We start from the raw sequence: 116,996 nt of genomic DNA on the forward strand, positions 1-116,996 counted from the left end.
ATAAGATGTTGCTGATTTGACTCATTAGGTCATTGGGCGAGTCCAGTTGTGCCCCTTATCCAGCACTGCTCTGCTTCAGGGGGTTACAGAAAGAATCAAACTCTTGTGCTGAAGGTAACGAATTACAGGTGCAAGTATTATCACGACAATTGATTTTGATTATTGATGGGTGGGTGAAAGTATCTATGCAAATGCACATCAGTGTGTGCCTCTTTATTAATACAGTATATCTCTGTTGAGCCGAGGAATGGACAGTGTGCCTTTTGTTCAGTGAGTGTTCACGGAGATAAGAGCTGCTATGGCCCCGCTTGCGATCACCAGCAATGAGCCATGTTCAGGTATGGAGTCGACTGCGCCTGGGTAGGTGACAAGTGGATAGGTGGTGGCTGGAACGTGGCTGTAGATGAAGCCATTTATATTTAGGAGAGCCGGCAAAACCATTTTACTAGCCACGTCTTCAAGTCCGCTGGGTGCTCTCCGCTGGCTCTCCTGGGATGCAGAGAGCGCACAGGCATATTTATGCCTTTCCTGGGCACAAAGCCTTCCAGCCCTTCTTGGTGAGCTGTGACAAATGGTGTGTTCACACCGCTGAGCAGGCGGTGGGTTTCCCTGAAGCAGAAGAGAGGTGGTTTCATGCTGTTATGATGACCCGCAACATGGCTGGAGGCCAGGAGAGGACAACCTGGCTGCCATTGAGCTTCCACATACCGGGCCACCATGCCCTGTTCAGGTATATTTTGACCTGGATGGCTTGCCTTTTGCTGATGGATGAAGATGGCCTCTAAAACTAAGTTATATTTGTTTCTACTCTTCCTCCCCCTTCTTTGATCAGTGGACAAGGTGTAAATGGACTTCCTGGCTGGCTGTTTAGGAGATACCCATTCTTTGTACAAATACCTGCCTTTGATTAATCTTATGTTATTATTTATTTAGTCATCTAATCAGGGAGCTAAATCAGTGCTGTAGCACATATGCAGCTGTATGCACAGCACAAACTAAAAATGACAGAGGATACTGGAGGCAAATGGTGTCCAAGAAACCCACTGGTTCAAAATTGCTCATTCAAAATATTTGGTGAAGAGCTTCCAGTAAGACAAATGTCCAAAAGTCCATGAATGATTCATTAGAGCAAGGGAAATAAATCCAATGAAGCATTCAATTATCATGAGTAATTAATGTTAATTGTATTCTAATATGTTTAGGAGTGATATTTAAAATATATTTCCTAGGCTTATAATTCATAAAGCTGACAAAAAACTGATCTAGAAAGAGGGTATGTTATTTATTCCAGAGCCAAAGGCTGGTGCTGAAATTGTGTGAACTGAAATCTCTTCGTGAGTTCAGATGCAACCCTCGGTATTTCATACTTCTTAAATGACTAAAAATCTTCCCGCAGAGATGAGTTGTTAAAGCTCCCGTCAGATCAGATCCCAGAAAAGCTGTAACCACAGCGGAGCAAAAGGTATGGAAATTTCAAGTGTGTAACTTTCAATATCAAAGTGCTCTCAGAGAGAGCTTGAAATTTGTTCAGCCTGAGGTATCTCTCCCCAAGCCTCTGTCATCTGTCACGCCGTGGCAGCAGACAGAGCAGAGAGATGGGAGGGGAATAACGCATTCGTACGAGGACAATGTCATGTCATTTAAAGAGCTGCAATCCAAGCAGAAGTCTTGTTTGTGGATGGGTAACCGTTCCTCTTTATTTTTCAATTCAAGCTTTTCATTCTTTGGCCACCATGGCTATCCCTTTTTTCTGCTACCATGAGGATCCAAATTATTGCGAGGGTGGCTGGTGACGTCTCCACTCTGCAGTGTCATGTCCGCGGTCCCTAGCATGTGATGCTGCAAAGGTGTCTGAGTCTGTTTCACTTTAACACTTTCTATGTGGTCTTTTACTGCTCCATGCTTTCTCCAACATTTATGTCCTCCTTTAATTATGAGCATGTTCTTTTCCATTCAGAGAGGACCCAGACATAAAGACCCCAGAGGCACTGGTGACCCTACTGCTAGGGAAGGTGTGGTTTTGGGCACTGCAACATGAGCCTGATGCTGATGAGAAGTCGTCTGCAGGGAGCCAAATGGGCCTCGTGTCAGTGGAGTTCAGGTACTGACGGCTGCCAAGGAGGACATCTCAGCATCCTCCTTGCTCCTCTGGAAGGTGTCCTCGTGTCCCATCTGCAAAACCTCCCACTAGTTTCTCTGAGTGCTGTAAAAGCCCCCAGAGAGGGATCCGCTCACTTGCAATAGCAGGACCTCAGCCAGGTCACAGAGGTGTCCCTTCCCACCACTACCAAGACAGGGAAAAAACCACCTTTTGCATTCACCGTTCTCCTCTCCCATTTGCAGGTACCGCTTCAGAGATGGCAAAGGGAACAGGAGACAGAACATGTTTCTGGAGGTAAAGTAAGAAATAAAACGCAGCTGTGAACCAGCCTGTTGTAAAGGCAGTTTGGGCTTGACCTCAGCCTCACTTAGGTGAGCCTGTGCGGTTCCTGTTGTTTCGGTGGGTTTGCTTTGCATTTGTACCTATGTGAGATGAGAAGGATGACTCATATTTTACAGTTCCAGGGAGCAGATATGATGCCTTCTGTATTGTAAATTAAAAAAATAGATTTAAATTGAATTAGGTAGGACAAGAAAGATGATCCTACCTCTGTTCAAGGGGTTGGCATTGTAATAAGGAAACCTATGACACCAGATGTAAAAATAGCTGTCATTTAATGAGCAAATCTGACTGGCCTTAAACAAAGAGAGGTATATGGTGCACTTGCTGTCTTGCTAATGAAGTAATTGTGTTGCTTTGCATCGATCTGTGGAATGTTTAATCTTAGTTAAGGGGCGCAGCCTGAGGAATAAGTGTGGAGGGATGCTGGGAAGAGATCAGGTTTAGCCTTCCTGGTGGGATTCCAGGCTCCAGCACTGTAATGCCGGTCCCCTCACCGAGCAGGTAAAGAATTTCCCTTGAAGCAGGAAGATTACATGAGTGAGGCTGATTTTTAGGCATGATTTAAACAACTGCATGTGCAGACATCATCTATACCAGGCACTGTACTGCAAGGTTTTCATTTCAAGCGATGATGAGCAGTGCCCGCAGCATCCTCCCAGTATCTTTCCACCCAAATTGCGTGGGCCAGAGCAGTGCAGAGGACACTGCTGTGCATGGGCTGGTGTCACTGGGGTGGCACTTCCTGATGGAGATGCTGCCAGCTGGTGATTGCTGCCAGGCTCCCTGCATAGATGTGGGGTGAAACCTTCCTGAGCCCAAGGACTGCTGCTACAGTCTGTCTGGGAACACAGGGGTGAGAAACAGTGCTGGCTCAGGCCCTTTTATCAGTTTTGGGTTGCTTTTCCTTCTCTACAGGCCACTTTCCTTTTAAGCCATTAGCTTTTCTCCTCACTATCCTTGATGGCATGAGGTAAGGGTCTAGAGCAAGGCTTCCTAGAGCTACCGCTGCCCTCCTGCCCCGCAGAACGGGTGCTGTGAGCCAGAGCATCAGCTTTCCCACCCTAATTGCTGAGTGCTGATAAGCCATTTTCCCTGGACTGATCCTCCCTCACTCAGGTTTCCTCCTATGCTTTTTTTTCCCCTCCTTTTCCCTGCGTGGGTGATCCAGTTCAGGCTCATCAGGAGGAGCGTCAGCTGAGCCAGGATCATCTCATTATTTGAGTCTGTAAGCCGATAACGGAGCTTGCTCCCTATTGTGCACTCGCCTTTGATTCTGTGTGCTCTATCTCATCGCTTTGTGCTGAAGCTTCATCTTTGCAGCTCGCTGCTGCAGGTTATTTGTCAGGCACAAAGCCCCTTCTCTAATTTCGTGGCAAGGTTAGGGGATACACAAGCCCAAAGCTGAAAGACACGGAGGCCAGGCAGGCTCACGACTGGGACCCGGTAAGGAGAGTCACTGGAGGGGAGGTGGCTGCTGCTGCTCTGCTGCTCTTTAAAAGGCATCAGTGACACAGGCACAGCGCTGCTGAAACCAGCGGAAAGCTGTGGGATGAGCCTGAGGTCTCTTCTCTAACTCCCTTACACTGCTTTATGAAAAACAGAAGCTTTTTTACTTTTTCTGTTGTGATTAAGGTGATACGTATCACCGAGGAGCTGTTTTTACTGTGTGACTTGAGACTCTCTGCCAGGATAAATTCACAAATGCTGGTAGACGGGACTTATATGTGTAGCGGTGAAGGTGAGGGAAATTTTAACCTGCTTTGTGGAAACTTGTATTTTTAAAGTTAAAAAAGAACAGGTGATTCTCTGAGTGGACGATGAGGTTTTGGCTTTATTGCTCTCCAGTGGAATGAGAAGGCCAGGCAGTGCCGACGTCCTGCTGCAGCCTGAGGACCTTAGAAGGATCTTTCTTGTATGAAATTGCATACATTAATGCTTTGGACCTCTGCTCTCCTTCCCAATGGCCAATTTCAACCAAATTGATTGCAAAGTTATTTGGAAGGGGAGTGTTGGACAAGCAGCATAATTTCCTTGGGAAGCAAAGGGAAAAGTGTGTTCCAATAACGTGAGCAATAAATAGCTAGTTGAAACCTGTGTTAAATTCTCTTTCCTAAGTCCTCTCTTTGCTAGCAAACAGGCATTAAAGATCCAGACCTATTTAAAATGGTCCAATCTTGCTAAATTGATTTTAAAATCAATCAAATGGCACAATAACCCCAAACGGGTATAATGAAACTGTTACAAACCTCATTTAAATTACCCTGCTTTAATCAGCAAATTAGGGCTCAGCTATGTGATCAGGTTTTATTAGCGAGTTATGGTGCAAATACATGTTTAAGTGACTTACCATTAATTAAGCTAAACCATTTCAGTCAGTGACTAAATTTACATTTGAACACACACACGTCCAGGTTTAATTAGTTTGGTATTAAACTGGTTTTTGTTAAACTAGTTTAACATGAGCACATGATGCAAGATTTGGCTCTACCTGATGCTTTTCAAACCTGGGGGTTACCTGGCTCCATCTTGGGGGTCCTCAGACCCACGAGCTCTGCAGAGCCCTGGGGGTGGTGGGGAAAGGGAAGGGCTGAGCCGGCTCCTGCACCCCGGGGACTACCTTGCACCAGGAGGGTGAGACGCCGGGGCCTCGTCCTGCCACTGGAGCTCTCAGATAAGAGCCTGAACGGCAGTAGGTAAGGCACGGCCACAGGGTTGATCTTTGGCAGCGCACTCTGGCAGGGTGCTGGGAGCACCAGCACAGCATGTTGACCTTCTTTGCTGCCCTGGGAGAGTTAGCAGGGCTTGTTGGCTGGAGCCTTTAGATACAGCACTGGAAGCTATACGTCAGCATGAGTGTTGTCATTCATATGTGGATCACATCAAATAATGAATTTAAAGAGCAAGTGCAAGACTTATGATCTTGACCTGGAGAGTTTTCGTGTTTTCATTTTCAATGTAAGAAACATCTCTGATGGAAATACCCTTAGGTATTTCCATTCACCATTACTGCTGATTCCCTTTTCATACGATGGTTGTATACTTGCACTCCCCTTGCTGAAAGATGTTTCCTTTCCATGATGCTGTAGTTGGCTTTCTTCACAATACCAGCAACTTCAGCTTTCTGGAGGACATGCGACAGCAGTTTCCCATGCTCACAGCTTGTCAGACAGAGCTCAGCATGCCAACTGACACTAATGCAGATAGGCTGGGGTTTTTTGTTCCTGTTTCATTGCTTAGCTGGAAATATATAGGCATGGCTTCCTGAATGCCAGTGTAAGAGGTAAGTATAAATGCCCTGCTCACACAAGTTTCTATGCAAAAAAAGCCCTTGAGAGTTTTCAAACAATATGGGACAAGCTGGAGATAAGTCAGCTGATGCTGGTACTGTTCACCAGTCTGGTGGTAAGGACAGGCTTGGGCAAGAGTTTGTTGTATGAATTACTCAGGAAGCCATCCTTCTACAGCAAGGAAATCCTGTATTGGGCTATAGGCGGTTTATAGCAGCCAGGTCTGCTTGCAGGCTTTCTGATTAAGAAGTGCTACACCCTGCTGATAGCTAGTGAGCAAACAGACTGGCAGAGGTGGCAAGAACATCCCACTTATTAAATAGAAAATATTTTAAGAGAGAATGTGCAGTAACACCCCTACCCCCAAACTCCTCCATGTCCATGCACGTGCTCTGGAGGTCTGGCTCTCCTCAGTCCTGGGTTGCTGAGTCTCCTCAGCTGTTTGTGGTAGCAAGACACCCTCTCCTGTTTTCCCATCCCTAAATGGGGACTCAGTCACCCTGCTGCTGTGGCTGGCACAGATTCATTAGTCCACAATACAAAATGGATTCATGTCTGCCTGATCGTGTTGGTTTGTATTGTAATTAATAGTATCCCGTAAAACCTGGGAGTCAGAGGAATGGCAGGTGAAGGATGTTTATTTTGATCATGGCATCTCCCTGGCAGGACCACCCAGTGGGCTGGGGGAGGAGATGTGCTAGAGCTTTGCTTTCAGAGGAAATACTTAGAAGAGTAATGATTGGGGCATGAAGTCAAGTGACCGATCTTTCAGACTTTTTGCTATCAATTATTGTACTTTTCTGCTATAGACTGTTTAATAGTGCATTATAATAAGTTGGAGGTATAACCCACTCACTGTAGAAGAGCAGCTGTACATCGCTGGTGCAGGAAGGGATCCCCATGTATTTCCTCCTGCACCTGCAATAGACTACGCGCAGCTTTGGTTCACTGGGGCAGATACCGACCCGGGATAGCTGGCAGGAAGTCTAAGGCTTGTGTCTCAGGTACATCGTGAAAGCACCAGACAAATGTCGTCACTGTCTGTGCCTTCTGTCTTTCTGCCACTTTCTTCTATCTACTCAGATGGTGAGCTCGCTGGGGCAGACTGCTCTTCCCACATCTCAGACAGTGTCTGGCATACCGTGGCATTAACAGATCAGTTACACAGAAGTATGAAATACTGCTAACTGTGGAGAAACTTTAATGGATGCTATATACCCAACATTTCCTTTTGCCTCTGCGAATCTCCTCCAGACATATCATGCAGATCATATATACTGGGATATCTATTTTTAGCTCAGACTTGTATGTGAATAAGTATAACATTATTCCTTATTTAGTGAACAGGATATCCTGGATACGGGACATTCTGAAGCAAGTGTTTAGATAACATCTATTTAAACAATGGGTGTTTTAAACAATGGTAGTAAAAATTGATGTTGTGAATTCTCTCTGGTCCTGATTTTGAGGTCACAGTTATTAGTGTACAACCTATTATTTTTCTGGAGTATGCAATTGCTATTAAAAACCTCATAAACTTTTTTTTTTAGGTTTATACAGGAACAAGACCACCACTGCTTAAGCGAAAAACGAGGAGCATCGGCATTGTAACTTGCCAGCAGTGGAGTTTATAGATATTTTAATCCAAACAAATGAGCTGCTACTTCTCTGGGAGGCACAGAAAGAGGAAAACAAATCTGATTGATAGCCACCACAGAAGTAAATGTATTGCGTGTGGTCCAGCTCCTGGGAAGTGGTGGAACACCATGCAGGAGAGGTGAGTCGCATCACTGCGACTTGTTCTCAAGTTCAACGTATTCATGTTATGTTAGAAGTGACAAGAGGAGCAAAGTACTCCAGACAAAATGGTTTGTTTCTTTTCCTCTGTGATGGGTCGTAAAATGCAAACTAAGGATAAGCTATGATAATGTGGATGAACTGTATCCATTGCAAATACAGCCCCTGCAGCATAATTTCAGTAGGACTGGAACGATGGGTAGAGAGGAATGATGCTTCTTGCTAATTGGTAACTGAAAGCAGTTTTGTGTTTATGACCCCTTCAATTCTGGTACAGCAGCCATCAAATGCCCTTAGCTTGTGCGAGCAGGTAGAGAGAGTGGCTCTTAAATTGGCTCTTTCCAAGTAAGGTCCAGATTGTAAAGTTGAGCACCTCTGTGAAGTCTCCCACCTCTGACATATTCAGTGTTTTGCCCAGAGACCCAGCCTGTGCTCAGGGAGCAGTGAAGCAGCCAGGGTCCCAGAAAATAGGCAGTTGGCCATCTTTTGTCAGCCCCAGGCTCTACAGCTCTCATCTTGCCACTGGCTGAGGAGGTGAGAAAGGACTAGCTGGTAATTTAAACAGCGGTAGTAAAAATCAGTGTTGTGGATTCACTCTGGTCCTGATTTTGAGGTCATGGTTATTAGTGTACAACCTGTTATTCTGCAGCTTGAGTGAGCCTGCACCAGCACCGTCTGGCGCATGTACGGTGTTTGCACTGGCGGGTCTGGTGTGGCTGGTCGCACGCTTTCTGCCAGCTGTCCCCTGGGCTTGTCCCACTGGCTGGGGTGACATCTGCATTTTCTCCAGCCTGTGGGGCCCACGGCTGGCTGGGAGGCTGCAGCCGTTCCCCTGTACGCAGGTCCCACAGTGATAATCGCCGTGCTGCTAAGCTCCAGGTCACCCTGTAGGCAGCAGCTGCTCAACAGGCACGAAGGGCCGTGCCAGCTCCTGCAGATGTAGCTGTCTGTCTCCTGAGCGTGGACGTGCAGCTAATCAAATCAACCTTGCATGAAAAGAGGGCGCAGGCCGTCTTGAAAAATTGGTATGCCTGTAGCAAGACCTGAAGGCGTGTGAAACATGCTGGGCTTGAGGGTGTAAAAAAGCACAGGCTAGTAAAAATCGAACGTATGGGCCAATGGGTTCACAGAGTTCAATGGTATTTTTCAATAAAACATCTTGAAGGATGGGTTTCATACCAGCACAGCTGTGCTTTTTAAACATTTTAGGGTTTTGAGGGTGCAGAGCAAAATGTTTGAAGTGATGGGTCACAGGCAATAAGCAGCATGATGAATGTTTCTGTCCTCTTATCCAGCTTTGTGAGGAAATACAGGAAAACATGAAACAAGGAGTGGGGAAGAAAGACGCTTTTCGCTTCCTGGTTGTTTTCAAAGATATGGCTGTTGTGGAATGACATTTCTGAGTAGCAAGGTTGTGGCTTCAGCTGTCCCACAGCTGTCAGAAAACATGTTCTTGGTTGTGGGGCATGGAATATTGTGCTGGTTGAGATGTTATAAAATTGCCTACGGTTTCTTACCTTTACATCTGCTTTATTTTTAATTTAAAAAACCAACAAAACTTCTGATTATAACTCCAAGGGTCAGTGTCGGAGTGATTAGGACATCTCTCTGTAGCTCTCAAGTGTGTTCTTGACTCTCACCCTGCTTTGGTTGCCTGTTAATTAATTCAGGCTGCTTGACCTTGGTTACCTAGTTTGACTTTGAGTGCAGCATCTTGGCTATAAAACACAAGCTTCTTTCTGTGAAGTATGATTTTTATGCACTTGAAGTCATGTTTTGTTTCATATAAAGACAAATTACATAACCAAACATTTGTACAGCCTACCTCTTGCACTTGGTTCTCTGACCTGTTCCTTGTTACAGCATTTTCAGGTTGATGGGTTCAGTCTCTTGTGTTCAAGCACTGCTCCTTCACCTTCCTGGGGCCACCCATGACACTATGCAGATGCGGCAAGTTGCAGTAATGCAGTAATAACTTGATCACCTGAAATTAAACCACAACAGAATGCTTACCTAGATGGTCCTTAAACTTCAGCAAACAGCTTCAAAACTCCGTAAACATTTATTAAACAAACAGACGCTGAGGATGATGATCCTGTCCCCATCAACATCTGAGACAGAGCTAACACACTTCCAGCAAAATACACGTTTAAAAATGATCTCAAGTATCTGTGCAGAAAGCAGGGGGGGACGAATTCTAGAAAGAAAACAAGAGCAATACACAATCCAGTCAAGAAACACAGTGACAGAGAAATGCTATATAAAGAAATCTTGTCCTAAACAAGAAAAATGTCAGACCACCTTGATGACTGGATCTATGTGTTACTATGTGGCACAGTTTTTCCTTTTCTCTAAATTTGAAATGCTGCTGTCACATCTTTAGGTAATTGGAATCTCCAAAGATTTGCAGGAGCTTGATATGCTCGTTCCTCAGGTTTAATCATCATCACCATCGCAGAGGACTCTTCAAGCTAAAGCTAGCTGGGACACAAAGACACCTCCAGAAATACAGCTCAGCTACAGCGGGGATGGCACAGCCCACGAGGGAGACCTCATACGAGATATGAGGAAAGGTAGGTCCTAATGATCTCTTCAGACCTGCAATGCCCTGAAGGAGAAGTTTGCGTGAAGAAGTCTTAGTGACAGACAAGTCCCAGCGATTTCTATGGGGTGTAATGTGACTGCTCAACTCTCTGGAAGTGTCTGGAGGCTTTGTGATGTTTTTGTGCCTGTCTTCTGACCCGAATGTTTGGCTCTGCTGTTTGTGGGCTTGGGATGACGCCCGAGGTAGCCCTGTGTGCGTATTTCTGAGGGATCCCAGATTCTTCCATTTGGTTCGTGCTGAGGGCAATGCTGTGGGCAGAAGCGTCATGACAGTCGCAGTTAACAACAGCAGGCCGGGTATCATAGCGGCTGTCATACAACAGGCAAGGCCGAAAGTCCCCGTGTGACAAATAAGTAACTTCTCCCAGGGTTCTTTCTTTCCTTCTAGTTTGTCAGTGTCTGAATAATTTGGGCACAAGGTAAAAAACTCGGGCTTTTGAATGATTTGGCTGCAAGCAGCTGTTAGTATGGCAGCAGACCACACACCCTGGTGAATTAATGGTGACGACTTTGCTGTCCCTTTGGCACTGAGACCCTTAGGCAGAGCTGTGAACAGGAGAGACTTCCCTGCAGCGGGACAGACCTTTAACACTTTTATTTGAGGAAAAACGTGCAACGTGGAGCTTATGACACGGCACCGCTGCCTGGGCAGCAGCACTCCCCAACGACACAGCCCTCCCCCTGATGTGGGGATACAGAAACACTCCGTTTTACACCAAAAAACCCTTGCAGTATCCCGTTGCAGCGAGGGGGGCATGGAAACGGGTGTTCGGTGCCCACGGAGCAGCTCACGCTCTGCTTTGGGGGCCAGCGCTGGCAGGCCGCTGTGAGAGACACGGTGCAAGGGGCGGAGGGGCTCCGTCCTCGGGGAAGAAGCCGCCCGGGATGTGGGGGGCCCGGCCGCCCCCGTGGCAGGACCGGGGGCTTCGCGGGCGCGGTTCGGCCCCGAGGCGCGGCCGCGCTCCCTGAGCGCGGCGGCGGCAGGAAGGAGCGGGCGGCGCCGCTCCCCGCCCCGCGGGCGGCCCCGGGCCGGCCGGCCGGCCCCCGGGCGGACAACGCCCCCGGCCCTCACGCCGCGGCCGGGCCCGCCGCCCGTGGCATTTCCTCTGAGCTCACTCGGCGGCTGACGCGGCGCCGCTTCCCTCGGAAGAGGAAGCCTCGCAGCGGAGCGGCGGCGGCGGCAGGCAGGGGGGCGCGCGGCGACCGCCGTGCCGGCAGCGGCGGGGCGGGGGGCAGCGGCGCGGCCCGCGCTGGGGGCGGCCGGGGCGGAGGAGGGGGGCGGCGGCGGCGGGGGCTCCCCGCCCGCGGGGCCGGGCGGCGGCCACCCCCGTGGCCCGAGGCCCCGCCGCGCCGTGCCCGTCTACACCCTCAACTTGCGGGTCTTCTGGCCGCTGGTGACCGGCCTCTGCACCGCGCTCCTCTGCCTCTACCAGGCCCTGCGGGGCGGCGCGGCCGGGGAGGGCGCGGCGGAGGCGGGCTCCGTCCCGCTCCTCAAGGGCTCGGCGCTGCTGCTGCTGGGCTGCCTGTTGGCCCGCTGCTGCGGCGCGGCGGGCGGCGGCCCGAGGCCCGGCGGGGTCCGGGCGGCGGCGGCGGCGGAGGGGTCGCGGCGCAGCGCCTTGGAGACCTTCTACGCGCGGCAGCTGCGGCTCTCGCCCCATGTGCTGGGCCACAGCAAGGCGCACGTCGGGCGCGTCGTGGCCGAGCTGGTGCGCGCCGCCAAGGCGCAGGGGCTGCAGCCCGGCCCGCTGGCCCTCAGCCTGCGCGGGGACTTCGTGCGCATCGGCAGCGCCTACGAGCAGCACAAGGTGCGCAGCCCCGACTGCTTCGACATCCTGGTGCCCCTGCGGCTGCCGCCCCACCTGAAGCCCCAGCCGCGCTGCGCCGACGGGCTGGGGCCGCGCGGCGCCTTCGTCTGTGGCCTGCGGGCGAGGGCCGGCTGGCCGCGCCGCTACCGGCCCTTCGCAGAGGGCTTCTGCGTGGAGCTGCAGGGCCGCAGCCACCTCTCCTCGGGGCTGGTGCTGCGCTGGTTCCAGGGCCACCTGCAGCGGTGCCTGGGTGCCGTGCGGTACCGGCTGCAGGAGCGCTGCCGCATCAGCCTCTCGGCCTGCCCCGGGCGCCCGCCCACGTTGCACATCGTGCCCTGCTCCGACTACGTCTGCTGCCACATCTCCATGGCTGTGCGCCTCATCCCTGCCATCCCCCTCGGTGACACGCTCTACCTCATGGCCCTGCTGCCTGAGGGCCCGCAGGCACCCCCGGCCCCCGAGGCTCTCTGGGGCCTCAACGCCTCACGGCAGGAGCAGCGGCTGCTGAGCTGGCTGAAGGAGCAGGCCCCGGCCTCCTCCTGCCACCTCAAGTGCCTGCAGATCCTCAAGGGCCTGCGGGACCTCCGCGGGCAGGGCCTGGAGGAGCCCTTCTGCTCCCAGTGGGGCCGGGTGCTCTCCTCCTACGTGCTGAAGACGGCCCTCTTCTCCCTGCTCTTGCAGGGGCCCTTGGAGGCCTGGGACGAGCGGTTCCTGCTGGAGCGGCTGGAGGACCTGGTGCTGTACCTCAGGGACTGCCTGCGCAAGCAGGTGCTGATGCATTTCTTCCTGGGCAATGCCAGCCTCCCTGAGGCCGTGGCGCTGCCCCGGTTCCTCAAGGAAGCCGCCCCCGTGAACTTGCTGGCTGCCTTCGACGGGCCCACGCTGGACCTGGCCGCCTTCCAGCTGATCAACACCTGGATCCAGGCCCCGCACGTCATCAGGATGTACAGCAGCCCCCGGTACTTGCGACCAGCGCTCACCCCGTGCAGGCACGTCGCCGAGGCCAGGCAGGAGCCGCTGGGAGAGTGAGCCGGTGGCTGGGTGAGCCAGTGTCGCCTGTAGACCCTGCTGGGGCAGCGCGCACTCCCAGCCTGCTGGTCCATCGTGAGCCCGCAGCTGCCTGAGGAAGGTGGGATCCGTTTAAATGTGGTTCTGTGGTTTTGTCCCTGACCTGAGAAAACTAGGAAACCAGAGGCCAAGACTTAATGAAATTGTGATTCTTGTTTTTTAATCTCGTGGGTTGTTCATGGGAAAATTGTGAGATTTCTGGGGAAATGCCTTAGTCGAGAAGCGTAATGTTCAGTCAACTGTTTGCAAACCTAACTTTAACAGGCTCAAACTGACATTTCTGGAAATCCATGTTAACTTGTTGTCTTAGTGGCAAAATTGACCTTTTTCTGAGATTTGCTTTTTATGATACAAAATCTGTTTGGGATTTAAAAGTCCTGTAAATGCAGACAAACACCCCCCCCAATGTACCAAGATGCTCTTAAAATGCGATGAGCGCTAGAGCATGGGTGTTGATCACAGTTTGAAATGCTCAATGACACACTTTAAATTTCCTGTGTAATCAAATGCATTGTGCTGAATAGAAATATAATACGCATGTTAATGTAAAATTGAGGGAAGAAGTGAAACCTCTCCGACAACAGTATGAAGAATCTAGTTGCATGTTTCTGTGTTCAAGTGAAGGTTATACTGAAAGATTGAAATACAGATAAAAGGAAACAAATAGCACTTTATTTTCACAAAGGCCTTCTTTTTAGGATAATTGGCTGCACTAAATACTTGCTACGGAGGAGGCATTAGTATTTTGTTAAAGGGATGATGTTTGAATCATCCTGAGGAAAACCTTCTTATAAGGAAATACTCTGAGGTTCGTTTGTTTGTGGGTTCTTGTTGAGATTTTTTTTTTTCCCCCCCTGGCTTCGAGTATTATTTTCTTAGAATTTGCTTTACCTCAAGGACCAACAACAAAACTAAGAAATTCTGTTTTGTTTTTTTTTTCTTTTGAACAAACCTTAAACCAGGCCAAATCTCAGTGCTGTAAGCTGACTGCTGCGCCCTCCTGCTCTCCGGTAGGAGTTTGGTGGGATTTTTGGATGACTGCCTAACCGGTTGTCTGATTGGGGCAGCGTTTTGACCAAAGAACCGGATGGGATTTTCTAGTGCTGTGCTATGGCAAATTGTTACCTTATTGCGGAGAGGAGGAGGTGAAATATTTCAGGGTACTTCAAAATTATTTAGCACTAATTCATGGTACAGTGGCAGTCTTAGGCTATGGATTCTGGTGTCTTCTAAACGTAGACATCAGCCAGATAATTTCCACTTCCTGCCTGGTTATGCCCCAGTCACTGGAATAACCTGGCGAGTTGTAACGCAGCCAGCTCTGCACGTGTCCTTAGCTCCCGGTGCAGGTACCTGGGGTATGGGAACCTGACGTGTCCCAGGGTGTCAGCAAATTCAGAATTTCAAATCCTTGCTCTATTGGGTCACCTGCTCAAGTATTTGATGTATTAATACCCAAAATGCGTTGCTGAATTGCTGGTTCTCAGGAAGCGAAGCATGTGCCTTATTACCCGCTATACTGTGTCCTAGGTGAGCAGTCTGAAATGAATTATAAATGACCAAGTGTAACTTCTGGGAAGCTTTAGGATAACTTGAAGTTGCTAACATACTCCTCCTCTCCCTGATGTACATAGAGATACCAGCGTGCTTTATTCACAGTTCTATGCATCAGAGCACAAAACAAACATTTTCAAAATCTATGAAGCTTTATAAAAAACTATTTTTCTAAATGGAAACACTCCCTAGGCAGATGTTTGCCTACTTCTGTCTATTTTTTTTTAACTGCTCTTGCAGTCTTATTTTCAGGTAATTATAGCCTAGGTCACATCCGCAAGTTGGGTTATTTTTATATACGAAGCACTGTGCTTCTTTCTACAAACACAAATAGTGTATTTATAGGTAGTATTGATCAAATGTTCTTTGCACATGGTATTTAAGGCTAAGTGAGCTACCTTGGTGTGTTGATTCTTTTTTTTTTGGTAGTAGACCATGATGCGTCCTATTTTTGCAGACTTGTGTTACTTGGTATTTGAAATAAAATGCAGTTCTGCAATCGATGCCATTGAATCTTTTGCCCAAAGAAAGACTAGATGACCGGCCCAGGGTATTGTGGCTGCCTGAACTCATGACATAAAAACCCTTTAGCTCTTAATTCTGGCATCATAACCACTTCAGTCGGCTGTTGGTTTGTTTACGTCACTGTGCATCCCTGTCTCTGAAGAGTGATCTTTTCTCTGAAAAGGGATGCACATTTGGTGTGTATTTAGTATTGCTGCAATACGTGGAAATCTGTAATAGACTTGGTAAGGACTTTCTCACTAAATTGTAGTAATGCCAGAAAAAGACAGTTGCATCAGGAAACGCATGACAAGGAGAGATGGTGGAGAATATAAATAGTTTAGAAAATGAAAGTTGGGCTGAGGGGTGAGTGAGAATGATGGTAAATTCTCAGTGAAGATGCACTGCAAACAAGCCAAGGGACATGTGGATAAAATTGGAGGAGAGCTATTGAAAGCAAGGCAGATTTGGAGCTTAGGGAAAAGAGATTTAAGTGGGTTTTGCTTTGACAATATTTCCAAAGTGGTTGAATCCATCAGGGCTGAACAGTGAGGCAAACCCTCAGTTTATTGGCCATGTAGGAAGATCTTCAGTGTGAGTTCTTGCTCAGCAAGGCTCTTTTTGAGTTTGTGATGGCTGGTGATGGGAGAAAATGTATGTATTTGCTTTAACCTTAGGCTTGGGCAAGCTTTCTTGAGGAGAGGGGGCTTCCTGCCAGTAAGGCAACGTACGCGCCAGTTGGTGGGAGGTCTGAGAAAATCTCTTAGAGTAACTTGTGGCTCTGTTGTACAACCGAGATATTAAGTGTATTTCCTTTATCTTCTATAAAGCATGCATTCATGAATACGATTGACAAAAGGAGCTGATAAAAGTTGGGTTGTGTTATGGTATTCATCTTATTCCACAACAAACATAACAGCACTGGTACCTGCAGTGTCCTGGAGCTGCTATAGGGCCTTATCTGCAAGGAGGTGTACGGGGAACTTGACTTACATGAGTAATCCCATTGGCCTTTCTCCTGCTTCTTCTCCCAACCCATGGATACTGTACACAGAAAAAGGTTATGAATATGTGTTTGTTAAGGTCATAACTGTTACAATGTACCATAGATTCAGCATGGTTGCCTCTGTGTGTGTAAACTGAAACACAAACACAGAAGAAAGAGCGTGTTATTAGCACTAACGTGCATTCTTGGTTCTCTTTATCTGCAACCTAATTTTGCAAAGACTCTGTGCAAATGAAGTTTTTATTGAACATTGATTGGGAAGAAGAGTCACACCTGCAAGAGAATAAGTTTATTTACCAAAATGCATATATGTGACTTTGTTTTGTATTGAAAAATGCTGTGTGTTTCTCAAAGACATCATTATTTCTTAGCTGACTAATTATCTCAAAAACATTCCTTTTTTGATTTTTGAATCTCTGCGAGTAATGTAAATTTTAAGTGTCTGTTTGCAATGGACATTCTTGGTACAACTATTTTTTGCTGGTTAATAATCAGACCAAAGATTAAACTAAAGTGTTCAGCTGCTATTGTTTAAAAAAAAAAAAAAAAAAAAGGTGTTTTTATAGGCTCAAAGTGTCAGCCCATTTTAATGAAACGTTTATAAATTCATTTCCTATTTAATATCAAAATACATTTGCACTTCTGTTGTTTCCATAAAAAGTTGGTGGTTTTAATATTTCACTGTAGTAATAAACAGCTGTTTTAAAGTATCTATGCCTCAAGAATTAAATTCCTTGTTACCTTTTTTCAGTAAAGGCTACCTGCAGCCACAAAACTGTGATCGGCAGGTTTATGTGCTCTTTAGGAGGAGACTATTAAAGTGGCAAAACCATGGGAAAGCAGGAGGTCGACACCTTGGGAGTTGTGCAGAGGGATACGGGAGGAGAGCCAGGAGAGAGACTAGAGCACGGCTGGCACCATCTGTGGTGTTCCTGACTTTCGAAATGGAGCACGTTGGGGTTTGTGGCTGTCTTGCTCAGAGGTTAAGAAGGCATCAGTTCTTGTTTCTCTGGCTCCAGTTTCAGATTGCTGCATAAAATCTGCTTTTTCTGGTGCTTAATGAAGACCTGGGACTTCATCTTCGTTTCACAGTATCTGTGTGAGCTTTTCAGCGTGGCATGTACAGACACGTCTCCGTTCCAAACCGCGTAGGTCGCGCTTTATTAAACACGAAAAAAGTCCTGCTGAAGCCAGCAGGAGTTTTGTGGATGGGCCAGCAAGTCACCTGTCCTTTATTGGACTTTGGTAAGATGCCAGAACTATACACTCGTGGCTTGTGCTGATGTTCCCTATTAAAGAATGAAATAACAGCAAGACCCCTGGCTTTTTAATCACGAAATCAAAGCTAGGCTTTGTGTGCCTGCCTCTTACCTTGCAGGGAATAGCTTCTGTAAGAGGGGCAGCAGTCGCTGGTACAGGGCTGAGGCAGCCCAGCTGGCTAACGGACTTCTCGCTGGCAAAGACTGGGAGAATGTCATTCCTTTAGTGTCAACGCTCAGTCACCCAAGTCAGCGTGGAGGAAGTATATTTAGATCTTTTGCCTCTTTAATAGCATTATCTTGTATTAATGGCTTCCTTTAAAAGCAATAACCATCCTCTGGTCTCCATTCATTCCTTGCTCTGAAATGTGTCTCTGTTTGAAGCCTGAGTATTCAGCAGAAAATCATTAAAGAAACATAGGAGTTTCCTTTCACGATAAATCTGTTAACAAAAAATTAACTGGCCTAAGGACTTGCATGCTTGGTGTTTAAAGAAAAGCCTGTTTGCATCCAACTCATTGGATAAATTGTTTAAAATCTTTCCGTCCCTGTGCAAATACCTCCCTTGTAATGCAGCCAAGGTCAGTAGTGAATTGCTGATTAAGTACTGCTAATGCAAGTTAAAGCTGCCTGGAGGGGAAGAGACTCTTATTTGTGCATCCTATTTTCGTAAGGCTCCAAAAGAGTTCAGACACGAGAAATTTGCTTTTCTAGGCTGGTTTATTTCCTGTGTCACCTCTTTAAACATCTGCCTGGTGAGTCTTCCCTGAGGTAAGTGACATTCTGACTGATGATAATTAATTTGAGTAGCCGGCAGAAAAGCAGCCAGCCCCACTTTCATTGGGCTGACAGCACTGGGAAGCTGGCGGTCGACATAGGGGCAAGGACCTGAACCCCTTTAGGCACATGGATTTGCCTTCAGTGCTTGCTGATGCTTCAGAGCACAGCGCTCTGCTTACTCGAGGGGTCCGAGTAGCTCACAACTCCAAAATAAGCAGGATATGGAGGGCTGACCGTACATAGGTCTGCCTGTACATTATATTACCGTCGTGGGTTTCTTAAACATATGGTATGCCTAATTAAGAGACTACCTGTGCTCTCGTGTGTCTGCCTGCAGTGTCCTATTTTAAATATGTAACCAAGAATTGGCATATTTGCAACTCCTTTATAAGAGATTCAAAGCACCGTGATACTCGACCAGCAACAGAGCTATAGATAACATATGTTCTGTATCTGTGCGACAGTCTGTTAGGATTCAAATAACGATTTACATGCAAAACTCTTAAAGGTTGTTACAAACATACATACATCAAATGTCATCATGTACCAGTCTTCTGTGTTAAGGAAGCCTTATTTTTTCCCCTTAAAGGATAGCAATGCTTATTCAGAGACTCAGAAAATTTCTGTGTACTCAAGTTACAGGTGTGCATTTCTTGAAACCCCTGGGAATTTTTTTCCCCCTAAAACCAGGACCGAAGCTGCATAGAGAATAATCAGTTCTTGGGGCTGGACTGGATGTAATACGGGTTTGCTAGTGTTTTCATGATACTCGTGATCCTCTATAGCTTCTATCTCTGCCACAAAGAGTCCATACAATAATCTGGGTGGGAAAATAAAAAAGAGAGTTAAGAAATCAAGAAGACAGGAGTGACGGGGATTATGCTGTGAAGGTTACTAGCTATCAAATTAAGGATGAAAAATTACGCTTGTGATGGATTTCTAGTGGAGAAGGTGGAAGAGTTGCTATGAAGAGTCTTGCTGTTCTGATAGAAACCTGCTAGCTGTAGAAACAGAGGAAGAACAGTAGCAAAATCCAGCAAGATAGCCCACTTCTCCACTGCTATTTTAGTCTGCTCCTTTCCAGTTTCAAGTAGGGGAGAAGAGAAACTTCGAGATGAATTTACTGGCAAATTAGTGTGCTTACTAGCCATGCTTCAGGGGAGGGCAAGGGAGAGAGCAACTCTTGTCTCACTCTTCCAATGTTTTATTCTGTGCAAAATTGAAATGCTGAAATAGAATACTCCCATCAAGGGAGGGAGTGCTCGGGAACCGTTTGCGAATCTCTCCTCTGCTATCCCAGATGACAGTCTGGGATCACTGGTTTTAAAGACAAGTCCCGGTCGAAATTCAGCTAGGTTTACGTATGTGGAAACTGCTCCTGATTTTCCCAATTCCTGCTGGCACGGCACAGGGATCCGCTCCACTGCCTATGCAAGTGAAGTGCTGGAGCAGCAGCTACAGAGGAAATGAGTCATTCCTCTATTTCTGTTGCAAAAGACTTCTCTGTGCTGTACAATGCCTTTAGGAATATATTCTTCTGGCTTCTTGGGAATTCGCCTCCTAGGACCACGTTTAGGCATAGAAACATCAGTGTATTAACAGGCACATTATAGACTTTCACGTGATTTTAAATAGGTTGTGCAGGCTTGGCTTCTGCGGGGAGGTGTTGCCCAGGGTCTTCCCTGAGCTGGTATTTCATGCCGCTGTCAGCTCTGGGTCTGTCTGCTGGTGGAGGGGCTGCTGCCAAAGAGGTGGTTGTATGAGGGTATCAATGTGTCTTATTTGGTCATACACACTTGAAGGCTTGTTTAAGTGTGTTTCAAAAAGAAGAAACTCACTAGTCATAAGGATTGTGAATCATGGGCACTTCTCCAAAAAGTATTTCTGTACGGAGCCTGTAAGCGTTTTCCCAGAAGCTATTTGAGCTCACCAGCCATTCAGACCCTACCAAAACTAATGACATCTCCTGAATATTAAGAAAAAAAAAGGGGGAGTGGGTGGGCGAAGAATAGCAGTAGACTCTGACAAACCAATAAACCCATTTCTCCCCTTTTATTTCAGTGTGGTGTTTTCCAGAGTGCTGCAACCAGATGTTAAACTGGGTGTGGGTAGGATGGCTGGTTTAAGAGGCACAGTGCGTATGAGGCATTACCTGATAAGAGAGCATCAGTCCTCTCTCTCTGTCTCCTCACTGCTGCCCTGGTAGGTGGATGACTAAATAAAGTGGACTGGCACTCAGTTGTAACTTCTGCTGTGAGAGCACAGGCGATCTTGGTAAGAATTTGGCAAATTGTCTGTTTTCAAATCTCACAGGAGTCTAACTTGTTCAGGAACAAAGCAAATCTTGGACGAAGCTTTGTCTATGCCTGTGGATGAGCTTCTTCTAACAGTCTGTTCATTTCTTGGCTCCTTGAGTGGCTGCCTGCCTTGAAGTGCAAAGTCTTTGGGATGTCCTGCGTGCTTCCATCTGGCTGAGAGCGCCAGTTCCAGCAGAGCAGCAGCAATGCATGGGGACAACACAACTGTCCCATGGCATTTACCCCTCACATTTTACAGGTGCTCCTTAAAATGTTCCCACTTTCAGTATAAAGACATGGCGGGTGCCAGAAGGAGGGAGACTGGTAGCAAAACACACTGATTTGTGTGGTTTTCTCCTTGGAAATGCTAGTAGTACTCAAAGAAACGGTGCAAATCCAGAGCTTGTGTGAGCAGTGGTGTTTTAAATTTGCCTCTTGAAATCATTCTCATTAACCAAAACGTTTACAGGGGCACATAACGAGCTTTCAACACTCAAATAATTCCTCAGGCAAGAATCGTTATGGTCTTCCAAAATGATCCCTGTGTTAAGTGGCAATTAAAGAGCTAATTATAATGAGATGCTGTGGGATGAAATCAGCATCCAACTTAGAGTGACAACAGAAACATCCATGTAGATAAGCTAGAGGGGACACGGTGGGAGAAAGGGGAAAGTAGGGAATGCAGCAGCTATGCTGCAAGGAGGGGCAGCTGCATCACCTTGGAGCAGATGGCAACTAACTGGATGGTCATCAGAAGAGTCAGCCCTCAATGGAAAATGTGACGGCTTTTCTGAAGGCTAACTCTGGGATTTGCATGAACTTCTTCGGCCAAAGCTTTCAGGGCTTGTAGCTTTTCTGGAAGAAGATGTGGTTTGAGCGCTGCTTTCTGCCTTCCAAAATGTCAGCCGGTGAAAACACTGTTCACCCATCTCTGGCAACTGAAGGGGTGTAACATCTGCTACCTCAAAAAGGGCCATTTCGGTGGTGAAATTAATCTCTTCTGGCTGATAATGACCTTATAATGAGGCTTTCATATCAAAGGGGTGTGGGAGTGCAACAGTTTGAGTATCTATTTGCCTAACTGCCATTGGAGTAGCTGCATGTGAAGTGCACAGGTATTTTATTTGAATAAAAATTCTTGCCCTCTGATTAGCAAACACAGCTGCCCCGGAAACCTGCAAGTTGCGGAGCAGAAGTTAATTTTGGGTGGATAATGTGCTGCTCTGATTGAACACAGGAGCCTGCACACACCGGCATACGCTGTCCTGGCTGCTCTGGCATGTCTTTGGCCCTCGAGAGCAGCTAGGGTTTGTTTTCAGCAGATTTTCCCCCTCCATGATGGGTCTGGGCTTGCAGAGGAGGCAGGCCCTTGCAGTGAAGGGAGCGGATGGATAACTCCCTTCTCCCTCCCGCACAGTATTTTCATAACCTTTTAATGGCATCCCAGCGGAACAGGGACAGGATGGCTATTGCGCGCTGGCCACAGCCACTCTGTTTCTTCCAGTGGGGGAGGAAGCCAGGATGAGATTAGATTTACTTGTTTCCCTTTTCTGCTTGGAAACTTATTTGCGTTGCTAACGAGGTCCTCAGTTCAATGCCGTAAAAGGGATGCTGCAGGGAGGGGGACAAGGAAGCTTCCTCCCTTGGGAAAGGGCTAATGCAGTCCTTGACTCATATAAACTGCTTTTCTGAGGTCAGTGGGCTTGCAGTTAGTCACCCGTGATGGCAGGTGATACTAGTTGAGCTACTGGCACAGTGCGATGAGGCGGCAGGTAAAGCTGGACCCGCACCAGGACATTGCTTAGGAGCAGGGACATCTTCCCTGACAGCACTGCTTGATCAGCTGCAAGTTGCTGGGCACAATATGAGGGGGGGAACATACTGTGCTGCTCCCTGTGTAACACAGGGAGCAAACCTGAGAGCAAACATGGTACCATCTAATCTGTAAGAACAGGTTTCTTCAGTCAGACACCCAGGGGAACGCTCAGCAGCAAGGAGGAATTCTATCACCTGGATTTGAGCAGCTCCTGCAGACTTTTGCATATGAGGTTGGCTCAGTCTGTGACGAAGAGAGGTTTGCCTTCCAAGTACAGCTCTGAATCTGAACAGCAGAGAGCACAGCATGTTGCTTTGTGTAGAGATTTTGGTTTCCATTAATGTCCAGAGAAGAGATTCCTCATGAGAAGGAAACTGTAATTCAGAAAGGACTTGGTTCATTTATATTGGTTGCATTTAGCTGGATTTACAGACTCCCTCTTCAGCAGGGCTAAGTCCTAGTGAAAACACTGCAGGGTAAACGGATAGGAATGGGGGGGGGGGGGGGGGGGGAGAGAACAACAGAGACAGGTGAAACCGAGGTTCCTATGAGGCAGAAACAGTCGGTATTCCATGTATTTCTTAGCTATAGTGCTGCAGTGCTTTAGAATGCAAATTACCCCTTTAACCCACCCAGTTTAGCTCTATGTATTTTGCACATCTGCTTAATGAGATGGGAAAACTAGATGTAATGGTCGCTGCTGCTGTGAGGGGACGATTGGAAAAGGAGCCTTTTGTAATAAAAATAGTCCTGCCCTTTTGAACCTGATGAATTCTGAAGTCGATATGGGCATGTTTTTGCAAATGACAATTTAGTATTTGCAGCTGAATGATCCTAAACTCATTCCCGTAGCTGTTTCTTCGCAGCTCAGAAGTGGGTTTTACTGCTGTTGATACCGTTTTTTTCCAAAAGCTTTAAGCAATCTCTATTTTTCTGGTTTGGCCATTTGTTTCATAATTTAAAAGCTTTTCTCTTACCAGCCATATTTAAACGGTTTTGGATAACTTTGTTACATTTTACAGCTGCACAGCCCCGGGGCCCAGTTAGAAAGCCTTACTGATTTAGTTGGAGGAGGTGTGCTTGACCACATTTGTTTCTGTGTTAACTTAGGTCTTTAGGCCACTGCTGGAAAGGAGAAAACTGTAAATGCCAATTCCTCCCCCTCCTCTTTCTAGGTTTGATATAGTTTTTAATATTCATATGAATAGGAAAGGAATATTTAAAATTGTGACTTATTAAATTAGTGTGAATCAAATAGGAAGAGTTGTAACACAGTTATTTGAACAACTTCCAGAGGATGAGACTGTTCTTCTAAAATAAGTCATCCGTGTGACGCAACCAAAACCCTCAGCATTTATCTTACAATTTTGTCCTTGAGTCTCAGAGAAATGACCTTGAGTGAGTGGGAGACTGAGTTTGCCTTATTCTATAAAATCCCACACTTGGACCTTTTTAGAAGATATCCTCTTACTTTTTAAGATGGGCGCTCAAGGTACCATGAGTATCTTTATCTCTGAAGTTGTGTCACCTTGGAGACCTGGGTTCTGTCCCCCATTTGCTCAGCTCCCCTTGCTGGGGTCACGCTGCATCCCCCTGGGGCCTGGGAAGCTGCGTCGGCAGCTGCCATCCAGCTCCTCTTGGTAGCAATGACTCTCATTCTGCTGAATTTGTCTTCCCGAGAAACGGGGATAATACTTCTCAGCTTCAGAAAGGCTGATGTTGCTTGTTTCTCAGTCATTAGATTAAAACAAATACTAAGTAGAAATTTTCTTTAAAAATAGAGCTCGCTTCCTCAGGAATTTGCTTCAGTGGGGACTGTGAGATAGTCTCTCTCTAATGATTTATATGACAAAAATAGCTCTGTCCTATGTCTGCAAAGTTAGAAATGTGAGCCTGGAAAAGAAATCTAGCAGCTAACTCCTCAGCCTTACAGCTTGAATAAACCAATTGTAAACAAAATGAATTACAAAAGCAACTGAAAAACTGAACTTCCCTATAAATACAACGTTCTCTCCTCGGAAGTCTGAAAATACTCCGAGCTTTTTAGCATGACCCAAAGTGTACCGTATCCAAGCTTTTTTGGTCTAAGCAGGGAGCGAGTTCCAAAGCAGAAGAGTCCTGGCAGTGCCATGCCTTCTCCAGGGGACTCTCCCGCTGCCGAAATTGCACTGAGTCAGGAGGGACCCTGCGAGCAAGTGAGTCCCAGGCCAGAGAGGTCCCGTCTTTATTGCAAAATGAGGTCGTTGAAAGAACATGACCTCAAATTCATATTTAGACGTGTGACCTAGCAGTCACTGTTTGCCTTCAACACTGTTGATGATGCTCGGCTCACACGTAGTGACACTGCGTGAAGCCACCGAGGGCTCTGCTACGATGGGACTAGTGCCGAGATGTGGTCAGCGTGTTGGAACCCAGCACGAGTTAACTGGGCAGCGACAGCTCCCTCCGGGGACAGATTTCCTTTGAGCAGGAACTTGGATTCGAGTGCTTGATACAGTAATATGCAGTGCCTGCTTCCTCAGAGGCTGCGTGCCCTTTGGCTGTGGCTTTTATCTCTGTTTACTATAGAAATAGCTTCAGTAGATTATGCTGCGTCATTCAGTTCCCTGCCGTATGTTAAAGACAAAACAGAAAGCGTGTAAGTGCAAGAGAGTAGCTGTAATTTTTATAGCATAAGCAAGGCCATTATAAATTATACGAGGCAATGAGGATCTGAGGATTTTAGATCAAATTTAGCCACTTTATCTGGAGACTGAAGAAAAGAGAAAAATGTGCTTTTACTGATATTGCCAATTAGGGAGCTGCCAGGCAGCCAGTTAATAATCCAGATGCGCAGCAGAAGATGCAGCATCAGCAGAGGCTGTTTCTGAAGTGAAAGCAGAGGAGTGCTTTCCAGGGCACAGTAACTAGCCGGGGGAGCGCCGGTGGTTTCCTCCCAGCTATGGGCGTGAGTCGGGTATGGGAGATGTGACAAGAGGGAGATCCTGGGGTAGGTAATGCCAAACCAGAAAGGGATAAGAGCTTAGGAAAATTGCAGAGGAGGATGTAATATAATATGGCAATGGAATATAAAGAACAGTTGGCTACTGTTGCAGAATGCAAGAAGAAAATACAGAAATGCAGAAGCCTGGGAAATTGTATCTTGGCTTCGAATCAGGCATATTCACAGGCATCCATGGAGTTGATGGGCTAATTTAGAGACAGTTGAGACCAAAGGCTGGATGAGTCATGGAAATGGGTTGTAGCACCTTCCCCTTTTGTCGCTAGCTGTAATGTGTCTGTCACAGGGATGTCAGCCCAGTTCCTGCTGGAAACTGCATCATTGCTGGCACAAGACCCACTGCAATGACCCTCGCATGCCTCAAGGGGCCAGAGCTTGGGACAGAGGCGCTGGGGGCCCAGGCTTCTTGCTGACCCCCTGAAGCGCAGCAGGAATGATCTGGGAGAAGGGGATAACCTTTCCCTACTCCAGACAAAGCTGTCTGGGCACACTGCTACTTAGGAATTTGGGAGAAGGGATTGAAGAGATCAGCACATGCGCCTGGGTGGGCAGCTGGTGGGGCTTAGCTTGCACCTTTGCCATCAGCAGGAAGCAGAGCTCAGCTCAGGACACTTCAGGCATTTTCTGCACTTGTAACGAGGCACGACACCGACACCGACTCAGTCCTAGAGCTAGAATAAATACGGGTTCCTACAGCAAAGTCAAAGCTAAAGCTAATCCTTGCTGCTGAAATACTATGAGGTATGGGGCCAGCATGGCAGAGCTGTCCTGCCACAGAGCAAACTGTCCCTCTCACCTGCACTGCATGTCGAGTCTCTGCTGGGACACAGCTGGGGGCAAAGGCAGGTGAGCAGAGTTTGCTGCTTTCTGCTTTGACAGCTGGGATAGATCTGCTTCTCAGAGCCTGGCTTGCAGTCCCAAATAGGGGTATTTATCCAGTTTTTTTTCCCCCCATGTGCCACTACACTGCTCAGGGTCTCTGCATCAGTGCCCACTGGCCCTTCATCTCTCCCAGGTGCAGGTTACAGGTGACAGTCCTGCTCCTGGTTGCCCAAACCTTCTTGGATAAGACCTCATGGATTTGCCTCTTCAGGGTACAAAGGCCAAGGCAGAAAAAGGCCTGAAAAACCACAGAGGGAAACTGCATTTCCATGAAACCTGCAAGGAGACAAGCATGTTGCTAGAAATGGCTCTGGAACAGTGAATCTGAGGTGCTTTTGTTGGAGGGATGATGCTGTGGCGAACGAAGCTAATCCTGTCATGACGAGAGAAGCTGGACCTTTATGGGCTGCCAACAGCAGTGGGGAAGCACCAGCTACAATGGCTTGCCATTTATAAAAACATCTGGGGATAAGAAGCTTATTTTTAGGCAGAGTGGTAGCCGGCTGTTCCAGCAGGCTCAAGTGATGATGATAAGGACTTGGCATATGAACAGCAGAGTAAGACATCTCATCTTATCTTGCACCACCACTTTTCTCCTCGCTTTCCCCCTTGCAGCAGAAAAAAGCATTGCCAATTGCTTTAGGAAGATTCAAATGAAAATCCTTTGAAATAGCCATCAGATTTCTTTCCCTTCTTTTCTTTCTCCACTTTTTCAGAGTGATGCTCTTCTCTCTTAACTTTAAGGCATGAAGCAGCTGAAAGGCTTTAACTAGGGTTTGGAAGACACATGCAGATGTGGCATTTTGAATACCAGCAGCCCTGGTTCTGGTTTGTCCGAGAAGCTGCTGAACTGATTTGCAGTGCTGGAGGTAGATTTTGCTACTTGCTGGGCTGGTTGTAATGATTCAAGCGAATGCTCTGGATGTGGCTGATGTTATTCCCGATGTGTATTAACATCAGTAAGAACAGAAATCCATCATAAAATCATATTCTGCAAAAGCAGTGTTAATTACCTTGTTTTCTGCATAGAAATTTTGCATTTGCAAGCCTTGCAATCTGCATTGCAGCCATTACATGTGGGAAGTATGGAATGTGTCTTATCAGACACAGAGCGTGCACAGCAAAGGACATCCGAAGGTTATGTTGTCATCATGTCAAATGGGTCTGTTTATTCTGAGTGCTGTAGAAGCAGAGCTTAATCAGAGCATCAGCCATATGCAGATTTGAAATTAGATTTTACAATAACCACCTGTCTGCTGGTTTGAATCCATCATATTCTTTGGGTTAGAGCTGTTTGCTTAGTGAATGTATTTGCTGAGAGACACTAATCTAAAAGCCTTCGAGCAACAGTGTAAAAGGCACTTAAATGCATGTGTATGTATGAGTGCGCAAGGGAAGCACATCTATCTTACGGCTTTGTACTACAGTCTGCTATGGGGGAACGTGGGGGAAAAAAAAGGCATTTTTCCATGTAAAAATCAATAGTACTAGTGAACCCCCCTGTAAAAGCTCTTTTGCTCTTCTTTTTGGGTTCATAATACTTACATGTGTCAGCCAAAAAAAAGTTGGTGACAATTGATGCAGCATGGGATCCTCCTTTCTCTTTCCTAAATGTTTTTAAAGGAGTAAGTACAAACATGCACATAGTGTTTATATAGCGAGGCATGCCATAGTTCTTGTGACTCACAGCATTCTGCCTTTAAGGAGTCAAAAAAATCTGTCTGAAAAGTTTAAGCCTCTCTCCATTATGTTGTAACATGGAAAAAAAAAAAAATCCATGTGTTCACTTATCGCAAGCTGCATCAAGGCGGTGGTGAGTCAAGATAAAAAGAGCAACAATATTCAAAGTAAAGGCTGACATTTTAAACACTGGCACTTGGAAAGAAGTGGAATTAAGAAGAATTGCAGAGCAAAAACTGACAAACAACTTGTACCGCAGTTTAATCATATGCTCAAAACTGCCTGAAACAAGTAAGTACTACAGGTCTTTTTCTTACTTATCTCCACTGTGGTAATTATTCTTCTAAAGCGGTAGCTGCTCTCCCTGGGGGAAAAAAAGAATTTATTTTTTTTAACTCAGAGTATGGCCCTTCCCACAGAAGTCAAGGGGAGTTTTTCATTGAATTCAATGAGAACTTAAACGGGCCATTAAATGAGATCAGTAACGCAAGAGCTTTCCAAAGCCATCCTGCCCCAGAGGCTCCCTCCTCGCCACAAGGAGCAGTAGCGACCTCTGTTTTTAGGCTGGCCAACGCCTGAAGCTGTACGCATCCCCTTCTCCACAGTGAGAGTGTTTTTGCCATTCACCACAGTAAACTGAAATGAAACGGGGCTGTTGTGAGTCAGGGAGGTGCCCTGTAGCACACAACTGCCGTCCGTCCAGCTGGGCTGAGCCGTAAAACGCTGCCTCTTGCCTCTCCGCCTCTATCCAGGGTTTAGTGTAAATCCATGTGCTAGGAAGGTGCCAGAAGCGTAGCTGGAGAGTTTCCTCCGAAGCCGAGGGCAGGAGCCTTTGTTTACAGCAGTGCATAGGGAAGCCTGTAATTTGTGTGGTACCAAGGTGGTGCTCAAGAGGAACAGCCCCAAATCTTCACCTTTCCTGTGCTTTCCCTTTCCAAGAGTTTGACCTCAAAAGAGACCACTTTCCTACTTGAGTTCCCCAGGTCCAACCACCCATGCGGTGGGATTTGCCCGAGAGGGTCCCCTCACTGGGCCACGTCTCCTCTGGCTAGGATAGGACCTGATATGTCAGCACAAGGACGTGAAGCCGAGCAACACGATGCTTACTGTGGTCTGTGGGTTAAAAGCTCACTTCTTACTCCAGCTTCTCATCTTTGCTTGGGGAGATGCGAGTATGTTATGTTTTAACTTTGTTCATTCAAGCTCATAAAACAACCGCATCCCTGTTGAAACTCTGGTGTGCTTATAGCACCTTCTCATACAGCGAGCTCTTTGGAGGAAAACGCTGCTATAAAAATTGCTTTATCAGACAAGGCCACCGCTCTCACACCCGCTGCTGCCGCTCCACACGTACGTGCCTCTGCTTCTACCGGCACCTTCCCCGCCGCCGGCGGCTCCGCGGGGGCCGCGCCGTGCCGTGCCGTGCCGTGCCGTGCCGTGCCGCCCCCCGGCTGTGTCCCCCGGAGGCCAGGAGGGGTTTCCAGCCTTGAATTTCCGCGCCGGGCCCTCTGGAGGTCAGTGTTCGCCCGCGCTGCAGCGGACCTGTTGCACCCGCGGCTCGCGCCGCGCCGCGCAGCCCCGCGGAGGCTCCGCGGGCAGGGCCGGGCAGGAGCCCGCCTGCTCGGAGCCTCCGCCAGCCCCCTCGGAGGGCAAACCCCGCGCGCGTTTTACCGACCCGATCAGCCCAGGGGGACGGCGGGGCGCGGCGGGTCTCCTCGCCCTGACGGCGCCCTCGGCCACCGCGGTGCCTGCGCGGCCGCGGAGCGCCGGCGGAGCCGCTCCTCGCCCGCGGGGCGCTGCGGCCGCGCCCCCCCCCCCCCCGGGGCGGTGCCGCACCGCGGGGCGTACCGCGGCGCAGCGGGCGCGGGTGGAGCAGCGCGGCGGGAGGCGGCGCGCGCGCCCCGCGGTGCGCCCCGCGGAAGATGGCGTACATCCAGGTGGGTGCGGAGCGGCGGCGCTGCGGGCCCCCGCGATGATCCGCGGCCCCGGGCGGGTGGTGGTGGGGATGTGTCTGGGGCGTGTGCGGGGGGACCCCCTGCTTCGTCTGCGGGACGGGTGCCGGTGCCGCGGCGGGGCCCCCCCCCCGTGCTCCTTGCCCGGTGCTGGTGCGCAACTTCGGGTTAACTTCTGGGGAGGAGTTCCCGGCGGCAGCGGCAGCAGCCGCCGGCGAGGGGGGCAGGCGGGGCCGGGGCAGGAGCGGGGCTTGCAGCCTGCTGTTCGCGAGGCGCCGGGGTAGGAGCGGATGCCCGCGGCGGCCGGCGAGCAGCCCTCAGCCCTCTCTCCTCTCTGCCGGGGGGAGCGGGCTGGCCCCGGGTGCGTGCGAGCCCGGCCCGAGCCCGCACAAGGATTTCTTGCGGGGAAGGAGGATGCTAAACCGCGCGGGCAGACCGAGATGCGCTGGGGGCTTAATCGGCCCTTCCAGCCCGGGCACAGCCCGGCGGGGTGGGGGGCACAGGCGCCCTGGGCTGCGGCGAGCCCCAGCCTTCGGCGTGATGGATGGGACCCCCCCAGCAGCGTGAGGCTGAATTAAATTTTGGGCTGGTTTAAACCCTGCGCGATTTTCCCCTCCGGCCCTGCAGTTGCCAGCTGCCTGTTTTCCATCTGTAGCTCCGAAGGCTGCCGCCCAGTTTTAAGATAAGCCCGAGCGGAGCATTTCCAGCTGTGCGGGGAGTCCGGGCGCTGGGGCGTTGATAGAGACACCCGCTACCAACGCCACCCACGACCCCCCGTCCCACGGGGCCGTGTCCACCTCCAGCCGCCCCGCCGTGCCCCCGCGGCCCCCCTCCCGCTCGGGGCAGAGCCGCCGCGGCGCCCCGGGGGTGGGAGCGGGGAGCGCGGCGGGCGCTGCTCCCGAGGGGGCGGGTGGAGCCGCCCGCGGGTGAGCCCCGCCGGAGGTGGCGTACGGCCGGCTGGGTGCGGGGCTCCCGGGGCCCCTCGGCTCGGCGGGGACCCCGACTGGGGCCGGGCGGGCCTTCCGGCAGCGCCGCCGTCGGGACCCCCGTGTGCGAGGTGGGGGTACCTGGGTGGGGACGAGGGCAGTGGGGACACTGGGTCAGATTGGGGTGGTGGGAGGCCACCCACGGGTGTGTGGCTGGGGGGACCCCACTGTCCCTAGGCTGCGGCATCCGCTGTGGTGGGGCTTGTGAGCCTTCCCTGGGGGTGTAACTGCAGGGGCACAACACGGTCCATCACCAGTGGAGACCCCACCCTGCTGCAGCATCCCTGGCGACACTGCCATGGCAGGTAGTTGTAGCTGGTCCCTTGACCTGTTTGTGACAGGTGGCTGTGCTGCTTTGGAGTAGGCGACCCTTCCCGTGGGCCTCGGCAGACTGGGGTGCTGGGCTCCTGCAGCAAGGTGTGAAGCGGAGATGTAGCCCTGCCTTGCACCTGACTCCAGGTGAGGGGATGTGCCTGGGACAGCCGCAGTCGGCCCTTGGCAAGGGTTCGCTCGTGGCTGGGGGCTCCCAGCCGCGTCGTCCTCTGCTCATCCGGCTTGGGACGACATGGCAGGGCATGACGGTGTCTCGCCCTTCTCCTGGGGTTGATGAGTGCGTTGCAGCAGCTTTGCTCCCTGGGATCGCCCAGCGCCTGTTGGCTGTTGCATCCTTCTCTAAACCTCTGCCCTTCCCCAGCCCCGACCCTCCTGCGTGGTGTGAGCGAGGTGGATGCACACAGCTGGTCGTGTTTGCTCTCCTTTCATAGGTCCCTGCATTTAATCCCTATATGGCACTGGTTACTTGTTTACCTCTTCTGCACTGTAATATTTAGTTCTCATTTCTGTCCTCCCATTTCCTGGCGGAGATTTGCGGGTGGTCACAGAGGCACTTTTTTATGGTGCTGTGTGTGCTCTTGGGGCTGGTGGCACACAGGAGTGGTTTCACATCACCGGTGGCTGATGGTAACCAGGAGGGCTGTTTGACACAAGCCTACCATGCGTCCCTGCGGGCCATTCGGAAATGCCACTTCCTTTGCACAGCACGTGCTACAGCGTTCGATCGTGTGGCGCGGATCCAGCTGCTTCGTTTTAGAGAAATTTAAATATTCTTCTTGCAGCTTTGCTAAACCACTGTGGCTTTGGCTGCCGTGGTTTGGCTGCAACTTTGCAATAATAAGGAATGATAAAGCCCTTTAAACCATTTAGGATTTTCTTGAAACAGTTGGTCCATAGATATCTGGTAATCACTGTCTTGTTACATCGCACTGCAGCATTTCCAGTCTCCTAACTTGTGTTTCAAACAAGTGGTGGCCTTTTCACCGAGCACTGGTTTCCGAGAAGTTTAAAAGGGAGGCTTGGGCTGGAACGTGGTCCATGGGAGAGTTCTTGGAACTAAAGGCAACTTCTGCATCCCAGCTCCTTTATAAAAGGCTGCTCTTGTCCCTGTCATGAGCATAAAGCTAGAAACCAATTTCTACATGTGGAAGAGTAGAGAGAGTGGGGGGGGTTGTGTGGGTGTTTTTGTTGTGTGGTTTTTGTGTTGGTTTTTTTTTTTTTTTTTTTTTTTTTTTTCCAGGGATTCTCTTTATAGAAAGACAGCCGGGACAATTAGGAAACTCTTAGACATTAGACAGAAAGTGATAAGAAAGACATTTCAGCAGGCATCTGAAATGCTACTAAGTCTCCAGTTATCAACAAAGTGGGTCAAGTATAATGTTCCAAGGGCAGCTTTGTGAATAAAACACTGGCTTGCGATGATTATTCCTCTGCTGTAGATTTTCTCCGTGACTTGGGGGAAGTGGCTGCAGTGCAGATTTTCGATCTGGAGTGCATGACTCAAGTTTTAAGCACTTAACTTCTATTTTTTTGTGTTCTTCAAGTCACATCTGAGGATGAGACTGAAGGTGCCCAGCTACCTCAAGTGATGTGAACATAATGGAGAGTATTCTGAGTCTGTGCCCCTTCTGAGAAATGTTGCTTTTAATGAGTTGGCATTGAAACTGCTTTTATGTGGGCTGAATCTGGAGGAAAGTCTTTTTTTCCACTGTGGCATCTAACTGGAAAATTTGGATATGCTTTGCTGTCAGCAGCAAGTAGTTGCTGCAATTAGAGATGGGTTATTAAAGAAAAGAAAATAAGTGGTTGCACGTGATACCCTGTTAGCAAGGGGCAATGAGCAGGATTTTCATGCTCCAGGATGGTTTGGGAATTCCGCTCCTGGGGAAGGAGGAGCAGAGGGAGCTTGGTGGGGAGGGACTGGAAGCAGCAGAAGCTGATGCCTGGTCAGGAGGCCTCTCCTTCCTCTAACATTTTCAAAGTACTGTCTTGCCAGAAATCCAAGCTCATCCCAGGCCGGGACATGTCATGGCAGAAAATTTAAAGTTATTTGAGCATTGCTAACCTGTTTTTGTCTTTTTCATTTTGTTCCCCTTGCTTCATCCTGGATGTCTAAAAGGACAGTTGGAACCAATAAATGAGGTGAGTTAATCTGATGATTCACTCTCCGCTCTGTCTCCTCGCTCCATCCTGAGGGGATTGTCTCGTATTTTCTGACTCTTTACTGATGTCCTAGATATAAGTAATGCACCACATTTTGGGCTGGTAATTTTTTTTTTCTTCAATGTTCAGATTTTGTTTATGGAAAAAACTCTGTGTTTTACTGGAGCAAAAAGAAATGTTCTGGTGGAGTCTCCTCTGCAGATCTGCGTTCCTCAGAGGAAACGTTCCTCAGATAGTGCCTTTGTATTTGCACACTCGTGAATACTGCAAATGTTTCAAGTATTTTGGGGGGGGTATCTATGGAGAAATTCTCACATGCTTTATTTCTTCAGCTTCTTAGGAACATTTCAAGGTCATATACAATTGTAAAGCGATTCGACCCTGGATGTGCACGTGCTGTGCTCTTGGCAGCTGCGTGCCTCTCCCCCCCCATTACTACAGAGTGATGCCCTTTATTAGCAGTGCCCTTGTGCAGCTTAATGAGCCTTCTTACAAACTGCAGAAGTTGGAGCTGGCGTGGGTGGGAAATGGGCTAAGGTTTGGCTTTCTGCTCCTCTTGAAGCAAGCAGAGCTTTGAAGTGGAGGGAAGGCCGTAGGGATGGCATGGAAATGGGGCAGCAGCCTGTTGCCCCTCCGATGGGGTGCTCGCACCCCGTGGTTGTAACAGCAGAGGAGCACTGTTACAGGTGATGCTGCCAGTGCCACCATGGAAACCTAAGAAATGAAATACTTTTCTGGGTCAAGTAACTTCTTTAAAGAAAAAAAATCATTGAAGATTCTTCATTAAATTAATCATCATAGCAGAGGGGAGGCATGTGGATAGCATGCTTTTGCTAATCCATTTTAGTGGCAAGTTTGTCGGGTTGTAATGCTGTTATGTGTATAAATCATACAAATATTACGTGCTGATACGTCTACAGGGACGAAATGTGTTCACGTTGCTGTGTTAAGATTTTCAAATTAAATAGACCCTTGATGGATTAAATTGGAGCTTTCACTTACCTTCTGTTTTTAATTCCTTCTGTTGTACATTTCCCAATCTATTAGTTTGTTGATGTGTGTGAAAGTATAAGCATGTTTCCACTCTAGCATATTGCTATGCCATAGTCTTTTGTAAATCACCCTCTTGCCAACCTACATAATAGTACATCGCTACTAGAGGGAAAATACCTGCAGCGAATGCTTATTTTCCTGCCTTGTTATGGCATCAGTGAAGTTGGGCTGGTAACTGCGTAGCACTTGTCTGTTGATATAGATGGAATAAATATAGTTCTTAATGTTCTGTTGCAGAAACACAAACATAAATACAGCTGAATGTTATTTCTCAATAGCTATTGATGGGTTGTAATCTTGTACTTTGGTTTCCAATGGCTTCAGGGTCTGCTCGCTAGAATCTCGGATCTCTTGCTGTGCCGGTGGACTTGTAGAAATTGTTGTCAGAAGTGTTTCGACTGTAGCTGTTGTCAAACAAATGAAGATGAAGTTGAAATCCTGGGACCTTTTCCTGCTCAAACTCCAGCCTGGCTGTAAGTTTAGAATCATAGAATCATAGAATCATTAAGGTTGGAAAAGACCTCTAAGATCATCAAGTCCAACCGTCGACCCAACACCACCATGCCCACTAAACCATGTCCCTAAGCGCTGCATCTACACGTCTTTTAAATACTTCCAGGGATGGGGACTTAACCACTTCCCTGGGCAGCCTGTTCCAATGTTTAGCCACTCAAATTGTGCATCATTTAGATGCACAATTTCATAGCTTTAACTGAGGAGTAGGACTCTTCAGCTGTGATGAGAGTATTGATATGAAATGGCGATAGGACATTCAGAGGACACCACGTAGAAAGGACAAACCTCCTGCTGAGGGTGGGAACGTAGGCTACTCAACGACAAGGTGAAAAAGGGCAGCCCTGTTAGCTCAAATAGTAAGGTTAGTCTTTGTAAAACGCTTTTCTGATGAGTAAGACAGAAGCTATTTTGTAAGCTAACATAGCAAGCTGATAAGTGGTTTAGCTGTGCACCCTTTTCTAAAGATGCTTTTCATCTTCAGTCCTATTTCCTCTTCAAATGGACCAGCCCTTTGGAGCACTTCAACTTAGCTGAAATGCTGATGAGGTTGTTTTGAAACATTTTCTTATCCTAGCGTAAAGGTGGTTATCATATAGGCAAATGAAAGGCCTACCGCTTGCGTGCTTTAAAGGGGAAATTCATCTAAAGTTTCATTTAGCAAGACTTGATCTCCTGCATCATCTTAGTGCTCTTTAAGATTTCCTCTTGAATCATTAAAGAACAACAGCGGCAATGCCGGGTTTTATCTGGCGCTTTGATTAGTGTTTTTGCAAATCTCTTACAAAGAAAGTCAGTGAAGACTTCCCTGTTTTAATCCCTCTCATTTGGGAATCTGCAGCAGAGGTGACCCCGTGGAGGCATTACTGAAACCAAGAAGGGAGCAGAGGTCTCCTGTCTTTTAGTGTTTGCTCTGTCGGCTGGGCTGGGCTGTCTTCTGTGAGAGCAGATCGTTTGATGGACACAGCTTCGGTGTGTCCAGAAGCTGTGGCACAAGAGATGCCTATTTAGTGCCTCATATGATGCTCAGAAGTTGGTACCTAGGCACTGAGACATTCAGTTAATTTTATCTACTCCTGTGAGTACCTACTGTTATTCTGTGTCAGGTCTGGAAGGTCCATGTCTTGGTAATGCATGAAATAAATTGTCTCATGTTTAAATCGCAGATTTGTCTATATACTCTTTGGAATCCAGGTAGAATAGGATGGTAATTAATACTGAAGCAATAAAAATAGAGATGTTCAAGATGTGTTAGAGTGGTTTTTAAATGTGGAGCAGCATATTTAAGTCTGATATATGCCTAGAAATTGATTCACCTGCAATTAATGGGAAATGGAAACAAGATCGATGATAAATAGGAAGGCATTGCACACAGGAGAACACAGTGATGAGGTTGCAGTATTGGACATAGGAAGATTGCTGCAGGAACAATTATGGACTTGGGAACAAGTAGCTAGACTTGTTGTGAGGGGATGCTTCGGAGTTTCTCTGGTGTGCTGAGGAGCAGAAGGGACATCATGTGTATTTGGGGTGTGGGGTGATTGTCCCATGGTGTAGTTTTTGACTGCTGGATCCATCTGTCTGGCTAAAGGGGCATTGTAAGTGTTGAAGCTCTGTTCTTCTTTTGATCTCAAAACTCAGGTGTATGGTGACTTTGCAGATGAGCTGGACTTTGCCACAGGCAGAGAACATGGAGACCTTTGGACTCATAAAATGCTCTCTCCAGCCTGTGTTGTTTTCCCCCAGTCCTGCTCCAGCTGAAAGCCTTTACGATTAACTTATTGGAATGGCCATAAGCAGAAGACAATGCGGTCTGAAAAAAAAAAAAAAGCTTGGTTCTTCAACCATGTTGTGCTTTATGCTGCACCTACTCATGCTAGCAGCCCTGGGTAGGGTCCCTGGGACCCCAGCCTAGGTACGTATCCATCTTTCCTTCCAGCTTCAGGCGATCTGGTGCAGTTAGGGTCTCCCTGTTCTGCTCTAGTGCTGAGAGAAGGCGAGTTCCAAGAGGTAATGCCCAAGAGGGGCGGCAGGTATCCAAGAAGAGGACACATGAGAGAAGTAGCTTTGCTTTGCGAGGAGGCATGGATGCTGCCGTGCCTTAGGATCACTGAAGTCGCCACCTCCTCTGGCACTGTTGCAAGTCCTGTGGTCTCTAAGGACACCTGTTAACACACGTTGATGTGGAAGCTGGAGATCAGGCTTTGCTTGCTTGAAAAGGCTGTTGGCTCCTCTTCTTGAGCTGGGATGGACCCAGGGTGGTGCCAGGGAAGATGGCGATGCTTTAAGCTTCCAGGGTGACTTTGTTGGAAAATGGTGAGGGAACCCAGAAATGAGTTGAGTGAGGAGGGCAAAGAGAGCAGGGGAGATACGGAGAGGGAAGGCAGCTGAGGGGATGTGATTGAGAGGAGACGGCAAGAAAATGAGCCTGTAGAGGAACAAGAGTCTGGAAGACGAAGAGGAAAGGAGAGTAAGAGGCAGGAGGCAGAAACGGTGTATTTTGTTTGCTGATCAATAGGAGGGCCACACTTTTTGTGTGTGCAGGTTTAAGGTGGAAACGATCCCATGCAGCCTTTGCTGGCTCAGAATTCAGAAGCCAAAGAAGATTTCTATTTTCACTATGTTGATCTTACACTCTTAAAGCTCCGTTTGCGTTTCTGGAGGTAGGAAACAATGTCTGGAGTTAGATGTGTGAGCAGAGTAAGGGTTTGGAGTTGGTCTCAGAATAAGGTGTTTAATGGGTATGTTTTTAAGTGCTCAGAGATCTGTGTATGCCAATTGACCCCTCATCCTTTTCTTTTTTTCTTTTATTTTTGAAAAGGGGGCTTTTGGGTTCAGTGGAAACCCCTAAAATGGGAGATGTATTTGACACCACCATATTCTGCATTTAGATGCGTGCATTGAATTTGGGAACAAATCAATTGATTGTATTCCCTGCTCACAGCCTGAAAGTGTTTTAAAAATAGATCTAGGTTTTCAGCTGAGATCTTTCCATCTTGGCACTTCTTCGTGGGCCCAGGACACTGGTGTAATGCAGAATGCAATTTGCTCCTTCATTACCTCCCCTCCTAGTCCCCAGGGGAAAACTGCTTTTACGGTCTTCATTGGCCTACTGGCAAACATCTGAACGCCCGTGCTTAATAATCCATCCTTTATTTTTTGCCTGTAGGTTTTCCGTTTGGCAGCTCTGAGACACCTCGTTGTCCTGGAAATTCAGGAGGGGACGTTAAAGCTGCAAGTTTAAGCCCTTCCTCTTGGGAGCCTGTTGATTTTTCTCACTTTCTGAATTTTTTACAGTGGCAACTTAGAAAAAAAAATTCTTACTGAAGTGAGTCTAATTGTATTGACCTGAATGCATGGTAGCTTCTTGTTATTTCATGAGGAGCGCTTGCATCCTGGTCTTTGCAGAAATGGGCTGGGAGCGAGGGTGTATGTCGGCGCTGCCTGTTGTGGAATATTCTACATAAACCCCAAAGATAAACGGTGCACGGTCTGTGAGACTGAGTTGAAATCAGGACGCGACTCCTCTTCCCAAAGGTTCAGTTTAAACAGAAACAGAGCTGCTTTAACCAGGGCCAAACTTTATTTGAGGAAAAATTATTGTGGCTCAGTAGCAATTTCCTTACTAAAGGTCATCTGTATGTTATTAACTCACTATTACGTTTACCCGCTGTAGAACATCCTTAATGCCTCTCTTCCTGATTCCCTTTTCACCCTGCCTTCTCCTCATTCTGTGCATTTGCTTCTCAAACACAAGTATATCCAAATGCTACCTATGATTGTGTAGACCCGCATTTAGGGACAAAAAAGCTATTTGTGTTCCATGTACTGATTATATGTCAAACTGCATGATTTGGACTGCCTTTAATGGGCTGCAGAGTTGTGCAAATATTGTACGCCTCTTTCAGCATAGGGTTTGGTTTTGATTATTAGCAGACTTTTTTTTAATGTGGATGAGTTGTCTGACTCTGGGTTGGTGAGATTTGCATGGATCCTGCTGTGAACTTTGTGAATTTGGATAAGAAATTCCAGTTTAAATCTATTTTATATTTGGGGGGCCTTTTCTGTGAGTTTACTACTTTTTGCAGAATATATTTATTGCTCTAATCCAGTCATTGGTTACTAAAGCAAATGATTCAACATACTTCGTTTATACCCAACCGAGCCATGCACGTAGAAAGGGTGAATCGGGAGCAAAACTCACACGGTATTCCTCTTTGATTTGCTCATTTCAAGCTGATGCTTTCCTTGTGATCTGCTGCTGTTTTTTGGAATACTCTGTACTCTGTCTCATGGATTAACCAAAAGGCTTATTTTGCATGATGCACCACACATCACATACCATTGTGTGATTTTATTTCCATCGGCAGGTGTCTGCCAGCTGCTCCCCTCTGAACATGCAGTTGGAGACTTTATCTCCTCTACTTGTTACTGTCTGCTCTTGCGCTGCTTTCAGTCAAGGTTGGGAGGTCCTGACTGCTTTTGTGAGCCACTGCAGCTGTGACATGTTGAGGTTTTTAACCAGAATGTTGTTTTATATGAAAAAAACATGTGTGTGTGTATACATATAAACTGAAATGGGAATTACACGTGGACTCCTTTGATGCCAGTCTTCTGTTGAGTCTTCTCAAAGATGCTACAGCTCTCACTGCAACTTGCTTTGTTATTTAGGTCCTGCCAACTTTCCTTCTCCCACCGAGACCCCTGGGCAGTAAAATTACTATCTTGTGAGAATCACCTCTGCTTTAAGGAAGTGGATAAAAAGCAGCCAATTATTTTAAAAGGCATGTCAATAAATAGCTGTGAATTAATTGTATTTATAAGATCGAGTTTTGAAACCTTAGTGGCGTACCTGCAAAGCAGTATTTTACTGAGAGAGGTGTGTGATAGGTTTGAGATGTCTTGAGTGTGGTGGTTTCCCATGCTGGTTCATTCCTAGTGAAGGCTGTGCTTCCAAAGTGTAGCTGTGAATTTACAGCAATAAGCTACTGTTTGGGTTTTGTGGTTTGTGGGTTTTTTTTTTCCCCCTTTTTTTTTCTTAAAGACAAATATAATACTTCTGATCAAGATCTGAGTCACACGTGCCCGTGTGGCCTGTGTCATGCTCTAATACTGATACAACTGTTTGAAAGACAGGAAGAAAGATAATCTGTTTTTTACATGGGTCTGAAGTCAGTTGCTCAGCTTTTTGCTTGCCAAATAGATCAGGAGATACCCCACAGCATCTAGGGATGTGCATCCAAGATTAGAGCCAAAAGACCAGAATGCATTTTTATTCTGTATATACTCCTTTTACTGGGTTGACTCACCCAAAGGTCTCTCGTTGTAACAGGATAAGCAGCCAAAATGAGGACAAAGATGGAGACTCTGATAATACAATCAGTGAGCTGCCTCCCACTCTTCAGGATGTTTCCCCTGACAGAAGGCGGTCGTCTTCAGATGCATCACGGTCCACTTACAGCCTCACAAGGCGGATTTCAAGTAAGGTCGTCCTTCCAACATATAATGTAATTCTTGTGGAGAAGAAAATCAAACTGTAGTGCTTGCTCTGTCATCTTTTAGACAGGGAATCAAGTCAAGTTGAAGGTACGTTGATTAAAATCTCATCCTGTTCTGCAGGAACACAGGGGAAGGGGCCAGCCCTGTTTTTCTTGCTGAAGCTTATGCATGGTAATTGCAGGTGAAAATGGACGGGGGGGAAAGTGTAGCTGAGCTTGCACTTCGGCGTAACTAAGGGTGCTATTAATTTTTCGCAATGTAATGGTGAAAAGTCCCACTGGGTAGCCTGCTGTGCTGGGCATTGCACAGACATAGAATAGCTGTACCCAAAGAAGCACAAGTTGACTTGCGCCTGTAATGGCTTCAGCTGAGTTTCTAACAATCATACTTGTGCATTTCTCTCATTTAGGTTTAGAGTCGAGGAGGCCAAGTTCTCCGTTAATTGACATTAAACCTATCGAGTTTGGAATAATAGGAGCTAAGAAAGAAATAGTTCAGCCAACTATCCTGCGAAAAACCTATACCCCAGATGACTATTTTAGAAAATTTGAACCAAGACTGTACTCTCTTGACTCGAATAGTGATGATATGGACTCCTTGACAGATGAGGAGATCTTATCAAAGTATCAGCTGGGCATGCTGCATTTTAGCACTCAGTACGACCTGTTGCATAATTACCTAATAGTGCGAGTCATTGAGGCTAAAGATCTGCCTCCTCCAATTTCTTACGATGGTTCAAGGCAAGACATGGCTCACTCCAACCCCTACGTGAAGATCTGCCTTCTTCCTGATCAGAAGAACTCCAAGCAGACTGGAGTGAAACGCAAAACGCAGAACCCGGTGTTTGAAGAGAGGTACACATTTGAAATCCCCTTTTTAGAAGCCCAGAGAAGAACTCTGCTTTTAACCGTAGTGGATTTTGACAAATTCTCACGCCATTGTGTTATTGGCAAAGTGTCAATGCCCTTGAGCGATGTAGACCTTGTGAAAGGCGGACACTGGTGGAAAGCCCTTGTGCCTAGTTCTCAGGTAACAGAATTTATCAGATTATTGCCACAATTTTTCTCGCTTTTTTTTGTGTGCAGTTCCTTTGCTTGTTGGCAAGTAATGCAGTTTCTAATTAGTCATTGTCATCTTGTTAATACAGCATCTGCTGGGTTGAAATAATGTTGGGCCTAACTGGTCTTATAGCTAATACTGTGAGGTAAAGGAGCTGCCCTCTTTCATATTCAAAGGAGGTGGCATGACAAAAGATCCTGTGTCAACTCTAATGAGAATAAATCAAGACCGCTTTGGAAGCCTGCACCTTTTGGAAGATCACTGCAGTGACCTGCGTCCATGCCCAGACACTGCAGTGACACTGTCCCATCTGGGTCACCCCTGTGGTTGTTAACAAGACTGTGCTTTGGGAACGTGAGTTGAACCACTGGTGCCAGTTCAGTAGTAATTTGATGCAAGAAAGTGTAGAGAAGACACAGTCTCTACAGACTTAAGGCATAATGCATGAGCAAAAAATTGCAAGGTAGTGGTAGATTTATTTTCATTGTGTCCCTGAAGGATGTAAACTTGCCATAGATTTTGTCTCATGTAAGTGGCACGTTGCATGCATGCAAGTTTGAGCATGCATTTTGGACTAGATTCAGCCATCAGATGGGATGAGAGGAGAAGGTGTAGAGGGTCTGTGTGCTTCCACATCTGTTCTCAGGATAGGGCCCCGGTCAGTGCCACCTCCTCTCCAGCCAGGAAAAGAGCCGTTGAATGGGAAAATCTGAACTTTGCAACCAGGAACGGCGGTTAGTTACCGAATTTGCTACTAGCCATATCACCCACATAGCTAGAGGCATAGGACCCCGTAAAAAAAACCAAGCTAAGAGCTTGGCATGAGCATCATCTCAGGCATCTGTGCTAAGGACAGGAATACCTCTCAAAGTCGGTATAACACGATTGCCTCTCCCAGTTCCTCACCAGCTCTGGGATTGCAATTTCTAAGTTTTAGAGCCTTCGCTGAATCAAAACCCTGCGTGAACTTGGATGGTTCACAGTTTCTTTGATTTTTATGTGTTCACAAAAGGGTGGCATAGCCAGAGGTATCGGACAAGATGAACAGTAAATCATTGGCCTCACTGCTGATTTACGGTGTGGGTCTGAGAGTCTGATTTGGAGTGGAAACTTGTGATCAGACACTTGTGGAAGTAAAATCTACCGAGCAGTGTTTATACGCGGCCGGGTCTCTGACTCTGCTTTGCCCTCTCTCTGTGTGCAGAGGGACTGGAGAGCACTTTTACCTTTTGCTCAGACCTTCTGCAGTGTGTAAGGGAGAAGATTAAGATCCCTGATAACTGCAATAGAGCCCACTAGATTTTCCGTAATAGAAGTAGGAGTGTTACGGGATTAGCCTGAACATTGTTCGTGCAAACAGGAAAGTTTTGAAAGTTGTGCACAAGTCAAAATCGTGGGGTCCCTGAGTGTGTCTTTGTGTAGGACATGTCTCCATGTTAGTGGGATCTGCTTTGCTCAGTAGAGTGGCAGTGGGGGGTGAGGGGACAGCTGTGTTACAAAATGATTCATAAGGAAAATGAACAAGGACAGATATTCCTGGGCTTCCCTCACTGCCTGGGCCTTTTCCCTAAAAATGTTTATTTACAAATGTCTGCAACAATTTTTTTCTTTTTGGTATTCGTGGTTCATCACAGGCTCTGCGTTGTGTATCTGAGGACAGAGCTCTCCTCTTTGCATCCCGTTATCCTCCCGTGATTTACACTATGCAGCCTTGCTTCCCCCCCCGCCCCTGCTTTTGCATGATAAAAACTTCTCTGTATTATGTATCTCTTTATTAGTAACACAGATTCATTCCACAGCTAATACAGACCTTGATTAGACAAGATCATCTCTGCCTTCGTGTGCCAAGCTTGGAGCCAGCTCTTCCTCCCTCCCTCTCCAAAGTTTCATTGAAAGCTGCTGCTGTTTTCAGCAGTGCTGTCTGCTTCACCAGGATTCAAGATAAATTATTTATGCAGAAATTGGCATTTCTGATATTTATAAAAGGAAGGAGAAAAAGAGAAAACTACCTTTGAATGGGCAGGCCTAACCTTACAAGCCTTTTGCGTTTATCTGCTTGCTATCATATGGAAAAACTTAATTTAAGCAAAAAGTCCTTCGCACCTTGATTACTGAAGTGGCTTGTTTTGGTCTTTTCATACTTCCTTGTTGTTTTTGGCTGGGCCCTCGCTGACAGACTGCAACTGCAAAGAGAACAACAGTACTTGTACTAGGATATCCAGGGACGATGTTTGGTATCATCTTCCCATGTTTTCTCAGTGATAAGATTTTTAAAGTTCGTTGAATAAGGTGTATTTTCTCTTAGTAGTGATTAAGTTAAATGCATTGATCAAAGGGTTAAAATAAGTCCTGGAAGAAGTAAAACAATAAAGCTTATTACTTTGAAAAACTGCATTTTAATGTCTTTCAATAACAGTGATGCTTGTGCTAGAAATTTGTGAGGTTTTTTTGATTGCTAGTTGGAAGATTCTGCCTGTGGAATGATAGATTTGACATGTTGACAATTTTCTTTATACTTATCACTTTTTTGCTTGATTAGTTGAGGGACGGACAGCCTGTATTAGTTTCTTGTTGGATTGAACCTGAGTCGCTTTTGATCATGAGTCGATGAAAATTTTCCAGGCTGGGTTGGCTGCCCCGGGGCTCTGACACGGAGCAGCAGCTGGCAGCAGCACCCCCCTAGTGATAAAGATCGTGGTGGAGAAAATGCTGAAGCAGGTGCTTGGGAAACCAGTAACAGGCGGGAGAGAAAAAGAGACAGGCATAGACATGATATGTAAAGATGAAAGACACAAAATACGTGAATTTTTTTTTTTTATTGGCATTTATAGACAGAAACATGATGAGCTGGAGAGATGGAGAAAAGTGAATCCAGATGGCAGGAGCTGTGGAGAAGGTTTTCTCTTCATACCAGTGGGAGTAGGATGGGGCAAGGTCTGTGGAAGAGCAGAGAAAGCGGCCTAAATGGTATCAGCTAAGATGAACATCTGTTTTGCACTTGCTGTATCCACCTGGAAGCCATTGCCATGGGGTGTGCTGATAAAGGCAGGTGCTAAGTCTTTCTCCCACCCTCGCACTGAGCCCCATCAAGCCCAGAGCTGGGACACTGCTTCAGTACAGGACTGTGCCAGCACAAGTGAGCCCTGCTAAAAAAGATGGGGGATGCCAGCAATCTGTTGGTGCCTGTGGCGTCGGCAGGGACGGGTGGGTTTCTCCCAGGCTGAGGCATGGTCCAGCTTCTGCAGCTGATGACTCTATTGACTCCACTGCGAGCTGGACCAGGATAAGCTCCTTAGGGCTGTGAGATGGGATGTACAGCTCCTCAATGGGTGAAAGCCCATCATCATTAATAGCAGAATATCTCTGTTACCACTTCATGGAGTTGCTTGTTAACTAACAGCCTGAGAACGTACCTTGAGTGTAACGAGGTGGGCTGTGCAGCATTGCCATGCTCGTTATGTCAGGAATGGGTTGTCAGAGAACCCAAATATGGGTGAGCAATGTGCTGTCCTCTCAGCCTTGAGGACTCAGCGCAATAAAACACTTGATGCTAAGATTCAGGCAAAAGGCTGTATCTGTGCATAAGTGCTTTTTCAGCTTGGATTGTGTGTTCAGCACTTGGTGGGATTGAGTCCAAAGCAGAGGCACAGGGGAGCTGCCGTCCAGTACATCATCAGAGCCAGCAACTAAGCAGAAGGACCTATTCCCTGTAGAAAACGTCAGTGCAGGTATTGCCAAATTCTTTATCCCTGGTAGTTCTGGGAGGCTTTTTCTTGCAGAGTAATTAATATGTTTCTAAAGCGCAGTAGCTGCTTATGGAGTAGTTCTTGAGTCCAGTCCCCATAGGAACACTTTGCGCTCCTTAAATATCCCCTTAAATGTGTGTGGCTTTGCTTAATTACCATGAATGAAGTTGGCAGGCCTTGCTGTAGCTGGGTTCAGATTCACACATTTCACCGTTAAGATTAATTCTGAAACACATGTTCAGGACCCCAAGTTTTATTGACATATGATTCATTTCTCTTTTGGCAGATTTGAGTGGGCAGGAATAAATGTTTTAGACCAGCAGTAATGAGAGCTTGGAGATCATTCTGCGAAAGAAAAAAAAATTGCCTAGTTGTGGTGGGAAAATAGCATAAAAATTCCTTCTGCCCTCAAATTAAGCCATTTTTATAGTAGAGGGGGTACGTATTGGACTTGCTTTTTTAATTTTGTACTATGAGTGCTCTAGAATGACGGTCATTTTTAAGGAGCTGTCAGCTTCTTACGTTCAAAATGGTATGTACTTCACAAATGGAGTGGCTTTCCTGCGGCAGCTCTACAATTTTTGATTCCCATCTCGGGATAAGCCTACAACAAGTACTGCACTGTTGTTCTTACCGTGCCTTGGTTGGGAAGGAAAAGGGAGAGAGGAATTTGAAATCAGGTAATGAGTCATTTCGGAGCATTTCTTTTGCGTGTTATGTTGAAATCTGCTGTGCAGCCAGGTGGTTATGGCGAGTGGCTTGGAGGCCTCCAGTTGTGCGTGTACCAAGTTCGTCCTTGGCACCCTTGTTCCTTGGCTTATCCATTGCAGCCCTGAGAAGGGGCCATCCTTGGGGAACGTGGCTGATGCCTTGTGTTTGGCAGCACAGCGTATTATTGAAAATAACGCCAGCACCCCTCTCTCGTACAGGCATAAAGCACTGGACTGATGTAAAAGTGGCCAGGCAGAGACTTGGTTCAAAGAGTTGACACAACTCAGGGCTGTGTGCATCAGTGTGGAACAGTGGTCTGTGTTCATGACACAAACATGGGAAATTAAATATGAAAGTGAGTGTTGTCAGGGTTTTTTCCTTTTCTTCCCTTTTTTTTTTTTAGCTGTCCAAAAGCTTAGCAGCTGCTTAATTAAAGGAATGATGCAGAATCACTGATGATGAACATGGCTTGGTTACGTGGGGGTCTGTTTTTTTTCCCCCTTTCCTTTTCCAGTCTTTAAAGCTTCAGCACCGAGAAATTTTTTCTTCTTGATAATTTTCTCTGCTTTATCCTTACCCATCTCTTCTGCTTCCAGCTGCCATCTCAGTCACCTCATCCCTTCCCCTCTGTGCTGTTCACTCCTTACCCTTTCTGCGGAGGACCGGCATGCTGTGGGGTTTATTTTGCTGAGGAGGAGCCCAGAGGAGGGGGTGGTGGGGGCCAAGGGCAGGAGCTCTCTGTAGGAAGTCTTCCCTCACCTGCCCAAAGGTCTTTGCACAGGAGAGACTTTCTCATGGCCGTGCAAACTGATGCTAAGCCAGTTAGACTTTAGAAAGGGTTTTGTGACTCTTTTCACCGTATGTCTACTCAGCATCTGTCACATAGGTAACGTCGTTCTTATCCATTGGTAAGTATGTATTTTTTTTCAGGTCCTTAATAGCTCAGCCTTCACGAAATGATTGCTGTGTGTCACCGGATGCCGTAGAAAGCCTGTTAGAGCAAACTGTTCTAAACCATCAGTTTTCTAATGTGCCTGGAGGTACCATCACAGATAACCTTGAGGAGGAAAATCAATCTGAAACTTCATTAGGAGCGTTGCATAGATGTCTGTGCTGATGTAATGTGCTCTGGTTCCCGTCGGGAACCGGGGAGGGTTTCAGCTCCAGAATTTTGCTGGTGTAGCAATGCACAGCAAACAGTCTGGGGGGGCCGTGAGGAAAGAATTGCCCTGATCCAAACAAGATGTGCAAATGGCATTAATTAAAAACTCCTCTTCCCTTGAGGTAGCCTCTTTGTGTTTCAGAGATGACAGAAAAGAAAAAAAAACTTATGTGTGTCTGGTTCAACCCAAACGGTAACTGCAGAAGGTTCTGGATCACAGGCGAGCCCAAGGCTGCAAATCCAAACGACTGGCTGTGTAATACAGCTGCAGAGAGGAACAGCCAGGAGTGAAATGTTAATCAGAGCTTCAGGAGAGCCTCAGACATCCCAGACTTGGTGTCACTCCGGCACCTCATCAAACAGGAAATTGCTTTTCCAGGGTCATCTGGGATCTTGGCACAAATCAGCGCGTCATCAGCATAATAATGGCAACTAAAATGATGCCTTTGCATGGTGGTGCCTGAGGGGCACCTCCGCACACTGCGTTCTGTGAGCAAAATATTCAAGGCGACACCAACAGCATTTTAGTTTCCTGACAAAAAGACCTAGGAAAAATAAAATTCAGGCACTTCCTTTCCCTATGGTGAACAATGTGCTGATGACACCTCTCATACATAAGCATCCCTCTCCTCTGCTCAGCCACTATGCGAGTCTGAGGTTTGGGGAGGCTCCAACGTGTGACAAAACAAAAGCCACGCTTCTGTGCCTGCAGTCTCCCAGCAAGACGTGTCTTAACACCGTTGCTGATAAAGATGCCTATAAACAAGGTGATGGGCATGGGGGTCAATGGTTATGGCAACAGAGTGTTTCCAAGGTGCAGGTGAGCTCAGTGGGTCTGTGGGCTGGAGGAGCACCCTGGGCAGCTCCTATGGCCCCATGAGCCACCTGAGACCTCTGTGGCCACTCATCCCTCCCTGAGCTGAGTCTCCTGCCTGATCCTAACATGAAGGGTCCTGTTTCTCCATCTCGCAGTGGACCCCACTGTGCTCCCCAGTTACATCCATTTTGCCCGCTGAGCCAGCGAGTCCATTAAGCCACAGCTCTCTCTGCATCTTCATCTCTGACACAAACTGTGCCACCAGCATGTCTTATTAGCAAGACTGTCACATCAGCAAAGGTATGCCATGGCGTGAGCTTGTCGGGGAAAGCACGGGGAACCAAAACCTGAGGAGGTATGCCTTGTACCTTGGGCTTCTTGGAGCAACCCGTTAATTCCTTGCTTGTTTGCTAATGATGACAGATGACCAAAGAACAGGAGAAAGCTAGCGAGCGTGGTGCAGCACGACACGGTGGAGGCAGTGCCGGTCCAACATGCTGGGGAGGAACGTGTGGTGGCTGCTGGCCACTGATTTGTTTTCTCGAGTGCTTGACGTCCCCTCAGGCACTGTGGCAGGATTTGAAGCATGTTTCCTAGATCCTTGCGGCTAAGCTAGAAATAATGCATTTATAAGATCAGAGGCAGTTCACTACTTGAGTTAAGTGCCTCGAAAAGGCTGAGTCACTTGTACAGAGAGGTGAGCTATCCAGGGATCCGGGTTTCCTTCTGAAAACACCTTTTGTTATCGCTGCAGACACTGCTGGTGCTCTGCCTACAAGGAAGCTGCTGCTTTCTTGCTGGCTTTGAGCACGCCCATCCTGCCATGGCCTCTGTGGGTTGGATTGTATGTTCCTTCCCTTAAAATAATTAACAGAATTCTGGGCACGCTTGCCAAGCATGAAGGGGCAGAAGGTGCTATTGAGATTTGGGAAATTAGGCCTGATCTGAGACTCATTAAAGCTGGTGGTAGTCTGTCTTCTGACTTCAGTGGATCACACTTACAGAGTATAGCATTTTGTATCTCACCTTACTCAAATTTAAGCCCAGATAGTCAAAAAGATTTTTCTAGAGGTGCCAATATCCCTGTTAGGTTAGGTCCTACGGAAAATCGGGGATTTAGCTTTACCTTTACCTATTGAAGGCTTGTGGGTTAGGCAGCAGTGTGATGGTTATGTTATAGTGGCTCCTTTCATAACCTCTGCAGGGGTTATGGGACACAGTGTTGGGGAGGGTTCAGGTGGGGGTAGATGCCTGAGTCTCCTGCCTGTGCCTTGGTGGGTGTTACCCAGTCTGATATTGTCAGCGTACAACATGGGGCCATTTTTTTAAAATGGAGCGTAAATGTAAACGTGTCAGAAGCGTGGACATCTACCTTCCCTTTGCTGAGCTTCACCGCTCCTCCCTGACCCAGGGAAGCCCCTTAGTTCCTGCAGGTCTTGGATAAGGTCAACAGGTTCCACCAATGGACGAATCCAGAAGTAATTGCTGCAAATCTTAATGTGCATTTTCAGCACTCTAAGCTTGAGATGACTTGAAAGGTCCTACGTCCCTGCCCAGTGCCAGCCTGCCTTCTGGCTGTGCCAGAAGTTTGGTATTTGCAGCTGGAGCTGTTTGATTGTCTCTTCCCGGCAGGTAATAACATCACTAATTAGTTTCCTAATTTGTGCTGTCCAAATGTACTTGAATTTCTAGGTATTAAAGCCTGCATGAAACCCGACACGTTGGTGAATGCAAGTGGAAGTAGGACTGGATATGTTAAAAATGTTGTTGATATGTTATAAAAAATGAGCTGGGGTCGAGGAGTGCCTCAGGTGGATCCTGTTGTGGGTGGCGTTGTGGGCGCTGCGATGCTTCGTTACTGTCCTGGTAATAGATTTAGAAGTCACTGACTGTTCTCAATGATAAACACGTCTTCAGGCTGTTCCAGCCACAGAACCGAGAGGAGCGGTTTTGGGGAAAATCAAACCAAAGATAATAGTTTAAATTAGATAGATGACGGTTCAGTCACCTTGGATGTGAGACTCTCTTAGATCCTTACGTTGTGCAGCCATTGGGCACAACAGCGTATGTAGGTATGGCTTGACCTCGCAAAAGTCGTGAGCTTCATGTGCATATTGGGCCAGGTTTGTGTTGGGGAATGGCTTTCTGATGGAAAGAACTTAAAATGTCATATATTGAACAGAACTGTGATATGGGAGTTGGCAAAGGTTGACAGCTCGGTGAAGCAAAAATACTGCGGCAACGGAAGAAAATACACGTGGTGAACATGAGTGTGTGTGCTGTGTAGTCATATACTGCCACATAATGTGACCCAAGAGATGCTGTGACAAAAGGAGTTTGGGGTAAGAAATCAGATGGGTTTTCTCATGGGGGAGAGGGGCTGTGGGGAAGGTCAGGCAGAAGGTGGGCTAGCGTGGGGTGAATGCTGCCAGGTTGGCTCTGGAGCTGGCTCCTGAGGCAGCAGAGTGTGCGAGGAAGGCATGTGGGTTTGCCTTAGGATCTGTGATGTAGATGCACGCTTTTCACCCAGGGACTGAGTCAGGATGCTGCTGTTCTTGCAGCCTTCATCCTGCTCCCCACGTGGTGCTTCCCTCGTTCTTTGCTCATTAAATGTGTGGGGTTAAACACAGAGGGGTTGCTTTGCCAGCTCCTGAAACGCAGAGACCTTTGACGTGAAATTGGGCATCCTATTGCCATATTTTCTGTGGAAAGCCAAAAAAAGGATATTGAATTAAATTGAATTGTATTATGTAGCATCGGAGGTGCAGGACTTCCCCAGCCTGCCACCTGCTCCTGCATGCCACGCACGTCCCGCTGCCTTCACCGGGAGTAGTCAACAGGAACAGGAGAGGAGACAAAGTGCCTCGGGAAAAACTTTTAATACCATTACCTGATGTCAGTTTTAGCGCTTGGCTCGTTAGGTGAGAGCCGAGTGGCCTGCCATTAGCAGGAGCCGGTCTGTGCTGCTGGCCAGCCAGGCAAGAGGTGCTGTGCTGCTCCTGGCAGGGGGACGGGGCTTTTCCCTGAGTGCCTCCTCGGGTTCAGTCCGAGCCCTCTGGTTCATCTGCGCTTGGTGGGAATTGTGCTTTTCCTTTTGCAGCTGAGTAGCCATGAACTGGTTGGGTTTCCCAGCAGCCCTAGCCTCAGTTTCCCCAGAGCTGTTGATAGCTTTGCTGGGGATGGGTACCTCGTGTGCTGGCCCATCTGCTGACGAACCTGGTTCTTTGGGTCAATTCAGGCTGTGACTGTGTCTCAGAACTTTTTTCTTTATTGTCTGCCCAGTCCTTTAGTCTCTGATTTCTGTAATCTAATATTTGGGGCATCAGTAAAGATATTTAAGCTTTTTGTTATGATTGCAATACCAGTGCAGCTCCTTTTCTTTTTGGGAATGGGCTGTGACCATCCGATCTAGGCTTGGTTTTGAACTGTTTGGCTATTTGGGATGAAGAACTAGCTCTGCACTCCTGCGTGAACCTGAGATGAGGCAGATGGATCGATGCCCTGCCTGGACTGGCTGGTGTGTTTTCAGTCTCCAGAGTTGTTTCATTGTGTGTATTTTGCATCTGAGAATAACAGCATCTCGGAGCCAGGTCATGCTAGGGGGGAGAGGTTATTTTAAGCTGTCACGTCTGAGGAGCAGTGATGTCAGCTCTCCAGCTCTTTTTTTTAATTACTAGTTTTAAGCATCATTAAGTAAAAGGAAAAGAAATGATGGCTGAACAGCTGTATTGATGTGAAGCTATGGCTGTGGCACAGCCTGATGAACAGCAGGGGCACAGTTAAGCTGTGCCCTGGTCTCTGGGTAGAACAGGCTGGATGCTGAGGGGATGTCTCCTCTGAATTGCCTTCCTGTGACCCAGGAGTGCATTAACCATCTCGTGCCTGAACTTCCCAAGTGGCTGGTGCGGTCCTTGGGGTCTGGGGAGGAAAGAGGATGTCTTCTCCAATGGGTCCGTGTTTTGCACATTAATCAGGATGTGAGGTTGGCAAGATCGGAACCACCAGGAACTGTTCAAAATGGAGCAGGTAGAAACTACTGACCTTGTATTCATTCCTCCTTATAGGTCCTCTTTGCATGACTGCTGAAAAGCTGGTGAAGGATCAGCGATTAAAGAACAATCTTCACCTGGGGATAGTATTCTTTCTTGTTTCTGCTCAGCATGAGGTACCACCAGATGGTTCTTGGTTGCACTTTAGAGCGTGACTAAAATTTATTTTTCAGGCACTTAGACAAATGGGATTTATTTAATTTCTCTTCCTGCTCTTCCCTTCCCCTCCAAGCTCCATTGTGAATTTCTGCATTCCCTTTTCCCTGCAGAATGAAGTGGAGCTGGGAGAGCTGCTGTTGTCACTAAACTACCTACCCAGCGCGGGAAGACTGAACGTGGACATCATTAGAGCAAAACAGCTTCTTCAGACAGACATGAGCCAAGGTTCAGGTAAAGGGCAGTGCATTTCTCACATTACTCATGCACAGATTATATGTGCTTTTAAAGCAGATCAGCGGTGAGGCTGCAATTTGTGGGGGACCCAGAGGGATTTGGATGCTTAGTTCCTATTAATACAAGGCTTCGGATACTCATTTTATATATATAGCCAACAATAACGAAAGTATTTGGAACACTTACCGTGAGATAAAAGTTTGCCATATTTGAAGTAAAAATCTCTGAACCAGGTTGAGGTGAGGAACCAGGAGCTCTACATTACCCCCGTGTTGTGTTCTGTAAGGCAGCCCGTTTGTGGCTGCGCTGTGTTTTGCAGATGCTGCATGCTGCCTGAGTGTTAATGTTGCAGCGGTTTCATTTATGGTACCTAGCTGCTCTGTGGACGGTGTGAGGTTTTTCCAGCATCCATGCATTGCTTTCTGCCGTTTCTGAGCGTGCTGGCTGGTAATTGCTTCATGCGTATGTATGTCCTCAGGTGTTTTTTCCATGTTCCCTGCCTCAGCTACTGCTGCTGCCGGAATATTGGCATTTTCCAAAAAGAACGGTACGCTTGGCCTCTATCAAGGCTGTCATTAATCGTGGTTTTGGCAGGGAGTGTTTTTAATCCAGCTGCCTGACTTTTGTCTCCACTGCAAATCCCTGGGAGCGGTGCGGTGGTACAAGTCCCAGTCATTTCTGAATGCCGTTTTCCAGCATGGTCCATCCCTGCGGTGCCCAACCGTCAGGAACTGGGGTACTGACTCACAATGCCCATAATGCAGAGCCTGTGTTTTGTGGTTTTTGTCAGATCCCTTTGTGAAAATTCAGCTTGTTCATGGATTAAAATTAACAAAAACGAAGAAGACCTCCTGCATGCGGGGGACGATAGATCCCTTCTACAATGAGTCCTTCAGCTTCAAGGTTCCACAGGAAGAACTGGAGAACGCCAGCCTAGTGTTCACAGGTAAATGTGGTGGTGTTACCAACTTGGCACGGTCGTGGTTGCCTCCAAGGTGAACGAAGAAGCAGTTGTGGGTGTGCAGACGAGCCTGTGCAGGATGGTGTCTCTCCCAGTAGCCACCCTGCAAGGGATGACCATCGCTGTGGTCTCCAGGGAAGCTTAATTAGCACTTTGTCCTCTGCAGAAGCTGTTCCCAGCATTGCCACCTGACGGCTGGAGGTGGCTGGGAGCACACCTCATCAGTCCTGTGCTTAATTGGTGCCATTGGGAACGCTTTTGTGCAGAGGGGGAGGAGGCATTAATTGCACTTCTCAGCGGCAACCAACTTGGGCATAAAGTCAAAAATTAGAATGAGAGGGAAGTATTGAATGATCCTAGAGTCCAAACACTGGCAAAGATAACTTCTGGTACTTGACATAATTTGCTGGTGAGATGATGCAGCTATAGGTGTTTGACACTGACATCACCTGTTCTGTAAGCAGGTTTGTTCATGCCTTTATTTTTAAAGGGCTGGGACTTTGTGCCAGCGTGGCACGGCTGAGATAGACCAAGACACAGACCATGCAGGCTGTGGGCCAGGAGGAGTCCCAGAGCTAACCTCACGTGAGAGCTTTGTCAGCACTGGAGATGCTTGGCTGGGGTAGGAATTCTTATTTTTAAACAATTTCTGGATCTCCTATTTTTGTTCTCTAGGCATGAAAACAGTCAGTAGAAATTGGCAGTTGGGCGTGCTGCTTGGAGCAGGAGTAGCAGAGCGTAGGGATGAGCCCCCAGCTGCGCTCTTGCCTGCAGACTGGGCAGCAGCAGTGGGGCTGATCTGAGGCCATGGACCCACTGTGGCTGGTGGCCTTTCCTGCTGTTCCACAGCACGGAGGTCTTGGGCAGGGCTGCAGGAACCCCTAGGAAGTGGTGGGTTTCCCTCCCATGCCATGACTTCACCCAGCCTACGTGTGCTGTGGAGCTCAGGCACCATCAAGGGCAGGGTCATACCTTCTTGCCCTCTGGAGGAGCAGAAGGGCTGGGCAGTGGGACCCACACTCTTCTGCCACACTGGGCTCCCATGCTTCACAAACACGTTTTCTGGCAGCTTTCCACACATTACTCACCATCTTTCGATGAAGAGAAAGGAATCTGCATCTGAAAGAACATATTTTGAAGTATTTTTTGATTTTATTTCTTACATGGCAGATACAGGTGTCAAAGCTGGTACAAGGAGCCTAATTCCAACCCATTAGTTTGTTTCCAAACATGTTATAACAAAAGTGATGCTGATCAGCAATTTAAATTTTGCCCTTCATGCTCAGAAATTTCCTCAGCAAAAAGTCTATAATTAATCACTGCTTTGCATGCACATCACCCTGACTGTACTGTGCATGTGCAGTGATGAATTTGTTCTTGGAAGCTTCCATCAGGTGATCTTGTGACAGGCATGAAATACTCTTTTCTTTGTTTTCCCCTTTTCCTAATAGAAGAGGAAAGGCAAACAGAGTAGCAGCTCTGTGCAGTCAGAAGGGTGAGGGGAATACACTGCTCCTCACCACGGCTGATGAAGTTAGCATTAATGAGTGGATGTCTGATTATTTTTTTCTGTGCAAATGGATGTATTCTCAAATAAGTCAATGGGAAGTTAGCTGATTTATAATCATATGTAATGCAGCCGTATTTCAGTGGCGTGCCTTTTAAGTGGTGCTTCACTTTCCAAGTGACGTGTTGCTTGCTTTGAACGCTGCAATAAATAATCCCAGGCCAGAAATGTCACCAGCAGCTCCAAAGCTGGGAAGGAGTGTGCAGAGCTTTTCGGAGGAGCAGTGGGGCCAGGTTCTCGTGGCTGCTCTCGGACTGAAGGGTGACGTGCGGCTTGGGCACGGCACTGCTGCGGGCGTCGGGCTTGCTGCTTTTGCTGTGGTTGGGACTCTGTTGTTTGAGAGATGTGGTTCATGTAGCCAATATATAGCTGGAGCCAGAGGTGTTGGTCACGTTGTTGTGTGTACAGTCTTCTGCTGGTTCGGTGCCTGCAGTGCCTCCCGATGTTAGAGGAGCCAAGACTGTTAGAGGAGCCAAGAGCCCATCTTGTTGCGAGGACCTTTGAATTGGGACTCCTGCACAGGCATCTGCGGTGTCACGGGACTGAGGTGGTTCAGGGGATGTAGTGGTGGTGAAGATGCTGAGCCACGTTCAGTGTTCACGTAAGTGATGGAGATGCTCCAGATGTTGGTGGAAGCGTGTTCCCAACAGGGAGTGCAGCACCAGTTCCCTCATGTGTGCATCTATGAGGTTTTAATAAAATGAGTATCAGCGTGCAGCTTGGCTGAAGTTCTGGGATGGGGATGATAGTATTCCCCATATAGCTGCCTTCTTGGCATGTTAGGGTATTGCGCAGCTTAAAAGCTTGTAAAGGGCTTTGGGATCTTCTGTTAAAAGACAATAAAGAGCAAATGGTTGCCAGCATGGAGAAGCTGTACCTCACAATGTGAGGATCCTTTTATTATTTTGCATCTCTATAAAGCAGGAGCATAAGCCACATTTTTTTCTCTAGGTTTTTTGTTTTTACATGGGTTTTTTTTTGGCTGCAGTGGTGGTTCTTTCTGTTGTGTGTTTTGTGGGAGTTGTTTTTTATTTCTTTTTTTTTTCTTCAATCCACTGCTCTAGTCCATTAGGTCAGTTAATTAAATTTGCTGTTGAGTCAAAGTCCAATTGAAAAGGAAAATAATCCTGCTTGAAGGGTGGGTGACGATGCTTTGAATGGAGAGAGCGCTGTAAAAGCAGTCATGGGAGCCAGAAGTGAGTATATCTTCAATAATTTAAAGGAACTTTTTTTGTGGCTTCATATTTTGGACCCAGTCTGCAGCTGTCTTTATATTGGCTTGGCTTCGCTGGAAAGCAGTGGAGCCGTGCCAGTCCCTGTCAGCTGAGGCTCCTGGCTCCCTCTGTGTGGATGGTACCACACTGCAAAGTAAGGCACTATCTAGACAAAGTAAGATTAATTTTTTTTTCCCCTGTGTGTTTTTCTACTGTGTATCTTGAATCAAAGTGTCTGGGTTTAGTGCACTGTAGTAAGAATTTATGCACTGTTTTGCTGTGACTTTAGCAAGGACTGTGTGCACAAACACTGCAGATGGATGGTTCTCTGTAAAGCACCATTCTGCTCCCTGCTTTCCTGGTGGTGCTCTGGAGAGCTGGACTTTGGACCGAACGCAAGGTTGAAGTGCAGCCGGACTGGGAGGCAGGCAGTGGTGCCTCTGAGATGGGGTGCACAGGGTAAGCTCTGCCTTAGCCAAGATTTGGGGGGCGGTTGGGCTGCTTCTTAGAACTTTCCTCCTCCTTAGGCATACTAGGATTCAACACTGTAAGTTATTGGCATTTACAGACCGAAATGTTTCTCCTTCCACATTGGTGCAGGAGATTTCTCCTTCCACATTGGTCCTTGTACAAGCTGTCTTTCTGCCTTCCCCTATGTTCCTACTTCAGATGCTTACTGGAGCTGTCACTAACTCACATGTCCCAGTTTAGTGCCTAAAACGAGGTGAGATGAGCGCAGGTGGAGATGTCCTCTCCAGGAGGAGGCATCCAGGGTCAGGACTGCTGCTGCAAGTATCGTCTGTTCACAGCTTCTCACCAAAAGAGGCTAAAACCAGGAAAGCGACTGATACTCATAAGAAGTCTAATGTCCCGACAGAAAAAAGATGATGAGTGAGGCAACAGCTAGTGGAGAAGATGTTTGATTTTCATTTACTCCATCAAACGTTGTCTAGGTAATGAGCATCCGTATACACACTGTAACAGAAATGCACTTTTTTGGGTGGTTCTTTTTTCCACTTTTTGGGTTTTGGCAACTTGACACACATCCCCGATGTGCCATCTTCTGCTCAAGTGCAAACAAGTCATGGGATCACCTCTTGCAGAGAAATGGGGCAGGCTTTAAAAGACAGTATGTTCTCCTAACCATGTATGCCTGTGAACAAAGGTGTTAATTATTCTTTGTCCTATGGTAAGGGGAAGGTGGAGTTGGGCCCCGGCAGCAGGGCTGTCAGCTGCTGCCCAAGGTCACTTCCAAGCAGGAAAAAGGATATTTGAGGTTCGACTGCAGCCTCTGCGCTCGGGAGGGCTGGATGCTGGGTGCCTAGAGATACCATGCTCTCCCCGCTGATGGATTTTGGGCAGGCTGTCCTCTAAATCCCAGCTTAATCTTCGGAAAGCCTGGGCTGTGCAGCAGGAGGTGAGGCGACACCTGAAATCCGAGCACTGTGGTATTTTGTTAATGATTATAATGTTGTTAATAACAATCGTCAGTAATGCTGTTTGCGTTGCAGTAAAGCCCAGATGGCCCAATAAAAAACACCAGCGCTCCAGGGCAAACTGCATCTTGGTGACTCGTTAACATCTTTTGACCACTTACCATAAAAAATACAACCTTCAGCACTCAGTTAGGGAATATATATCTCCCCGAGGTCCTGTCGTGACTGCGTGTGTCTTTCTCCATCTAAATAAGCTGTTGCACATGTTTACATGACAGGATCTTTAGGGCTTGTGAAGCAGGCAGGGTCCCCAAAGAGGGGAGAAATCATTTTCGTGCTGTGGGTACCGTCTCTGCAAATGCAGAGGGAAAACCTGCTTTGCCGTCTGACCTGGCCGAGAGCGTAGCTGGAGCTGGGACAGGCGTTGGGGCTGATGGCGGCTGATGGAAAGCAGTGGTGGGGCTTGTCCCAGTGCACCGTTCCCGTGTGAAAGGTGGCCGTGGCTCCAGCAGGACAGGATGCTCTACCCAGGAGAGGGAGGCGGGCCGGGGCAGGGTTTGCTTGTTGGTGGAGAGGTGTCCTCGATACGTGCGTGGCAGCTGGCGAGATCTTCATCATAAGTACTGGCTGAGGGGGCAGCTCACAGGCGCTCTCTCTTCTGAACCATTCATAGGATTTTTATACGATTCTCTTCACTCTTCAGTATGTTTTAAACATGGACCATGTCTCTGTTTTCTGTAATGATTTAGGACTTTTTTTTTTAATTTATTTTGTAAGTATTAGAGTTCCTGAGGGAGTGGTGTTGAACAGTGAGACTTTGCACACCTATACCCGTGGTTTCAATGGCTACTGCAGAGGGGAGCTGATGATACCATCAAGTGTCTCCCTGCACCAAGCGCTGTAACAACACATGTCTTCAGACCCTCGGATCACTTTGATGCTTTATCCCAGGGCTCTAATTAACTTCCAGTTAATAGGCAGTACGTGACTAAAATAACAGATTGCTGTTCAATAGCAAAGTACCTTGTTCCTCTGTTGCCTTGTTTTCCCTTTCCCTTGGCTTTTGGGAAAATTTAAGGACCATTTAATGAAGTTTGAATTTTTAGAGGGGAAAAAAAGTCATTGTTGGTGGGTGTTGCTAATGGTGCAGTTCTGGGTAGTTTAGTTGGGTTTGCTTTGACTGAAATACTTTCTTTTTGAAGAAATACTGCCTGTTTGAGCGTATTCTCTCCTGTCAAGCTGTAATGGCACAAAAGGAATGGAGTTGGGTCTGCCTTGAAATCGTGACTTCTTGTTGGAGGTGGATGTTTCGGGATGTTTCTGTGTCTGGAATAAATGGTCACTAATGGCTCAAACAGCCCCTGGTGAGCACAGCTCTGGCCTGCTGTCGCCCTTCACTCCCGGGGATGTTTGAGATGCTCTGGTACAGACCAGTTTGGCTTTGTACATTGTCTCATGAGCATTTTTTGGATGTTTAGTAGAAGATGTTTTGGGGTGCTCTTGATTCACATTGTTGGTGGAGATGGAGGGGAGGAGAGCAGCCCTGACCTGGCAGAAAAGGTTGTATGGAGATGGGCCAAAGCTTGAAGGTGTTCATCAGCTCCAGACCTCGCCTTCCAAGTGAGCCCAGGTTAGGTGGAAGGGCAAACGGCTGCGCCAAAGGCTTACAGCTCACAGACCCACACTTACCCATTGCAACTGGAAATAAAACTAACTAGGATTCATTCTGGGGAGCCCTAAAGTTGGCCCTCCAGGCGGCTTGAGTCCTGGTTGAGGAAAAGATGCCTGAAGCTCCTCAAACCTTAAATCTATTCATTTTTCCCCATCAGCCCTGGTGGTCAGACTTGTCGTGTAGATGTTGGAGACAAGGTGATGCTTTTGGTATTTGCCTGCGCTGCACAAGATTTGTAAAAGTCCTGTGAATGGGATGCAGAGATACCAAGGCTTTTCAATGGTACTTTTTTAACTAACGGGCTGATTTCCAAATGTCCCAATTAGCTGAGCAGGTTGGAAGCTGATAATGGTTTTGGCCTTGGGCTTCTCTAGAAATAAACCTGAATTTTGATTTGCCTGGCTGTGTGAAAGCATGACCTTCAGATGCCACCATCATCTTCAGGTGCCCGTTTGCAGGGATGGAAACCACAATGTGTTTGGGGTCATTACACATCTACATTTTGACTTGCTGCTTCAGGTGCTCATCTCTTGTTTCTCCTAATTTTTTTTCTTTCCCACGAAAAATACTAAGGCACTTTGTCTTTTGCACACATACATGGGGGAAAAAAACCCCTCCTCTATATATGAGGCAAATGAAAATAATTTTTTTCCCATGCTGGAACACAGGAGGAAGAAGTAGTGGTTTCTGTTTTGAAACACTATCACGTTGGGCACCATAACATCTCTTAGATGGATAGATAATTAGGCAACTTGCTGCTCGGAAATTGTTTCTTGTTGTCTATTAGACATGTGTTTCTGAAGCATTGGGGTGTCTGTATATTCCACATATCTGGAGCTCAGAAGCAGAATCTAATCTGTGCTTAAACCTGTGTAATCCTATCTTAGCCAAAGGTGGGGGGGGGGGGGGAAGAAAAAAACATTGATGTCAGTGCAGGATTTTCTGGGGATTTATATCTGTTTAATTTAGATCAGAATTTGGCCTTTGTGTCTGGCGTTATAAAATACTTCATGTATTTATGCACTGGCCACCATATGGTCCGTGCTTGGGTCTGGGGAGAGCAGAGTGCTCCGGGCTGGTGCCTCCTGTGGTCCCGGCTGCTTTGCCCTGGGTCCTGTGGCCACATGAGGTGACCCAGCAGGTCTTGTGTGAGGACATTTCCCACTCTTGGGGCGATGGGAGAGGGGCACGGGGAGATGCGCTGGCAGCAGGAGACCTTGGCCTCCTGGAGACCGCCCTGCCTGGCAGAGCCTCTCTGCAGCAGGTATGATGCACGGGCTTCAAAACCTTTCTGGGAGGAGGAAGGTCCCCATTGCTCTTCATCTTCCAGATCCCTATCTGTGGCTTCCCGGTCTCCACGATAGATGCTGTTTGTCAGCCTGGAGCAGGTGAGGGGACAGTGAGGGTTGGTTGGAGACGCTGAGTGGAGTCCTGCAGCACTGATCCTGCCTGGCATCACCTCTGGTTTAGGGCCACCGGGGAAGATGCTCCAGGAATGGATTTGGCTTTTTGCAGCAGGCTCACTGCTTTAACGAGGAGGAGTGAAACAGTATTAATCCTGGTGAGAGCAACAAGATGCTGACACTTCCTGAGCCAGTCTGTTGCTTGCTTAGAAGGCAAAATAAGACTCTTCAAGTGGACTGACTTAGTTAGTAAGTCGTCTGTGGTTTCAGAGTCCATACCTCATTGCGGACATGGCAGAAGCCACTTGTCCTGGAGCTCTTTGGAATTTTTCGGGAATCTTTTTCTCCTAAAGAAAGGAGCAAATCCTCCTCTCTCCAGGCTGATCATCAGCACTTGCTCATTTTGCCAAGCCCATTAATTTAAGCAGTGTCATGCCTCTCTTGACCTCGGTGTTTTATCTTGTTTTGCTCATGACGTGATGAAATAAATCATTGAAACATCTCACAAGGCCATAATCTTTCTGTGTATCAAATGAGGAAAAACCTTGGTGGCAGTAGTCACCCTGGATGGTAGAGCGGTGTCTGGAGATGAAATGCCTGTGCCTGGCCCCGTGGTTGAAGGAGATGCATGAACATGCTGACAGAGGCTGCGTCTCCCGCATGGCCATCCCTGCCTTGGTTTGCAGGTGCTGTATGGCGTTGGTGCTGGAGCCTGTTCGTGTGAGGTGTATAAATATGCATGAAGCTATTCATGTGCCTTGTTGGATCTGGGGCTCACAGCGTGGAGAATTAAGATGCAATTTAAAAAAAAAAAAAAAGAGGAATTGGAGGTGGAAAAAGCCAGCTGCAGATACTCCTTTTCAATATCCTCTGGGCTGTCGCAATAGATGCATCCAGTACGCTATTCCAGTTTTTCTTGATGGGATAATTTCATGAGGTGTCATCCCTGTCTGTCCTTGAGACCTCTGCAAGACACACTTGTGCATTTGCATTTTCCCTGATCCCTGGGTCCCTGCTCTCTCCTACGGGACTTTCCTCTCCCTGTCTGAGGCCAGACGCCGATTAGCCAAACGCCCGGCTCGGGGCACACTGCCAGCTGCATCTGCAGGGTCCCCTTCCCAGGTGGCCCCAGCCAGAGCACAGGGGCTGCCCTCACAGGAGGACAAGGAGGGGAAATGGTTTTCCAAAGAGAGTTTCCTTGGTGTGGTGGCGTTCTCCCACGTGGAGCAGCAGCTGGATGCTGGAGCCGCGGTGGGTCTGTGCGTGGCCAGGATTTGGCCATGCTCCCAAGCAGTTCCAATTCCCTCTGGAGCTGGGCAGGCACAGATGTTGCAGGGAGCAGCCTCATGGAGGAGATGCTGGGAAGTGAGTTTTATGTGCGCATCAGAGCCTGATGGAGATTAAATTGATAAATGTGAAACCACTGCATCTTCTCCCCTGCTCTTCTGTCCTCTACTAAATGTTACGGGCCACACTCAAGGAGCAAAGGGCAGAATTTGGTCCATACCTGTGACCTTCGCAGTGTGCATCATTAGTCCTGCTGCTGCCTGCTCCTAGCAGCACCCTCTTTGTGCTAAACAGCTTTTTAATATTGATGTCAAGCAGTTCAGAAGTAGTTTTCAGACCTGCTTAACCTGACAACTCAGACCCGCTAGCTGATGGCAGAGCTCAGCAACCGGCATAGAAAAGGCTGGGTACTTGTTTCTACCCACAAAGGACGGGGGACGAAGCGTTGCCTGTGTGAGTGGTGCAAGCGTGTGAAATACGGCACTTTTTGAGACCCTGCCAAGCCCTGAGGCTCAAGTGGGGAAGTGCGGGGAGTGTTGATGGGTCAGTGCTAACAGGATTGTGGTTCCTGCCAGAGAGACCCCATGGTCTCATGAGACCTGTGTCCTCAGGGAGACTCTGCTGCTCAATTGCCTGTGTGCAGCCTCGGGCACGTCTTTGCTTATTTTTCCCTTTTCCCCTGGTTTGGCTGTAATCCCAAGATGCATCTGGGCACAGCGTGCAATGTGGCCGCCGGAGCAGGACGCTGATGGCCGAAGGTTTCTGGGTGTAGGTTTTGCAGGTTGCAGCACAATGCCAGCTGGCAGCAAGCATGGCTGCAGGGGTGCAGTCGCGTCTCTGGGCTGCGGGGTTAGGTGTGCCTGGGCTGCAAAGCCCTGGCAGTAAGAATATTTACTGTGTAGGTGTTTATTCAGTTCCTAGCCTGGTGGGCCAAGGGTATCAGATGAAACTTTTACAGGCTGTGGCAACAGCAATTGCAGGTATATAATAGTGGGTAGGATTTTTTTAACGACTTTCATGCCTGACGATTGATCCAGGCGCCCAATATTCTCCCCTAGACCAGCTATAAAAATTAAGCTGGTTTTTTTCTCTCTAGTATTTAGATTGAATAGCTTTACCCTGTAGTGGAAAGAAAAAGGGCAGGGCCCTCTAATTCCTTGGGGGTTTCTTCACTGGGGAGCTGGTTCCTGTGGCTGTGCTCTGCTGTGCTGGGAAATGTCCCCTGCAGCGGTGGGCTGGCCCTGTAATTGCGCCGGCTGGCATGTTGTGCTGCAACATTGTGTGTCGGAGGGGTTCATGTGAGCCGCACTGAGAGGTGCTCCATTATTTAAGGCCTTTTAAAATATGCAGGATGCAACCAAATTGCATTTAAAAAAAATAAATTAAAAAAAGAAAACAACTTTGGGGGCAGTTTGTTAGAGAGTGGGTTGTAGTGTGCGGTAAATAAGCTAATGGCAAACTAGTATAAACTGGGTGAAGATGTTCTGCTTGATGTCTAGCCTGAGTAAGAAGGCAGATGAAAAACAGAGGCACATTCCTGCTTGTTATTTTTCTTCTCTTAGAGTTAAATGGTTTTAATTGCATTGCAGGTAACTGATGTAGGTGACTGAAGAAGAGTTAAATAATTTGTGCCGGAGCTCCCACCCACTCCAGTGCGCTGAGATTTCTCTGCCTGTTACTCCCGGAGAGGCTGCAGTAGGTGCTCCGGCAGCTGCAGGCGGCAGCAGAGGCGCTGCGCGGCCGTACTCAGCGGTGAAACGCGGCCATAACTGCTGAGTAACTGCTGGGCATGTCTGGCAGAGGGTTTACAGGAGGTGCAGGTGGTTTGTGACCCCAGCTGAGCAAGGTGCTTCTGTGTAAAGCTTGTCCCTCATCGCATAAATGGTACCAATAGCCTTGAAGTTAGCTTAAGGAAATTTTTGAATTAGTGCTTTTTCCTGGTCATTTCAAGGCTTCTAATATGTTCAATCAAAGGGTGAATTAATATTTGAAGTGCCAGCTTAAATTCTACTATTGCACATAAGTCATAAATCACAATTACTTTGCAGTCGTGCTCTTCACAAGTACTCCATTTGCAAGTCTCAGTGCAGAGGCAAAGGGGGAAGGTAAAAGGTGTTTTGGCTGGATCCAGTGCCTGGGCTGATGCCATCCAGGCAAACTCATGGTGAGCGCCAGATTATGTAGCGACAGGCAAAACTGTTGATCAGCGGAAAGCAATTCCACGTGACCGAGGTTGGTAGGAGACATGGGAAAGCTCAGGCTGGAGTTGAATTTGGAGCCAAATGTTTGAGCTCCAAGCCCCATCACATTACCTGACAGTCCCTGCCACCCCTGGGGTGCAGCTCTGGGCTGTGCAATGCCTGGTACCCACCGTGCCGTGCTGCTCAGCCCTGCAGGGAGCACGGCAGCCGGGCTGGGGGTGTGACCCAGCCACCCCTCCTGCTCAGGAGCCCCATGGGGGACATGGGCCATTGCCTGGGCGAGTGCTCTGCTCCCTACCCCAAAGAAAAGTTTCATGTAGCACCCAGGCCCCCATCAGTTTGATATGGATCGTTTAGGAGCGATACATCAATAAGTATATAACAAAAAAATGTTTTATTTACATCGCATTGCTTTTCCTCAAGAATTCAACCCTTTTAATGGACATGAGTGAACCCAATTTTCTTTTATATTTCAGCATTTCTATTATAAAGAGTTTTTTTTAAAGAAGCCTTTCTGTTTCCAAATACATCCCTCAATAAAGAGCAGCTGTAGAAGGAATTGGTTTGACCTCTGATTCCTTAATTGCTTTTTGCTCTGTGTTGGCCTGGAAATGGATGTTGCTATTGTGTAAATTACTGCGATGGTGGAAAAAGAGCTTATGAGATCAGGTGTGTAGTTTCTGTCAGGAAAATAGGTTTCTTAAATGGAAAGCAGTGTCTACCTGTCCATAACCAGAGTCTGGGTCAGTCTGAAAACCCCAAATGATAATTACCTCATTTTCTGCTTCTGAGCAGCTCCATGGAGTTAACTGTTTTTTGTGGCCAAGAGCAGATTTAATCTGAAACCTACTCTGAGCTCCTTTCAGACTCTGCAAGGGGATGCTCAGACATTGGGTAATACAGGTTGGTCCACTTGTACCGTAACCTGGGCTCACAGCGCGGTGCAGCGCCCAACTGCTGTCCTGTGAGCTGGACCACAGGGGCTTCTCCACCTCTACCTGTTGTGGAAGAAGCTGAAGGGAAAGAGCAGGAGCTTTTTTCTGCCGCAGCTGAAGGCGTGAGCTTGTGTGGAGTTGGCTGCACCGTAGGTGGGACTATGGCCATGGTATGCAGGTCACTGCATGTGTGTGTGTGCAAAAAGCAGAGGGGCTCTGGCAGAGCCTGCCCATCCCCAGGCTGGTGGCTCCTGCCCAGATCTGCAGGAGTTTACTGCTCAAAGGGGCTCTCGGGTCTCCCCGCGGATGCCTGCTGCATCGGCAGGTCCCCTTCTAGCCAGGGCATGGGTCAGCCCCGGCACGGTCTGCAGCTCGCCTTGTACCTTGAAAAGTTGTCGTTTTGGGACCGTGTCTGAGCACCCAGGAGTCCTGGTCAATACATGAGTGGTATGTATGGGGTCTGTATCGAGAGTGTGACGTTAGCCACTTCTGCTGGCCTTTGGAGCAGACTGACGTGTCAGACGTGAGTGTAAATGGTGTAATAAGCGTAATGGCTAGTGCATGCTTGTTGGCGTTCAAGGAAACGGTTCCTCATCTGTTTGAGAAGAGAAGGGATTGCTGTAGCGGGGGAAGGAATGGGGGAGAGCTGCTCCCCCTCCCTGCACCAGGACAGGGGCCCGCGGGCAGAATGGCTCCAGCCCGGTGCAGCAAGTGCCAGCAACACAGCCAGCCTCTGCTTTCAGCTTCTCGCCTGGGCTTACGGGCTCCTACAGTTTTCCTTTCCAAGCTGCTCTTGGAAGAACCGGTGACAGCAACAGGGAAAATTGTGCTCCTGAACGTGAGCAAAGAAAAAGGCTTATTTTCACAACGCTAACTTTAGCACCTTCTCCTGGGTAAAGTCCACACGACAGCTCCGTGCACCTCAACCATCAGCAAATTTGCTCAGCAAATACTGGCCATTTTAAGAGAGGAATAAAGCAATTAGCCTCCGAGAAAGGCATGTCCTTGAGTTTTAAAGGCTCATGAACTGATGAGCGAAGCTGAATTTTTGGCACACAAGGATCTGTCATCTTTTGAGAAAGCTGCTGTGGTGAAACTGCGAGTTTGTAAACCTGAGGTTGAATCTAGTGCCACCTCTTACCATCTGTGTGTTGAATAAGCATTTGGCCTTGGAGAATGTCTTCCCTGTTCTTCAGCAATAAGTCTACCTCTGTGCTCTCTAAACTAGTTAACGATAGAAGCAACAACGCTTGTATAATTAGCCCATTAATGCCCTAAAGGAATCAACATGCTAATTACCCAACATGATGAAGTTAGCAAGATGCTTTATAAGAATTCAAAATACCCGGATCAAGAGTAAAATAACAGGTCCCCTTAGTTAGCACACCTACTCATTTTACAATCCTGACATGGATTATTTTTGAAGAACTGGTATGCCTGGGGTACTTCCCCACTGTTAATTTATCCTGTGATTAATTGATGGCCTTTAAGACTTCTTGGTTTAAATTACTTGGTATTGTCTCCCAGGATTAGGCTTCATCTTCTTTCATTCTTGAAAAAAAGAATGGAAAAAAAAGAAGGAAAAAAAAATCCTGTATAAAAAATTAGGGAGGCATTTGGTTTGTGGGTATTTTTCTGTGATTTTTATCACAATATTTGTTTTCTCTGGGATAGTAAATTGTAGCGGGACATGTAGCATAGCCATACTAGCTCCACTTGTGATGCAAGTTAATAACTCTGGCAGGCTGCATACTAGTTGGAGATGGATGGCTTAAAATTCTTCACCACATCCTCGCAAGGTGGCCTTTCCAAATAACATCAACCTGGCCTCTTGACAGGGGCACTTCCTCAGCGGCACGTTGCAGAGAGCTGATCGCATCACTCGTAGATAACTGATGGCAACAAGCAGGAGAGATGCGGTCTTCCTAAGGGGAAGATGTGCCCCCAATTAATTTTTAACTGTAATTTGAAGATAGACTTACAATGTTCTGAGTTGCCGTGTAATTTTTTTTTTAGTGCAATTATTTGGAGAAATGATTGGGACATTTGAAGGTTTGCTGTTACCAAAAATATCCCCCAGTAATTTGATGTGGAAAAGCATCTCTGCCCATAAACTGTCGGAAGGTATAAAGCGAGATGTAACCTTGTGCAGCTTTATTTTGGGACTGCACTGGCAGGTGGCACCTGAGTCACCCAGAGCAAGATCCCATACTGGTGCAGTAGCTAGGAACCAGCCTTTGCAGAGCATGGAGACGGTAGAGATACTGAGTAGCACGTTAAAATAATACTAATTAATCGTGGGATATATTATAATAGGAGTACACAGCCTTGACAAAGATGAGTGGCTAAAAGCGAGGTCGAGTGCTTAGTGCTCGGTGTCCTGCCTGCCTGGAAGGGTGTGCTCTGCATCAGGGGGTGCTGCCATGAGGCATCCCAAACGTGACTTTGCTGCCAGTGCTGGTTTCCAGCAGCCCTGGAGAGCTGGTGCTGCTGGCAAGGCAGTGGCGGCAGCGCTTGGCTCCACGCCAGGCTCATGGCTCCACGCCGGGCTGCGCTCCCCCTTTGAACTTGCTCTTGCTGCACAAGCCTGGGTGGATTTGGAGCCCCTGCAGACATTTGTTCTTAAAAATCCCTCTTTCCTGAGGAGATTTTTTAATCCTTAATATTCCAGCCAGTGCCGGTGGATATCCTGGCTTCAGCTTGCGCAGACTTTTTGTTCAACTTTCTAATGAGCCGAGGCAGGGCTTCAATTTGCAGAACACAAGTGCTTTTGATCCTGTCTGGCGGGAGCGTGCAGCCTTTCCTGGGATCAGGCCCGTCATTAGAGTTTGCTGCTGTCTGCGATCTTTTGTTCCAGGAGACTGGGCTAATCCAAAGGACAGGGTGTTGGGTTGATGTCTCTCCCTCGGTTGCTTTCCTGGACTTTTAACAAGTAGCTGCAGCGACAATTACGGAAAATTGTTTCTGTATAAACATGCCGCTGAGCCTGTACATGTGTGATTCCTGCCTCTGAGTCGGGAACGCTGTCGATTAGCACTGGAACAGTTCATGACACTTGCATTTGGAGGGGGGCAGGTTGAGATGCTGCTTCTTCATTTACCCAGCTGTGGGCTGCTTGGCTGCTCTCATCATTTCACTATGGCCAGGCAGAACTTTTGGCATTTCTTTACACGATGTAATTCTACTTCAAGGCCAGGTTGGACGGGGCTCTGAGCAACCTGATGTAGTTGAAGATGTCCCTGCCCATGGCAGGGGGGTTGGAACTAGATGATCTTTAAGGTCCCTTCCAATGCAAACCATTCTATGATTCTACTTCACCTATTCTTGCTAAATACCATGATAACTGTGGATTTGTGTCCTGTTTATTTGAATTGTATTTCAGTCTGTAGTACAGCTTATCTTATTCCTTCCAAACTCCCGATTCGGCCTCCAACATTTTTGAGGTGCTGAGTTATATGCCAAAAACGCTGGCATCTGGCGTGCTGTGTGAGGCGGCACTGGCAGGATGTTTGGCTTTACAGGGGCAGAGGTCTGGGTGGGTGAGCGATGCTTTTGCCTTGACCAGTCTCTGTTTCTGCTCTCCCTAGTGTACGGGCACAACGTGAAGAGCAGCAATGACTTCATTGGGAGGATCGTGATCGGGCAGTACTCGACGGGCGCCCCCGAGTCCAACCACTGGCGCCGGATGCTCAACGCGCACCGGACAGCTGTGGAGCAGTGGCACAGCCTGCGGTCCCGGGAGGAGTGCGACCGCGTCTCTCCGGCGTCCCTGGAGGTAACATGAGGTGGGGGACTAACAGCAGCCAGACCAAGCAGGCGGACAAGGAAAAAAAAAATAAACCACCGACTGAAACACCCCACCTCACACCCTACACGCACCCCACAGCAGCTCCGTTGGATTGAAGCGGCTGCTGGCACCCAACCGGCTGCGCTGGCCTCTGCGAACCATGTCCCACCGGGTCCTGGCCGTTCCCCTGGGGCCACCAGCGGCCCGGCCGTCTGGACCTCTCGCTGCTCGCACCCGGCACTGCTCGGCTGTTTGCATCCCGTGCAGCAGAGCGTGTGGCCGGGCGGCATGGGCTGTGCATGGAGGTGCTGCGGGAAGCGCTGAGCGGGTGGAAGAGTTGGGAGTTGCCTCCGCTGTCCTTCCAGTCCAAATCCATGGCTCATCCTCTTGGAGATATAAGTACCCGTGTGCTCTCGTTGGTGAACGTGGTAATTAGGCTAGAATATTTTTTTTAAACGGTAGAACCTGTGGTGAAATGGATTCCGAATCCAGTTTTGTCCTTGTACTAGTTTTAACAGAATTAAGCTCCTGTTAGTACGTACGCGTGCATTTGTGTGCTGGGGCACGCACGTGTGCGTGGGGCCCCTTGTCAAACAGATCCGATGTCACGTCAGCGGTGAGACCTGCCACTCTCGATAGCAGTCTGTGTGCGTCAAGTAGATACAGTGATGATATAGCAAAGTAAACATTTCCAATAGCGTTTGTACCGGGAAAGCCAGCTCATGTCTTTTCAAACCTGTGTTATGCAAAAGAAACCTGCTGCGGGGACTTTTGCGGTTAAAATGACCCAAAATACACAATTTTAATTCTCTCACAGACTGCAGTGGCTCTTTCTGTGTTGTGTGTGTTAACCGAGGTAGTTTTCCAGGTCACCAAGTGAACTTAGCTACAGTCAAGCTGTCCTGTTGGTTGCTTCTGTACATCTTACTTTTTCACAGCATATTGTCTGGTATGATGCAGATTGTATATTTATTGAAAATAAAATTCTATTTAATTGTGCCACGTAGACTGGGGTGATACTTGTTAGCAGAATTCATCTTTGGGTTGAGCTCCATCGGTTATGTTTATGGCACAAGAAAAGCCAAAATGTTGGCGTTTACCTCGTTGTTACCCACTGCAGATGAACCAGGAGCAATTTGAGAGAAACTGGGGACCTGCTGATGGAGATCGGTCAGGAGAGTGAGCCAAGTGCGTTGGTCTGGCCGTGCGTGGTTCCCAGCCAGAGCACACCCAACGCGCTGCGGGTCGGATGTGTCAAAGTCTCTGCACCGGGCTCCAGGTCTCGGTCCTTTGCAGGAGTGGGCCCCAAATTATTATTATTTTTTATTGCTCTATTTATCAACATTGAGACTGCATAAAACTCTGTATCTTGCTCACAGCCCATTCAAGAAATCAAACAAGAAGGACATCGCCTTGAAGAGAGCTGGGCCTGGCCCATGACTTTATTGTCTTTCCATGTCTTTGTTTTGGAGAAGGAAGGATCTGTTCTGTCTTCAGCAGTGTTTATCCGTGTTGGGCTGGAAGGCCTCGGGGTGTTATGGATGGGTCGGCTCTGCCGCCACATCGGTGCTGCTGTGATCAACAGAGGAGGTGGGGAAGGGCCCCGGGCTCTGGCCGTATCCTGCTCCCTAGGTCACCTGTGTAATCGCTGGGTGGTAGCCTGTGGGCTCTGCAGTGGCCCAGGCCCATGGCCTGCTCCCCCTCCATGCACCCCGCCGTGCAGAGCCTTCCCGTGGCCGTGCCGGTCCCCAGGGTCCCCATCGGCTGCTTGGGAGGGGTGCAAGCCAGCGTGCTCTCCGTCTGCCCTGGCTCAATCCCTTTCTGCTAGGAGCAGGAGAAGTTGCCTTGAGCAAAATAAAGGTGGTGTTTGGGGCCGGGGCTTGGGGCTGGGTGCTGTGGGAAGCTTTGCCTTCGCTTGTGGCCCTTTGACCTTTTAAACTGGAGGTCAGAGCGATGACAGTCCAGGGCTGGCATGCGGTGGGTCAGGCAGGAGTCGTTTCCCTCCCCTCTGTTCATCAAATGCAGCCCAGAATGAACTCCCGTTATCTCTCGTGCTTTTAATAGTTTGATTTTTAAAAAGAAAACAACAGGTATATGTGTATTTCATCTCTGTTGTTTGGCTGCCACAGTTAAGGACAGGTGAGTCTTAAAAAGAAAAAAAAAAACCCAACCTTGGTACTTGTTTGGGCAGATGTTGGTGAGTCAGTCAATAGTCCCTGCTGCGGTCCAGGGTGTTGGTGCTCCAGCGTGAAGGTCTGTGTTGTAACTCTGACAGCAGCATCCCTGCAGCACACCTCTGGTCGGGGACCTGCTCCGGTTTACATTGAGTCGTTGGTGTTTCGTTCCCTTCTGTGCTCCGAGCATCCCTATGCATGCTCTTCATGTGATGGCCAAGTCTGATATGGTGACCCTGCCGTCATGGAGGAGGGAATGCAATGAATATAAGGAGGCTACAAGAGATGTCTCCACTCTGCATCAAGAAGCCGTCTCTCAGTGGAGGGGGGAGAGGGGCAGCGCGGACACCCTTCTCCTGGGCAGAGCACAGCATGGCCTTGGATAAAGGATGGCAAAAAAAGGCCTTGGTGACCTTGTTGCCAAACCATCGCCCGGTTGCTGTGGCTGGGGGTGAACACAGGTAGGAGCTTACCCTTGGTGTGGTCATGCACACTGTCCCCTGGTGAACACCCTTGCTTCTTTCTGACTATTGCACGTAGCTCCCTGCTGCTCTCCAGCACAGCTGGCGTATGTTAGCAGCACAAAGCGATGGGGACAGTGGCTGCTGCAGGGCTGTCCGTGGGCATCCTCTTTCCGAGCATGTTGTGGATGATGGGTTTCAGTTCTAACCTGCCTCTCTGCAAGGTGAAATTCCTCCTCTGTCCCGCAGTGAGGTCGATAGCAAATCTCTGTTCTCTGGCTTCCTCCTGGTTTGTCTCATCAATAACTCACGGTGGAGAGGGAGCCCGGGGGGAGTCCTGGGCAAACACGTGCTGTAGGAGGCTGATCTCTTCCTGTAACTTGAAAAGGCTCAGACAAGGGGCTGTGGTTTCAGCAGTCGCTGTCATCAACGTTAATATTCTTCCACGTGGGGTCTATGGGCAGCAGCACGAGTTCTGGGCATCCACTGAAGCTGACCTGAGACCTGCCATGTGCTTTGCTCGAGCACTATGGTTGAAATGTTAACACCAGGTGCTCTTGCCCATGAGTCTCTCCTCGGAGCCATGCGGTCTCTGTTTCACAGGGAGGGGGGTGTCACGTACATACACTGCCAAAAATTGGCAGGAAAATTTCCTCAGGAAACCCTGAGGAAAGGTCAATAAAAGCAGGACTGAAGCACACTGAGGAGCTCCTGACCTCAATCAGAAAACAGCGTGGGGAGGGAGGGGAGCAGAAGGGCTGAATAAACGAGATGTGGCTGTGCTCGGGGTTGCATCCAGCAGGTAAAACACATCTCATGTTTTGTGAAATTGGAAGGTAACCCAAAGTGCAGCTGCAACTCCAGCCGGCTCTGCATGCACAACATGCGTGTACTTTCCCAGTGCGGGGAGCAAAGCTGGTGCCCAGCTGCCATGCCGGGCACGGAGCCGCCGGCTCCAGGGGCAGCACGGGGGGCTCGGTGCTCCCACCTGCGCTGGAGGGGGGGAGATGCTGCTGCGGTGGGTCTGTTGTTAGAAACAGGATTAAAGTTATTCTGGATCTCTGCTCTCTCTTTAAGCATACACATTTGTGCTTTGGGAGTAGATGAATGTGCTCAAAGAGTTTTGTTCCATAGTTTGCTGATAATTTCTTCTAACACTGGCTTTATCTGGGGATGATGCACAGTTAAGAAGGGAGAAGGCATGCCTTGGCTTTGTGCATTCTCGAATTCCATCATTTTTAGTGGTCTGATATATCAATAGACTTTTCCTAGTTTCAGATCAATGTATGGAATTGCAAATGAAAGGGGGAGGGGAGTTTTCTTAAAAGGTTTTATTTAATGCAAAGAAAATTTAATAAATGAAAGTTGATTGAATGAGTTACTGTCTCTGGAGTACGTGTGGATGCTTTGCTATACTGAAAACTTTCTGTCACCCCAAATTGTTTCTACCTGGATCTTGCCTGTAAAAACAGGAGTCATCTCAACTGAAGTCCCAGAAAACACTGAAAATTTTAATCTGTAGCTAAAAATAAAAAGGGAATAGCATTGGCTGTGTTCCTAAGCAGTTTGTTCAATGCTGATTGAAGGCATAAATTCGAAATGGAGCAGGACCACAAAATTTTCATAGCATTTGTGCCTCTACTGTTTCCCTTACCAGTGCAACAGCTAGGAAAGGACTTTATGCAATATTTTAAAAAATCTGTAGTTTATTTCAAAAAAAAATTTGACCACAGAAAGGAGGTGTACTAGATAATATTGACTGTTAATAATATTGACTGCTGCCTGATGCTGAAGGTTTTCTGCTGCTATAGGACTGCATGGACCCAGCACGGCCCCAGCAGATGGGCATAGCGTGAGTTCCTGAAACAGCCTCGGACCCCCTGGCACAGCTGGTGGTTTCCCCTTCCAGGCTGTTTTAGTGTGTCAAAGCATTGCCTTTCCCTGGTTAAAAAAAAAAAAAAAAAAAAGCACGCACAAAACGGGGAAGTAATGGGTTAAACCCCACAGTTACAGGCTGCACAAAGCCTCGCACAAGGCGGTGCTCCCCTGCAGCCCAGGGGACCCTCTCCACCTGCTTCCCCCCGCTGCAGCCTGCCTTACCCCGCGGTGCCCACGCTGCCGCAGCCTCCCCTGTGTTAACACAGCCCTCGCCTTCCAGCTGCTAACTCTACCCTGGGTTTGAAGGGCCGCCCGTCTTGCACAGCAGGCAAGAGGGGCACGTTTTTCGGGCACCCCAGGGTGAAGGTCTGCCCCGAGCTCCCCTCCGCGCCTGGCCGCTGATGCCCGCCAGCATCCCTGCGGGGCAAGGCAGCCAGCACAGTGCAGTTAGGCGGTGCTAAATTGGGGACACAAAATAAGTCTCAGGAAGCAACTGGGGGGGGTAGATAAGGGATTCCCTTGCTCGCCTGCAGCCTGCGGCGTGTGACAAAGGATCTCCGGGAGGAGACATGCAGCCCCCGAGCCAGGCCGTGGGCAAAGGTCTGGGCGCAGGTCCCTCAGGGTGGGATGCAACGAGCGCGCCCGGGCTCAGCTGGCGGCGGGTGGGGAGGCGCGTGTCGCTGGGAGAGCCGCTGCTTTTGGGGGAGGGAGCAGCACAGCGCTTATATCCACCTCCGCGCCGGCAGCCTCCCTGGCACAGCCCGGAGGTCCCGGACCGAGCGGCGACCCCTGCAACCGGCTGCCTGCGGAGCTGGGGGAGCGCCCCGTCCTCCCTCCCTGGCGATGGGCACCGGGTGGGACGTGTGTGCCCTCCTCTCCGTGGCGTTGCTTGCCGCCCAGGCTTTCCCCCAGACAAACATAAAGATCAGCCAAGGTGAGTGCAAAGCGTTGATTGCGGCTTGGGGTAAAGGCAATCCTTAAACTGCGACGGCTTTAGCAGGGAGAGGAGAGCGCGTATCTCCTGCAGGGTCAGCAGCTGGCTTTCCCCTTTCTCCGACTGCTCCAGAAATCTCTGACTTTCCTTGAAACCAACTTCCTTCTTCACTGGGGGGACGTGCCAAGAGCAGCCCCGGTCTCCCTCTCCTGGGATATTGAAGCTGTCTCTGCTCTGGCTTGCTTTCTTTCTGTGTAAGAGGCTGCGCTTTCGCCTTCAGCAACATGCGCTCGCGTGGCGTGATGCCGGGGACCCTCAGCCCTCCCTACGGTGTGTCTGGCGTGGACGGCAGGGGCAGCGGGCAGAAATAACTGCACGGAGGCACACGCGTGAGTGGTGCAGGACTGCAGCCCAGCAGCCCGACAGGACAGGCAGGGAGGACCACCGTGGCACCTGGTTTATTTATTCACACTTACTGCATGTGAAAAGTGGCCACAAATAAGTGATTCTGCCTTATTCCCCCCCCCCCCCCCTTTTTTTTTCTGAGCTGTTGGTGACGGTGGCTGCTTTATGTCACTTAAGGTTCTTGCAAACTTTTTCATGGGGCTGGCGTGAGCAGGAGTCGCTGCTCTGAGTTTGTTCGTGCCCCATTAGATTTGTATGGGAACGTGAGCAGAGAGGGACTCCTTAAGTACCATTCGGTGAGTTCGTGAGAAAAAGGATCGATATGAGCCCAGCTTTCCTGACAGACACCTAATCCGTGGGAGCTTCGCCAAAACTAATTAAGAAGGAAAAAAAACTCATGCAAGATAACTCCTATCGGTTAGTGCTGGCTGCAGGAGGGCTGCTGCCGGCGCCTGCTGTAGCCTCACGACTACAAACATACCTGGCAGAAGATTTGAAGCTGTAAAACCAGCTTGGTTTTGTTACAGGATTTGAAAACCAAAGCCCTCTGTGTGAAGGGATGTCACTTCCAACATGCTTCAACTGGTGTTTAAAATTTTACTTGGAAATTTGTAACATGTGCTTTAAAAAACACATCAGTGTGTGTAAAATATCGCCCAGTTATTAAATGAGCTTCACGTCCATCAGTGGATACCATCCCCTCTAGCTCCATACGTCCCCCAGACACACAGAGACTGAAAACCCTCTCATGAACCTCTTGTTTTGAAGGTGGATGCTAAGCAAGAGACTTTTTCATCTCTTAATGAAGGATAAATATTGCAAATCACATGAAGGTGGGATTGTTTGTCCATAATGACTGTGGTGTCAGGGCTTAAGGATGTGCTCCTAAAGCCACGGGTGACCTGAGGCATCCCAGCATCATACAGTAGCACTGTCTTAGCCCCTGCCACACGCTCCTGCCCACCAAACCCCCTTTTTAATGCTTGTTCTTTGGGTTTATTGAATAAAGAGGGCAGACGTGTCAAGGCTGTGGTGGGATGGAGGTCTGGCTCAGACGGCACTTTGAACCCTCTGGCCTCGCCACAGGCTGCTTCTGCTGAAGCTGTCCTTGGGGAGTCCTGGGGCTCCCCTGTCCCAGCCCTGTTTTCTCACCCATACCCAATAACTGCCCACTGCTCTGGCAGCGCCGACACAGAGTAAAGCCGTGCTGCCAGTCTTCCCCATGACCCCGAGCTGGTAAGAGGCAACTTGGCGTTGGTGAGCGCTGGGATGCTCGTCCTCAGCCCCTGCTCTGACCGCTGGCTGGGGAGTGCTCCCCAACCCTCGCTTTCAGCATCGCAGCCCTCGGGTACCACCAGGTACCTGCTCCACGGGCAGCTCTGCCCAGGGAAGGACCCAGCCTTGCACATGATGGGGATCTCCTCAGCTCTTCTCCGTTGGCATCAACTTCAGATAAGTCTCTTGGGCGTTGATGGACACCCTCCAAACTCAGCTGCTTGCCAAGAACTGAAGAGGTTCACTTGCTTTTTCAGGTCAGACAGCAGCATTAGCTTATGGATGTGCCAAAAGGGGTGTTTCAAGACCATGCCTTTCAGTGAGGCATCTCCTAATGTCTCTAAGCTTTTTGGTAAGTCATCAGCTGTTGATGAAACGGAGGCCTTCGATGCTCTGCAGCAAGAAGAGCATCTGCTGCCAGCACTGACCTGATCGGATCTGCTGTCCAAAATGCTTTGATGGAGCTGCAGTATCCCCAGGAGTCTTCCTTGCACGGATATCTCTTGCCAACCTTACCTTAGCCCCAAACTTTGTACCTCAAATCTGTAGATCGCTGGAGGTGAGGCAGCATTGCACTTTGGGATGAAGCTGTTCAGGAAAAAACCTGCTCTTCCCTGGCTGAGCCAGTGGGAGTCACACAGTTGGTATTTTATCTTTTTCAGTAGCATCCTGGAATAAAAAAACCTCGTGAAACTAGCTGGGGTTTTCTCAGTTAATTATTTCTAGCTGGAAAGTGGCCACTTGGGGAAGTGAAACTTTTTGGCAGAGCAGTGCCAGCTTCTGCAAGATTTTGACAAGTGATTTTCCTGGCGGTTCTGAAGTGGGTCTCGGCTAGTAAATAAATAAAAAAGCTCCAGTTTTGTTGGCACTAACACAAATCCAGAGAGTACAAAACTTTTTCTGACCCAAAATTCTTGTTTTCCAGCTTTTCTGAGCTAGTAACAGCTGCCTCATATGAATCTTATCCTCAACCTAGTTTGGACATTTATTTTGCTGGTTTTGCGTTAAAACGTGGCCCTGACCTTAAAGCTGCTGCATTGTAAATAAGCAAAGGGAGGAAGGATTCTTGCCATCATTTTTCACCAGGAATTTGGGGACAAATAGATGAACTGACTTGGGGTTGGCAGGAGCCCCCGTCCTGCGGGCAGCGGCTGTGCTGCTCCTGCCCTGTGTGGAGGAGCTGATGCTGCTGGGGGTGATGTTTGCTGGGGTACTTAAAAGTGAGGATCTGGTCTAAATAGTCCTAAAACGCTTCCCCTGTCCCCTTTTAGATCAAAATACCATTAGCAGCTGCTGGCTTGGTTTATGAGGTTTTCCTACAGAGCCATGAGTGGGCTTGTATACTCACAAACACGCATCCAATTTCTTATGGCCTTTCTGCTAAAAATAGCCCCCGAACACCCCAGATAAAGCAGCACCCACAGTGGTTCCTGCCTGTGAAACTGGGAGCAATAGTTCTCCTCCAGAGAGACAGCCAAAGCCTCTGATCCTGACCTAACAGAAAAGATGCTAATTAAATGCTGACCTCCCATATTTTCCTTTTCAGTATATTTAACCTTAAATTCCTTCAGGCACCTCTGGTTCGCTGAAGCTCGTCAAATTAATGCTACCTAATGGGAAGCAGTACGGAATAACAAAGAAGGACTGCCTCCTCTCCATCTCTGACTCGGTTTTGGCTGCTCTGAACAAAACAAGGGTGATTTTCCCGGACGATCGGGGCGCCAACGGGCCCAGCTTGGAGCCAGGGCACCGGGACGCCTGCTGCAATTAGCACTCGGGAGCGAAGGGCCCCGTTTGTCGGGGATGCTGCTGGGTTAAGCCCTGTGAATTTTGCCACCGTGCTGCTAGAGGTGAAGAGTTCGTCAAGGCGCTTCACAGCCTCTATAATAAAACCCCAGTTCTGGGGGAGCTGGCGGTGCCTGTCTGCCGCAGACCCCCGGGGTGCCCTCGGCAGGAGGGTGCAGCAACCTGGAGTCGCCGTGAGCCGGGACCAGATCCCAGCCCTGTCCTGGATGGGAGGATGCGCCTCATCCACAGCCTGGCGGTGAAGCTGAAGCCTCGTCCTGTGGGTTTGACCCTCTGCCCTTGCTCTGCTTCGCTTTCAGTGTGGTGGGGACCCCTGGCCGGCGCCACGTGGGGAGGCGGGCTTGGCTCCCAGGAAATCACATCAGCTCTCGGCGTTCCTGGTCCTTCTGCTCTATTGCTATTATAGCAACAATTTGCATTTTTTAGGGCTATTCTAAGGTTTTTTCCAAATGCAACGATGGCTGAGTGTGAATCCGAGAGCTGAACCCTGCATTGCCACTGAGCTGACTGTGGCTTGGCCACCCTCCCGTAAAGCTGTTCCTCTTGTTTCCAGCCCAGCGTGCCTTATCCTTTTTCCTCCGCAGCCCATAACTAGTGCTGATGAGGGTGGGAGAGCCCCCCGCTGCTCTCAGGGGGTTTGTTGCTGTGGGGTGCAGAGCTGCTCCCAGCCACAGCTCCTCCAGAGGGAGCGGCCGGGGGTCCTGAGGCAGGAGTGATGGGGCGACAGCCCCACGGGGTTCGGCACAGCGGGTGCACCGGCAGTCGGGTTGGCTTCCACGCCTTGCTCAGGAGGCAAAAAAGGCTCTTTGCATTTGTGGTTTGTTGCCTGGGAGGAGTGTGTGACAGGAGGGACCCGGGGGCTGGCTGGTGGGTGTTTGTAAAACACTCAGAGATCCCCATGTGGAAAGAGCTGATGAAATACGAAATTATCATCTGGAGGTGCCAGTGCTGGGGCAGGGAAGGATTTTGCCCCTGCAAAATGGCCTCTTTTGGGGTAACTCCCCCACTGTGCTGAAAAGTGGTGGGGGAGGAGGACCAGCCCCGCGGAGCCCCAGCTCTTATCTGGTGGCGGGAGGCAGATAGGCTGGCACCGCTCCCGGCAGCACGCGCGCCTCGCCCGGCTATTTATGTGGCTGAAATCCAATGCGTGTGTACGTGCGTGGCTGTGTCTGGGCCCAGGGACACAGGGGATAGTGAGGGGGTTTGCTCGGAGGGAGGAGGTGCAAGTTGGCCTTGCAGGAGGTGAGAGCAGGAGGGCCGAGTGCGGCCATAACCCTGCAGCCCCTGGCTGTCAGCTCCCATCCCAGCACGGTGGCTCCGGTAGTGCCTGATAGAGGCGAGAGGAGCCCTTATCTCGGTTTCCACAGTAGCAAATGTCAGTGCCTTTATTTTAAGCACCCTCTGCCTAAAACGATGTCAAACTGAATCGAAATGTCCCTCCTGATTTAGGCAGATGCTAAAACCGAGAAACCCATGGCTTTTGCAAAATGTGTTTTGGCTTTTGCAAACTTTTGCACGGCTTCTGCAAGAGTTGTTTTTTCCATGCATGTGTTTGGTGGTTATTTGCCTGGGTGAGGTGGGGGGAGCAGGGCTGGGCAGTGCTGCCTCCGCTGCCTGCTCGGCTGCCTGCTCAGCTGCCCGGCCTCACTGCTTCGCCATCAGCTGCCAGATGTCCTCTGCTCTGCCCCCAGCCATGCCGGAGCCCGTCCACGCCTACTCCTGCCCACTCTTCTGGACAGAGTACGAAGGCCATTGCTACCGGTACTTCCCCATTAACAAAACCTGGGCTGAAGCCGACCTCTATTGCGCCGAGTTCTCCATTGGCATCAGATCAGCCAAGCTAGCCTCCATCCACAGGTAAGGGGTGCAGAAACACGTCATCCCACCCTGGCACGGCCTGGGGAAGAAGGAAAATGGGGACAAAGTCCCATTCGCGCAGCACAACCTCTGTGCCAGCCGCAGGCTCGTGTCCCAGCCTAAGCGTCCCTCTGCAGCAGCGACCGGGTCAAGTCTGATGCACTGGGCACACAAAGGCAATGTAAAAAATGCCTTTTCCTGGCCTGGCAGGAAAACTGACGTAGTATTCCTTCAATTTCCCAAAACTTCATTTTTTACTCTTGAAAAAGGGATAGAAATACAACATGATTACACAGGCTTTTCCCCGGCTCCCTCTCCCCTAGCTCTCACCCACACTGTGCACCTCTTGCACAGACTCAGGAAAGTAATCAACAGCAGTTAGAAGAGGGGGACCCATTTGGCCATGCTGTAGGGCGAATGCTTAGGGGCATGCCTGACCATTTGCCTGACATACCCCCTCAGTGGCTCCGTATTGCTCTGTTTTGCCAGCTGGGAAGAAAACGTCTTCGTGTATGACCTGGTGAACAGCCGCGTGCCGGGCATCCCCACCGACATCTGGACGGGGCTCAACGACCTGCGGCAGGTGAGAGCTCCCTGTAATCATGTGGGAAATGGCTTTGAAAAATTCACTTCCCTGCGTTTTACCCCTGGAAAGCCACTTGGTTTTCTTCTTCACTCCTTATAGCCCCATTAATTGGGTGGTGGCGTAGGGTCTGTTGTGCAGCACACGAGGGAAAGTTGTCATTTCATCCCCTCCAGTTAGCTTTCAAAAGAGAAGTGTTACTAGAATTAATGCAGTAATAATTACTAATTGTTCACATCATTTTATTAATGGATTAATAGAAAGAGTATTGTACTGCTGGTCCAAGAAAAGCAAATAAACTGAAAATGTCTCCAACGCCAAAAATCACCAAGTTTCATTGCTTTCTTGTGATACTCTGCAACTTTTCAAAGCTGACATGTTGGAAATATATAGTCTAATATGTAACAAAGAAAAATCGAGACCATCAGGAGAACAGTCCCATGCCAGCAAATTTTTTGTAGATATTGGGAAAGGAATGGAAAAGAAAAAGGAAAAGGAACACAGAATTGGGTGGTTGTGTTAAAAAATATATGGGTTTAATTTCTGGGCTTCCCCTGGTGAGAACACTGCGAATGCTGGGGCTTTCCAGGGCAAGTTTTCAGTTGTAAAACCCAAACAAGCTGTTTGGCCTTCGCTGAGTGGTGACAGTCTCTCCCCATGTCCCCTGGTTGTGTGGCACCGGGGATGGGGATGGGGACGGGGTCAGGGTCTGCACGGGAGCAGGACACCCCCCCCCCCCCCCCCCCCCAAACGCGGCTCTGCGATCACTGCCTCTCTCCGCTCGCCCGGCCCCAGGAGGGTCACTTCGAGTGGACGGACGGCTCCTCCTACGACTACCACTACTGGGACGGCAGTCAGCCCGACGACGGGATCCACTCCATCCCGGAGGAGGAGGACTGCGTGCAGATCTGGTACAGGCACAGCAGTGGTGAGTGCCGCGCCGGGCGTCGAGGGCACCTTAAGTCTTATTTGCATGTCAATAAATTCAATCCACTGTGGCTTGTGCTTTTCTGAAGAGGTTGCTGGCAGGCTGAGGATTTGCATTTTAATTTTTTATTATTTTCTTTTTTCTTTGCAGAGAAGGGACATGTTTTCTCTTTCTCCACGTACATACATACACAAACACAAACACACACACTCGCTTTCCCTCTGCTCACAGCCCATCTCCCTCTCCCACAGCAGTGGCAGGAGGGGAGCATCATCCACTTTGAAGAAGTACCGAATTTAGCCAAAGGTCAAATTTTCCCATTTCCCCTCCCACACGGGAGGCCCGTGGAAACACCCATCGGTTTGCCAGCTCTTCCCTCCCTCGCTCGGGCCAGGGGCATCTCGCTGAAGCGGGGCAAGACCCTGCTTGTGCAAAAATCCCACTTCACACCCTCATTGCCAGTGAGACCAGTCAGGTGTATCCAGGCCCCCTGGACATACCTAAACACCCCGTCCATGTTGATATTTTGTGGGGTATGGGGCTGTGTTTGCAGCTGCCTCCCCGCTACCATGTTCAAGCCGGGGCCAGGCATCCCTGCCAGCATCCCCAGGATGCTGGAGGATCTGGAAGCTGCTGGGAGCGGGCATGGCTGGGAGCAGCGCAAATGGAAGCACATCCAGGGAAAGCCTCCTGCAACGGCAGGAGGGCCTGGTCCCGAGGGCGGTGCATGGTTACCTCCTCATGCCCTTTTTTGGCTAACGCCTTGTTTTTTTGGGGGGTAGCACTGCGCTCCTGGAATGACAACGCCTGCGGCAGAGCCTTCCCCTTCGTCTGCAAGATCCCCTCGCTGGCCCTGGACTGAGACTGCCGGCGCTGCCCGCGCCCCCCCTCATTTTGGGTCACGTCTTCAGCCGTGCCAGGGAAGAGCGGCCGGGACGTGGCACGGGCGGTGAGAGCCGCGGAGCTGCTCAGCATCCCTAGCCAGACCCCAGCTGCGAAAATCCCTCCCGGGAGCGCTGTGGGGACGAACCCAGCACTCACCCTCCCCATGGGCAAATGGCAATGGGAGCTGTGTTAAACAGTGAAGGAGCCCCCCAAGCCTGAGCTTTGGGTTTCAGATCAACTATCGCAGCGTATTAGAGGAAACCCATGATTTTATCAATACACCAAACCATTAGCACAAAAATATAGCCATGCGTAGGAAATGATTTTGCCCGTTGATCTGTGAAGAGTGGAGGAAAAGTGTTATTTTCTGTTAAGTTATGCAAAATGCCTCTTGTGTGCGTTATTTTTCTCTCCACTACAATAAACAGCAAACAGAAGGTGGAGGCTCCTCCGTCTTTCTAGCGCTCGAGTAGCAGCGACTCCCTGGAGACGTGGGGACTCATGCGAAAGGAGCTGGTTTTACCCCAGTCTGCTCTGTATTAAGAAGGTGTGTTGGGGGGAAGCAGATGCCTGGGAAAGTTTATTTTATTGACCCCGACTGTTTTTTGGGGTCCCTGGGGCAGCCTCTGTGCACACCCTGCCCTTCGCCCAGCCCCCATCAGCCACACGGCATCACCGCATGGGGTGTATGGGGCCACTCAGCGCCCCACAGCTCCGCAATGTCCGCGTCCACAGCGGGTGAGCAGGGTTTGGCCCTGGCTGCTTTGGGCTGAGCGAGTTACAAGGGAGGCGGGTGAAGGGCTGATGTGCACCAGCTGAGGGACAGCCCACCCTCACAAACATTTCCTGGGTGGGGAGAGCTCACAGCTCTCGGTGCAGCCCTGTTTCCTAGTGGGATGATGCTCTTTCCTGCAGCTGTTGCTGATGTCCTCCTGTTCTGCACTGGCACCACAGGGGTACTTTTAGCTACCAGGTAAATAATTTTTGGGGAGGTGTGTGTTGTTGCGGCAGCCCCAGTGCGCCTTGTTTGGGATGCTCAGTAGGAGATGGGACCCTCCTCCTTGCACGTGGGTGAATTTGTGGGGCCTGGGTGCAAGTGGGGCTGCGGTGGTGCCAGGGCCCAAGGAAGGGCAGTACTATCAAGGCAAAAATGTGCTTCTCCTTCAGGGGACACGGCTGCAAGGGCACCACTGGACCTAGTCAAATGCAGTAAATCCAGTGCTCCCTGCAGGGTGACCCACCCTGCCCCTTGCCGTGGTCCTGTACAGCCCTGTGGCGTCCAGGTGGCTTTGCAAGAAGCCCCGTGCAGAGGGGGCTGCCTCCCCTCCGGCTCCTTGGCCTCTCTTGGGAGCGATGCGTCCCTTTTCTCCCTGCTCTGGCAAAGCCCTAGGGTCTCGCGGCACCAAAGCAGCTGGGACAGCCCTGGGCTGCCCCGTCTCAGCCGCTGCCTGCAAAGATGAGCAAAAGCATCCTCATAAAATTGTCTGGTCTGCCTTGATATCACCATCTTAGAGACATAAAATTTCAAAATGAAGACTTTCTAGAGCGATTACACTGGATACAATGAGGTAAATAACTGAGGCTCTGCTGGGAGTGTCTAACTGCTTCCTTGGGTGTCAGCACGGCTTTCAGCTAAAATACATTTCCACTTGGAGAGAAACTGCAAAACTTGGTGGGGTAACGGTGGTGTAAGTGGAACATGTGTGTTGGAGCAGGTTTCTAAAATAAGGAAATACTGTCATCCCTGATTATGTATTTATATATATATTAATATATATAAAAATGAATAATACATATAAATAAAAATATATTATTTTTAATGGATTATATATATACACTATCCATATATTTATATGGAAAGTAAGCAAGTTGCATAATTTTCAGTCCTGGGCAGGTAGGCAGTGTTGAATGTGGTTTCTCGAGGCTTTTACTTCATCTGAAAACAATAAATTACCTATAGATGATAACAGTATGTAAAGAAACCAGCTGTAAAAAAAAATGTTCTTAGATCCAACAAGCTAACAAAACGTTGATGTGTGGGATCTGATCTGTGGCAGAAAAAGGGCTCGGGGAACCATTTTGATCGCTGCCCTAGAATCCATCCATGGATGGGTCCTGTGCCCACTGCCGGCACGAGGACAGCAGGGTCGGGCATCCGAGTGGCACAGGACATGTGTCTGGCTGACTCCTGGCTCTGGGCGCCGGTGCTGAAGTGTGGTCCTGTCCCCATGGCGGAGATCAGCCGCACTGCAGGGGACCGGGGCCAGCACACCCCGCAGGGCCCCGCTCGGGCTCGGCCGTGCCCGGAGCCCGTCACCCGGACGGGGAGGGTCGGGGTGCTGGAGGGGCGGCCGCCCTGCTGGGTGACGCTGCTGCACGGTGCCAAGCTCCGTTCCAGGCTCTGGGCTGCCTCTCCCCAGTTTCTTTTCCCTGTTCCTCCCGTGTCCCCTGTTCAGAGGAGCCGGGAGTTCGTCACAGCCAGGGCTTGGTACGCCTTGAGCCAAAAAGCTCTCTTTTTTTCCCTGCAAGTGGCATGAGATGTTTCAAAAGAAAGGTTAAAACCTTCCCTTGGGAAAGCGTTTGAAGACTTGGGCCCTACTGTGGCTAAAAATATTGCTAATGGGGAAACCTATGAAAGCTGTCAGCTCCAATTAACGTCTTCATTTCCAGGTAAAAAGAACTGAACATGCGTGACCTGAAAGTCGGGACCAAAGTTAATAGGGGCTTTGTTTAGCAACCCCCCTGGCTTTCTCCCCAGACTCCAGGATACTTACTTAAAAAACAACCCTCTCTCCTTGCTAGTGTCTTCTGTTTCACAGTAATCAAATAAAATTCAGAAAACAACAGGAGTTTTCACCTCCCTAATGAACTTTTAGTGGATCTGGCGAGGTCAGTGCTCGGTGGAAGATTGGATGTGCCCTTTCCCTTGGCACAGACGGTCCTGGGCTTTGGGTGGCCAGGAGGAGCTACAGCTTTTCAGGCTGAACTTTTTTATTTTATTTTATTTTTCTGTACTCCTTGTCCCATAACCCCTAAATGCCCTGTTCTCTTGAATTTCTCCATCCTGCCTTGCCATATGGTGGAGGCAGTGGGAAATCTGGCAGCGGCAGGACTCTCCCACACCTCTCCTGCACATCACTTGCAAGCAACTGATGCCAGAGGGTCCTTCTGTGTCTCTGAGTTTTTTAGGAGCTGAACATCTTCCTTTGTAACGCATGAAAGTTGGGGTAAGCGTGAACAGTGTGTGATGTAGCCTGGGAGTGAACAAAAATAATTGTCTCTTGGTGACAAATGTCTTTACCCTCCTATACCCCATTTCATGGTCTGTAGAGACAACATTGCCCCCAGCCCTGGGCGGAGAGACGGGCCCGCCTGGACCATTTGCTTTTTCATTCTTTTTTTTTCCTATTACTATTATTCTTTATTTCCTGAAGTACGCTGCTGGATGTCCAGGGAAGGGAGCTGCGAAGACAAGTGCTGTGCTGTCAGCAGCTTGCCGGGGCGCGCCGGTGCTGCCAGCCGGCAGCAACCTGCCCTGGCGCAGGCAGCCTGGTGATGATTTTCCTCCCCGGTTTCTGAACTGGACTGCTCAGACGGCTGGCTGGGCTGGGCTGAGCTTTCCTTTCTTCTATTAATTCAATAAGATTTTTTTTCCCCTGAAGATTACTGGGAGGATAAGGCCTGCACAGCTGAATCGCGAGCTTTTTCTTGTGCATCTCCTTTTCTCCCTGCCCTCCCCCGCTTTTCCTTGGTTTTAATTGCCTGCCTAGTGGAGCAGCTCCTGCCCCGGGGTGAGGATGCTGCAGAGCGGTTCCCTTTGATAGGGAACAAAAATATCTCGGGGCCAAAAAAAAGGCTTCCAGCAGCTCAGTGAGTAAATTATAGACCTTTACTGGCTGTGGCAGTGTGGTCCATCGCCAAAAAAACCCCCCAAACCACAAAACCTTATGATAAATAATGTTACCTATCTATGCGATGGTGTTAGCATTAATCCCCCCAGTTTTGGTGCATCCCAAACGTGTGCTGCAGAGAGAGACAGAGAAGCAGGGCATGAGGAAGGCGAGCAGGATTTGGCCCTGTGCTGTGCAGGTCCCAGAGGGTATTGGCTTAACCAAGATGTTTCTCCTGTTCTGCGGGGGGTGGGGGGGAGGTTTCCCATCCCACCTTGCACCAGATACTCCCTGCTGCTGCTAGGGTATGAGCGGGACGGCGGGGAGCCAGCGGGGACAAACCTGCTGAGAAATGCTTCTCCTCTGGGCACAGGCTGAGCTCAGCTGCCCCTCGGGCAGGCAGGGGGGGCTCAGCTGAGATGGCCGTCAAGAGAAGGGCCAGAGACGTGATCGAAGGTGGATTCATAAACTGTGCAAGCTGCTGGCATGTGATGGCACCTTAATTAATTGCAAAAGCTGAGTGAAGCTTCAAGCAGTGCTGGTTTTCCTCTGGGAGAGGCTCGTTGCTTCGGGCGGCTCCTCCAGCCTGGGGGACCCTGGGACAGGTCTGGCTCGGCACAGGGGCTGCCTCACGCCAGCACCAGGGCCCGTTTTGCTGTTGATTGCTCCTTATTGGTACCCCAAAAGTCTCCCTCTCTTTTGTGGCCAAGGATTTCCAGGCTTCTTGCGAACACCGCCTTGATGGGGAGCAGCAGTCCATGGGTCAGCAGCCCTGTCCCCCTTTTGGCGCAGGGCTCTGCGGCACAGTCACCTAAAAAGGATGGTAAAGTTTTTTATTAACTGCTGTTGTTTTGCAGGGGCTTGGTAACTTGGCTGGAAACTTTCATTCCTGGGTGCAAATTGTCAGAGACACTGCTGATCAGTTTCTGCTAGTAAAACCAGTCAGCCTTGAAGGCCATGGAGCCAAAGCGCAGGTGACATGAGAGAGAAACGAATCGCAGCTGGCGCCGTGAATGTGAATCCCCTGGAGTCAGTTAGCGAGGGTGGAGCTTTTTTGGGCAGATTGCCCAAAGAGCTGATACTCCTCAGCAATACCTGGTTGCTGTTCCCAAATGAGGTCCCAGGTGCCGCGCTCCTGCTGCGTTGGCAAAATGTAGCCGTATTTAGTAATCTGCAAAAGTCTAGTCCAGCTCTTGGGGTTACCATGGCAACTAGATATTTGCTCATTTGTATTTCTTGAAAATTATGCTGGGCTGTTGATTGCACCGTTTGTGAAGCTCTTTGTCAGGGGGCTGATAGAGTGTTGTTTGTCAGGGCTGTATGGGAGTGACTGGTGCTGTTACTAAGCAGATTTCTGAATGGGAACTTTGCTGGAGGGTGGTGTGTTATAACTGCATCCCTCCTGCAGAAACCTGGCCTAGGAAGTGTGTGTTTGCTCTGCTCATCCCCTCTGACATCCATTTGTACTCGTGCAGTTGCTTGGGATAACGCAAAATCCGAGTGACTCGCTGTGGGAGACCTTGCTAAGGACGGGACAGGGGAAGGCTCGCAGGAGAAGCTTTCTTCTCGCGCCTCCTTAGCGTGGAGGGGACTCTAATAAAATATCCTCCTTTGGCTGCGCTCGGAAATCTGCTGTGGGGTAGGAAGGTGAGGAGGTTTCATTCAAAGGTAGTTTGAGGAATAGCCGTCTCCCCCGTGTGATTGGGAGAGGAGGTGAGAGCAGCGCAGCTGGAGGGGCCCTGGGGGCAGCCCCCGCTGGCCGCGATGGGAGGGCTGTGGTCCTGCTCCCGAGGGAATAACCACCGTCTTCTGCTTCCAGAGTGCGTGGAGACTTTGAGGTTTGGGAAAATGCCAGCTTAGATTAAATGCTTACTAATTTTTGGTATTGCAAAGCCGGCACTCACTGCGGAGCACCGGGAAAGGATGGTGCTGCAGGGCTGTAGAAGAGGATAGGGAAGGGTTCTTTTTTTTTATACTGAAGACAAAATTAATTTGATTTGGATGGTGATTAGACTTAATGGCCATGGGTTCCTGAATGTCTGTTGACCCACAATCCAGCGGTGGTTTAATAGCTCAGTGTTCATTGTCAAGTATTTGTTTAACAGCGAAAATCCACTTGCCACTAATTCCTCTTTTATCTCGTTGAGATAATTAAATTAGGAGGCAGGACATCATGGCAGGTGCACAGATAGAAGTTGTTTTGTGCAGCTTGTCTGCATGAGGGCATAACACCTTTGTGGGGTCCCGGTCTGCTCATCAGTGCTGGCACTGGTGCCTGTGTGGAGCATGGGGGCTGCTGGACCTCATCTCCTCCATCACAGCCAACCTCCTCCATCCTCCCACCACTGGCCATGGGTTGCACCCAGCAGACACCAAACGTGAACGTCACAGGCAGAGGGAGGGGAAGGAAATGGCAGAAGTAAGGGTTAAAGCAATTAAATGTGGAGGGTAAGCATTCACAGGAAAGGGCCATGGCCTTTATTAATCTTCAAAGCATCACATGAAGTCACGGTCCCAAGTAAAAGCTGAATGCAAGTGACGAATGTATTCATCTAATATGGATAGTTACCCTGGATTTAGCTGGGTTGTGAAAGCGATTATAATTTGGCAATAGCAATAAGATTAACAGCTCTAATGAAATCTTAAATGCCAGCTTTGTAACCTGCCCTTTTTTCACATTGACTCCATCAAGCGACCTGCTGTAGCTGTCTGGGGGGCCTGCATGTCGCTTTGCATGCGATCCCTCCAATCCCCCATGCACACATGGCCTGATTGGGATTTTGGCGTTATTTATTACCCTGCGCCCCACAACCACACAGGTAACATGGAGTGGCTCCTGCTCTGGCAGTAATGCAGGCAGGGCACTGAAAATCCTTGCTCAGGTTTGATGTTTTTGGATGTAGTCTGCCTGTACAGTAAATTCATCCTTCATCGCACATTGTCCTGGCCCCCTGAGTGCTCCCTGCACCTGCAGGGATGTCCCTCGCAGGGACGACTGCCAGGGCAATAGTCATCGGGCTCCCAAAGCATCCTGGCGCTGGTGGGTTTGGTCCCTTCAACCCTGGGTACCCCCAGGACATGACTTTTGGGGAAGGACTGGTGAGTTTGTGGCTTTCGGTGGAGCAGGGTGAGGCAGTGGTGAAGTATGCTCGCAGTTTCTTCCACTCCTGGTTTTAGCATACAACTATACAAGGCACAAAATGCCTATCAGGGTGGGGTTTTTAACTTTAAAATGCCAACTCTCACTGCTCATATTATCTGGCAGCTACAGCCACCACATCCTCTCTCGCATTTCTTTCTCCATTTTTCTGGTTTAAACTGAGCAAACCCAAAAAAAGCTGCTGTTTTGTTCAGATGGCTCAGTGCAGTGAATGACCCATTTTTCTTCTTGGATGAGTCATGGATCGTCCTCTGAAAGATCTCATTATTAATATGCCATTTGGGGGATATGTCTGAATTTTCCAGGAGTGGCAGCGGCCCTGTCTGTGCTCACTAAGGGAACCCACACAATTAATGGCATATGCCAAATGGCTGCACCCTAATGCAACGGATTTAGTATCTATGTATTTTTAAAGGATATATTGCTTTTTTTACAGTAATTTTTAGATACAACATGCTTAACGCTTTTTCCTTATTAGAAATTTGTTGAAATTCTTCTCGTAAGCAGGGGAAGGGGATCCCTTCCCAGATGGTATGTCTTGCAAAAGAGAAGCAGAAGAGGACGGGGGGGGGTTATTTTTCATGTGCAGGATGGTCGCAGAGTGGGGTTGCAGCTCAGGGAAAGAGCGACCATCACCCCTGCATCTGGGCTGCCAGGGCAGCGCATCCCAAAGCCCCGCTCTTTGTCCTTTGCACAGACCTCGTTAAGCCGTTGGAGAAAATGAACCCTTGTGACAGATGCCCCCTAGAAGGGGAAATGCAGAGTCCTAAGGGAGGAGAACAGAGTCGAGTTTATTTTTGGAAGAGGCCAAATGCACCATCTGGGCTGTCTGGACCCCACCTCAGATGGAGGCAGTGCGCTCGTTTTATAACGGTACTTTTATTTACAAGTTGAAATATGTCTTCCCTTACATTTGTGGAGCTCCTGCCTCCAAAACACCACCTGAAGTGTGACTTTAAACACCACCTTCCTAGTCTAGCAGGTATATTAATTCAAGGGTACCAAATGCAAGTTGAAGGAGGATTATGTTCCTCCTATTTTCCATTTGTTGGTTTCCCTTGAGCTGCATTTTCAAAACTTGACTTCTCTGGACCATCCTGCAAATGCTCCGTCTCCAGCAAGCCTTGTGAAAAGGTTTAACCATATATACACACACACATACATTCATTACATATACATGTTTAACCATATATAAATACACACACATATATTGACGTACTGCATTACTATTATATCATAACCATTTTATGTACGAACACCCGCACGTATCCTCTGTATGTCCCACATCTCACTCTCCCTTTCTCTCACCCTGTGGTGCAGAGTAACCAGCACTAAGGTCTTACCCATGGACATTTCTTCTGCAGAAGAGCCCAATTACATCGTTTTGAAGTTTCAAGCGACATATTTTGTAAGATTTACACTAAAACCTAATTTCAGGCTGATTATATGCCATAGGAACTTGCGGTGCGTATCACCTCATTAGCCTGATTAGCTGGCTGAGCTGAAGGACGAGCACTCTGTGCTCTGCTGAGAACGGCTTAGAAAAAATGCCCAATAGTCAATAAGGTTTTTGGCAGCACCGAGTATATTTACAGGTTTGGGGGTAATTCTGTTTATGGGGATTTTGGGATCAGCCGGGTGCTGGGATCGGCCCCGTGGATAGGTGGCTATTTGTGCGGCTCAGCTCTGCTGGGAGACCGAGACGTCCCCTTGATTAGATTAGTTTTGCACACTGAGCTCTGCCTCTTTTTTTTTTCCCCTAATCCCATGCCTGTTATTGTGGATCTGCTGAAAATAACAGGTCTTTGCCAGTTTTGGAGCTGGGCTTGTGCGGGAGCAGAGCCTGGCCGCGTCTCAGCTCTCCCCTTGTTGCAGCGGAGCATTTGGGCGTGCAGAGGTTCGATGCGGGGCGGGGGTGGGGTGGGTGTACATGGGAGCTGGGGCCACACAATTTAAATTACTTTAACCTGTAGCCCAGCCACTCACTTTTAAATGGAGGCTTTACACGCGTGCCTGTCTGCCCCAAGGCTCTCAATGTGTGCTTAAAGCCCCACTGATTTAGTGGACAAACATCAATTTAGTGGATTTAGCAACGGTGCTTGCTCAGGCTCCCCAAAACGGCACCAAGCAGCTTGAGCCTGCTGGGGACTCTGACCCGTTTTCTGATCTGGGGGAGTTGTGGGATGGCAGCGTTACCTCCGAGTTGGGCAAGAGGTTTCTAAAGAAATAGGTGACAAGGGAGCCAGGCACAGAGCTCTGGGGGCCGGGGTGGTAGGCACCTGCTGGGAGCGTGCTGGGGTCTGTGGCTTCATCCCTGCCGCGGATGTGTCCCAGCCACGTCCCGGCTCAGCCCTTCATCGCCTCTGGGAACACAAGGATCAGCTTTTTGGGGCAGCTCTTGTTGGTCACTGGTCTCTTGTGTCCCCTGCAACATGGTGAAGGTCTGCCCCACGCTCACCCATCCCAGGAAGCAAAGCAGAGGTGATTTCATGTGTAACTTCATCAAACAGAAACCATCGTCGGTTTTGATTAAAAGATGGGAAAGACTGAGAAATAAATTAACCTCTATGGCACTCATTGCCCTGGGAAAACCAGTGCTGGGAGTTTGCATCTCTGGTGCCTCCTGGAGTCCCAGGCAGAGCTGCAGAGCTGGATAGCAGGCTTTACATCGTGTGCTTTGGGGATCGAATCTTGGCCCAATAAATCAGAAATCCCATCTGCCTGATCTCTGGTCAGGCAGTTTCTCTGGGCCTTGCTCCGGGCGAGAGCTGTGCTGGGTCAGGGGGGGCCGCTCGCTCTGCGGGGGGCTCCGCTATCACAAGGCTGAGTCTCCTTCCTGGAAAGGCTGCGGGTGTTGTAGGCTATTGTATTGCAAGTTATCATCATGCAGATAGTGCAGCACATCTCTGCTGCATCCCTGGCAATGTCTGGCATCAGTATGGTTTCCTCTGGCTGCTTTTTGAATACGATTTTGAAGGATCAGTGTGTGACTCCGCAATAAGAATGCTAATTAAGTGCCACTTCCACAACCGCAGGGTTAAATTAGTTTCAGACGTCACCGATGACTTATTGAACATTTGTACTCCTAGATACTTTTTGCGATTTTTCTTTAAATGATTTAGTCCCAAATCCAGCATGGTCCCATTTAAATGGGATTTGCCCCAGCCTGATGGGCTTGTGTTAATGTTGTATTGGAGCTTGCCTGGGTGCTGCAGTGGTGGTGGTGACCCAGAGCCATGTGTGCTGCAAACACAGTCCCCAGATGTGTAACAAGGATAGATTGTTCTTGAATTGCTTCAAAAAAAGAGGAGGAGAAGGCAGACGCGATGATATATTGATAATTCATCTGTCCCTGCCAGTGTCCTGAGCCAGGTTCTCATTTCCAGTGTGCTGGAATGAACCCAGAACAACGCCATTAATGACAGTGGAATTGCTTCTAGGCTTACATTTGTGTGGTTGAAACTAAAATATGTCTGTAGTTTGGGCTAAATCTGCCTGTCAGCATCTCAGGAGAAGGAGCCACCCAAATACTTTTTGCGAGGTGGAATCTGATCTCTTTTAATTTACCAAAAGATAGACAGTTTGCTGTGGGTATCTTCTGGCTTGGATTCACCATTAAAAAAATCAGACTGAGCGTTAATAGTGCAGGTCACACGAGTGAGACAGCAGGAGGGTGGGATGCTGGGATGGAGAGCAGCCGTGGTGGCTTTCCTGGGGTCCACGTGTCTCCTCCAGGCACAGAGGGATGCAGGAGCCGATCTGCAGCCACGTGCCGACTTTGTTACCAGACGGGTGTCTTGCCGCACTCTCTGGTTTGGCACATGCTGTCTCTCCCTCTCTCCATCCCAGATTTCTAAAAAAGCATTGCCATATGTTGCACGAGCTATAGGCCGTAGAGGATGAATCACAGCTCCCACCGCTGAAATGAGGCTGTCTCCAGCTTGGATCTTGTTGTCATCAATAATATACGACTGTTTAGGGTGACAGTGTGGCGGTTGGACCAGTGCTGCGGAGTTGGGGTCAGGCCGGGAAGGTAACCCCCAAAGAGCAGGGTCGGCCTCAGAGCATCCCTGGTCCTGCGCAAGGTCTGGTCCAACGGCAGTCGAAATCGCATGGGCTTTGCTGGGGTTTGAGCCAGACCGCAGGGCTGGGGGTGTTCCTCAGCAGGGTGGAAATCCAGCTACTGCCCCTGTTTCATGGGTCTTCATAGATTGGGAGAGAAAAATCCCACTTGGGCAGCAAGTTTGCCTCTATACAAGCCTCAGCTTTCAAAACTTTGCCAAGCCTTTTGATGCAAAACTGACTCTGAAATGTCCTAATTCAGGGCTCTGTGGATTATGGCAGTTTTCACAAAATCTGCTTCCCCTCCCTGGTCTCCGTGGGTCTGAGAAACCAAGCGTGGAAGTTGGTGCTAAAGCTGACCCTGAATTTCACCCCAAACTTGATGTGTTCCTTTCTGTTTGTTTGTTTGTTTGGGGTTTTTTTTGTGGTTTTGTTTTGTTTTGTTCTTTTTTTAAAGTAAAGGGTGGGTTGTTTGGTTTTTTCCTATTATTGCTTCCAACCAGCCCTGCAGGGCCAGGAGAAAAGCTAGGGCTGATTTACTTTTCAATTCCTTTGCCATCATCCAAATTGTTATGTGATCTGAATCTGGCCCAGTGGCATCTTTTCGCTAAGTGAAGGCTCCAAGATAAGATAAAATAAGACGCTATAGCTGGATGCTATGAAAAGGAGATGCGGGCAGGGCTGTGGCGGGTACCTGCCCTGCACTTGCCAGCCTGCGCAGCGCTGTCTTGGCAGCGAGGGTGCAGAAAGCTGATTTACAGTGAGGACTTCCCGAGTGGTAGGAATGGTGATGGCTCACCATTTATTAGCATTTTCTTCCTTTCATACAAGGATTAGTTGTTGGTGAGGGACTAGTTTTCTGGCTGGAGTAAAACAAATAGGAGTGCTTTGGATAAGATGCCCCAGGTGAGAAATTGCAGCCAGAGGTACAAAAAAACCAGGAGCTGCAGCAGAGCAGGGATGGGGAAAACAAACCTAAAAATAATACCTGACCAGGATCTTTCCAGAAGAGGGAGGGAAGTACATGTAAAATAAAAAGAATAGGTCATTCTGCATGGGTGTCCTGGTTTCAGCTGGGATAGAGTTATTTTCTTCCTAGTAGCTGGTACAGTGCTGTGTTTTGGATTTAGGATGAGAATAATGTTGACAACACACCAATGTTTCAGTTGTTGCTAAGCAGTGCTTACACTCGTCAAGGACTTTTCAGCTTCTCATGCCCTGACAGTGAGATGGGGGAGAGAATTGGGGAGGAAAAAAAAAAAAGTAAAATTCGTGGGTTGAGATAATGACAATTTAATAGGACAGAAAAGGAAGGGAAAATAATAATAATAATGATAAAAGAATATACAAAATAAATGATGCACAATGCAATTGCTCACCACCCACCAACCGATGCCCAGCCAGTCCCCGAGCAGCGGTCGCCACCCCCCGGCCAGCTTTTCCCCTGGTTTATGCACTGAGCATGACGTCCCATGGTATGGAATGTCCCTCTGGCCAGTTGGGGTCAGCTGTCCTGGCTGTGCCCCCTCCCAGCTTCTTGTGCACCTCCAGCCTTCTCAGTCGGTAGAGCATGGGAAGCTGAAAAGTCCTCGACTAGTGTAAGCACTGCTCAGCAACAACTAAAACATCAGTGTGTTATCAACATTATTCTCACCCTAAACCCAAAACACAGCACTGTACCAGCTACTAGGAAGAAAATTAACTCTATCCCAGCCAAAACCAGGACAATGGGGAAATGCCCAAAGTGAAAAATCCCTGTGAGACAGGGAGTACCAGCGAGCAAGCCCAGAAGGATGCAGTACAATTGTCAGTGTGGAATTGGTGACTGATGAACAAAAGCAGTTTCCTCTCTAGTTCTCTGAATTGCCCTTGCAGTGATTTATTTTAGTTAAATGGTTTGTCCCTGCTAGAGATTTGGGGAACTGGGTTCTCTGCTAATGACAGATTTTTCGTGGAGCCAAATTCTGCACTGATTTACTTCGTGCCCCTTCACTGACTTCCCTGGCAATGCCCAGGGTGTAAAACAGCACAGCTCCCATATGCCAGACTGAGAAAGATCCCTATTTTCATCATAAAATGCCTTCTGTGATACTAAATAAGCAGTTTAAAAACAAAGCCTAAAATCACTGTTATTAAGCCATGACTGCCACTGGCCTCTGCCTTTTCTTGAAGGTTATTGACTGGCACCGTGGATAACAATTCTTCCTGCTTGGGCTTGCTTTCTCCCCAGGCAGCTGAATTCCCGGGGAGCCCGTAGTTATCTGTGGTGTCCTTGTGCCCAGGGCATGGTTCTCATCAGCTGGGGTGAAGTGTGGGGTGTCCTGGGGAGGATGCGGTGGCTCCTGCGATGGCTGGTTCGCCCGGTGCCCCTTGCCTCCCCACGGAGAGCTGCTCTGCAAATCCTGAAACACTGCTCGATGCCTGGGGTTGCAGCAATGCTGCACTGTGATCTGAGGGAGGCAGTTACCATTGCTTATAAACATCCTGCAGAGATTAGATCTGTTGGTCCTTTTTCCTAGGAAAGCAGCTCAGCTCTCTGCTTTGTTTGAACACTTCAGCACAAGCTGGGCATCGGAGGAGCCCGTAGGACGAGTTACAGATGGGTACTGCGATAATGCTCACTCTGCTCCTCGCAGCACATCTGCAAATACACAAACAACATTGCGCTCTTGTTTTTCTATTATGCTCATTTTGAACATGTAATTTCCAAACGGCTCTGGGTGTTTGGTTTTTCCATTAACACAGACAAGGCATCCTTGAGTACCACCAGAAACCAAATGAAATGCCTGCCTTCGTAAGCAAATCTAGGAGACATTATGCTCTGCGTTTTGCAAGAGAGACGATAAAGATCCTATTTCCATGGCAGGTTGCTGTAATGTTTGTTGTTGCTCATCCCCTAGCAATGCTGCTGAGGTCACGCCGGGGCTGCAGGCCAAATTCAGCCTGAGTGGAAGCGTCGGGCTCTCCTTGGCTTTGCAGAGGGTAAGGCAGTGCCTGCTGCATCCTTGTCTATCCTGCCAGTGCTGGACCCGTGGGGCTGAGGTATTTCACATGCTGTCAAAAGCAGCTTCCAGGTGTCACAGAGGCTGCCCCGCCGCTGGAGATGTCTTTCTTCCCAGGCTGGTAGGTCCCTCGCATTGCACTGGGGTTACACCAGGGTTACCCCAAAGTTACCCCACGGTGAGGCTTGCCCAGCTGGCACAAGGATGACCCGGCTCTGCATCCCTGTGGGCTCCATCTGGGCAACCTGAAAGGGGAGCATCGGCTCTGCTTGCCCCAAGGGGGATAGCAGCACCCACAGGGATGGTGCACAGACACTGGCCCCTGGGCAGTGTCCAGCCCCAGGAGCTACTTGGGCAGCACAGAAAATACCAAGAAAAAGGAGGGGTAAGGATGTGACTGCATGGGAGCTGCAGACAAGGCATCTGCCCCCGTGGCCTGGGGCGCACTGTAATGGAAACTCATCGCATCTGTGAGAAATCAAGGAGAAAACACTAAACCAAGCATGCTTGGTATGTTTTCTGTCAGTTTTTATTTACAGTTGGTCCAAATCCCAGATTCCTTGTTTTGTAAAGCCTGGATCTGGGCTTTTAGTATGCCTTGCTCTGGCTACTTGTGCCGGAGAACAGCAGCTGGAGCAGAGGCATTCTGCTCCATAATGCCCTTGCAGAGCAGAGGCCAGAAAGTAGTCGGGCTTAATGAGCTTAATGAGCAGCTGGTACGTGGCAAGTTTTCCATGGTAAGGAAAATGTTTGATGCATTTTCTTTAAGCAAAGAACCCCGAGGAAACATTTCCTGTTGAAGCTGGCTCCCGCGGGCTGCCGGAGGAGGTGGGTGCCCTGCGGGAAGGTGCTCCCATGACAGGTGAGGAGGCTGTGGCATGGTGGCGTTTGCGGGTGAGGCCACTTTGCTGCTTCTAATGAATGCTGTCACTAATTAATTCTGTCCCTAATTCTCTGCCCAAACTTCCCATATTAGTGGCAGTGGGCTGTCCGCTGCAGAAACCCGAACCAGAGGCTCCCCAAGGTGATGGAGTGGAGCTGTGGGTCCTGCCAAAACCCAATGGTGAAGGAGCATCTGGTTGGTGCTACCTCCCAAGCAGACATGGCTTGCCTCAGAGGCTCTTCTTCATAAAAATTTGTCATAATTAGAAATTATTTCTCACCCCAGCTCTCAGAGTGACACCTTTCACTGTTGCTACTTCTGATGTGACAGCATTAAGCAGAGAGGGCTCAGGTCACGCTCATGTTTCACACTAAATCTGCCCGTGGTCATAGTCAACAGTGAGCGGGGATAAAGGGTCTGTCCCTCTTCAAAAGCAGTGACCGAGGCCGCTGCCCCGCTGTGCAGCTCCTGGGAGATCATTGCTTCAGGCCAGGAGTCCCCAAAGGTGGGAGTCCCAGAAGCATCCTGGAAGGGGGTTTATGCCCCTTAAGTTAAAATCCAAGTGATGTTTTAACCAAAACACTGGGAATTGGGGCAGGATCATGGTTGGATAGGGGGGTGTGCACAAGGGATTTGGCTGGAAGTGCCCGGGGCAGGTCGGATTGGAGCCCCCCTGGCTGCCTCGCTTGGTGGCATGGCAAACACTGGCCAGCGCCCCGTGGGAAGGAGAAACTCAGCAGCGAGCTGGGCACAAGGCTGCAGCAGGGGCCCCTGTTATAGCTGGCAGCGCCGAGCAGCAGCAGCAACATTTCTCCCCGTTTCCGCCTGTCCGGGATGTGGCATTGCATGTTGGGCTCGTCACGCTCAGAGAAATGAAGCTTTTTCTCCTTAATTTGGCACAATTTGGCTCACGGAGCCAGGGTAGCTTCCCCACCGTGGGCTCTCCGCATCTGCTGGAGGGGCCCCTGGGGGGCTGGAAACGCTCAGCCCTGACTTCAACCTTAATGCAGTGAAGATGTGATTATTCGAATGCAGCACAGCTCCTGTTGCGCCATTGTGCCCTGTTGCCGATGGGCTTCTTGATACAAAGCGTCCTCCTCTGGGTGCAGACACCCATGTCACCTACAGTGGGGAGGGACTGTCACCTCCAGCTTTTCCCCGCATGCAAATGCTATGATCTGCTCTGCAAATCTGAATTTCCCTGCAGCTCTCCATCCCTCTTAGTTCCTTCTGTTTTCATAGGGATTATAAAGCAAATCTTTGCATCAGATGTACTGAAAGCAAACCTCAGGTTCTTCTGTTTGCAAAGCTCCAGGAACGAAGGAGGGATGGCTGCGATCTCAGGCAGTGGGCAACAGCCTGGTGGGATCCCATGGGAGCTAAGCCTTTGCAGGGGCTGGTGGGACAGTGCATAGCAGGCTTCTGGAGGTGCACACAAATGAGCTCAGCAAAGTCAGACAAGAAACAGGTGCAGGGTAGGAAAAAACCCGCAAGTGGATGGAATCACATGGTGGATTTATCATCTTGGGAAAGGCAAAAATCAAGACTGAACATTTTCTCTGAGTTTCTCTGCTTGAGCTCTGCTGGTGCACTTGAACTAGAAGAGGCTGTGCACCCGGGGCAGCTGGGAGCTGCACCGTGTGGGGTGGCAGGGGAAGGAAGAGTCATTCCGGATGCAAAATTTGGCAAAGGGTGCTATTAGCTTTTTTTTTTTTCCCTCCCCCAAGCAACACTCAGAAGATGAAGAACAAGTCCTTTCACTGACACCTAGCAAGCGCCTGGATGGACAGCCCAGCATCCGCGCAGTGCTGGCGGGGCTGACCAGGTGTGCGTGAAATTACTGCCATTTCTTCCACGCGTGACAATGCTTGGCAGGGGCAAGGCCGATGCCGTACGTAGGCAGCAGCATCGTCCCTGCCCTGCACGCTCACAGCCTGCGTGGCCGCCACTGCAGCCCCACAGCTGTTAGTCTGGCTGTGTGCTACAGCAGATGAGACAGGAAAATGCCCCGCCGATGTGCATTGCGACTAGACCAGTTACACACATTTGAATGCATTTGTAGGGAGAGAGGGAGCTTTTGCAGCGGCACATACGTGAGAGAGTGCTGCCATCTTTTGGCTATGCAAATCAGGAGAGGTATAGAGGAGTTATAGAGGGGTCCTATGGCAACTTGCGTTGGCTGGGAAAATATTGCTTGTGCTCTACTTTATTTTGTTCTGTGTATTTTATTGGACATGAGGAAAATACATTACATTATGAGGTTACATTACATTATTATGAGGAAAATACAATACATTGTTGTATATTATTGGACATGAGGAAAAATGTCTTTACTGAAAAAGTGGTTAAACATTGGAACAGGCTGCCCAGGGAAGCCGTGGAGTCCCCATCCCTGGAAGTATTTAAAAGACATGTAGATGAGGTGCTTAGGGACATGGTTTAGTGGGCATGGTGGTGTTGGGTCGACGGTTGGACTCGATGATCTTAGAGGTCTTTTCCAACCTTAATGATTCTATGATTCTATGATTTTTACCATTATTCCCATTACCATGTATTATTCCTGTTTCTGTGTGAAGTGACCCTGGGTGCGAGGGGAGAGCCCTGACCTATGCTCAGTGCTGGCCGAGGAGACACCGTGGTGGCTCCCGACAGCCCAAGCCGAGCATCCAAGCAAGTGTACTGTGTTGCGGGACACCAGCATCCTTCTCTTCCAAACAAAATGCTTGATAAAGTATCTATTTGTAGTGTTTCAACCCAACATAGATAAAGATTTTCTGTAAATTTGAGAATTAATTATTGAATGATGAAAAGTCTCAGGCTTATTCATTTGCTTCAGTGGTGCACTGCAATATCTGGAGCCACATAATTAGCACTTTCCTGGGTTTAGAAATGGAGTTTACAATCAGCAAATAAATGAGCACTCTATTTTATATACAGTGTTTACTGTGTGTGTGTGTGTGTTGCCCAGGATTGAATGGTAAATACTACCACTAAGCACAATAGGTTTCAGAAATGAACTTTAGAAAACAGGATATCTGGTCCCTCTCTGGTGAGCACCATCCAGAGCTAAGCATGACTCCCATCCATCCGTCCATCCGTCCATCCATCCATCACCAAAAAATCCACCAGTGTGATTTCTCTCAAAGAAAATGGGTTATGCTTTAACAGCTCCAGGGCACCATCAGCTGTAGAGGTTATTCGTTGGTACAACAGCCTTTCTTTTTCATTTGTGTGGGTCCAAACAGCTCATGTGTGGTCCTTTGCCTTTGAAAAGGAAAAGAAAATGGAAATTATTGGAAAGATAGGAGTGAATACTTGTGGCTGCCACGACTGGACGTAGGAAACGCGACCTGATGGCTCGTTTCCCATGCTAGGCAGGAGCTGAGCTGCCACGCACGCTGCAGAGGCATGTTTTGAACCCCAGTGAGGTTGCTTTGTGCTGTGTGATCCCTTCCCCAGCAGGGAAGACAGGCCATTGGCGCTCGGTTCAGCTCCATTGCGGCCGTGGCCCTGCCCAATGGTTTGCCTGCAGCTGCGTGGTGCTGGGCTGAAATACCTTCCCAGGGGCTCACCCTGATTTAAACATCTCTTTCGGGGTGAATGCTTTTGGGAGAACAGCCCTGTGAAAATAGCCCTGAAAAGCTATCATGAGCATTTGCTCTATAGGTCACTCCTATCCTTCCCGTGGCGATAAAGCCAATATTTGAGCAGCCTTGAAAAAAGAAAGAAAAATTGCCTGGGGAGATGAGAGGGTCAAACTGTGGCAGGTATTTTGTTGATGCAGATGTGCTCCATTTGAATGTGACATCTCTGGCAGTGACATAAGCTGCTTTCCCAAATATAAGGCTGTCAATATATCACTTTTCCGATATAGAAAAATAAATTTCAGTGATGCACACTTGCCTCTGCCCAAATCAACAGCGGTGAGTCATCACGGCAGACGGTATCAGCTGCCACGGTGTTTGCAGTGGTTCATAGCGCAGGCTGCCGAAACCCGCTGCTTTCCTCTGTTGCTGACAGGAGCAGGACTCTGATCCCAGCCACCCTCAGCACCAAAACGATGATTGCTCAATAGAAATGTGGTTTCAGGGGCCAGAGACCCTACATTTTATTTTCAGTACCAAAAGAAGTGGTGCTGCGCTCCTGCACTGGGATGGGAGACTGCGAAAGATTGGGCAGAGTCCATCCCAGCGGATGCTGGGGAAGAGAAGCCATGAGACAGGCAGCCCAGTGCTCCTGCCTGGAAAATCCCACAGACGCAGTGCCCCGAGGGTCTGAGTGTCGTGGTACCATTGTGATAGGGAACTCTGCAAGAGGTAGACAAGGAAAGGTCTGGTTTTAGCCTCCTTCTCCCCCACTTGCCCTTTGGCCATCCCTGTGCCACCACGGCTGCTGCCAGAGCATCCCTGCGGATGCAAGCCCAGTGCTTGTTTCCCCTACCCCATGTCAGCAAGGAATAAAGTGAAGGGGAGCCCAGCCCATGCTGGGCCATGCTGCAGCACCCTTTTGGCCTGTGCAGCCAAGTGCCTGTCTCATAGAGACCGGGACGTTGGGTGGGGAAAGGGGAGTTTGGCACCTTGGTGTCCCAGCCCAGTATGAATTCAAGATACCTCCAGGGCATGTCCCCAGACCTGTGACTGGGTCTCCCCGCGTGTACCCACTTGCACAGAGCTGGTGCAGGGTTGGTGGGGTCCAACTCCTTCCCTATGTGGAAAGGCGGGGTGGGGATCGGTGTCTGGGGCTCCCCCTGACCCTGCAGGTAGAAGGCACTGCTCAGCACCTCCCCTGCCAAATCCACCACTGCCCACCCCAAAACCTCCTGGCTGGTGGTTCCAGGAAGCCCAACGTGGTGCTCAGCAGGGCAGAGCGGGCATCCTGGGGCAGTGCCAGGGCTGCACGGGCCATGCAAGCCCTCTCCTCCGGGACCACATGTGCACACTGCCAGGGACTGGGGAATACCTGGATTTCTCTAGGAAAGCTGCAGGACATGGATGTCGCTGAGCAGCTTTTGCTGAGCAGTCTGACATGATTGAGAAGGAAAGCCTCAGTACTTGTAGTCATTTTCCAAGATTGAACAGCATGGCTTAGCAAAAGGTCAGTCCATGGCTGGAGCCAACCGACAGTCCTTGTGGGTGCAGGTACATACCCACAGCACCAGCAAAAACAGCAAATGATGAAATGCACTGGCAGGACCTGGGAGGATTTAGTTCAGTTTGCTACAGAGGGAAGTATTTCAGTAGCTTTTCAAGGTCAATAGAGATGCCCTTCTGCCTCGGAAGTCCTTGTCGCCACAGCTCCTCTCTGCCTCTTGCTTGGGAATGGAAACGTGGTTGAATTTAAAGGAGCAGAGCTGAAAGCTGCTGCTTCGGCACAGCCTGGGCTTTGCCCTGTGAAAGCCCCAGCTGCTCCGCTCAGGCTCTGGGGAGAAGACAACCTTCTCGGCTGCCCAGGCGGCTCCCTGCACAAAAAGCAATGGGATGGGGAAAGCATGAGCCTGCATAATCATCGCTATTAATGCCGTAAGCCCAGCCAGTCTCCAAAGGCATTCTCCCTTGAACACCAACCTCACAGATATTAATCAACCAGCCAGGCAGATTAGATTAACTGGATTTCTGCATCCAAAGCTGATGCTGATATCCACTGATTGGAAATCACTCCAGAGCACAGGCAGTTAAATAGGAAGGTGTTTTCTATCCCCGCACAAGCTTTTCTCAAGCAAATAAGGATTCATAATAAGAGGAGGGAGAGGAGACATGGAGCAAGGCTGAATTAGCAAGGAGTTTGGTATGCTTTTGGTCTGATGGTTATTACAGCTTCAGGAATTTGCTAATTAGCTGTGTGGGACAACTAATTATCTTGTCAGCCAGTAAGTCAAATAGTAATTCAGTTTAAGCACACTTTTTTTTTTTTGCTATTTGGAAGCATATTTGGCATCTCCATGCACTGTTGCGGTGCTGCACAGGCTGCAGCTCATTAATCCCCCCATCTCTGTGGGAAGGTGGGCTCCCACCCACCCAGTCTCTGGGGTGATGCTGCACACAGCCTCACTCGCTGCTGCAGCAAAGCAAGGCAGGACAAAATGTTGGGGTTTGGGGTTTTTTGTTTGTTTGGGTTTTTTTTTGCATCCCACAGGACCCTGATTTACATCTCAAAGATGAGGCCAAAAGACAAGCCCAGAGCGAATGGGAGCTTTCAGCCTGCTATAGGGGGGCAGTGGTCCACAAGGGCCAGAGCTAGTAGAAAATAAAAGCCTGAATGTTTTTAACATAAGACATGGGTCTGAGCCAGCAGTACAGAAACTTTTGCATTAAGCGGGTGTCCTGGTTACCCCAGGCCCTAATTTCCTCGGTCTTGTACACTTCCCATGTGAGTAACCGAAGCTGTGTGTATCGGATGGGGCAGAAATTAATAGCCGGAAAAGGCATTTTTTTCCCACCTAGTTGGTAAACATTTTAGTCTGTGGGCTTAACCCTTGTCTGAGCGATACCAGAGTAAATCTGAAGTTAATTTAATTTATTAGAGATACCCCAGGTGTAATGAAATGCAGAATTCATCCCTGCATCTGACAAGGGACCCATGTTCTGGGCAGGAGAAGGAAATCCAGGATCAATGCTGTATTTTCCCCCGTCAGTGTAAGAGTTATCTCCCCCACCTCCACTGAGCCAAGGGAGAGGGGGACCAGGGCATGACTTACATTATTCATGAACTGAGTCGTAATGAGGCTAATCACCAGCTAATTAAAGTCCTCCTATTAGATATCCTGTGCTGCTTTGCCCTAACATACAGCATGGGGAGTTCTTAGCTGAAGAAACTGAAACAACTTCTTTGGAATACATTCCAAAATTAATTTAATATATGATGTCTGCTGGGACTGGGTGAGTCAGAGCACTGTGATGGGACTGCGAATGTGCTGCAATTTATTTGTACTGAAGTTTAAATAAGATTGATGGAGCCATAAAAACATTATTGAAGAGACTTCATAGGGGAGCCTAGGGGAGAAATAAAGCACAGCAACAGGCTCTTGGTTTTGTAGCATCCTCCTATCTCACTGTAAGGGAGTGATGGCGGTAGGTCTTCTTCATCGGATGGGTTTGGGTCTGCAGAGAGCTGTGGCTGGCTGTAGGCTGGGGTAGATGCCTGGGAATTGCAAGAGTTGCCAAAGTTCTGCAAGGAGATTTCCCAGGAGAAATGAGAGACATGTCTCTCTCACAGGAGAGACAGCCTGTGGAGCCATATCTAGTAGAAGTTTAAGGTCAACCTGAATTTTTCTGGTTTGGATCTGAGGTTTTGTCAGAATTGGCCTTGAGGAAGAAAGCTTGCAAACCTGGTGAGATCTGGGGCCACCATAGTGGGGATAACTCGGTGAGGACATGGAGGTCCCAGCTGACTTGAGCTGCAGCTCCTGAACAGCTGAGATCCTCAGACTTGCCCTTTTCAACTGCAAATTCATATTCAGTTGCCTCCTAATGCCTTTTATTAGCCAACACACTGAGCACTGGTCCCAGAAGTATTCCCTTTCCCTTTCACCCACTGAGGACCTGAATGTGCCCTAGTGGTTGAAGGGTAAAAATATCCTGTTCCAAAGGATGCAGGCAAAAGGCTGGATTTGGCCAACTCACTGCTCCCTTGAGCCATTTTTTTAAAACCTCCCATGAGTGGAGAGCTCAAATCTCTTCCTGTATTCCTTGAAACAGTGATAGGAGAGAAGACCAGAAGAAGCCCTTTGGCTGCCCGGGATGAGTCAGGGCCATGGCAGGGAAAGGTGGTTTGGAACAGAAACCAGAAAATCCAGAACGGCTGAAGGTTTTTGCTGAGAGTGACTGGTGCTCAGACAGTTCAGAGATGGCTTGGGACACTGTAACACCTCTTGGAAAAGAGCATTCACGCTCCTACAGGAGAAACTTAACTGTTGCTGGCTGCGGTGCCTGGGAGAGTCTTTGCAGCAGCAGATGAGTGCAGTTAAGAAGGGAGATGCCTCGAGGGTCCCGGCAACTCTTGCTGAATCTGAGGCTGTCTCTCCACATCCCTTTTTCTCCAGGGCAGCTGAAGCTGAAGCTGGTTCCCCCCTCCTCACTCCACTTCTCGGTGGTGCCAGTGCCTCTGCCTGCAGGGCTGTGCAACGAACCCCACCAGCAAACCCCACCAGGCTGGAAACTGGAGACTGCCCATCTGCCGCAAACGCTTTTGGAAGCAGAGCAAAAGAAATTGGATGGATGGTATAATAAAACTACAAAGGACTATTGGCTTTGGTTTGCTTTTCAAAGATTAAGAAGCTCTTTCAAGTGTCTTGGGCTTCATTTATCACCTAGATATAGACCAGCACAGGCAAGTACATTTATGGTGCAAGATATCTCTAAAGGTCTTTCTTTATACTTCACAGCTGTGAGGTATCAAACCCTCAGCTTTTTAATGATAATTCAGTCAAAGCAAGCCATAAAGAAGAGCAGCAAGTATATGTGGAGCTGTGGCAGTCTGCAACCACAGGCTGGGCATCTGTGGGCGCCGGGCAGCTCCATTTTCCCAGTGCTCGCCATGCTGTCACATCGCTGGCATGCTTCAGCAGCAGGGATGGCCTGGGAAGGGTAACGAAAAGCCTGCTGTAAAATGTTTACAGGCATCCTATTTTGGCTGAACCCTCTCCATTTGGATTTGTAGAAAGGTTTAGTGGTGGTTGCTGCCTTGAGGTTTTCAATGCTGCACGTGTGCAGCTGACACGCACAGTATTTGTCACTTGAAAATCTCTTTCCAAATGCGCTGAGACCTCAGCTTCAGGGCAAGAGCAAGAAAGACCCAGGACACACCAGGATTTCCAGCCAGGATATTTCTATCATTGCTGGATAAAAAACACCAAAGCAGAATCCTTCTGAGTAATTCAGAGTCTCCCTTTGCAACTGGGCGTGTAAGTCATCAATATGTTGACACGTACTCATTTTAGTAAAATCTGGTGTTTGTTTCACTAGTAGTGTTGATGTACAAAAAGCACTGAAATTAAGTGCTGCATGTTAAAAATCAATTAGCTTTTACTCCCACTGAAAACGACATTGGTATTTGGAAGACATATGTGCACCCACGTCCCTGCTTATGCTCGCCGGAAAATTTATGGCCCTCTCCCCAGCTGCAGAGAGGCCATTTCCTCTGCAGTGAACTTGAAACTTTGGTTTCTAGCTCTGCTTTTTCTCCATTTATGTTTTAGCGTGCAGGAAGGAAAGTCTTGGAAAGAGCGAGCGGGTCGGTGCTGGCTGGGAGCCGTCTGCTGCTCTTCAGACCTTGCTCCCTTCTCCTGGGGCTTATTTTGGGTAACCAAAGGAGCCGATTCACATCCTGTGTGTGGGCTGCAGGTGGGAACACATCACCTGCCATGAGAGCTGCACCCCTGGGGTTGTTAACAGCAGCTTAAGGGGAGGAGGGCAGGGAGAAGGGGAAGCACTGTTACAGGTACCTCCATGGAAAGTGCTGCGAGATCTGGTACAGATGTTTGCAAGGCTGGTATCAAGGACTTCATGCTGCTCTACCAGAAGAAGAGATGAGACAGGAGTAAGTGGTAAAGGTGCTTGCTGGAGGCACTAGGTTAAGCTTGTCCTGGTCCTTGCAGGTGTCCTTATGCGGGTGGCATGGAGCCCTGCTGATTGCTGGGGTGCTCCTCTGCCTTCCACTGGTTTGAACAGGGAGGGGTTTAATGTTGTTCTCTACTTAAGCAACTTTGCTTATCAGTTCCCTGTGATCTCGGGTCACTGTTTTAAAATAAAGTGGTATTTCGAGGAGTAAAACACATCTCTTAGATGCATTATTTAAAGCAACAGTCATCTTTGAATGTGGGGTGGCACCTGCCCCAACTTTCCTGTTCCTGTGGTTGGTGTTGCAAGGAGGTAGAGGAGGCTGTTGCCCAATGCCTGTGACTAACGCACCCCTCCCTGCTCACAGCTCTTGCGGGGAGTAGGTACCCTCCATCAAACCCCAGCCCTGCCGGAACCTGGGGTGGCTGGCACAGGGCTTGGCATGAGCAGACCTGGGCCAAAATAACCCTGGGGAAAGGGGGTCAGGGGGGTCTTTTCAGCCTGATAATTTCCCTGATGTGGTTAAGGGCGCTGAAGAGGGGCTGCTGCTCATGGAGGAAGGGGGTGCTCAAGAAATTTCTTGCCTCCAAAAGAAATGCCTGAGAGGAGGTCTCAGGTGGCTGCTGTGCTGGCTTCAGCCATCATTCAAGAACTATAAAATGAAAGAAACCACCACAGAAGGGAGGTTATTCTTGCACTGGATCAGTTCCCTGGTGTGGTTTACACCGTGCCTCCCCAAAAAAAGGTGTAGTGACCAATTCGGGCAGGACTGAACCAGTGGGGAGAGGCTGTGCCTGGGCCAGCTCTGCCCTTGAGAGGAGGGTAATGTGTTGAGGGCCAAACAGGTAAAACGCAAGGTGCTTTCCTGCCACCTCTCTCTCTTCTGGGCCCAGAAATTCAAATGCTGCTGCATAAAGGATATGTGCACCTTTTCCTGTATTTTGGCTTATTTTCTCTTCTGTCCCTGTGTGAAGATAGATGCAAACTGAGTTCAGTACAGACTAGCTACAAAAGTGATTTCAACTGCCCGGAGCAACAGACTGGAAAGAGAGGGACGCATATGTTCTGCCTCTCATTTATATCAAAGTCATAGGTACTATTTGTTATTTCCAATTGTGTACGTGATTTTGTCAGTTTAATCAAATTGCTCCTTTTAACACTATATTTGCTCAGGACCTCCTTCCCCTGTTGCATGAGGATTCAGCACAGGCAGTGCAGGGGAAGGCCATCCTGATACCCTGCAGCCTCCCCAAAGGGCTGCTGGCCAGGGATGCTGCTGGGGGGCTGCGCCCAGTTTCGGGCACAGGCTGGGGCTGGATGCACAGAAGCAGAGTGTCGGGGAGCACCAGCAGTGCTGGTCCCTGCTGTGATGCTGGTCCCCGGGGAGGCCCAGAGGAACTTGCCTGGTCATCGAAGGTGTCCGCGAGCGACAGCAGGGAGGGCAGCAGTAAGAAACTTGACGTCACCTGCTACGGCTGCTTGCTCCGTCTCGCCTGCTGGGGACTATTTTTAGCATTATCTCAAAAGTGCCTCCTTGCCGGGGTTTAGTTGCTTAGCAGCCACCTTGTGGCTGGCGTGATTAGGATGGGAGCAGGCGGTTATTAATGCACACGTGCGGAGATTACCTTGCGGTTTCCACCCAGTCACTGCCTGGAAACCTCGCAGCTCTCGGGTGCGCAGGGCTGGGGACGAGGGTTTTCTGCCCCAGGGGCTGATCTCCCCTGTGTGCAGCAGTGACAACCCCCACTGGCCTCGGGGTGCTGCCTGCATCCCCTGTCCTGGGCTCACCCCTCTGGGTTTGCTCTGTTTGGGAACAGGCATCAAAAAAGGGGCTTGGGCTCAAAATATGCCTCTGTGGAAGTCCCCAACCCACAGCCAAGAAAATGCGGTGCACAAAAGATTGGCAGGATGCTTTGTTTATTCTTTGGTGAGCCATTTTACTTTCAGATGATCTGTTTTCTCTGACATATATAGAATTGCATGTTTCTAAAACTGCCTACCAGGATTGCTGGTGTCTGAGAGGGGAATTATGTTTGTCGTAAAGTCAGTGATACCCTCAGTCATAATAGGGCTCTCAGAAGACAAAGGGAGTTATTTTCTCAAATTGAAAAGTTTGGTACTTAAACTATATCTGCTCAAATTGATTAAATCAGATTGCTGAGCCACAGATAACTTTATAAATTCATTAAGCTGAAGAAAAAATTCTTTTAAGTCTCCATGCCCTGACAGGCTCCTTTTAAAGCTGGAAAATCCTGAAATGAGTTGTTATAGGTACAAAAACAAAATACACAAAAAGGACTTTTAGGGATTGGTTTCCAAAATGGCAGGAGCCCAGGCTGGTGCATGGCTGTAAGCACGTTCCAGCTGCCTGCGAAGTGATGTCTGCACATGGGAGACCACTGCAGCCTTCCAAGAGTCAGAGTATTGCAGCTCCTCCTAGGAGTTACTACAAGAGGTTATTTAGACAGCAATCCTGTCCTTCAGCCTCTGTTCAGGGATGGTCTTGCTCAGTGGCGGTGTTGGACAGTGCCTCTTTGGGATGGCCACTGTGCAGAGGGACAGCCAGCATGGCTTGGCCAAGTGCCTGCCCCAAGGAGCCTCCATAAAGGGACAGGCAGGTCTTGGATATTAGGTGGCAAAGATAGGGGCTTCCGTGGATGGGCAGAAAGGGGCTGCAGTACAGCATCCACCACCTTAATGCCATCCTTCACCGTGGTCTGGCTCTCAGTGCTCTCTCTTCTGAGCTGTTCTAGAACAGGAACTTCTTCAGCAGGGTCCCAGCTGGGGGAAGCAGCCCCTCATTAGCACCTTTAATCCTTTTCAAATTCCAGGATAGTGCAAGTAATATTCCTCAAGAGTGATCAAAAGCTTGCACATGGACATGGAGCAAAACTGGAGATTGCACAAAGTGGAAAATTGGGCATAATCTGATAAACCTAAAAAATCAGGCTGAGGCTGTGTGTGCCTCCTGGGGCACATCCTAGTCCTGTCTGCCCTAGCCCCTCAAGGACATGCTGTAGCTCCTGTTCCTGCACTCACATCTCCTCATTGCATATGACTGGATATGTCTGGGAGTGCATCCAAGCTGGGGAGAGGTGATGCAGAGCCATAGGTCTCTGAGCAGAGGCAAAGGTGGTGTTGGGAAGGTGAAGGCAGTGGCGGTGTGTGGGGAGGGCTGTTGGGGTGGGAAGGTGCTTGATCTGGGCAGCTGAGGGAGGGAACGGAGGTCTGGGATCTCCTCGATAACCCACTGCCTGGTTATCAGGGAGGGATGTGTCATTGCAAGGACAGATGCTATTTCAGGAGCGATGCTGTTTGTGAGACAGAAGGTCTCCGTCAGGCACCAGGGCCTGAATGCTGCTGGCAGGAGAGGGTTTCTGCTGTGTGTCAGAAGCTGCCAGGAGGAGTCCTGCAGCATCCAAACCAGGGATCAGATTCCTAGTCAAGGGAAGTGATCTCTGAATATCAACCCCTGTTTAAACCAGGGTAGGTTATGCTGCTGTGTGTTTTATGCCCAGGATCTCATCTGGAGCACCTCCACACCCCTCCTAGGCTGTGGGCAGGGATAAGAGGGTGGGAGCACTGGCTCCCAGCACGAAAGCCCTGCGTGCATACCTGTAGTCTTATTGATTTAGCGTAAAAAGCAGAAATCAAGTATGAATTCAGCCTTTGCCAGCTTGGTCCACAGATCATGCATTTTTAGAAAGCCATCCTACATCCTTCATGTAACTGAGAGTTATGGGCCACCACTCTTGATAAATGTCAGCCAAGAATTAAGTGGGGTGTGGGAATGGGGCAGTTGTGCGTTTCCTGCAGGTGATGGTGACACCAAAAGCCTTCTCGGTGGCCTGTGTTACCACCCAGCTAGCTGGCAAGCTGGAACAGAGCTCAAACAGTTTGAGGAAAAGTAAAATACAGTACTGCACAACAGAGGAGGCATTTTCATGGTTATGGTTGGCGCCCTAGAGTAATCTTTAATCACTTAAAGATTAAATGGCAATTCCCGAGCTACTGAAAACTCAGCATTTTGGGAGAATCATTCTCTTAAAGCGTGCTTGAGTGATGGACCTGTTTCCTCTCTCTTTGTCCTCTTTAACTGATGTACAGCAAAGGATGTAGAGCCAGTTACTAAGTTGTTTTTCCTGACCAGCCCTAAGAAAGGTGGATCTGGCAGACAACAGCAGCAATGGCCTGGGAGTCCTGGCCAAAGCAGCAAAACCCGGGTGCATATTTCTGCCGTGGTCCTGAAAAGGCGATGGAGAATCGAGTACCGTTGTACCTGTGCTCCTGTTCCTCTGCAACTACAGCTGGCTCATTTTCACTGTCTGGCATGTGTCCTGTCTGAATTGACCCAGTGTGCACCCAACTGTCTGCACAGGCATGCCCCGAGGTGATGCTGGAAAGGTTATTCCTTGGCTTTTTACTCCTATTAGTCATGTTAGCGCTTGTGCCCGTATTGATTATTTTCAGACGTTATGCAACATTACAGTGTGAAGTTAAAGCCCCTCCGCCCTTGTGAGGCAGCATGAGAGCAGGTTTGCGTGCTTTTTTTCAAAACAGCTAAAACTATAAAACCGTGCATTTGCAAAAACAACCCCTCGCTGGGCCTTTTTATGTTTTTAATGAAACACTTTCTGCATTCAAATGCCAGTTGCCTCTCTCTCTGTGCGACAGTGCCTTCGCTCTGCCACCTGCTGCCAGCTGCTGCGAACATTGGCTTCACTGCAGCCAGGTCTAGGCCTTGGGCTTTTTTTCTTTATTGTAGAATAAATTTGAAATAAGAAACAATATTTAGGTGTTTTCGGGCAGAGCTTTATCCTACTACTTGTTTGCTTAATGCTCTTTACTTTGGCAAGCATATCAAGAGTGGGGAAGGAAATGAGTGTTAACGTTTGTCACACATTTGGTAATATTGCATATAGAAAGGTAAATGCCAAATGTACATATGCCATTTTATAGATAAATGCTTCTGGCAAGGAGAGGCGTTTTCTACCCAATTATGTGGCCTTTTTGATGTAAATGTTATGAATGTGTGGTAATATTTGGCCATCTGCTGATGATAGTAAGAATTGCATGGGCATGGCAGAACGGAGCCCCTTCACGCTGGCTTCTGCAGGAGCCGCAGCCGACTGTGCCGCTGCGGGCGGGAGGAGGGATCGTGGGGACCCCAGCACTCTGCAGAGGTACCGGGATCTGCCCCACATGGCGGGATGGGGGTGACAGCCTCATCCGGACTTCCCGACATCAAAAGAAACCTAAATCCAGGTTTGGGATGACCACCTCGGTCTGTAATAGTATCTGTGGGTGGCAACTAGCAGATGACCCTGCTGGCCCATGGCAAGCTTTCCTCAGGCTGTTGACCACTTGTGGCTTGCAATGGCTGGAGGTGTTTCTAGAAATGCATTTGCCTAATGTCTGTAACTATAGGGTCATGGACCACTCGTGGGAACAAAACCAGGGCACAGTATCTGGGTGACAGAGGAAAAGGAGAGGTGCGAGAAGAAAGAAGGCGAGATGAGAAAAACACAAAGTGGGAAAGGTCTAAATAAAAAGAAGGTGGGAAAGTCTTGGTTTGTGTGGTCGAGGCTGTGTGAAGGAGGAGATGGAGGTTGAGAGAGTAAGGAAAAGCTGATGAGGAAAGACGTGGAGACAAGAAAAGGAGAAAGGCGAGGAGCGGTGGAAGTGATGAGCCCTTCTCAGAAAAGAGAAGTTAGGCTACCATCCAGGCCATGATATATAGAAACTTGTCCCTTGAAAGTCCCCTGTGCTCCCCCTCTGTCCGCATAGGCTGTGGGGCAGGGGAGAAGAGGGGAGGGTGTGGGACTCTTCCGTTCCTGTCCAAGCCCTGCTGGCACCAGTATTTGTATTTCACATCTTCTCGGCTCGGAGTGCCTGATGGGCAGTGGGGTGCACTGTCCCTGCATGCGCAGAGTGGGGTGTTTCAGTGCCCTTCCAGCCTGCTGGCTTTTCCCACAGATTGGGGAAAACGGTGGGTTCAGGTCTTGCACCCACGAGCTGGAGTCAGTCCAGATGGAGGAGCTGGGGCAAACACGCTGTGTGCCGGGGTGACAGCAGAGACGTGAGACCGCGACAGCAGAGGTACGGTCTAACTTTGCCTCAACTCCATTCGGAACCGAAAGAAGTTAATTAAAGGTTTAGTCACTGGTTTTGTTTTCCTTTTCCTCTCTGAGACCAGCTGCCCCGTTTCACATACCAGCACAGACGGGTACTGCAGTGGCCCTAGCCAGGGTGGACACAGGGACATGGGTGCCCTGACTGTGTCACCTAGGAGACACCTGGTGCTAAAGCCTTCACAGTCCTTTCCTGCTCTTCCCTCATCACATGCACATATTGCAGGATATTGGTATTGTGCTTTAGAAAAAAAGGTTGCGTAAGGGGATGTGATTTTACAGTCTGCCCAGCAGAAGGCAGTCAGGTGAGCTCCGACAATATTTGCTTATCCTCCTCCCATCAGAGGGAGCTTTCAGATGTTCTCATCCCTGCCACTCCACAAAAGGTACCGAAGTGTTTTAGGAGGTGAAAAAGGAGGACTTGGCTTTTAAACCCACAGAAACATAGTGAGTCAGGAAAAGGTTTCTAGAAGAGACAGATAAAATAATAGCACAGCCGTTTCCCTTTGATCTTTCCTAAACATGTTCGTTACATCTCTTTCTGCTGAATTAATCCTGAATTTTCTCAGCACAGCCAGAGTTTTGCCCTGTGAGCCCACCCCCAACAGAAACAGGGGCATCTGGCTTTGTTATAAGACCAGTCCCACCTGTATCCATCAGACCCTGAGTCTCAGCTGAGGGTGGTGAGCTGGGAACAGAGGTCCATATACTACACCGAGAGCTAGAATCGGGTAAGGGAAGGTGACAAATAAATGGCAGGGATGCTGAATCAGTGGAGTTCAATAGGAATATGGTCCACAGGCTGGCCAGCACTGAGAGCCTCCAGCATGAGGAGTAGTCCTCGGGGCATGCATCGCTGCTGGTCTGGCTTTCTTGGCAGAGAAGGAGAAATTCTCATCGACTGTCAAAAGTCATCACCTGAAACACCCCCAGACCCTGGTTCAGCCCTGGGTCATTCCACTGCTGCAATGAATTTGTGCCAGGTAGGGACTCTGTTGATTGCATCTGTAAAAAATACGTATTTTTTTACTTTCAGCTATCATCAGTTTGAAAACTGCTTCTGTATTTGACAGCCAGTGTATTGACTCGCTTCTGCTCGTTTGCTTTCCAACTCAGTTTTTCATTTCGTATTTCTCAATGTCTCACCAGAAGCTATTCAAGTTTGCGCTCTTTCTGTGACAGGGCACATCCTCAAACTTGAAACTGCACATTTTGGACAAGAGATGTCTGCTCCGAGGCTTACAGCTTGGCTTTTTATAAAGACCTGAACAATTTGCAAAATTTGGATCCACCTGCTGTTTCAAATGAATGCAGCCAAGACTGTATTAGGGAGCTCAAGTACACCATTGTAGCTGTTTTGCTGTAGCACTATGTTTTTGTTTCAGCTTAGAGTAAAAAATAAACCTGACATATATTGAAGGAATTGGTGGAAATGTCATACAGAAGAGTGAGGTAGTTGTGTTAGAGCTATGGGGACAAATTCCCTGTTAGGGGACCCTTTAGGGGAGAGCCTGACTTCCAAGGGTGCGATGTTCCTTTGGCCAAAAATCCTGTGCAATTCCTTCATCCTGCTAAGCAAAAAATCGTAAGTGAAAATCTTTCCACACATGGCTGAGATCTGTCTGTGGCCTAACAGCATTCATAGCAATTGTATTCCAATTTCCTTTCTTATTTGATAGTTTAATAATATCCTGAGTAGCATTTAATGCTACTGTTATACTTGCCACATCTGGTACAGAATGAATATCGATCCCTTACAAAGCTGGAGCTTGGGATATTCATTAAAACTTTCTTTTATGCTGAGTTCATTGTTGATTTGTTTAGTGTTCCCCTTTCACATCTTCTGTTTCAATTAAAGAAAAAACAGCTCTGAAAAAGAAAGGGAGGAGAAAAGGCAGTTTTTGTGGGCTCTTGTTGGTGTTCTTAACCTACACCCTCTTGGTCCTGCTTGCCTGTAGCTCAGCTGAAGTCAAGCTGACATACAACCCCTGTCGCTGTATCGGGTTGGGCCATATTGATCTTTATGTATGGATATCCCTAACTTCAAGGAGAATATTTGACCTCTGAAGGGCCTGAGCAACCCCCATAGCCTGGGATGGGAAAGGTGTCCTCTCTGCGTTTGCTGGGGGAACCACTGAGCTGTATTTCAGGCTATTGCCGCCCGCTCCAGAGGCGGCTGCATTGCAGCAACAGCGAAAGAAACCCCAGGTCGGAGAGCTGCGAGGTTAAACCGAAGCAGACACGGAGTAATTTCTTACCACAAGACAAATGGTATTACTCACACAATGTGAACAAGATCTATCCCAGGGCTTATGAAGACTGTCAGCTTTGCACACGTGGATAAAAGGCATTAAGGAAATCTCCCTTATTTTTTAGATGTGTTGTCTTTTCTGGGACTTGCCCATTTGCTGGGTTTGTGCTCTCATGCTGAATGCATTTTGAAGCTCTCTTCAAGTGCTGTGTATTTAATTGGCTTCACAGGCAGGCACCTCGCGCGACACAGTCTGTCTTGTTGGCAGTCTGTGAAATATTTTGCCATTGTTCTTTTTCATTTGGCACACAAGTGTCTGCACACAGTGTCCAGAATAGCCAGGTCCAAGTCACTGATGACATCACGGTCTCTGGAAGAAAAACTTCCTCGGGGAGCAGGGGCGGTACGTGCAGCTCTGGGCTAACTACAAAACAAATCAATTTTTTTGTGTAGAAAATGAAAAATATGCTCAGAAAGATAAAAGGGAATAATAACGTTGACTACTAGCAGAGGATGTGTTGGACGAGCCCAAGGTCAATGTGATTGTACTTTACACTGTACCAGCGATTGCATCTGTAGGATGAGCCCCAGCTCTCAGTGAATTCATTCTCATGCCTTGGTGGCCCTTTCCCTCTTACAGGGGCAAACTGTGGTCCAGAATGACCTGCCAGGATTCAGCAGCAGCTGACCTGAAGGAAGGTAGGGCTCCTCAGCAAGCCTCCTGTCTTGGGAACCCATCACTTCCAGACTAGAGCCTGCTGGGCCCCGGGTGCTGACTGTGGTTTCCCTTTTTCTTCTTTTTCTTTCTTTTCTTTTTTTTTTTTTTTTTTTTTTTAAGCTGACTGCTGGTAGTAAATGATAAAAGCCCTCTTTGCTGACACTGCTGCAGGGAGATTCATAGATTCCTCCTGGTTTCCAGGAAATATTGAAAACTCCAAGTCAGGGAAGAGTCAGCTGTGAGGGAGGGAGGAGGAACATGGCAGGAGCTATTCAACTGTCCTGGGAGATCTGCATCCTTCAGCTAATAACTGAAGTAGGGTATAACAATGAAATTAATTTTAAATCACCTAAATAATCAAAGAACAATTACTTCCTTTAATTACAAGCAAGATGGGGGAAACAATAGGATTTAATTTCAATAAAATCTCAACCGACTCAGCTATGATTTTTATTTAATACAGAAGTGACAGAACTTCCTGCTTTGCGATACTCTATGTGCCTGAAAATACTGTGCTTTATCTTCACCATTGACACGATAAACCATGGGATGGACTATGCTTAAGACTCAGCACCTGACTGAAAAATAAACCAGGGCCCTACACTTTGTTTTTAAATTATAATCCCAAGTCTGTACAGCAGTATCTGCTCTCAGTGCCAAAGTTTACTGGGAGAACCCAGCACTAAGTTGAATGATGCCCTGTTTGTTTTGGTATTACTTATTAATTCTATTTTTTTAGACACTCCGCCCCCCCCCCCCCCCCCCCCCCCAAGTATTGTAGTTCCTTTACAGAGCGCACAGCTAACTCGATCTCTCCCTGGAGGGGCTGAGGGCTCAGCAAGGGGGGTGTGAGTACCTTTGGGTACTCCTGGGCTGGAAAAACTTACCGAAATCTGGGTAAACAGAAAGGGAAATAAGAGCAAAAGTAACAGCTGGATTAGTTGGCTGCTGGAGTGCTGCAGGCGAGCTGGTGAGCGGCACAGCTGTAGAACAGTTTTGGCTTGCTTCTTCCTGCTTTTTTGTCTTTGTAGTTGCAGTTTATTTTTTTGCTAGTATTTTTAGCATTATTCCAGTTTGGTAGCATTTAACCTTGCTGCTATAAGTGCTGCAGAAATTGTCATGAGGGAATTTATTCTGTCTTTGTGAGTATGTTTGTACAGCATGAAATAAAGAAGGCCTGAGGCAAGCTTTTGAACAACAAGGAAAAGACAAAATATTGACTCACCAATTCAGTAAGCATCATCTGCCTAGTGTGCTGAACAGGGCAGGGGTCCTATAAGAAAAATCTCCCTTGATCGTCTTATTAAGGAGTATCTCATAAGGCAAAGAAACAGGAGGACTGGAGACAGCTGCATGGCCTATAGTAAGCCTGATAATTTTTGAATATTTGACTTTGCAGCTTGTGAATATATAAAACTCATACATAATTCATATAGGTAGTCAAAGGAACTGATATACTCAGACATATATTTCCAAT

General features: G+C 48.7%; 3 protein-coding genes across 4 annotated transcripts; all 3 read left to right on the forward strand.

Moving 5' to 3' along the window:
- The first annotated feature begins 298 nt into the window (after positions 1-298).
- ITPRIPL2 (ITPRIP like 2) lies at positions 299-16,778 on the forward strand. The gene is made up of 4 exons (XM_076351288.1): positions 299-360; positions 1,958-2,101; positions 2,344-2,400; positions 11,471-16,778. The coding sequence occupies exons 1-4, from the start codon at positions 299-301 to the stop codon at positions 12,963-12,965; spliced, it is 1,758 nt and encodes a 585-aa protein (XP_076207403.1). The 3' UTR covers positions 12,966-16,778.
- A 12,893-nt stretch (positions 16,779-29,671) lies between these two features.
- Positions 29,672-69,681, forward strand: SYT17 (synaptotagmin 17). 2 transcript variants are annotated; one of them, XM_076351228.1, is made up of 8 exons: positions 29,672-29,720; positions 33,179-33,196; positions 34,595-34,743; positions 40,116-40,264; positions 40,692-41,311; positions 52,096-52,216; positions 53,010-53,165; positions 68,483-69,681. In XM_076351228.1, exons 1-8 carry the CDS (start codon positions 29,706-29,708, stop codon positions 68,677-68,679), a joined length of 1,425 nt encoding a protein of 474 aa, XP_076207343.1. In that variant the 5' UTR covers positions 29,672-29,705; the 3' UTR covers positions 68,680-69,681. The 2 variants fall into 2 exon arrangements, with proteins under 2 accessions (XP_076207343.1, XP_076207344.1); XM_076351229.1 differs by lacking the exon at positions 53,010-53,165.
- Positions 69,682-73,990: 4,309 nt separating this feature from the next.
- Positions 73,991-81,845, forward strand: CLEC19A (C-type lectin domain containing 19A). Its single transcript, XM_076351289.1, has 5 exons — positions 73,991-74,129; positions 79,307-79,472; positions 79,962-80,055; positions 80,851-80,983; positions 81,766-81,845. Exons 1-5 carry the CDS (start codon positions 74,039-74,041, stop codon positions 81,843-81,845), a joined length of 564 nt encoding a protein of 187 aa, XP_076207404.1. The 5' UTR covers positions 73,991-74,038.
- Positions 81,846-116,996: the final 35,151 nt, after the last annotated feature.

This window comes from Aptenodytes patagonicus, chromosome 13 (genome assembly GCF_965638725.1).
Source record: "Aptenodytes patagonicus chromosome 13, bAptPat1.pri.cur, whole genome shotgun sequence".
NCBI lineage: Eukaryota > Metazoa > Chordata > Aves > Sphenisciformes > Spheniscidae > Aptenodytes > Aptenodytes patagonicus.

Excerpts from the sequence above, each read along its gene's own strand:
- SYT17 (XM_076351228.1), top strand. Across the intron at positions 34,744-40,115 it reads GCTCAAACTCCAGCCTGGCT|GATAAGCAGCCAAAATGAGG; the intron begins GTAAGTTTAGAA and ends TCGTTGTAACAG. Across the intron at positions 41,312-52,095 it reads CCCTTGTGCCTAGTTCTCAG|AATGAAGTGGAGCTGGGAGA; the intron begins GTAACAGAATTT and ends TTTTCCCTGCAG.
- CLEC19A (XM_076351289.1), top strand. The coding sequence starts at position 74,039 with ATGGGCACCGGGTGGGACGTGTGTGCCCTCCTCTCCGTGGCGTTGCTT. Across the intron at positions 74,130-79,306 it reads AAACATAAAGATCAGCCAAG|CCATGCCGGAGCCCGTCCAC; the intron begins GTGAGTGCAAAG and ends CTCTGCCCCCAG. Across the intron at positions 79,473-79,961 it reads AAGCTAGCCTCCATCCACAG|CTGGGAAGAAAACGTCTTCG; the intron begins GTAAGGGGTGCA and ends CTGTTTTGCCAG.
- ITPRIPL2 (XM_076351288.1), top strand. The coding sequence starts at position 299 with ATGGCCCCGCTTGCGATCACCAGCAATGAGCCATGTTCAGGTATGGAG. Across the intron at positions 361-1,957 it reads ATGGAGTCGACTGCGCCTGG|AGAGGACCCAGACATAAAGA; the intron begins GTAGGTGACAAG and ends TTTTCCATTCAG. Across the intron at positions 2,102-2,343 it reads CTCGTGTCAGTGGAGTTCAG|GTACCGCTTCAGAGATGGCA; the intron begins GTACTGACGGCT and ends TCCCATTTGCAG.